Here is a 144,179-nt window from a genome sequence, read left to right as displayed (position 1 = left end):
ACCTTTTAAGAAGTTTAACGTTTACAACATCATGCTTATATTAATACCAGCCACTTTTGCCGGGGGATATTCATCAATATATAATTTCGAAAGCATGGATCTCATATTCAGGTAAATGAATAACTATTTTTTACATGACAACTTTTGGTATCTACTATCCTAGAGTGGGATCATTCTATCACTCAGATTTAGAAGGCCACTAAAAGTATAAAGCATTAAAATTTTCTAGACGGCCTAGGTTGGTGCCAGGCATGCATTCGACCTTGAAATCTTTACCAAATCTTTTCACAACCTGTAAATTATCATTTATCTACACGCTGTATACTTATAACAGACACTGGACTTCTCACTACTACTTAACAAAAATAAAGTACTTTACTTATTTAATTACGTAAATCTCGCATTACAACGGTTATTCAAATATTTATCAAGATTTTAATTTCATGGAGTGGTCCTATTCTTTTTTCTATTTTATTTTCTAACAGCTGAACGTGGCCTATCAGTATTTTCAATACTGTTAGCTCTTTCTACTCTGCAAGGGATAAAGACGCGATTAGATATGTATCATTGTTAATTTCATGTTGATTTATGTACAAATTGTCTCAGCACGCAATTGCTCTAATTAGGTTATCTTTTACTTACCTTTATATTAATTTATACTTACATTTCTGTAATGCTTTTTTTATTCTAAGAAAGTATTTTAAATGCTACCTCGTATGAGTAATCGAGGTAGCATTTAATATTCTTTGTTTGTGACTGCGTTTAAGTATAATCTAGTTTAAAGTGAAAATAAATCTTTTATCTGTCTCAGAGTTCATTTATAATTACTAATTATGTATAAATATTTATTTTATTAAGTGTAAGTAAATCGACAGTTGTCTATAATTTTAAGTAAGGACAGCTTGAAAAAAAAGTATTTAAAAATAATATATACTTACAAAAAAGTATTTTCTCTGAATAAATTTGTTTCTTTTCGATTTTTTTATTTAGAAATTTATTTATAAAGAAAACGTAAATAATTAATACAAATAACCGTTGTACGTAGCTTCTGCTTTTTCTGCTTATACTTATTTTATTTACATTTTCATTTCTTCCATCTTTTTTGACATCACCAAATTTATTTATTATTATAATTTTTAATATTATGCCACTTAAATCACAGGAATCCATGTAAAATTGGATGTATATAATGTTAGCATCTTGTTTGTATGTGTTTTTTTTTGTAGCGTATTTTGTGTAGGTAGTAGTTAATACTCACGCCATCATACTATGTTATATATTTTAATGGATCGTGAACAGTTTAATGACATTTTTTGTTAAAAATCTTATGAAATAAAAAGTTATATTTTCATGGCCATGGCCATATTTATTGCTTTTGACAATATCCGTGGAACTGGTTTTATTAATATCTATAACACGTGAAGCAGTCATAGCTTTTCAATGCACGTGTCCTATAAATAAAATCTTCATAACAATTTAAAGAAGTGATATTTACTATTTACGAGTATTTTGTGAAAATTTGTATTTAATTTAGCAAATATACAGGTATGATCTAGCTACAAATAATGTTTTAAGTAGAGCCGGTAATTCTTTGCTCCATGCGAACGATGTCGCGGGCACATCTAGTTATAAATATAACTGATATGCACAATGAAATTTACTAGTATATACACTTACGCAAATATATAAACATAAATTAGTTTCCATGATGACAAAAATCATCTAATTATTAATCACATCTCATTACGAGAATTTTTTATATAGGTAATTTCATTTTCAGTACTTAATCTGTTTTTCAAATAAATCATAATATTCTATGTTCACCTTTTTTTTAAAGTCAAAGTTAAGCGTGCCTTTGTAATTCACGTCAACAAAAACCATATAAGGGAATGGCTCGCGCGCACTATCAGTTTAGTGACCGACCCTGCGGCCGCGCCGCATTCTGTTTTTAAAATGTTAAATAAATATTAATTAAATCACATTTATTATTAAGTGCAAGTAATCACTGTGAAAATTTTTATTAAAATTATTTAAGTGCTTTCTTAATCATAATTAGAGAATAATCACAATGGCCCCTGAAAAAAATAACAGTGATGATGTGACGATCGATGATATTTTGAAACTTTTGGGGCCGTTCGGAAAATTTAATTTTGTCAATTTTGTACTCATATTGATACCAGTGCTTTTATCCGGATTCTACACATCTGTTTATAACTTTGAAGCCTTGGACCTAAAATATCGGTAATGTACCTATTACTGTATAACTATATTAAATACTTATGATATATTTCTCAGTGCTTAAACATTTTTAAACGTAGGTACTCAACAATTATTTATATTTTTATTTACAATAAAAAATTTAAGGGTAAAATATTATTTTTGAAAATGATTAAATTTTGAATAAATGTTTATAATAAAATTTGTTAAGTCGAAATTGCAATACTTGACCAAGTATTGGAGTAGTGACCGAGTAGTGTTTCCTGTCATTCTCTTAATCTTCTTTTATAATCTATTATATCTTATTGTTTGTTTGTTTGTTTGTAAACTCTTTATTGCACATAAAAAGAAATGTAACAAAAAATTAAAAACAGTCATTGGATTTAGAAGAATGTGTACAATTGCGGACTTATGCCAATCGGGATTTCTTCCAGTCAACCAAATTATCTTCTTATTTATATCTTCTGTTTATTAATTTCTTATTATATTAGATTAATAAAATAAGTGGTAACACTACTCGTATAAAGTAATTATCAGTTAATTGAGTTTAAATAGGAAGTTAATAAACAACACGCAAGTTTTTATTTATATTTACCAAAACATAAGAACTTGGCTATTACGCGATGTTGTAATGAAGTGGTCATTAATGTAAACATAATTATAAATGTTGAATATCTTGTTTTAATAAAAACTCATTATAATAATATTATATCAAAATTAAGTTTTTTTTTGTTGTACATATACTTATTTAAAAATTTATGGTGTAATTTTAAGTATCCGTGAAAGTGCACGACTTGTGTGGGAAAGGATACAATGTTGAAATTCGTGATCTTTGTTATCGTCGCCAAAACTAGACAATTGTAAACAAAACATTATTTCAAACAAAACGTTCATTTTTTGTTTACCGAAGTTTTTCACGGATCGCTTATCATTGTTTTGACTGGTTATTTATTATAATGACAGTAGAAATGTTATATGAAACTTAAAATTGTGTGAAGTCTGTATGTATCTAGCTTTATAAGTTATATAAATACTCATTTTCTTAATAAAAGCTGTTTTTTTGGATATTTTCACTGGAACAGGAAAAACGGGATTTGGTTTAACCCGGGCGGAGGTGCGGGCAAAAGTAAAGGCCATAAGCGATTGGGCATTAATACCAGGAAGAACAAAATTTGAACTCAAGTCAAGAGGAGATGACTACCTCATACTTCAAACAACTTTTACTCGTAGGTACTATGATAATTGCATTACCATCCAAGCAAAACCCACGGTTACTCGTTTCGCCTATTAGACTTATCCAAATATTGACCTATTCGGCAAAGATTTCAAGTTACACGTTTACGAGTACAGCAATGATTCTTGACATTAAAAACCGTCATTGAAGCAACGCGCGCGCACTATCGGTCGATTGACCGCGAACGCTCTACGTTCCTATTTCAAAATTTCTAATTAATTGTTAGAAACATTTTTATATAAATGAAGTATTCTAACGCATTTTAATTCTTAATTTAAATTAGTGTTCGTTTTGTGTATCAAAAATGAGTTCAGAGAAAAAACACGAAGAAGTGACTATTGACGATATATTAAAAGTTTTAGGACCTTTCGGAAGATTTAATATTTACAATTTTGTGCTTTTGTTGATACCTGTGTATTTTGCTGGATTATATTCATCTGTGTATAATTTTGAAACATTGGATCTCAAGTATAGGTGAGTTACAAAAGTGATCATTTTGGGCAATGTTTTATGGTTTAGGTTTAACTACCTAAGAAGAAACATTAATCTAATTACGTTAATCTAATCTAATAACTCTTGCCTTTCTGAATGATGACTGACTAACTAACGGTCAATGTATAACTGAAACTACTGAGTATCGTATGCTGACATTTGTTAAGTTTTTAGAAAACGAAAGAGCGAAAAAATAACTACATTGATAACTTTTTTCCACCAAAAAAAAAGTCACTTTAATTTGCCTTTGGTACGTTAACTTTATTTCTAAAATGATAGTTATTTATGTACGCTCAACACAATTATCAACCTAACCAACCACTGCAAATACGCCTCTATTGCCGTGTCTTAGAGTTCCGTGTAGCATAAATAAATAAATAATAAATAAAACGTTTATTTTCCTCTTTACTTTTTGCATAGTTTGAGTACGACAAATATAACAGATTTATCACGTGATTTTTCCAAAATTTTATTCAATCGCATTTCGTATTATTATGTCAATAAAACATGAAGTACATTCAAAAATCCTGTTTATATTAAACAGGATTTTTGAATGTACATCCAGTGGCCCTTTCTTCTTTGAAATCATATTATTCTTTCATTGATCTCATATTATGACTATGAAAAAAAAACAGACAATATGTCAAGTTCAAGGCGAAACACATGTAAAATTATGATGATAAACATACCTTCATACATATTTATTTAAATTATTTGAACCGTAAGAGTTTAAAATTGTGATTTATTTCACCTTGTTTTGAACCCTCGACGGGTGGGAAAAAGGGGGTGTTATAAGATTGACGTATTTGTATGTCTGTGTCATCATAGATCCCAACGGATGAAGCGATTTCAATTTAGTTCTTTTGGGGGTAAAGGTTACAAGAACGATTTATTCAAAGTAAGAAAAAGTTGGCAGACGTAGATGTTAGTTCCGAGTTTATTTCTCACAAACAAAAATACAATCAGTAGCTGTAAATAGTTATAGATAGTTTGGATAAACTAAAGCCAAGAGGACGATGATAAAAATAATTTAAAAAAAATATTGCGAAGTGGCTAGGTGCAATATTGTTTGCACACTTTGAAATGACTATGTCATTTTCTACTTTAGACACGGCGCTTATTCAAAAGCATGATGACTTCATACAAGAATAAACCATTAAATAACTAACAGATAATAATATTTTCATCTCTTGGATTTCACGGGTCTATACACCCCGGATTTTTGAGAGGCTTGCGTGGAGATATAAATCCAACACGTAGAGGCCCTTTGGAGAAGTTGATGTTAAGCTGTTCTCCTGCCAAAACCCATTACCGGAAATACTCGTATCAATAGACTATATGTCCATGAACAGGTCTCGGTAGGAGGTGGAGCTATTACAAAATAAGGAAAAGAATGATGCGTTATGGAGTTGACGTTTGGATGGATATAAAATGGGCTATTGCTGGAGAAGTTCTGGCACCATAATCATGAATACGTGACTATTATGTGGCAGGTGGTGACTCGCCACTCACTAAATGGGCCATATTTTTAAAATTAGCGTATAAGCGTTTATATTATTATCGATTAAAGTTTTCCGCCTTTAGGCGTTCCTGAGCTCAAACAATAGATATTAAAAATAAAATACGTACAATAATATTTCCGATATATTATGAAATTAATAGACCAACGATAAACGTTTATATCTATTACGTATGTTAAGCAATCTATTCAAAGCATGACTCGGATCGTTCGCCGGTAAGCTTCGAAAGGCACGTTCAGATTGTAGTACGTTATCACTAGATTTTGTAACGCTTCTTTTTATGTTGTTATCATACATACATACATATGGTCACGTCTATATCCCTTGCGGGGTAGACAGAGCCAACAGTATTGAAAAGACTGATAGGCCACATTAAGCTATTCGGCGTAATGATAAAATTGAGATTCAAAATAGTAACAGGTTGCTAGCCCGTCGTCGCCTAAAAGAAGAATCCCAAATCCCAAATCCCTTTTACGACATCCACGGGAAAGAGATGGAGTGGTCCTATTCTTTTTTGTATTGGTGCCGGGAACCACACGGCATGTTGTTATCAGCCTTTATAAAATCTGACTATTTATTTGAACTGTACAGAGCGTGATAAAATAAAATAAATCTATATAATTTTTTTATTGTGTTTCAGTTTATTGTAGTTAAAACTTTTAGTCATAAGTATATTAATACCGATAATGAACTTAAAAAAACTGTGTTTATTTGTCCATGCTTTAAATTTATACATTTTAACACATTGTAAGTTAAATGCTGCCAGCCTTCTGGGCACTTTACCCCCAAGACTCCGATCCGCTGGGTCTTGCATTCTTGTAAATAAGTGTAAGTTTTATATTTAGGATTATTTGTAGATTTATCTTTTAGTTTTCTTTAATCAGTTTTATTTAGATTTATACATATGTGCATACATATAATCACGTCCATATCCCTTGCGGGGAAGACAGAGACAACAGTCTTAAAAAGGCTGATAGGCCACGTTTAGCTGTTTGGCTTAATGATAGAATTGGGATTCAAATAGTGACAGGTTGCTAGTCGGTCGCCTAAAAGAAAAATCCCAAGTTTATAAGCCTATCCCTTAGTCGCCTTTAACGACATCCATATGAAAGAGATGATGATGAGATATTTAGATTTATTTTAGTTTTATTAAGGTAACATTAAATTTATATAGTAATAAAATTCTTTCACGTGTACTAATATGTTTAACCGACATATATGGTCTAGTTGTATGTTATGTTACGTGTTATCAGCAATCGAAGTTAACGACAACATGTGGTCAAGACGTTAATTAGAAAAGTCAGCATTAATCGAAGGTAAAAAATAATTGCATACATACAATACAATATATAATCATATCTTTGTACAGCTTACGGCTTAGCACATTATAAAAAAGACTAATCTAAAAGAATAATCCCAAATTTATGAGCCTTTCCCTTAATTGACTTTACAATTGGCACGGGAAGAGAGGTATCTGCCACACACTAGTTTATGGTTTGACCAGAATTGAAGCTTTAAACTAGATGAATGTGCTGTTCCCTTCATCGCCTAGAGTGACCCTATTCTAAATAGCCGGAACCACACGGCACATATACATACGTTGGCGTGCTAAATCATACCAGTAAACATACATACATATAATCATGTCTATTTACTAATTAAAATATTAATTGGCGCATCGTGAGCTAACGTGCACATTTGGCAACTGGATTACCACGATACATACATGTCTATATTCCTTGCGGGGAAGGCAGAGCCAACAGACTTGAAAAAACTGAATGGCCACGTTCAGCTATTAAGCTTAATGATAGAATTGAGACTCATCAATCAATCCATGGGAAAGAAATGGAGTGGTCCTATTCTTTATTTTTATTGGTGCCGGGAACCACACTTCACTAACTGGGGACAATGGGCCAGGATATAAATATATTGGTGTGTGCGAACCTCTAATTAGAAAAAGATAGATGTGTTTACAATTAAAATATTTGGGACGTTAATATTTACCGCGGTGATACCATATCACTATTCCTTAAATAGGACCCTCGTTACTTATAAGTCCATCGACAAAGATCGAACAATCTACGCCTTGTTATACAAATATAACAAGGCGATAGGTCGATATCAAATCTATACATCCGTACTTACTAATATTAGTGCCGTGTGGTTCCCGACACTTTAAAATATGATCATTCCATCTCTTTCCGATGTTTGTTTGTAAATAAATATATACGGGACAAATTACACTGATTGAATTAGCTTCGCAATAAGTTCGAGACTTGTGTTACGAGATACTAACTCAACGATACTATATTTTATAATAAATACTTATATAGATAAAGATCCAAGACCCAGTCTAATCAGAAAAAGTTCTCTCAACTTGCCCTGGCCGGGATTCGAACCCGGGACCTCCGGTGTCACAGACAAGCGTAGGTACTACCGCTGCGCCAGAGAGGCCGTCAAAGTGTAAAAAGCGATAGGTGCATATTTATCTTCTGCAAGTGCTAGTAGCGAAGAATACTCATGGATATGATGAATATCAGCTGATTCCTTTTCCGTGCGGATTGTAAAAGTCAATAAAGGGAATAGCTAACAAACTAGGGATTCGTCTATAAGGCGATGAGCTGCCCGCTTCGTATAAAATCCTGACTTAATCTAGTATCGTGGTCACAGGTCACATGCCTACAAGACTTACACCAAAAGGTCAAATGATTCAAGTACTTATACTTACTCGACTAATGGCCCGCCACGGCTTTGCCCGTGGTACATTCATAGCCTATAACGTCCGCAGATAATCCTTTTTAATGGTGAAAGAATTTTTATGATCGACTAAATGTTTCCGAAGTTTAGCCCTTAAAAGCAAACAATCAAAGGTTCAATCCACACTTTAATAATAAAGAGAAAAGATTTGCATTTTTGTATGTTTGTAACGAATAAACTCAAAAACTATTGAATTAATTTTTAAGATAGCACAGAATTTTCCACGGCAGCGAAACCCCGCGCAAAACCTTGTTTATAATATAACTAAGTATAGTTTGATTTTCGAGTTATCTTAAGATTATCATAGCCAATTATTTCAACAAGTCCTTCAACGTAGCCTTTCTAGTTAACTATTACAAGAATGCAGACTATTTCCGTTAAATGAGGTTAAACTATTTTATTATACTACCGACAACTAAACCTGCGCCCGCGTGTAACGAAATGTCTCGTTTGTTTCTGTTCCCGCGGGAATTTCGGCAAGTCTTCTTGAGAAGTTCCTTATATGGCTCTTATTTTATATTCTTTATAAGACTCCTTATATGGTCTTATATAAGGAGTCAGTGAGTATCTTCTTATACATATTTTGATAATAGAAATAGTAGGCTAAAGACAGTAAGCGATAACAAATGGTGGTGTTTAACCTAAAAAGGGGTTCTCATTCAAGATAAAATACATAACTAATACATAACATGAGAGATAATTTCGAGGTCGATGTCCGTATCTCACTCCATAAACCAGCAGTCCGGTCCACTAACATCCCATCCGAATGATCCAAACCTTGTTAATCTCTCTGGAAACAGTTTGGCTGGTGTCGAGGACTGTCCATAATGGCACTTGAGGGGACAGATCTCCATGGGTGCAGCCATCTCACTTTAATCCAAAATGAACTCAAGGGCCTCTTCATGTTAGGTTCAGACCCGTAAACGCCTTCCAAATAACCTCCAGGATTTCTTGTGTAATAATTCTATCAAAAAAATTGTAGTTAATAAAAATAGTTTAATATATTATGTAAAAATAATTTTTATCTTTAACTTTGCTTATTAAATCTACATAAATTGGAAATAATAAAGGTTTTCTTTTATTTTTACTTTATTTACTACGTAGATATTTTGGTGCCACCTAAGCGGTATCTTAATTCGATAAATCTGTGTCACTCGTTAATATATATTTCAAGATATATGAAAATAAAGAAGTTTCCTGCAGATCGTAAAAGCCAATCAAGGGAAAGGTTATATAACTCGGGATTCTATGGCATAAAAAAACAGTAGTAACACTTCTCTACATTTCCTCTACAAAACAAGATTTGTCTTCCTATCTTAACCGGCTGTGCGTTGTCTAACAGTCACTTATTGAGTAAAAAAAATATTTTATATAAGTAATCGAAAAACAGTTTAAAAAAAACAGTTGAGTTTATTTCCGGTCAAGCAAATACAATGGTTTACCTTGCTTTTGCGTACCTATTCGTACCATTGTGGATTAGATATGCGTTTGTTGGACCCAACATGCATCATGAACTTTTCAAACAATGAATTCAAGGGACGGCGACTAAGGGATAGGCTCACAAACTTGGGATTCTTTTTTAGGCGATAGGCTAGCAACCTGTCACTATTCGAATCTCAATTCTATCATTAAGCCAAATAGCTGAACGTGGCCATTCAGTCTTTTCCAGACTGTTGGCTCTGTCTGTCCCGCAAGGGATTTAGACGTGACCATATGTATGTATGTATGTATGAATTCAAGGGATAATTATACGGGTGCTTCGTGGCTAGCATAGCACGCGCGACGCCGTATTTATCGCGCGAAAAACTGTCGGTGTTTCACTTTTTATTATGACGTAAAACACGGCCTCTCTGGCGCAGCGGTAGTGCGCTTGTCTGTGTCACCGGAGGTCCCGGGTTCGAATTCCGGTCAGGGCATGATGACAAACGAACTTTCTCTGATTGACCTGGGTCTTGGATGTTGATCTACCTATATAAGTATTTATTATAAAAAAAGTATCGTTAAGTTAGTATCTCGTAACACAAGTTTCGAACTTACTTCGAGGCTAACTCAATCTGTGCAATTTGTCTCATAGTATATATATTTAATTCATTCATTCATTCATTTATTACTTGCTTCTACCCTCAGTTTCGCACGCGCGAGTTTAGCGCCACCTTCAAATATTATTCCTAATAACACAGCTACTTGCCGTTTTTTAAATTAATCAACTAGTGTCTTAATAGTTATTTACCGGTTGACGGGAAGAGATCCCTGCATGGGATAAGTCCGCCATTGAAAGTTATTTCTTTCTTTTATAAGTATGTACTATTTCTTGTAACTGTGTAAATATCGGTGCAATAAAGATATTACAAACAAACAAACAAAGGTTACAGATTTTTATTAGAAATCCCCCAGAAGTTCCCCTGGAACTATAGTTTTTATCAGGATAAAAAGTACCATATGTCCTTCTGGTTATAATATAGGATTTATTTAGTGGATACACCAAAGTAAGATCTACTTATCTTGTCAAAATTTCAATTCTTTAAGCCATCCATCTGAAAGTGGCTTTGAATCTTTGCTCTTTCTATCCCATTAAAAAACGTGTATATTTAAAAAGACTTTATCAAAACTTGACCTACGACAACGCTTCCCTTTCCAGATGCGAGATACCCGAGTGTCCTGAAGCTCACGACATCAACTTCACGATTCCCCACGACCCCGAGGGAAACCCCTACAAGTGTGTACGGTACGCACCCTTCACCAACTCCACTGGCAATGAAACCTGTTCACCACATCACTTCGACTCGTCCACGGAGATTCCTTGCGAATCTTATGTCTATCTGGAGCAACATTCTATTGTCAAAGAGGTATTTTTCATCATAATTAGTAGCTGTCCCAACAAACGTTGTTTTGCCTTATAAATATTTTTTAAGCAATTTCTAGTAAAATTCAGTCTTTTCAAGACTGTTGGCTCTGTCTACCCCGTAAGGGATATAGACGTGATGATATGTATGTATGTATGTATGTTCTAGTAAAAAAAAATGTTAAGGGTGGACAACACTTATCACTAAGGGGTATGAAAAATTGATGTTGGATTCTCAGACCTACTCAATATGCTCACAAAATTTAATGAGAATCGGTCAAGCCGTTTCGGAGGAGTACGGGAACGAACATTGTTACACGAGAATTTTTTATATACGATATTATGACAGGTATAATATTCCACGACTCTTAACTGGAGGAGCAGAGATTTCTTTGGACTGACTGAGAAATGACTTAAATTCGTTCGACTTGCCACGATCACTGCATAGTTCTTTCGCTTCATTTACATTCATAATTCTCTTAATTGAGTTGAATAAGTATCTCGTAACTCAAGTCTCGAAATTATTACGAGGCTCAGAACTCAATTTGTATAATGTGTGTCGTATATATTTATTAATTCATACATGCTCGTCGGTTTAGCGTACTCTTGATCTGTCCTTTTATCAGGTTTTCTATTCTCTCATCCAAAGCCACGGTAATTAACTTTGAATAAGCTAACAAGTGCTAATTTAATTTAATCCACACACCTTCATCTTATGGGATAGTCAAAGCCAATTCACAAGACTTGGACGCAATATTTATCCAGATAAGAATAGCTGATGTTTTGAAGTCAGCACGAGGAGAGAAACAGCTGGCTCACTGTTTTTTCTTCGGCACAGGACTAGCGTGAAAGCTTAGTTTACGTTTAAAAATCAAGTTTATTTGTCCGTCGACCGCCTCAATTAATGCTGGACAAATTAATGGCCTCCGCTTCGCTCACTTTAACGTTAAAATCATATCCAAATTACAATAATTTAACAAATTATTTTGCGTCTGACTCGGAAGCAATTTGTATTGAACTGTCGCTTCATAATTTTGTATATTTCGGCCGGACTGTCACGGAAGAAGAGTTTATAGGTCTATCAGATTTGGCTACTCAGATATGTAGTATACACACATACATTCATTAAATCAGTTCTCTTTCTCGGAGGAATAGCCATAGAATACATCATTCCACTTGTCTCGATCACTGCATTGTTATTTCGCATTATAAGTCTTTACTTTTTTAAGTGCCGTGTGGTTCCCGGCACCAATACAAAAAAGAATAGGACCACTCCATCTCTTTCCCGTGGATGTCGTAAAAGGCGACTAAGGGATAGGCTTACAAACTTGGGATTCTTTTTAGGCGATGGGCTAGCAACCTGTCATTATTTGAATCTCAATTCCATCATTAAGCCAAAAAGCTGAACGTGGCCTATCAGTCTTTAAAACTGTTGGCTCTGTCTACCCCGCAAGGGATATAGACGTGACCATACGTATGTATGTACTTTTTAAGGTAGGTATTCTTCAGATGAGGTTTTTACATGAAACGACTCCCGTCTGACCTCCGCTACAGCACAAGGAAACCTTACCCATAATGGATCATGGTAACACATCTCATGCAGGTTCTTCATGATGTTTTAGCATCGCTTAGCAACAAACTAACACATAACTCGGAAAAGAGTCATTGGCATTGGCCGCGGTAAAATTTGACCTTGTGCATCGCTTTTTTATTCTGACTCTTTAACCGTTCAACCATCGACGTTTTGGAGCTATTTATACACAACGAAATATGCGAATAGTTAATGATATATCACACCAAAATACCCGCAAAATACTTTACGCTGTTCAAATAATCTGTGGTCCATTAAAAATGTCAATCATTTTGATTACAATAATTACAGTTGAAGTGCTGTGGCAAATTGCAGTGAATTATGACTTTATAGAGACATTAAAGTACATGTGATTTGTGTGATAATAATATACCTACTTCATTGTTCATAGTTTTTTCAGTTAATGTGTTAGGATAAAACAAAATGTCATAATTGTACCTAATTTCTGATGATGATACTCATACATGTAAAGACATATACGAGCTTTTACCTATAGCTTCTAAAATGCATATTGTCGTAAGAAAAAGCGTAAGAACGTTGGTGGTCGAATTGGTAAGGTGCCCGATTAAAATGCGTGATGCATAGAAAGGCACAAGTTCCAATCCCACCTCGGCCATATACCAATGTACATAACACATAACTTCTGAAATAGCCATCAAACTACTGTTTGACTACTAATCGATGCTTTTACGGTAAGGAAAAACTTCGTGAGGAAACCTGCACATTCAGGCAACTGGATGAATGTGTAACCATGATCGATCTAATACAGGTTAGGTTTACTTGCAAAGGCTGCGGTGGTCAGATGGGAGTCGCTTCGTGTAAAAACCTGACTCACCCAATCTAGGATCCATATGGCCAAAGGCATACCCTATGTTCTTCTCCAGAGTGATAAGGATGCAACCGGGACTTAAGCCAGAAGGTAGGATTGTTATTAGAAAAAAGGCGTAAGTGCATGGCCGAAAAATTTTGAACCTAGTCTACATTTTCATTACCCATTTTTGATCCACGTTTGGACATGACCACAAGGGGCACACCATAAATTATCTCAAACCTCTCTGTGCTTCGGAAGGCACGTTGAGCTGTTGGTCCCAGCTTTCATCACTAGACGACAGTCTTTACCTTTTTGAATTTATTTTTTATATATATTTAAGAGTTATGAATGTGGATGAAGCGAAGGAAGTATGCAGAGATCGTGGCAAGTGGAAAGAGGTAGTCTCTGCCTACCCCTCCGGGAAAGAGGCGTGATTTTATGTATGTATGTATGTATATATATTTAAATAGTTTATTGAATTCTACACACCTATGTTATTCTCCATACATGGTCCCCGTGGTGGCAAACGTGCCAGTCACGATGCGACGCGGGTGATTCATTAATTTCTCGCGAACTGTGAAATTACGATTATCGTCGCCAGTGTACTATTTATTATGGGCATTATACCACGTGGTATAGGCCGTGGTTTCACATATATATATATTTCACGCCTTTAAGTTATCCCTTACATGTTAAGGGCCAAAAGTGACTCGAAGACCGCATTTTGCTGTATGGTCCAATGACAGAATGACTAACCCATTAGACAGGCAGTAGCGCAGTGCCTGTCTAATGGGTTAGTCATTTTGTCATCTAGTCATCCCATCGCTTCAAAATAAAATCCCTTTATAAACTTTGATATGAAAACCTATCATGTGCTTTTACACCTATGCTTATCTAACGCCTGATCTGTGCCGTGTATAGTGTTTCTCACCATTTTAAAAAAATAATTTTCTTTTTTATTTAAATGGATGTCATGAAAGGCGTCTAAAGGAATAATCACTGCAATCAAATCATGTTGATTCTATTACGTTTGACCCTGACCAAACTGTCTCCCAATCACCTCTGTTTTACAAAAGCCTTTCGTTATTTACTACATTTTTATCAAGGCTTTTGGGATATTTCTTTTTATTTTTTCCAATCTATTTTGTCTGTCTTCAGAGACACGACCTTCTTTTTTTAGTGCTTTTTATAAAAATGCCAATGCCATTAAAAATGGAAAGCTAGCCAAAACCTCAACGTTTAAGAATCGAACGACACGTATCGTAGTCATAATCGTACAAGAATCGATTCCCATCTAACTATCAACCTTTGCAGGGTCGACCTAACCTGATTGTGATCATGGTTACACCTGCTACTGAACCTTTTGCCGCCTCATAATTTAATCAGAACCTTTCTTTTGCAGTTCAACCTCGCCTGTCAAGACTGGAAGCGCTCCCTGGTTGGCACAGTCCACAATGCCGGCTTCTTCGTCTCCATTCCCCTCACTGGACTTCTATCAGACAAATTCGGCCGCCGAGTGGCTCTGATCTTCGCTGCAGTCTCCAATGGCGTCTTCGGCGTCATCCGAGCTCTGTCGGTCAACTACGAAATGTTCATAGTGTTCGAGTTTCTGGAACCGGCGTTTGGTGGCGGGGTCTATACAGCTTGTTTTGTTTTGGGTGAGTCTTGATTCTTAACTCTTTACCATGGACAACTTTAGTGAGCTCTATACATACATACATATAGTCACATAGATACCTAGTAGAGTAAGATCCCAGAGCCGTAAGACACAACTTATTTTCTAAAGAATGGATCTTTCGATTCTCAGTAGTCTTTCATGTACTTTTAATACCTGCATGTTTGTGAGACTTGCCCGGTGACACCTGCGCAGGTACCAGGCGAGAAAGGTAACTAAAAATCACAGTTACTTAAATTAAATTTTTATGACTGATTTTTATATATATTTTATAGAATATTACTCTGAAGTCATATCAGAGAAGTCAGACGCTTTCCATGCGCCAGAACTTTTGTCAGACGCTTTAAAGCTCTATCAAAAAAAAAATTAACTTAATTTATTTTTAAATGTCTGACTTTTATATATGTTATTCAGATAACTATTACAAAGTTGTATTAAATCAGTCAGACAGTTTGTAATGACCAAACACCCCTTAAACACAAGAATTACTCAGCCTCGAGTATGAGCGCGATAGCACAATGCGCATGCGCGTCAGAGTAAAATATCTAATATTTGAAAAGTACTTACTGTTTTTAATTTCATATTTTTGCATATCTATTCAAATACGATGATATTTATATTTAAAATAATAATTAATCATTTTTAAAATAATATAATATTTTGCATATAAATAGGGGAAAATGAATTTTTTTGTAGCAATAGCCTTTCAAATAGAATGATTTTTATTTTATTTTAAAAAATATATCTATTATAATAATTTCAATAAGAAAATAATTAATTATGATTAATCAATTGAATTATTATTTTATTGTCTCTTAATAATTTTCATCATCAAAATAATAATGCAAATCAAAAACAACCAACTATTTTACTCCGGAAAATAATGGATGGACGTTAGAAGATAACCAGTACCGTTTTCATTGGTTTGATGGTGACCAATTACCCGGATTCGTTAGCGAATCACTTCATGAACCAGGTACCGTACTTTGACTTTTGGCTTACAATTTATTATATTTGTCATTCTATTTTTTAATTGTTTATGATTTTATTTTTACAGAAAATGCTGCCAGCAACGACAATCTAACTGATGATGAGGACGATGACTTGAGTAGACAGTATAGAGATTTAATAAATGATGAAAATTCAAATGATTATTTTGATGATGAAGATGATTAAGAGACAATAAAATAATAATTCAATTGATTAATCATAATTAATTATTTTTTTATTGAAATTATTATAATAGATATATTTTATAAAATAAAATTCATTCTTTTTGAAAGGCTATTATTGCTACAAATAAATTCATTTTCCCATTATTTTAAAAATGATTAATTATTATTTTAATTATAAATTTCATCGTATTTGAATAGATATGCAAAAATATGAAATTGAAATAGTAAGTACTTTTCAAATATTAGATATTTTACTCTGACGCGCATGCGCATTGTGTTATCGCGCTCATACTCGAGGCTGAGTAATTCTTGTGTTTAAGGGGTGTTTGGTCATTACAAACTGTCTGACTGATTTAATACAACTTTGTAATAGTTATCTGAATAACATATATAAAAGTCAGACATTTAAAAATAAATTAAGTTAATTTTTTTTTTGATAGAGCTTTAAAGCGTCTGACAAAAGTTCTGGCGCATGGAAAGCGTCTGACTTCTCTGATATGACTTCAGAGTAATATTCTATAAAATATATATAAAAATATCTATATATATAAAACTCTTCCGTTACTGAGTGACTGACTGACAGACAACGCACAGTCGAAACTACTGGTCGTAGACAGCTGAAATTTGGAATGTAGGTTCCTTGGGATATGTAGGGGAGCACTAAGAAAGGATTTTTGGAAATTCAACCCCCAAGGGGGGGAAAAGGGGTAAAAACGTTTCTATGAAAAATCTTATTCCTTGGGTTTATAAACTTGAAACTTGGCATGAACACGTACATAGGCAAGTAAATATGTTTGACATTATAAGTTTTTTCAAACTACCCTCCAATCGTGATTTAGGGGGTGCGATTGGGTGACTGATTTATTAACGCACAGCCGAAACCGCTCGGTATAGGAGTCTGAGATTTTGAACAGAGGTTCCTTTAGTAACATAAGTGAGCACTAAGAAGGGATTTTTGAAATGTCAACCCCCAAGGGGGGGGAAACGGGATAAACTGAGCCGGGGCTGCGGGAAAGTTCTAACTAGATACCGTGGCCCCGGAACGCAAAGGGCAACTGAAGGAACGAGGTGGGTTTTAGTCAGTAAAAGTCTGACACTCCCTTCCGTTCCACCCAGAGCGGGAGAGGTCATTTGATGATTTCCCATCCTTAAAAAAAAGACTTTGTATGACAACTTTCAGTCGTCTCTTTAACATACATAATTATGTACATACATGCATAACATTAATAACATCACGCCTTTAAATCCCTATTTTGTGTTAACACTACCCATACAAACAGCTAAAAGGAAACAAGTGAAGAGACGAAATTTGTCCGCATCCATTTTCACCTAAATTCTTAACGTTAATGAGATTTACTTTTTATTATCAGGTCAACCTAATAGCCTCACATGTACGTATAACTTCGTAAGAATTTTCTTTCAACTCCTAACCGTTGAGGAGTTGTACCTTCCATCATCAGCTCATTCACATGGGATGATGACTATCAGACGCAAATACTTAAACAGATCTATGAAATTGTCAAAAACGTAATTGCCTGTAAATTTGAGGTTGCCCTTGATTTCCCTGGAATACCATCATCAGATCCTGACTAGGTAACAACGGGACCAACTTGAAAGTATACTCTACCGAACAAAAAAAGAATCACGTAAATCGGTCCATAAATCTCGGCGTAATCGGTATGCATAAATAAAACACCCGAATTTTATTTTCTATTAACTATCACGAGGCTACATCATCCCTGAGTAACACAGGCTATATTTAATTCCAGTTGTAACAAGATTTCAGCCTGTGGAAGAAAAAGCCCTGTCGAGATCATTAAAAAACGCTATATATAACCGAATTACACGTGGGCGAAGCCGCGGGCGGAAAGCTAGTCAGTCATAAAAATTTAAGTTAAGTAACTGTGATTTTTAGTTACCTTTCTCGCCTGGTACCTGCGCAGGTGTCACTGGGCAAGTCTCACAAACATGCAGGTATTAACCCAGATAAGCCTGAAACTAAAATTTTCTGAAAATTTTGAAAAAAGTTATATTATTTAGTTTATTTGATCTTATGCAACATAAAAAAAATTATGAAAAAAAAATTAAGTGTAAGGCTTTCAGGGAAACAGCCGTCCTATATGTAGGACAGTAGGATAATAAGAGGAAATAAAAGACCATTTATGACAAAACAGAATGTAATCAAAAAGTGTAGTTTATTAGATAACTATTGATTATATTACCCATTGTTATATGTAATTTACTAGATTAACACTTTTTATGAATGATATGTTTCAAAACACTTGACACACACTCCAACATCACATTTCTTGCAACGTGTCAAACATTTTTTGTGACATTGACGACAGCGTGTTTGCTTCGATTGAGGAATAACCAGATGATTCATTTGGTCTTTACGACTATCAGCATGTTCATGATGGGAGGGTCGGCTAGGCCCTCTTTTGGCATTTTTTCTGTTTGATTCAATCAAAGCAATTGCTACCCTTCTGCGAAAGCCAAGATGATCCAGTTTTCCATGATTTATTTTATATAACTGCCATGCATTATGTTCGGCAAGATCAATCATGTGTGTGAGCAACGGCATGTACCATTTCTTACCTCGTATACCAATTCGGTAATGTGAAATATTTTCGTCAGACCGATCCACTCTCCCCATATATTTGTTATAGATGGACACCATATGTGGTTCTTCTATGACAATGTTTCTCTTTTCACTTTGTGAGAAGCGTTTGGCAGATTGTTTAGGATTTATTCCTACAGCATTAGAAGCAATACTGAATATATTATTGTCATGCCATTTAGCAATAATGAACGTGTTGTCATGTGTCGTTCTGTAATCGACAGCACCACGTTCCTTTTTTTTCAGTAACTTTGATGTAATCAGAGGACAACTAGATGTCCTGTTTTCTCGAACTGTCCCAGTGCAACGAAGGCCTTTCTTTGTTATCTCTTCCAGCAAGGGCGTCCCAGTAAAAAAATTATCAAAAACTACGTGGTAAGGAAGGTCGAAGCCACGTGAAATCAGCACATCGCAAAAAGTGAGAACAACGCTTGCACCCAGCCCCAATTCTTTATATATTGGATTGCACATAGTTGTAGCACCTTGGTATGGTTCCATCCATAAAACATACCCTAACCGTGTAGCACCAACCCAAGCTTTGAACCCGTACCTAATAGGTTTACCTTTTATGTGCTGTTTGCAGCCATGTCTGCCATAGTAGGGAATCATGGCCTCATCTACACTGTAATGCTCTTCAAGAGGAGAAAACTCTAAGAACTTTTTATTTAGGAGTGTAACTAGGGGGCGTACTTTTGTGTATTTGTCTTGCAAATCCAGATTATCATTTACATGAAGGTGGCGAAAAATAAAGTCAAATCTATCCCTAGTCATAGCCGAGCTGATCAATTCATTCTTTGTATCAGGGGAGTTTTCCCAATACATTCTTCTACGGGGGAGCCATGAATAACCACTAACCAACAATATGCCGATGAAACATTTCATATCTTCAGTGGTTATGTCTCCAGGCAAATTCTTTTTGACAGCATATTTATTGCTCTCTGACACCAACAACGAAATAACATCTTCATCGAAGAAGTTTTCAAACCACTCAATTGGGCGCTTATCTTGGCAAGCGCCTTGAACATCTGGCCAATTCACGGGATTTTTTGCCAAGTCCCGTTTTCTCCATGCGTAGGTACGCCTACGTTTAGTTCGACCTGTAGAATCAGAAGGTTCTTCTTCTGTATCACTCACCATAATCTGCCCTTGAATCATTACTTCAGCCGGTTGAAGCAGAATGTTTCGTGGCAAATTATTCAAAGTTACATTATCTTCTTCACCCGAATCTTCGTCAGTGAGACAGTCAGGATCAACAGGAGGAGGTAGAATACATATCAGTCGTTCTCTATAATCTTCTTCATTATCAGAAACATTTTCTAAAGCATCTAAAATTTCATGCGCAGCTAACGGTCTGTAAAGAAAAATTTGTATTATTGTACTAAAATCATGTATATTATCCTACTGTCCTATATATAGTACACTAGTATTTGTAACAAGTTATATGTAATTTATTTATATTATTTTGCTAGAATATTTATTTAGTACAAAAGTTAAGGTTATTAACTAGATATTAACACAGAAAAAAACAACTCAGGAGTAAAATATAACTTTTTATACATACCTGTCATTTGCCATGTCTGCAACGCACTTTTATTACACACTTATAAGGTAAAATATAAGGTAAAAACTGTTAAAATAACTGTCTTTTTATTTTTTCTAATAAAGCTGACACGTTTCTTACTGCAAATCATAAGACTAAATAATCTTAGATAAAGAGGGTATTCTGATATTTGTTTTTATTTCTACTGTCCTAAATATAGGACAGTAGGCTTATCTGGGTTAAAAGTACACGAAAGACTACTGAGAATGGAAAGATCCATTCTTTAGAAAATAAGTTGTGTCTTACGGCTCTGGGATCTTGGACTATAGAGCTAACATCTTGAAAATACTGATAGACCACGATCAGCTTTTTGGCTTGATGATAGAATTGAGATTAAAAAAGTGATAGGTTGCTAGCCCATCGCCTAAAGGAATATTCCCAAGTTTATAAGCCTACCTACCAACAAGGGTCTATCGCAAATTAAGACACCGATGACAATATAAAGTGCCCAAATTAGTGTAACCTAAAAACCAAAAAAATATTCCCCCAAACCTATCATTGATTCACTTATTTATTTGAATAAGCTTTGTGGCGAGAGGATAATAGTTCTGCTTAGAAATTGCAAGTTTAACAACAATTAATAAATATAAGAAATCCTTATTATTCAACCAATAAATGTGTTTACGTGCTTCACGATCGACTGCGAAGTATAGAAATAATTACTAACATCGGACAGACTCCTTGACCCAAGGTTCGTGGGAGGCACAATGCCCTTACTGCCAACATAAAGACTAAAGTACGAATTCCATTAATCTGCACGGCATCTTATCAGAAACGATTAGGTACTAATGATGAAATCTACATTAAGAAAATTTACTCATTCTCTGACACTGTCATATGAATGGATATCTCTAACTGCTGTGTTAAGTAATCTATACTAATATTATAAAGGTGAAGAGTTTGTTTGTTTGAACGCGCTAATCTCAGGAACTACAGGTTCGAATTGAAAAATTTTTGTATTTAGTAGACCATTTATCAAGGAAGGCTTTAGGCTATATAATATCACGTTGCAACTAAAAAAAGAAATAATGGAAAATGTGAAAGAAGGGGAAAATTATTCATCCTTGAGGGCTCAATGATGCCCAAAATAACTATTTCACGCGAACGAAGTCCCGGGCACAGTTAGTTTTAAATGTTTCTTTATGTGGTCTAAGGATGGTCACTAATGATTTTTCAAATTTTACACGCGACATTAACAAAGATTATCCTGATTCGGGACTGATAAAATCAGCTTTTTACCCAAAGCTACTCTTGTCTGACCTTACCCATCTAGGTTAACGCTAATTCACCGTATTAGCCTCTATTTCCTAGTAATAACTCCTTGCTAAATTTCAACGATTTTGAGCAGCGTATTATGCTGTTGGTATGTAATTATGATTGCGCATGCGACGAACTAACTTGTAATAATAAATTTCATGAATATATATGTTGCATTAACGTTGTTGCAATGATAGGCAATTAACTGATAAATTGATAATCGTAAAATATACTGGTTTTATGTAAACCTATTTACGTATAATCTAATATTGTATATTAAAGAATACTACGGTGTTGTTTGTTCCGCCGCTTTTTCTGGAATGGAAAAAGAAAAACACACCCTTTATTACATTATGGTTACATAATTACATTATGGTTACATAATTACATTATGGTTACACATGCATTATTTTGTCAGAATGTAGACTGCCGTGTGGTTTCCTCACTATGTGTCACTATATCCCTCGCCTTAAGAAAATTGGTAAGCTATCAAATATTTCTCTCAAAAGTCTAATACACCGAGTATTAGATAAGATAATCTGTGCATTCCGATGTTTTAATCGACCATATCGGTGGTACTTTTTTTATGTTACTTCATATTTTGATAAACTTTCTATATTAATAGCTGTCCCTGCAAACGTGGTTTTGCATTTTGTGGGTATGAAAAATAGATGTTGGCCGATTCTCAGACTTACTCAATATTCTCACAAAATTTCATGAGAATCGGTCAAGCCGTTTCGGAACACACTTCTTGACACAAGAATTTTATAGGTATACAAGATTCACAACAAAAATATCGCCATAACGGTAGGTAAAGAAATCAGAAATTCGCTTTCAAAATCAATCAGGTTTCTCTTATACCGTAAACTATTCTTATCAGCGACCGTGGCGCTGCTAACTTTTGTGATACGAGTTACCAGCACATTTCTAAATGTTGAGTTGCAACAAACTTATGTACGTAATATTTGTTATTACCTACATGTGATACATAATGTGAAATTTAAATTATTATTATTAGTTATTTAATATAATTAATTTTAATTTTATATGTAGACGTAAATATATGTATGTATGTTTAAAAGGAGGTCTTAATCTCGGATCCCAATTAATATTATAAATGCAAAAGTGAATTGGTTTGTTTGTTAGTTCTTTATAGATAGGTCAATCATAGAATTCGAAAAAATGCTAAACTTAAGAAGTGGAAAGTCACACCGAAATCAAAAATTATGACAACATAATAAATATACTTATATACCTACCGCTTACGTCTCAGAGACTGTCAATTACAGCAAATTTTGTTTAAATATAAACAGATAAAATATAAAACGTCTAGAAGCGACAAACAAAAAAACAGTTGAATAGTTTGTTAGTTCCCGCGAAAATTCCGGTAAAACTCTAAGTGGACCCCAAGACCACATACAAAAATGTCAAATTTCAAATCTCCAAACCCAGGGGTTCAGGCTGCTGTGTGTGGTCAGTCAGTCATTTAGCCAGTCTCCAAGTAATGGAAGAGCTTAATATATATAAAGATAATTAGCCTGATGGTAAGCGGTTACCGTTGTTCAAGATACTAGGCGCGTTGCTAACTATGACAAAACAAAAGTAGGTATCTATAAATTACATAATGGAATTGAACGTGTAGTTTTTACTATAGTAAACTTGAACTTGCACCAAACCGGTTTCTCCTTGACGAAAGTATGCCAACTGTGAATTTATTTATTTACTAGAATATGCCCGAGGTTTCGCTTGCGTAAAACGAAAAATCCCATTCATTTTTGTTGCCACAAGAAATTTAGGAAATGCATCTCTTGGCTATATTAGGCATGTAGGAATTACCTAGCAATTTGGGCTGTGCGTTGAAATGTATGTCTGTCAGTCAGTGTGGGTTCGTTCAGGCAACGAATTGTAACCATGTTCAGATTGCCTGCGAAGTTCGCGAAGGTCGGACAGAAGTCGCTTCGTGTAAAACCCTGACTTGCCCATTGCATGATCATGATCCTAGGCGTTCAGACAAATAAAGACTCAACGGAGACTGGACTAACTCCAGATAATTCAAATTCATTACTTTTGTCATTATTATGGAACGTTATAATTATTACTTAATAATTATCATATCTTTTGGTTTTACAACGACGTCAAATAAATTACTTAAAACTTATGCCGCTTCCAAAGCGTCAGCGCGGAAGAAGCAGTAACAAACTGCACTGCAGCATTTTCTTCAAAGTCAACTTCACAATAATGTAGATGATGACAATTTTTTGTAGAAAAAACCAAAAGGAAGAGCAATGAGGATATTTGTTTCTAACGTAATCTTTCGCTTAAGAATTTAAAAGATAATTTTAATGAGACGTGCCCTTAATTTTAATGAGACGTGCGCTCGACCGGTTAAAGATGTCTAACTTGAAGCGTCGAATCATGCGCCTTATAGTCACGAAAAATGCAACGAAAGCGACTAAAACAAATCACAGGAAGTTGTTTTGGGGCAAAAAAAAACATAGAAACAAATAAACGATTAGTTCGTTAGCTAACGAGGCGTTCAGCTGAAGGTTGGGTGACGAGTTACAAAAACTAGCCGTTTTAGCAGGAAAACTGTTTTTCAATATTTTTCAGAAGTTCCGATTGTATCTTCCGTCAAAGCGCATACATGATTGCATATTCCCTTGATTGCTAATGAAGTAATTACAGAAAAGATTTGGATATATTTTTTCAAATCAATTGTGTTTCTTGAGGATTGATGTCCTAGTTGTTACAGCTTTTGTCCTTAACTCGTCTTCTACATTATGTAAATAGTGGGGTTCAACTCTACCTACCATGTAGCACTATCCGTATTTATTTTCTATCTCACTGTATTTTTGTTTGCAATGAATTAACTCGGAACTAACTTGACGTACGGTGTCTTAAATTTTCTCTTTTTGTGAACTCTTTTATCTTTCTTGTTTATTAGCTCTAAGTCTTCCGAATAAACTTTCCCATTGAAAACAAGTCTAACCAAAGTTTGAATTCATTGTCATCCTCCTGGCACGTTTGACCACGATCACCACGATCATTGATTTGTGTACACGTCTCTTTAGTAATTATCCTTTATATATTTTGTAATTTCCCAATATGTTACTAAAGATATCGTGCTTGTTTCAGCTATGGAGTTGGTTGGACCGAAAGGCAGGGTGTTCGTCAGTCTCCTTTTCAACACCATGTTCATCACGGGCGGCGTCTGTGTCACCCTACTCTCCTGGTATCTGGAGAACTGGAGATATCTGGTCTTCCTAATCTACACCCCGTCAGTCTTCATCTTCGTTTACATCTGGATGCTAACTGAAAGTTTCCGATGGTACTTCAGCAAAGGACGCTACGAAGAAGGACTCAACGTTTTGATGAAATCTGAAAAAGTTAACAAAGTTTCCGTTCCTAGAGACCATTATGAACAAGTGGAAAAACATGCAACTCAGCAAAGAGACGCCAGAAAGTTCGAGACTTTAGAATCGAATCAATCGTCTTTCATGCAAATGTTTACATCATTGATGATTTGGAAAAGACTGTTCATCTGCTCTTTCTTGTGGATTTCTTCGACTCTAGTGTACTACGGTCTATCTATAAATGCTATTGAATTGTCAGGGAACAGTTACTTAAACTATATTGTAGTGCTCATAATAGAGGCACCAGCGAATGTGTGCAAATTGATATTTTTGGACAGATTTGGAAGAAAAAAAGTCATAGCGACTGCTTTCTTTTTGACTGCGCTGATTCTCATTAATTATGGATTTGTGCCAGGTAATAATTTTCATTGCAATTTAAAGAAATAGGTACTAAGTATATAGATTCACAAAGAATCTGCTTCAAAGATCTCTATCTTGTCTTTACAATGTTAGAAGATCCTACATTAGTTATATGATTTCACATAATCTAGTTTGGCTTCCAGTTTTTCAACATATATATTATCTTAGCAAAGATTTAATGCGCCTTATAGTTATTCAAAATATGGGATTGTCCTATTGCTTATTTCTAGATAGTATTACAGAAATATACCTAAACAAGTGGCCATGTTTATTTTGCATATTGAAAAAAAATGCAATTTGCTCTGAGAGTATGTGCATTATTACAATTATAATAGTTCTGTGGTAAAAGTAAGAATTCACTTCATAAAATGTCACAAACATGCTTGCTATGTAGGTACACATCAAGTAAATGTTTAAATATTTATCATTAATATACAAATACCAGAATTTAGAGGCTGAATGTTGAAATACCCCATTAACGAGGTGAACAAAATATTACCTTACTCATGATTTGTACAAAAAATTTGACTTTGGTCACGTTTTTGTGACGATTAGTCGGTCACCGAGCTTGAGGGCATTATCTTCATTATAAATAACTATATAGCGGCCAGCCACGGTACATACATAGCCTCTATCACACGCAGATAATGGACTTTTAGTGGAAGAATTTCCATTATCGATTCAGTATTTCCGAAGATTAGCCCTTACCTACAAATAAACAAAGTAACATACTATTTTTTTTTAATAATACGAATTAGTTACTTAAGTATCCTAATTTACATTTGTCGAAATTTATATTTCAGCTGGCGTGCTATCGCTAGTGATGTACCTCGGAGGGAAATTCTTCATAACTCTGGCCTACAACTCGCTGTACGTGTTCGCTGCAGAAGTTTTCCCGACCAATTACAGAACTACCCTTCTTGCCATGTGCTCCACTATTGGAAGGATAGGTTCTACTGTGGCACCGCAGACTCCTTTATTAGTAAGTTTATTAATGCCATCTCGATTTTTTATAGTATTCATAATTTGAGAATGTAAACCATCAACCTGCCTGATGGGATTTTTTTTTATTTAAATTTCCTTAGTAACTTACCGTAGAACAGAGTAAAAAATTTAAGTTCCAATGCTTGTCTGGTAGCCAGGAAAAAACACATTATATGCCAACTAATAATAATAAGCTTATAAACTTGGTATTCCTCTTTTAGGCGATGGGCTAGCAACCTGTCACTATTTGAATCTCAATTCTATCACTAAGCCAAACAGCTGAGCGTGGCCTATCAGTCTTTTCAAGGCTCTGCCTACTCAGCTAGGGATATAGACGTGATCATATGTGTGTATGTATGTTGCCAGCTACTTATCTGCATCCTGTAAACATTGTAAAACTAGGCTGGCATTGGTCTTTAAGGCTGCACGGGCTGCATTGGCTAGCAACTTGTCTATTTCTGAATCTCAATTCCATCACATCAATCACCTGAACGAGACCTTTGAATCTTTCCAGACCGTTGGCCTTGTTAACTTCGCAAAGGATTAAATGTGTTATATCTATTCTATCTTTTCAGGCAAGATTTTACGAGTACCTACCGACGATGCTGTTTGGCATAATGGCGGGTCTATCCGCGTTTTTGGTCCTTCTTCTACCAGAAACGAACAACATGAAACTCCCAGATTCCCTCAGAGAAGCACAGGAACAGGACACTAAACGAGAGGAACCGAGTGAAGAAGTCAATAGTAGTTGTAAAACGTCGCTATAGAAGACTATAGTTAAGTGAAAACGCGTTGTGAAAATAATTTTAAGGTCTGAGAGATCGATTTGGTTATAAGATTTAAAGTGTGCTTAGATCAGTAATTATCTAAGTGAGTGTATGTAAATAGTGACTTTTTCAAGTAATTGTATATAATATCAAAATTATACAATAATCTGAAGATTGCAAAGTGTTTTTGTAAGAAGATGTGAAATATATATTTGCTCAAAAACAATATGATGGAATGTTCGTGGTCTGAACTGATTTCTTCTTCCTCCTGACGCCCTCAGGAGAGGAACTCGGGGTGCGTCTTTTGACCATAAACCTGAATTGGGTAAGTCAGCGACAGCCGTCTGACCTGCGTAGCATTTGCAGGGGAACCAAAAAAAATCTAAATAGAATTAGCTAACTACCATAACAAAAAAATAAAAAAAATGTCGCTTAGATTTAAGCATAGGTAATTTATCTTTTAGGCGTTAGTTTTTTTTTATGTTAAGTACCTAATATTGTTTTTGGTTTTGTGAAAAAATATTATTTATACATCACAGTCCTGTTTACTTTTTTTTTATTGTAACTATTATACTGCAACCGGGGAGCGCATTGGGCAGGAAAAGCATAGGAGTAATGTTACTTCTAAAGATATGTAGGTAAGTGATAACAGCACCAGAGTAAATCTTATAAATGTATTTCGTTTATTTTTTATTATATATATATGTGGCGTGCCGTTTGAATTTGAAAAACTAAGAACGATGTCTGCGCGCGCAAGACGCCGCTTGGGACTTCATCGCCGAGCCGATCCTTCACTCTACATATAGCTCTTGTTAAAATCGCATTTCTTTATTAAACATTTATACACATTCTTCAGTTTCATTTTGTTAGAAGGTTGTGAAGGTAAACATTAATTCGAGGAATCACAGGCCTTCTACATTATCACGTCGGGGTCACCAATGTATATAAATGTTTAATAAAGAAATGCGATTTTAACAAGAGCTATATGTAGAGTGAAGGATCGGCTCGGCGATGAAGTCCCAAGCGGCGTCTTGCGCGCGCAGACATCGTTCTTAGTTTTTCAAATTCAAACGGCACGCCACATATACATAAAACCACGCCTATTTTCCCGGGGCGGTAGGCAGAGACTACCTACATCTTTTCACTTGACACGATCTCTGCATACTTTTCTCGCTTCATTCAAATTCATAACTCTCTTAATGCAAGCTCGGCGGTTGCGCGTACTCTTGACCTGACCTTTGGCCTTAACTTTTGATCACACTTTGTATTAGGTATCTCAATAATTCATTCATATAATAACGTCTAATATCCCTTGTGGAGTAGACAGAGCCAGCAGTCTTTTAAAGAGTCTTGAAAGACAGGCCATGTTCAGTTCAGTTAGGCTTAAAGATAGAATTGAGATTCTAATAGTGACAGGTTGCCCACTGCCTAGAAGAATCCCAAGTTGATAAGCCTTTACTTTGATTGACTTGGCCTTTTAGTTTTTTTAAGTCTGTTAACTGTCTCTACCCCGTAAGAGATAGAGACGTGATTATATGTATGTAGGAGATTCGAATGCTGTGACTTTAGTGCCTGTGGCACGGCAAAATCTACCAATGTTCACCTTAAGCACGCCATCAGTCTCCTCATCTTAATCCAATATGGCGGACATAAATTACCCAAGTGAAGTGTAGAGTATGCAATTACGCATTCCTGTGTTAAATCAACGCTGAATTAATTGCAGGTGTCGCAGCCATTGTCCAAATTACAGATTCCATTGTCAAGATTTATTCATCACTAGCTTTTGTCCACGACTACCCTCGAGCATACCAACCAATGTCTTCATATTCAAAAATTCTTTTCTATCATGGAAATATACTTCTTAACCACGATACTGGATTGGGGTTTTTATAAAAAAGGACCGGATCATGGTTACATATTCAGCAGTTGCCTGAATGTTCAGGTAAAAGAAGATTTAAGAGATCTAAGTACAATTTAGAAAGTCGTTGGTAAGTAGGTACTTTGGTAGGTACCTGGCCGAAGGGTCCGCCTACACATCCCACGATCCAAAAGAGGTTTTCATGTCAAACTTTGATATTTTGATAATCATAACACTGAAAAAGTATGCAGTACAGCAGTAACCATGATCCAATCTACATATATTGGATCATAATTACTGCTGTAATGCACTAAAAGAATCTGCCTTTTCCATAATCTAAGATGAACGTCCTAAAGCCGAAAACAACACTGGAACTGTAAAATTCTTATTTAAGCCAGCTACCTACATCTAAGATACAAATTCTCCAGGTTACAGGTGTTACCTGGCTATTTGCAAATGTCCGACGCCCGTTGTTCATGTGACGTTGCAATTTAGCCGGACTGCGATAAATCGAGTCGCGTCACGAAATCTAGTGATGGGTCTTTTCAGTCTCGATAGAATATTGATAATTATAATAACTTTTAAAACACGTGGATGGACGAATGTACTTTTGAATTTAAATATTCTTTTAGATCATAGGTTTAGATAGATTATATAATTAAGTTTAGTAGTATAATACTAGTTAGGTATTTATTCACTCACTTTCTTCTTCTTTTAGGCGATGGCCTAACAACCTGTCACTAGGTATTTGAATCTCAATTCTATTATTATACGATACAGATGAACTGGCCTGCAGTGTGCGCGAGACTGTTGGCTCATCTCTCCCGTGAGGGAAAAACGTGATTATACATACGTATGTACATTTTTTCTAAGAAATCTTTTTAAGGCCTTAAACATTTTTCATTAACGGATCTAAAATTTACAAAAACACAAAATTATTTCTGTATTCCAGAAAACACAAGACTAGTAACATCATTCCACTTGCCATAAGGCTCTTTCCGCTTGCTTACATATTAAGTTTTCGCGGAAAATGGTTGGAAAAACTTATCCCAACACTATTTTTAAGAATTGTTTCATTACGAGAAACGCTTGAGAGAGCGGTTAAGTTGTCTTATTCGCTTTGCGTCGCAAATGTGTCGATAACGTTGTAAATTATTGGTATGTGTGTATGTACTAACACCAGTAAATTCAAACGCATTGACGTAGAGTAATAAGAGTATTTCAGAGTTTCAGTAGTAATTTGGTCATATCCTATAGTTAACGGCCAATAAAATTATTTTCAAAAGGGTAGAATGTAAGAATCCTTAAAATTTTACTCTCCACCCATTCTAAGACCTCACAAAGTCTTCATTCTCTTAATTTTCCCTTATCCACCAATAATTCTTAATTATTAATGTTACTGCCTCTTTCATAATCGTGGACAAGGCTGCAACTGTAGGTATGTTTGGTTATGCTATAAGGAACAGATAACTCAAGTAGTGCATTCAGTTGGTCTTCGAGAAAAACACGTGACAAAAATTCGAGTTTAGCTCAGAATAAGGAGATAAACCCAAAACTGTCAACATTCATAAATAACTGTGATATAAGATGATGGATGAGGAGTAGAGCTGTTCAATCCTATCATCATGATTTAATCAGAATCATTGACATATAAACCTCGGAGTTAAAAATATATAGTTGTGTGGAAGGAGAATAAAAACATAGGTTTTTTTTACAGATTTATTTTCACTTAATGGTGGGCGTGGTGGGCTTGGGCGGCGGCCTTCCTCATCTGAGTGAGAACGTTGCTCAGTTCTTCACGCTTCCTCTTGGCGCGGATGTGTGTGCCCAAACGGCGCTTCAAGAACTTGAGTGCGCGCTTGTCCTTTGACACCTGAAAAATATTTATTTTAAAACTTTATTACCTAACAATTAAGGTAGTTATATTTCTATGGTCATCTATCTATATAATCATTGCATTGTCATATGAATTATACATTGCTAAATTTCAGTTCAAACAGAAACTAGGAAGACATTTTACTGGCATGATTTGATACATAGATACATATAATCACGCCTACATCCCTTGCCGGTTAGACAGAGCCAACAGTCTTGAAAAGACAAAAAGACCATGTTCAGCTGTATGTTAATGATGATAAAAACATACTTTCTAAGTCTTGACTCTACATACATACATAAACCTTTCTGGAGGGAATGGCAGAGACCACATCTTTCTAGTTGTCACAATCCCTGCACACTTCTTTTGCTTTATCAACATTCATAACTGTCTTTATGCAAGTTTTTCTGTTTTGGGTACTTCTGACCAGACCTTTTGCTAAACTGTCTCCGATTTGATCAAGTTAAATTCACCTAGGCCTTCCCACTCCAACAGTCCCATTCACTCTCTTTGTATATTTGCATAGCCAACCTGCTTTCATTCATCCTCTGAACATGACCAAACCATCTAAGCATTCCGTTTTCTATTCCTGTCATCTACGTCTTCTTTCACATCACAACAATCCCATAGGATTCCTTATCCTATCACTCTAATTTTACACCTATCATACTCCAAAGCACTCTCATTTCCACCATGTTTATTCAACTTTTATCCTTCTTCTGCCACACCCAGCATTCACTCCCATACATAAATGTTGGCGCCAGCACACTAGCCAATTTAGACAAATCCTGACTGTTTATAAAAGCATTGTGTCGTGTGCTTCCCAGCACCAATACAAAAAAGAATAGGACCACTCCATCTCTTTCCCAAGGATGTTGTAAAAGGCGACTTAGGGATAGGCTTACCTTGGGATTCATTTATAAGGCGATGGGCTAGCAACCTGTCACTATTTGAATCTCAATTCAAATAGTGACAGGTTGCTAGCCCGCTAGCTAACAGGTTCTATCAGATAGCTGAACGTGGTCTGTCAGTCTTTTCAGGACTGTTGGCTCTGTTTACCCCACAAGGGATATAGACATGACCATATGTATGAAAGTATAAAAGCATGCAACAACCCCTTCACTATGTTACCGGCATTCATTCTTCTTTCAATATTACTATCACACTTGCTCGGCTCTATCTACCTCTTCAGGATTAAAGACATTAATATACATTTTTATATGCTTATATTCATACAGCTTTTATTAAAGCTTGTAAAATTGGGCTCTTGTCCCTGAGTTTTCATTACACTGCATTTCAGAATTGAAAAAGATTCACCCAGAGTATTAATTTAGTATTAGACTAGTAATCACTAGTTTCACAATAACAATAGAAAAAAAAAGTTGATACAAAACTCTTTGTCAAGTTTAAACAGTTGTTTATATGAAAACTCCTGGTTAATCTCTTTTTATATTGATAAGTAAAAAAACTTATTATACATACCTTCAACAATTCCATAGCCCTCTTTTCGTACTGGGCATGACCGACCACCTCGCGCACCAGGTCACGGACAAACTTTGAATGTTTAGTTTGCAGCTGAAATAGAAATAAGGTCACTATTAGTAGTGTAAGGGAAAACTGCAAATTCGGACAACTGGATGTGTAAGTATGATACAAAGTGGTTAACCTAAAATTTTGCTTTGATAACTTTTTTTACACAAAACAACAATGGCAAATATGGCTTTAGAAAACTTGGACCCACTTTTCTTTCATTAAATTCATACATCAAAGTCATAATAATGTTGGTTTGATTGCAATTTACTCGATAAACAATCCAAGTATCCGCCAAAACTACTAATCAAGTCCATTTGGAAGGGTCCACAAAACTTGCCTGTATTAGAATCAATATAATTTTATAATGGCAAGGGATAGACTGAAGAGCAAGAAACTACTAAAAAAAATTTGTTACTGTTGAAATGTTGGAAAGAGGGATTTCTGAGGTTCATATCTAATGTGCCGGGCCGGTCGCTAGTTTTGAATAAATGAAACAATAACTTGAATCATAAAACTGGTTTAGGTATCAAAAATTAATTTCCAGTTAGACAAATAAACCGATGTGGTAAACATAACCTAGATCACAACATTTACGTTCATAAATAAAAATATTTACCCCCTTTAGCCTAGCTGGTCGAATTTTAATAGCTTTATCTGTTATTCCTTTTCTCCCTGCAGATATTTTAGTGGTTTTGTGGCCTTTCCTTAAACCAACTGCAATCTCGAAGCGGGGAGCCATTCTGAAATTTTTAAAGATAACCGATTTAAAAATATATTCACGAAGAGAATGCACAGTTATTTGGCAGCCTACAAAAATGCTGAAACATTTATAAAAAATAGAGATTGCAGATATTATTTAAAATTAAATAATTTTTAAATTCATACGTACTTTGCGGATTGACAGATCCTATCGAAGAGAATATTTTTTGTTTGTAGTTTGATTTGACATTTTGACGTGACAATGACATTCTTTTTTTTATATCGGCAACTAACTAAGGTCAAGTGTACCCTTGCACTAAATACACTGCAAGTGGCGTGGCCAGTGTATTGAAGTTAAGACTTAAGATTCTCTAAACTATTAAAAAACAATGTTATTTATTTTATTTCTCTATCTTTACATCAAAACTTTACAGTCATTCCAACTTCTTTTAGTTTTTATGAAAAGTATTCACACCTAATTATACAAATATATGAATGATCTGGTGTCTCGTAGTTGGTTTTTTGGTCTGCGTAAAATCTTACTGTGTTGGTTTAACGACAGGGATTTTGTTTGTATTCAATAAGCCATTCCATCAAGCATTGTAATGAGTTCTGTAAAAAAAGAAGAAAGCTTTGTGTGCCTTGCCTGCAAAAATTAATGTGTATTAAAGACAAAACTAAAACATCAATGTCAAAACGGTTATATAGTTTAGCAACGACTAACGATTAGAAAAACTTTGGTTAGAATCTGTATATTATGTGTTACATACATTCAGTTAAAATATCTCTATAATTTGTTTTGTGTTAAATTCGAACTTGCTAAATATTAAACAGTTTTACAATATTTGTCAAATGTGTTGACCAAAATGGAAGTTGGAGCAGTAAAACAAGCCTTTAACAACGAGGTTCGTAGTAAACAGTATCCACATGTCTGATCTGCGCACCCTTTCGTATACGTTATAGTATATTAATTTACTTTATATATTGTGAAAGATTATCTTGAATTATGCGTTATTTATTATCGAATAGTTAAGACTACAGACACTGTGCAATTTTATTGTATTCACTTTATTTTCATACATACTTAAGCATACACCTACTTTAAAAATAGTTCTTTATATAGTAAGGCTTTCAATACTAACAATTACATACATAAAACTATGTTTTTTTTTCACGAATGAGTACATAGAGATTTCATTTTTCTATGATTCCTGCATATTTCTTTTGCTTCATCTACATAACTCTACAATACTCCTAACTTGACCACTTTTACAATTCCAAATCTAAATCTGGCATGAGAAGATAATAATATGTTAATTTAATTCCTGTTGGGATGTTTGTAATACTATAATAATAATTAGTGATAAAGTGTTATTATATACTAAACACATTTCTTTTTATCAGGTTATTTTACTGAAGAAGAATTTGAATCAAGCTAAAATTCAGGTTATCCATAAACTTACTAGGAAAGCAAAAACCTTGACTCAGAAAAAAGTTCCTGATCATGTAGAGGTGAAATTTAAAAGGAAAGCGGAATCTGCTGTGAATGAAGTTTTGGCTATTAAGGTAAGGGGAGGTATATCAACTTCAGAAGTAAAGAAAGTGTAGTATTCAGATCAGTTGGTTTATAATGTGGTAATTTATAAATTCAGCATGGTGGTTTGGAAGTAAAGAAATGACATTGTCTGTATCAGCTGGTTGTCTACCCAAAGATTGTAAAACTCAATTGAAAGAAAGGCTTAGCTAGTAACCCTTCATTATATGAATCTCAATACTATCCTAAGCTAATTGTTGATTAATGGGTCTATGCTTTAAAAAAATTTTGATATATGCTTCAAAAAAATTGACAAAAATTAAGACATTTTCTATTTGATTACAGAAACTCAAACCTAAAGATGTGGCCAAATTTATAGTGACACACACAAAGGAACTAAAACAATATTTAAACAACCCAAAAGCTGACCAGGATAAAGCATGTGCCAGATTATTACTTCATAAATCTTTACAAGAAAAATATAGGTTCATTAGAGGCAGATTTTCTAATATTCCTATAGAAGATCTGTTAATGTCTAGACAAGAAAGGAGAAAACTTAAAAAAGAAGCATATGATAAGAAGAAGAAGAAAGGTAAAAATAGTGAAGTTGTGAATTCTGAAGGTGATCGAGATGTCTTAGATGATGAAATGGGTGATGATATAAAGGACTCTGATAACAGTGATATATCTAATGATGAAGCTTCATCAAATAATGAAGAACAGACTAATGAAGATGATTCAAATGCAGAAAGTGGTAATGAAAGTGATGCTAATTCAGAGGATGGTAAAATAAATATGCTACATAATGATTTTGAAACTGACAATGATAATAGTTTAAACTCAGAAACTGTTGATTTAAAACCAATCAATGATAACTTGAACAGCAAAGCAGATTTGTTACTGCACAAAAAGGAACCAGAAAAAAATGATTTAGAAGCAATCAAAAATAATACAAACAGTAAAGCAATGTTAAAATCAGATGTGTTGCTACACAAACAGAAACCTGAAAAACAAATTGAAAAAAATGATTTAGAAGCAATCAAAATAAAACAAATTGAAAAAAATATGAACAGTATAGCAATGCAACCAGATGTGGTGCAACACAAACAAAAACCTGAAAAACATAGAGAAAAAAAAGATAGAACAAAGGACAACAAGAAAAACAAAAATCTAAATGAAAAGCTAGTTACAAGAAAATTCAAGAAACATTCAGAAGATATTCTAGTTAATGCGACAAAAATTGTTGATCCCTTTTTTGTAACATCCACTGGAGAGAATTATATGTCATTAGCAGAACCTAAGCTGCCTGATGAAGTAAAAGAGATTCACAAACAAGGAAATAGAAAGCTTAGGAGAGCCATCATGTTTGGACATGTTCCAAAAAGCAAAGCTAGACGTGATGGTTTTAAAGCAGACATGTCCAATAGGCGTAATGGTGTTGAGAAATCAAATAGATTGAATAATAAATTTGATAGACAAAGAGATGCACGTAAAAGAGGTAATGACAGGGATAAAAATGTCAATGATAATAACAAAAGATCTAATTTCAATGATACAAGATTAAAATCTATTGAGTTGCAAGACAAAAAGCCTGAGAAACTTCATCCGTCTTGGGAGGCAAAGAAAAAGAAATCAGGCATTTTACCATTCCAAGGTAAAAAGATAGTATTTGATAGTTAATAAGGTTTATTGTACAATAAAAACTATTTATAATCACTGTTGATATTTGTTTATTCTAAATCACAAATTCATCATTAAGCCATGGAGCTGAACATGTCCTTGCAGTATTTTCGAAACTGTTGGCTCTACCTGTAAGGGATAAAGATTTGAATGTATAAAAAGTGCAATAAAATAAAATAACAGACGCAATCGTTAACTAAATTACGTATTAAAATACGTAAATAACTTGTTTATTATAAGAAATAATAGAGATTGCTCTTGATGACGTTAATAATATGTATAGGGGGTCGAACACGGGTGATAACCCATTACACATAACGATAAATATACTTAGTTTCTTGGTATTTGTAGTCTTAACGTAATTAAAATTTGTGGAGAAAAATTATGGACACACCTCTTAAGAGCATGGATGGTGGGAGTCGTTAAGATAAATTTTCATATAACCATACCCTAACTTGGTTATTTGTTTCGACCTAATGGCGCCACATGAGCTAGACAACAAACCTAGTAGTAATGCTTAATTGATTCATTGTATATTTTGCACTTTAAAATTGCCAATTAAAAAACCTTTTGATTTTCTGTACCTAGATTATTTTTAAATGCTCCCTAATAATTTGCCCTCTTCAAGAGGGTACCTAACTGAAATGAGAAACTACAATAACTAGGTAGTTTTGCAAGAAACGACTCCTGTCTGTTTTGATATGAAGAAATAGCAAACTGGACAAAGCGGAGAGAAAAATCGGAAAGCGGCCCCAGGCCCTTAATCATACTAACGGCAGTTGCAACTAACATTGAACAGGCCAGTTCCTCGACATTCATCACTCTGCATGCAAGCTCGCCTTTCACCAGGACGTTTCAATTTCATTTCGTTAGTCTAAGTTCGTCTAAATAAGAAATTTATTTGCAATGACGAAGAAGATCGAACTCAATGAGAGCACCGCAGATGTAGATGAGAGCACTTTACAATTTATTAACAAACAATTTACATCATTGCTCCGTCGACATTAAGGGTCAAGTTTTAGCTGATACAAATTGATATGATGTAACTATGGAGATTGTACTCGTAACACAAGTCTCGAAGTTACTTCGAGGCTAACTCAATCTGTGTAATTTGTCCCGTATTTATTTATTTATTGAGAATTCTGCCAATAAATACCTAGCTATTTATCTTTTTTAGGTAGGTACTTACTCCATTCTATTTTCTTGGCTAAGGTAAAAAATCTCTTAAATTTTAAAAAAGGCAAAATACCTACCTTCTAATAACTAAGAATATTTCCTTTATTTTAAATCTTAAATTATAAGACAAGTCCCCTTCAAGATTTGAAGAAATTCCTAAGTTGAGGACTTCAATAGGCAGGTAATCTGATCCTTTCAGCATAGCGATAACTCTAACGTTCACGGGGTTCAAATTTCTATGCTACCTACCTAATTATATTGCAAAAGGAAATGCCAATTTCTCAGTAGAATCAGATTCTACAGCGGATACTTACCTACAAAATTAAAGATTTTCTACAAATATTCTATTGCGCCTGTTTTTGTTTTACAGAGTTTGGCAGAGACGGTATCACTTGCTTTGAGTCTATATATTTTTCGCGTCCCTTACGCTCATCAATTAATCTATCGTCACGTAGGTATAGAAATCCGATCCGAATAGGTAGGTATGTATAAAAAAAGTAACTAAACTTGGTCCTTTTAATTAGTTCGATACTTCCACAAGAAAATAATCGAATAAATTGCTGCGGCGAAAGAAGAACTCCAGGCAATAGCTTTGAAAATTTCGATAGCCTAACCTTTTATGAAAATCGATTAGGACTAATGATAAAACTATAGGTATTATGCAACGCTTGCACGTGTTTAAACCAAATAAAAGCGTAACATTATTTGTTTTACCTAATATAAATACTTCCATTCTATTTATATCTACTGTCTGTATATCAACAAGTTACATGAAAAATCTTCAATTGTACAGATAACACTATAGGTTGTGGGCACTTAGCCAAAAAAAATGTGCCGTTAAGATTGTCGCGCGAGCTTGAACAAACAGCTTTTTATCTGTAAGTAGGTACCTATTGAGCATAAAAAAACTGTAACTATGTAAAATATTTGTACATCTAAGTACCTACTTATATCGAAAAAAAAATTAATAAGCATCGGTAATCCTTCCGCAGCCATTAAGTACCAATGCCAATTTTTCAGTTCGATTGTTTATCGATGCTCTATTTTGAGGAAAAATATCGTGAAGAAACATGCACATTCAGGAGTCGCATCGATTCGTGTACCTACAACCTGACTTACCCCCTTTTTGATTCGCTACCGGGATTACCTCATGGAAGATGGTGATTGTGAAAGATATATACCTACCTGTACTGAGTCCCACATTTCCTGGCTCATGAGTCTGTGCCAACGCGTTTCACACGTTAAATTGATTGTATTGCAATAGGTACCTACACTCCTCTCCTGCATAGTGGGCAGTCGAACCCGGGTTCCACCAAGCTCAGAATTATTCCGAAATTTCTGCATAGCCAACATGTGAAGTTTTAATGGCGTATGTGTCTTGTACCTATTACAGGTATATCGTGAAGGGAGATCTCATATAGGCAACGATCACAAGACCATATAAGACTAATATCGATTTCTAGAGCGTCGGTAGCCGAATCGGTAAGGTGCACAGTTAAAATGCGTGTAGCGCAAAAAGGGGACAGGTTCGAATCCCACCTCGGCCATTACCATACCAATGACTATTTTCGAAGTTCTGTACATTAGTTTGAATACTAACTGATGCTCTTACGGTGAGGAAAAACATCGTAAGGAAACCTGCGCATTCAAACAACTGGATGTTTAACCATGATCGATCCAATACGGGTTGGATTCCCCTGCAAAGGTTGCGGATGTCAGACGGAAGTCGCTTCGTGTAAAAACTCCGACTCCCCCAATCCAGGATCCATGGTCAAAAGCATACCCCGGGCTCCTCTCCACGGTGGCGAGTATACAATCGAGACTTAAAGCTAGGGGGAAGATTATTAATTGATTTCTACGATCACACCACCTTCCCGCTGCGATAAGATAGACTACATATGTCAGCTTACCACGATCCCTGCATACCTACTTCTCTCGCTTCATCTTATGCAAACACAGAATATGTTTCAGGACCCTACTAAATGTGTATTGAATGAGATAAAAAAAAGTTTATAGCTTCTTAAATAAAAATAAGATGTGTGAATATGAAGAATTTTTTATTAATGCTTAAAAGTAGGTATACAGACCAAATATACATATATAGTTAGTTCATCAATTAAGGAAATAATTTTGATCTTATAAGACGTCGATTGCCAATAAAAATAACACGATTGCGAATTTATACATTGGATAAATTTATCAAAGTTTAATATTGAAGAATTTAAGCATAATATACAATTTTGAAATTTACTTCCCTGTGGGGAAATATAAAGGCCACAACATATGCAATATACCTACATCTATTCATGATACAAAAAATAAATGTCATCAATTGACTCTAAAACTATAAAAATTAAACTATGTTATGCCAAAAAAAATATTAAAAGAGCTTCTTTCATCACTAGTGAAAAAAAAAAAACTTAATTACAAGACAAAAATACATAAGTACTTTACTTTTTGATCCAGAGAATCAGCATTCCCAATAATAGATGGAGTAAAATAAAACAATTAGGTACATCAGTATTGAAGATTAAAATTGACCTACAATCTTTTCTCAAGTGATGAAACAAACAAAAGTATGGCATTTAAGATATCTTGTCTTTTATGATTATCAACTAAAATTCATTCTTAAAAATCCATTACAGCAACTGTTACAATGAATAATGGAAAAAATTATAAAATATACTGCCAGAGTAAATGCATTTTCCTGATTGGTACTTTATTGATGACTATGAATGTACTACATGTTGTTTAAGTAACTCAATATCTTAAAGAGTTACTGAACTTATCGAATTAACCAATGACCCTTTAGATATGAATAATAATAAAAAAACAACAGTTGCTCAGTCAAATATGACTGTCTCATGATCAAAGGGTATAATTGCCAATATATGAGATTTTACCAGTCAGAATAGCTTTAGGCCACTATTCAACAAATTTAAAACTAAATCTAAACTAAAACATTCAATATCAACTCTCTAGGCTTCCAACAAAATATCACCAGTTAACGTAAATCTCATTAACTCTTTTAAATGTTAATAAAAATAAAAAAATTTAGTTTTGATAAGAATTTTCAAAATGTTGCAAGAACCTACAAGACCTAACCTTAAAATACGTAAAACTAATATGGAACATTAGAGAATAGGTACGAGACTGACTCGCCATTGTGGGTACGCCTTACAGCTTCAGCTAACATCATAGACACATCAATGCACTGAATTTTAGGACATTCCTGCATGTGCCTTTCTTGAGGTATTGTGTTTGTAACAACCACAGCCTCCAAACACGCATTGTTGATCCTTGATATTGCCGGTCCAGAGAAAATACCATGAGTTAATATAGCATAGACTTTTATAGCACCAGCTTCTATAAGCTTTTCGGCAGCATGGCAGATTGTGCCGCAAGTATCAGCCATATCATCTACTAAAATGGCAGTGCGGTCCTTTACATCACCCACCAAAACCATAGATGCGACTTCATTAGCCTTTTTCCTTTCTTTGTGAATCAAAGCAAACTCCACATTGAGTCTATCAGCAATAGAAGTAACTCTCTTGGCACCACCAGCATCAGGAGATACAACTATGCTAGTTTTCCAGTCAGGAATGTTCTCTTTAATCCATTTCAATACAGCCGGCTCAGCAAAGAGGTTATCCACAGGAATGTCAAAGAATCCTTGAATTTGTGAAGCATGAAGATCCATAGTGATGATATGATCTGCACCAGAGACTGATAATATATTGGCGACAAGCTTCGCAGTGATTGGGGCTCGACTCTTATCCTTTTTGTCTTGTCGGGCATACGGGAAGCAAGGAATAACAGCTGTAACCCGAGACGCCGACGCAATTTTGCAAGCATTAATCATGATTAGGAGCTCCATCAAATTGTCATTGATCTCACCACTGCCGCTCTGCACAATATAAACATCTTCCCCACGTACGGACTCGCCGATTTCAACACATGTTTCCATGTTGCTAAATTTTTTTGTCACCACTTTGCCCAAGTCGATGCCGAGGCGATCAACAATTTTTTGCGCGAGGTCTGGGTGCGAGCTACCGCTGAAAACTTTGATATTTGGCATCCTGGTGGTTAAAGGTAGAGCAGGATTGTCTAATTTATTCACTACTTTCTCTAGTGTTACTGTTGATTTCATTCGCACAAGAGCTCACACGATACGACCTCTCGACCGTCACGCGATAACTGTGCTGTAATTATAAACTACTTATAATTTTCAAATAGCGATAAGAGATACAGTCGCGACAACGTGGATACAAGCCGTACAAGTGATGCTGTGTTTTTAAATACGTACAATACGATACGTACCTATCAATATCACCACAAATTCACGGTCTTTTTCAACGAGGACGCGCCTGACCTTGCACGCACGTTTTTAAAATAAAATTGACTTGACGTTGACAAACAAGCAAATTAAAACGTCAAATTACTCAGACCCCTTACACACTATTCATTTTTCAGCAAACTTTTTGTTTTTCAGCAAGCGATACCTAAGACTGTCTGAGAGTCTAACTAGACTGCTCGCTATTTACACTATATAGTCTGAAAAACGAACACTTGCTCAGTCGCATGCAACATATCGACGTAGGCGGTTTTATGACACTTTAAAAGTGTCATAAAACCGCCTACTGTCCTAAGACCCGTAGACTATGTTTCATTTATATTAACATCATATGAGCAAATCATGATATTCTCAAAGTATTACCGTTCGACCTCCGCAATCTTTGAAGGGGAACCTTCAGGTACTGAATCTTGGTAGAATAAACCACAAAGTGTTATCAATGTCGCTTAATGCTAATAATTATGTAGTAAGCGTATTGTCGTTATTTAGAAGGTTGGCTATGAGTACTATCGTGTAACTATATTGTTATTATTTATTGGTTAAGTTTCTGTGTACGTAAAATATTTTCTTTAAATCTTTAAATTTAATCACGGCACTGATTTTTTTACTTACACTAAATATGTAATTTCATAAACATTTCTTTTATTAATGAATATTTTATTTACAAAAATAAAATACAAACAAAAGTGTATTAAAGTATTATAATTATAATGCTCAAAAATCAATGACTTAAAGAAACTATAAACAATGGATGTATGCCATGTGGGTTTCAGATCCCTGAAACAACAACACAACAGAAAAATTCTTACGTCAACGTCACTTTATGTTTTTTTTTGGTATTTGGTCACAAAACATTGTTGTTTTGTGCTAACAGCTGTGGTTCCTTCGTCAACATAAAATTAACCTGGACTGGAGCTGAACTAACACGTTTTATATAAGTGAAGATTATATGGTTACCCTTTCGTTACCTATTTGCTTAACAAGAACTTTATCAGCTGTGTTCAGTGTTCCTTTAGACTTCTCATGGAGGGAAAATCGGAAGGCGACGTAAAACTGAAAATAAAGGATCATGATCAAAAACTTCGACTCGTGCGTTGCATGGACTGGCTTCAAAATCAAAACAATCTCGAGTCAAAAACTGTGCCTAATAAAAATGATATAGAGTTTATTATAAGGACGAATGCTGATCGTAAAAAGTTTTTGCTATCTGCTGCTGATGATAATGCCACTGTACCCACTGGAGTTGAGGAATCTGTAGTGGAGCCTAAAGTTGTGGTTTGTATTATACCTACTCAACTACTTAAGTAGGTTATGGACTATCTTCTTCCTTCTGGCATTAGTTCTGTTTACATCCTCACCTCTTTGGAGAAGATCCTTAGTTAAGTTTATGACATAAACATAACATATTTAATTTCTTTAATGGCCTGTGTGGCACAACAGTGGTGAACAAAATTCAAAAGTGAGATGGAGTGGCCATCAATGGTGTTAATCACAAAATGTTTACAAGTCATATGATCTAGCTGTGATCTTTGTCTAACTCTTTGACCAGAGAGAAAGAGAAGATAAGATGCATCTCTATGACCCATTACCCAAGGTTTCTTCTATTTTTAAATATGAAGGGGATTTTCAGTTTGTCTCTATTGTTTTTTTTTATCATTGTTAATTTCCAGCCATTAAAGAAGCTGCGAGTTGAAAACTTGCGTTATGAATGCGAGTGGCAGTCCTGCCGTAGTGTCTTTGATAATTATGACCACTTTCAATCTCATGTGCGTAAACATACATCAGATTTACATGTGATTGGCAAAGAAGAATGTGGTAAGTTTTTATTTGTTGCAAATTTACACCCTGAAAAAAAAATTAAAAATATTTTATATGGAAACAAGTACAATTTTATTTAACATGGGATAACAATGACATCTGCAGAAGTTATGAAACTGGGCATTAATATATTGTGTATTTCTCATTACTCAGAGGAAGGCCACAAGAGCAATGGGATGATGTTATAAGACAGGGTGCTGGTAAGACATGGGGTAGAGTGGCAGGAGAAAGACAGGAATGGAAAAGTTTGAGGAGGTCTTTGCCAACTGGCAAACAGATTATCAGAAGAATATGCACAAAAACACAAATTATGGAATGGAATTTAAGAATTGTAATGATAATCTGAATAAATGCTTATTTATTAATTTATTTCATCATTACTTTAAAATGCTGACAGCTCCACCCATAAAGCGATATAATATCTCCAAAATTTCACTACACACAGGAATTCCAGGAAATCAATATTTGTTTCATAGGAACTGTCTTTTTTCAAGGATTATTTTATGCCTAGAAAAGTACTATCTAACTAAATATCTCAAATTGGCATTGTGGGACCAATCAATTTTCGCAAGTAAATAATAAAAAAAAATGTTTTATGATTATTTGCCTCATCATCCCTAACTGAATGTGTCTGAAACAAACAAATTCCTCAGTCCATTCGAAATTTGATTGTAAAATATTGGAGTAAAGCACACAATTCTCAAATAAAAAACTCTGCTCATTTAAATTGGTGTAGAAGATTCATTTAATTTTGTTAGCAATCTAAATGTTTTCATTTGTTATTATTTCATAGTTAAAGAAATATTTTAAATTTCAGTGGAATATGTTTGCCTGTGGGACATTTGTGGGCACAAAACCTCGGACTTCCAAGAGATGGTCAGACATCTTAACTACCACGCCTATCATGCCCGCTTGATGGCTATAGGTTTCAACGCGCGGGCGACATTGAAGTTAGTGCGATGTCGTAAAGATTCCACAAAACGAAATCAACTTCCTCCATTGAAATGCCCACATACTTGCTTGTGGTTTGGGTGTAAGGAATCTTTTGACTCTATACAGGTGGGTCTTCTACTTTTCAAGCTTTTATTAAGTCTACAAAGAAGCAACTGCTGAGCTTTGGATAGAAGAGTGTCGGTGGTCTAAACTTAAATAATATAATATGATTACGTCTATGTCCCTTGTATGGTGGACAGAGCCAGCAGTCTTGAAAGACTGATAGGTCATGTTCAGCAAATAGGCTTATTGTTAGAATTGAGATTCAAAAAGTGACAGGTTGCTAGCCCATCGCCTAAAAGAAGAATCCCAAGTTTGTAAGCGTAGACCTTAGTCACCATTTACTACATTCGTGGGAAATACATGGAGTAGGACTTTTCTTTTTTGGGTGCCTGGGAACCACACGGCACAGAGAGCAATGTGACCTCTGCCAAGGAACATACAGTTTCCTGAATGATCAGGTTTTGTTACAAAGTTCTTGTTTCATAGTAAGAAGTAAGAACATGGGTTAGTACTAATGTATTTAACTCCAAAAAGAGTGATGCGCTACAAGGTCAGAGTTATTTGATACAGGGCCTGAGGGGATTTAATACAAACACTTTCTTGTTCAACTTTGACCACCGTCGACGCCCTAAAGTTTATTTTGAAGTTGACACAAAATTATTTTTTTCAGGCACTTTTCGACCATGTTCTATGCATACACATCCGTTACTCAGAGAACTTGCTTTGCTCGTGGGCGGGGTGCGGTGCGACGTTTCCTCGTAGACCAACACTGCTTCTGCATGTACGTTCACACACGGGCGAGAGGCTTATAGCGTGCTTCCACTGCGGGCAACACTTCGCGTGCAATAGGAAACTGTGCGATCATCTGAGAAGACAGGTACCTGCTGTTTGTTGAACAAACTAAATATGTACATTTTGTTTGTTTGTTTGTAATATTACAGGAATTTATACAGTTACAAGAAATAGTTATTGCAATGGCGGACTTATCCCATGAAGGGGTGACATATTTAATTATCAAGTTCCTTTGAAGAGTCATAACCAGAAGTCAGCCTAATTCAGTTAGATGGTTTAATGATAGAATTGAGATTCAGATAGTCACAGGTTGCTAGCCCATCGTTTGAATAAACCCAGCTAGGTATATTATCAAATTTAGCTGACTTCAGTGTAAGGAGTTAGCTCTAAAATATAAGACTAGTGGACCCAGCCAATTGTCGTCGTTCAGTCCCAGCATTTTCTGAAAAGATATCTTTTGACTTAGATCAAATGTTTTCTTAGAAAGCATAGCGAGTACTAACAGAGGTTATATCTAAATTTCCACCGGATCTGGAAATATTTAAAAAATTTTTTTGTTGAATTGAAATATAATCGTTCGCGCAGAACGTCTATCCACATAAGAGGGTAACATGTTCAGATTGCGGCGCGTCGCACGCCAGTCCATCTCGCGTAGTTAGGATTATCAATATATACAAAACTCTTGCGTTGCTAAGCGATTGAGAATTAAAGAATGTGTACCCGGAACCACTGCACCCACGGATGCAGGAAGCTAAAATTTGGCACGAGCGTTCCTTAAGCAGTGTAGTGGAGCATCAACATTTTTGCGAAATTCCCACGGGAACGGAAAATATGAATATTCTTATATCGAATGGAATTTGAACATTAATTACCTACTTGAAGATTCTTAGTTCGAATGGAATTTGGAAGATTCTTATTTCGAATGGAATTTGAACATTAATTACCTACTTGAAGATTCTTATTTCGAATGGAATTTGAACATTAATTAATTAACTACTTGTTCACCCAGAACGTGTGCCCGAACACGACGCTGACGTGCTCTGTGTGCGGCGCGGCGCACGCCAGCGAGTACCTGCTGCGGCTGCACGCGCGCCAGCACATCTCGGCGTACGCGTGCGCGCTGTGCGACATGTCGGCGCCGTCCGCCGCCGCGCTGGCGCAGCACGCGCGCTACCGCCACCTGCCCGCCGCGCACGGCCGCACGCACGCCTGCCCGCACTGCGAGTACAAGTGCGTGTGTCCTTTTATTTTTATTTTTTTATTTTTATCTTTATTAGGGAAACAAACAGTTACATGGTTGCCTATTAATATTATCTTATACTATAGTACATAAACCAATAAAGTTTCCTCTGTTTACTAATACATAGTATCGAAAAGACAAAGTCCTTTACTTATACATACATATATATGGTCACATGGTACAGTTTGCAACTCGAAATGTCACAGTACCCTTTACATTAGTAGGTAAAGGCTGGTATGTCTTAGATAAAGTAATTACTACTAATGTCTCCCCACACCAAGTTCGCAATTTGGGACGCATCATGTGTGAACACGATAGCATTCTGAATACCTCAACTATGGTGCATGATTAGGGACAAGCGACTAGAGGGTCAAAATTAAATGATTTTTAATTTCAATCACGGAAGCATTTTTGCAACTTGATAATTAAGCCACATATACACATATTTTTAATTATATCTTACATACATATGGTCACGTCTATATCCCTTGCGGGGTAGACAGAGCCAACAGTCTTGAAATGAATGGCCACGTTCAGCTATTTGGCTTAATGATAGAATTAAGATTCGAATAGTGACAGGTTGCTAGCCCATCGCCTAAAAAAGAATCCCAAGTTTATAAGCCTATCCCTTTGTCGTCTTTTAGGACAAACATACATGTATGCATGTATGTTTGTCCATCAAACTGAGAACCAAAATTTTTATAAAGGCGGTCGAATACATATAACTAATATATAATGTAATAAAATTGCAGGGCAGTAATGAAATGGGACCTAAAGAAGCACATAGAAACGCACACACGCAAGAGACGTCGCGAGAAAAAAGCCAAAGGCAGCGAGTCTATGTCTGATGATTCCGAAGAGGAAATTAAGAAGAAGCCCAAAGTGGCGAAGAAGTACGCTTGTCACATGTGCCCCAAGGAGACGATGAAGATTTTCTCAAGGGGCGAGAGGCTGACGACGCATTTGGTTAAAGTTCATGGTGCGCAGTGGCCTTTCGGACATAGCAGGTTTAGGTGAGTTTACATATATATAAATATAATCACGTCTTTATTCCTTTAAGTAGTCAGTACAGAGTAGACAGAGTTTTTGTTTGTTGCTTTGTATACCTATATAGCAAAGTTTTGAATTGATCCGCATCACACGGAATGCAAGGAAATGTATATTTTTACAGATGCAATCTAGTGTAATGGAAGATAACCCTTATAGCTTTAAACTGTAGTTCGATAACTTATTGATGTATTCACAGTTTTGAGTTTTGTTATCTCATTGTTTTCTAGAAGGATTAATTTCATTCCATACATACATATTTAAGAAATGCCTGAATGCACTTTTTTGGGTTTTTCGGTATTAGGCGGCAATATAAAATAGGCGTGGGTTCGTCGTCTCCACGTTTATAGTACGTACATCAAAACACATATGATAAAACAATCGGTAAAAACATTGAATAGCGCCATCTAGCGCGATACGATGGAACTTCAACGCGGTGAAACCACATTGCATGTCCACTCCTACAGAAATTAATTAGATGGCGCTGTTGTTAGACTCATATTATCATGTCTGTATCTCTTGAGGTGTAGACAGAGCCAACAGTCTTGAAAAGAGTGAAAGGCCTCATTCAGCTGTAATTTTTTTGACAAATTAAATAGAGTGATAGGTGAGAAACTTAAGTTGATTTTATTTACAGATACCAAATAAGCGAGGACGGTATGTACAGACTTACGACGACAAGATACGAGTTTCTAGACGTTTCAGAGAAGATTGTGGACGGATACAGTGGCCCGAAGGAGTCGTTGCAAAACAATTTGGAATTCAAAGTCAAGGTATTGTGTTCTTATTTAGATACCTCTGTCTGATATGTACAATGATGATTTGTACTTTTATACTGTTTTGTGAACTAAGTTTTGTACCTATTGATTTTAATTTTAACGTAATTGTAAGTTTTTAATTTGTGCTCGTGTTTGTTTAATAAAAGTTCTTTATTAATTGCGGAGTAGACTGGGCCAGCAGTCTTGAAAGACTGACAGGCCACGTTCAGCTGTTTAGCTTAATGAAAGAATTGAGATTAAGATATAGTGACAGGTTGCTAGCTCGTCGCCTAAAAGAAGAATCCCAAGTTTATATGTATGTATGTATAAAATGAAATAATGTATTAATTTATGATTGTTAGGTCAAATAATGCTTGTGCCAGTCAACCTCTGCTCTTTACTGATTCTAAAACATTATACTTTATTTGTAGGAAATCGCCGAAGCAACGGAAACTACGCCTAAACGTATCGAAATAACTTTGAAAAATAGCGAAGAAAATGGCGGTAGTGAATGCGAGGGGAAAATGAAATTTGAACCTGAAGACGATAAGAATGCGGTCGAGATTACAATGTGCGACGTCGACGAAGATGGCAATATTATTAGTTCCAAAGTCATCAATCGTCATTACTCCAATTTAATAGCGGAATAAATATTTTGAAAATTAGCCTTCATAATAATAATGGTCGAGCTTGCATGAAGTGAGTTATGAATGTGAATGAAGCGAAAGAATTATGCAAGTGGATGTGTGCGTGGCAAGTGGATAGATGTAGATGATGTAAGATGCGTGATTTTATTTATGTGTACTTTAGATTTTTCAGTGAGAATTTTTAAACAGAATTTTTTTTATGAAAATCGGTTATATATGGACAGAAAAAAAAATAAAGTTGAAATAGTTGGTTATCGATATGCCGAGCAATAAATAGGCAAACGGACATTTTGTTCTTAAATATCTGGTTTGAAAAGTTAGCAGATAATCATATTTGGTTGAACTATCACAATATCAACTGATCTAATTACATAATTCAAGGTAATTCGGTCAGTAGGGGAGACTGGGGACACTTGATCCCCATTTTAGTTTATTGCTCATATCTTAGTCTATAGTAATGGCTTTCAGAAAATTTTTGGTGACTTCCTAGAAAAACTATTCATCTTACTTTGTACATTATCAGATTATGGAATTAAATAATAATAAGTACTTTTTTTTAAAATTTACTATGACATTACAAAAGGATCAAGTGTCCCCTATGCTGGGAGACTTGATCCCTGTGTAGGTTAGATTTGATTATAGGGGAACAAGTGTACCTACGTCATTATAAAATAATAATAATGCATTTTACAATATAAAAATTGTTTATTTAATCATATAAACATAACAAAAATCAACACTTACAATTGTTATATTATTTTATACCTCTATGTGTTTACTTAAAGATAATTTGAGTCTTAATAATCACAATCCTTACTAAATGTGTACCTACTAAAACTTTTTGTCTTATTTTTATTATCGCAACGATTTACATCATTATAGGGAAATTTAACATCTGGCTGTCGTTGTTTGGTTGTTTCCTGGCGTATCTTCTTAGTGTCATCGAAGGCACATCATAAAGTTTTGCAATTCCGTTGATAGTATTTCCTTTCAAAATCTCTTTAACCGCTAATTCAAGTTTTGTTTTGTCTATGGATATGCCTTTCTTAGCACCCTCTTTATACGTAATATACGTTAATATTTTTCTTCCATATAAAACAAGTAAAAATACTGAGCTAATTATACCTAACCAAATATAGGGGACACTTGATCCCGGGATCAACTCTCCCCGCGCTCGCAGGGATCAAGTGTACCCGGAACTGATTTTTTTCAAAAACCAAATTTTTGTTAAAGAAATAAAGCGGTAATTAGATGAAAACCCCATCAATACAAACTTCAATTAACAACTTTTCTAGTCTTTAGAATGTGGTTACTAATTTATAATTAGTAATAACTATAGATAATGATTTAAATACTCACAGAAAAATATTTTCACCTGGCGAAAACAAAATGGCACCACTGCTCTGAAGTTGTCAATTGTGAACCATCAAATTTACGTTCAGTCATAGACAATGAGTGAAAACAACAGTATTGCCAGTCTTTAAAATAAAAATACCGTGTGCTTATCGATTTATTGACAAGGGATCAAGTCTCCCTGGGGATCAAGTATCCCCAGTCTCCCTATATAGTTTTGATCGATTCGGCTGTGATGGAACCACGACTTATAATTATAAGGTTGTCGAAGTTTGTGGGGGGTAGTATATACATATTGTAAGAGGCAATAGGTAAGTGTTCTGTTAATGCATTTTTAAGTTATCTATATTGGTAAAAATGTTAGTTTTAATTATAAGTATCACAGTTTTGATGAGTTTTAAGAAGCCTTTTTTAAATCATAACTTGTAGAATATATTACTTACCGAGTTTGGGATAATTAACGTTAATTTATTTACTAGAGCGTCAGTGGTTGAATCAATAATGTGCCCGATTTAAAAATGCTTGCATATTGAGGCACGGGTTCAAATCCCAACTCGACTATATACCAACTGTCTAAGTTATAACATTAGCTTAGTTAGATGCTAAACAATGCTCTTTAGGAGAAGGTAAACATCGTGAGGAAACCTGTACATTCAGGTAACTGGGTTTTAACCCTAATCCAATACAGGTTTGTTTCCCCTGGAAGGGTTGCAGAGGTCAGACGATGGTTATAGATATATAGCGATGTCTATGAATTTAGTACTTTTTTATGTATGAATTATGTATACTTTGCGAAATGGAATTCATCACAAAAAAAAATATTTATTTATATATAATTTAGCTTTTAGTTTTAGTATCTAGTCACGTTGCAATAGAGTTGCAGCGACTTGTCGCATTGCGATTAAATTGCAAGGTTAATTCAAATTGAGTTGCAGATTGCCAGTGCATTATTGCAGTTCACCTCACTAAGCGACCGGCTAAATCGCTGCGACTAATCGCTACGACTCATTGTTCAGCGTGTATAAGAAGCTTGTTAGTGCACTTTTTCGTGTTAGATTCAATGATATGAAATTGAATGTTTTTATTGATTTACAACTATTGTCGTAAATATTACAATATTTTAATTTTTATAATGAAAACAGTTCAATATGCTTGCTGAATTTTTATTTTACAATCTCCACTTTTTTTAAAATATAAATTATGTATATTGCAATAAATTTTATATAAAAAATACAAAGTCATAAAAGAATATATATTATTATCTTATTTTGGTTAGCATTGTGTCCTGGAATTCTCAAGAAAACTTAACTATGCATTGTATAAGAATAGCTCTAATTTAAATTGGATTTTTTATATTTTTTGGACTTGACTATATCACATCGATAAGGCAATTATTCATGTTTTATTGACTTAATGCGCATATTCCTTTAAAGACATGAAAAACATGAGTACCAAAATAATCAATTTGCCGTAAAAGTGGCAAGCAGGTCTGAGACTGTACAAAACGAAAGTATAATTTTCCCACTCCTTTTAATTCTGTCAGTAGCCAAGCCAAATATCCTTTAATACTTCGGAATTTAGTAGTTAAACTTCTTAAAGGTTTCGATGAGTCTGTCAGCTTCTCTGAATCCAGCCTCCACGGCGCCATGGACCGCATTGTGTCTTCTATGGGAGGTGGCTTCGCCAGCAAAGCATACGACTGGAAAACCATTGCTTCTGTACAGGGGTTCCCCGAGAATTTGAGCGCTGCCGCCATTTTCTTCTGTACCGACGCTCCGGTATGCGTACGCGCCTCTGATTAGAGGGTTTAAGGTCCATTGTGTTCTGTAAGAGATGGTTAAAGTATTTATTCAGTTATCAGTTTATATATAGAGAAAAATTTAAGTAACCATTGAATAACGTTCTTCTTCCTCGTGTCATTAGTCCCAGTTACATCCTCACCTCTCTGGAGTGGAGCCCGGGGTATGCCTTTGACCATGATCTTGGATTTGAGTTAAGTTTTTACATAGGTTATGATTAAATAGTTCTTAAGAAAAGTATTTTCCAGCAGACTTGAGAGAGGAGACAGCAAAGGGTGACGATTTATTTTCTCTATTACTATATATATGTACCTATATTTCTCAATTCTATCGTTAAGCCAAACAGCTGAACGTGGCATATCAGTCTTTTCAAGAGTGTTTGCTCTGTCAACCCCGCAAGGGATATAGCCGTGATTATATGTATGTATGTATTTATAGAGACTAGACTAGATGAAGTAATTCCGATTTTAAATTGCCTTGAACCAAACCACATAAACTACTTTTCTATCATACCTCAAAATCCTCTTCACAGGTGCGACATCAAAGTCCTTAAAAACCACCTTCAACAGTTTCTTGATCCCGGCCTCCACACCTTCCAAGCTAACCCTTTCCATAATTTCTGCCCCTGTATCATAAATCCATGCGAGCAATAAATTAGGCTGGTGAGCCACTGTCATCAAACCATAGATTTCAGTGACCCATTTTTCGTCCTCAGAAAACTTCGCTTTATCTTCCTCTCTCCATATTACAGCGTGGTAAGCATGCTTTGGGTACCAAGGTCTTTCGAATTCAATGTAAATTTTGCCCAAAAGACAAACTTCGAGGTTTTTTATGCTGTTGACTTTTTCGGCGGGCAGTGGCGGGTTGAACATTGTTTGGTGCCTGTAATTTGAAAATAGTTTTTTTTACATATAGTGTTGATTAAATCGTAGAATAAGTAGGCAACATGTGTTGAACATAAGGTACATTGCATGTGAGCTGATGAAAAACACAAAGGTAACGATATTTGTAGATTACCCAACATACACTTGACTGGAAGAAATCCGTCACAGGGATACCTAAGTCCGCCCTTGTGCATTGTTATTTTTAATGTCTTTTTATGTAGGTACTACAAAAACATTGTTATGTACAATGAAGTATTTACAAACAAACAAAAAATATATGTGTGCCAGCTGCTTGTCTTCCGCGCAGAAGTCAATCAAAGTGCATTATAAAGACTTATCCATAGCATAAAACCTGTTACTGTTTGAAGCTAAAAGCTTTACGTGGCCTTAAAAATTTTCTCTTTTGAAAAAAACAATTCTGATGGCAATAGATGAAGACATAGGTACCTCTCCTTCAAAGCCGCTACGGACACCGTGACAATGACACTCTTGGCTGAATACAGGCTGCCATCTTTACATTTGATCTGCACTAGCGGATTGTCGTTGTCCACCCCGGTCTGGGAAGACCATCTGATGCTCTCCACATCCTTATTCAAATGGATTTCTACTGGCACCTCCTTGGATGGGTCTGGGCATTTGTTCTGTAAATGCGGTAAAAACTCAGATGAAAGTAAGTACCTATAGCTTGGGTTATAGAAATTAAAAGAATTTTGTTGAAATGTAAATAAGTCTTAATTCCACTTTGGTCACCTGAGTTTAGTTATCAAAACTGGTAAATTATGAATACGTATAAACTGTATGCTGTATGAATGTGGATGAAGCGAAGGAAATATGCAGAGATCGTGGCAAGTGGAAAGAGGTAGTCTCTGCCTACCCCTCCGGGAAAGAGGCGTGATTTTATGTATGTATGTATGCTAATATCAGCAAAACAGCTATGCTGATCAAACAACGAAGACGGAGGACTCTAGGTCAAACACGAACATTTTAGCGTAAAATCGCAGATGAAGCACCATTTAGTGGATGCCGATTACTCGCCTCTAGTATACGTTTTATGAAAGAGATATATATTTACATTATCATTTCTTTTTCATATTCGATAATCATGTTCGAGTTAAAAATAACCTGGAGACAAAACGTGCGATAAATTTTCACCTAAATGGCGCTTTAAACATTAAATCTTCATACCAGTAACACGTCTATGATAGTCTGGTATCCTCTCCCCTTCCAAGTGATCCACACCTCTCCCTCGCACGGCCAGTTTTCTTCTAAACCCTTCAATGACGCTCCCTTGCGCGGGTCCGTCTGACCTCCGAGACGGTTGCTATGTTCGTACCATTCAATGAATGGTCCAGCTAGCTCAGGTTCACTTTTGAGAGTTGCGTTGGTTGTTTTCCTAGAATTTTGTATAGTAAGTTAAACATACTTGATATAATTAAAATTATGCGGGATATTCTTGGAGTATGTAGACCATTAATAACTAAGTAGGGCTAAACACAACGTCATCATGCACAAACGCGTTGTAGAAGAAAATGCCGCAGTAGGTCGGTACGTCTAAGTTCTTTTATGTAGTTTGAAAATTAATAGGTTACTAAAGGTTTTTTTTATGTAAGTACCTAATTATTAAATTTTTAAATAGGTACAAGAAGTATATCCGAGTTTTGTTTGGGAATAGGCTATGACGTAATAAGAGACAGAACAATTTGATAGAAAATAAAGGTTTACTCACGCTGCCCTTATACATTCAGAAATAGACTTCGTATTATTCTTGTCAGCTCTGTTTATTTCTCCAGCGATTGCTGCCGCCAAGGAATCTCCTTTCTTTGCCTCCAGTACTTCTCCGTTAGATAAAACGTATATATTCTCGTGGCTGGACTCTGGTTTAGCGAGGAGGCCGAGGGGTTCTGCAAGTTGGTAAACTATGTTGCCTTTCTCACCATGACACCTGAAAGCAAGGGTAAGGTAATATTTAGCTGTTGGTTAATTTCTACAGAAGAGTTACAAACACCTTTCATTCCCCTGTGCTTTGTGGTTCTCGGCACTTTGGAATAGGATCACTTCATCTCTTTCTCCCACTTGCGCAAGAGAAAATATTCCTTAACAACTCATTACCAAACACAAACGGATCTGGGAAAGGTTTTCTGATTAGATACTGATATACGGATAGACGGGAAATGTTTATCTCTAATTTTACGGCTGACTTCTTAACAAGCAGCTCTCAATCAACGTTGTTAGCTCCAAACGGTATTCTACAATTATATTTATTTATATCTACATACACATATTACGCCTATTTCCCGGAGAGGTAGGCAGACTACATCTTTCCACTTGCCACGATATTCATAACTCTCTTCATGAAAGCTCGTCGGGTATTTTTAACCTGACCGTTTGCCAGAACGTCTCCGATTTGATCAAGGTATATCCGTCTAGGCTTTCCTAATACACCAGTCCCATTCATACTGTTAATATTCTGCCTCCAATCCTGTCTACCGTCCAAACCACCTTCAAGCCTGCGTGGTGCAGTCGACGAAAGAAAACACACCTAAAAGTAAATGGTGGTTTGAAACCTATTATAACTCGCGTCTTACCAAGCAGCACCAAGATCTACATTATTTTCTCCAAATGGAACGGTATGTATCCTGCCTCCAATCCTGTTTGCCACTTCTAGACCTAGCGCCTTCAGGCCAGCGTCGTGCAACCGACGCAAAGCCGCGACGCCTGACGCGCCACATCCAATCACAACCACGTCCATTAGTTTGCTGAAAAGTACGTTGAAATTACTAGTAACTAAAAGTTCAATAGTCAGCGCTATGAAGATTTTGTAGGGAGTTAAAAAAGGGTGTGTGTGGTGCGCTGTTAGAGAGCAATCTCTAGAGCGTCGGCTCGTCTAACCGGGAGGTCGTTAGAGTCATGGGTGGTGACTGGGACAGTTGTAAGCCATATGGGTTTACGGCTTGTGGTACGAGGTACGGCATTTTCAGCTGTCATAGTGATCTGGACAAGCATGTTAAGCAATGTTGCTCGAACGGTAATGAGGCTAGAAAAAAAGCGTGACGTACGAGACACAGATTCCAATCGTACCGCGCTTCGTACTATTGGGTTATATTATCCTGGAGACGTTGGAACTAAGACGGGACTCGCTTCGTGAAAAAACCAGAATAATCCAATCCAGAATACGTTTATCACCTCAAGTTCTTTTTATATGATACTAGCTGTTCTAGCAAACGTTGTTTTGTATTTTGTGGGTATGAAAAATAGAAGTAGGCCGATTGTGACACGAGAATTTTATATATAAGATATATGAAGAATGATGACGAGTGATCCGTACAATGCTGTAAAGGCTACACACAGTCTATTTTTAGATCTGATGTAAAACTGAATACATAAGTTTTTAAATGTATACGTTTGTACCTATGTCGAATAATGTGGCTTTCAAAAATAGGTAGGTAATTTGTTATGAGCGGTGAAACCAATATACCATTGTTCATAACTTTAAACATTACATACATTATTGTCACATATTATTTATGCGAAAAGTTGAAATATGCTTATCGGATAAGATTAATAGTACCTATAAGTACGTATTTTTCAGAATTCCATACTCTATACCATATGTTAAAAAATCTCAATTGTTCTCATAAAATCACAGGAATGAATAACTGTATCTATTTCAGTAAGTACCTATCACACAAACATTTTTATAAGAAAATAATTAAAAAAAAAATACTTACGCCACTGTTAAAAATCAGAAAAACGTGTTCACACAATGACAAAGAGAATCGTCTGAGTACTATCTTTTATTTTGTGACCCGTTATGTCATAGATAAGGGTTTGATTTGATACGAATGAAAAGCGTATTTGAATACTCGAGGTGATATCTCGGCTATAATAGTATGATTGGCTTTGTAACTGACCTTGTTGGAGTGATAGGAAATGGCGATGTCGTGTAAAAAACTTTGTAGGTATATCTAGATAGTTTTATGTTTTTTATAGTTTGTTTAATACAACACGGGTGTTGGTTTTGGTTGGTTTCTGGCTACTAAATTGTCTGTAGCCATTATGAAGTTCCATTACAAAGGAACACTGTTTTTGGATAATGGTATGTTGTTTATTTGAAATAGGTTCATAAGTAGGTACCTACTGATTACAAATAGTGCCCAGAATGAGTGGCGTACTGAAGTCGTATGAGATTTTGTTATCTCTTTAGTCAAAGGAGGAAGTCAATTTATTTTAGTTAACTGAAATTTTGTTCTGTTATAAAACCTCCTGACTGCCCAGGTCACAGATAACCCCCAATAATCGATAAACCAGGTAAAGCCTAGCCGTTCTTCTTCAAGAGGAATAATACGAGTATAGGCTAGACCTTTAAGGGTAAACTAGATTTTTTTATATCTTAAATAGGTACATATATACACATACTCACGTCTATATCCCTTGCGGGTTAGACAGAGCCAACAGTTTTTGAAAGCCTGATAGGGCATTCAGCTGTTTGGCTTAATGATTGAGATCGTCAGAGAAAAGAAGATCCTATAAGAGCCTTAGACCTTTAGTCGCGTTTTAGTCGTTAAAGGACATCCATGGGAAAGTGCTGGAATATTTAAAAAGAAGCGTTATAATAAGAAAGGAAGGAAGTTTTTTGAAAATTCCCTCAGAAGCAACGTGGACAAAAGCATTTGATAAACAATGTAGGTACCTACCTACGAGTATGTACCTATATATCGCTTAGAACGCAAGTCTAGAATCAAGAAAAAAATCAGCGAAGAAACGTCGTCAGTACCAGATTAGTTTTCCAGATTAATAAAGTTTTTCCATGCACCTCGGGTAATGAGCTGAACACTAGACTTGCAACATTCTTGCACTAGCTGGCAACGGGTCGCATCACTATAATGACCATAAAATGGTAAAATAAAGGACAAAATGTTGCAACAAATATGTGACGAATTTAGAAAGCAACGAATTAAACTTTTGCAATAATCTGGGCCGTGTGGATCCCGGCACCAATATAAAACAAGAATAGGTCTACTCCATCTCTTTTCCACAGACGTCGTAATTAAGCGACTAAGGGATAGGCTTATAAACTTGGTATTGTACTTTTAGCAATCTGTCTCTATTTCAATCTCAGTTTTATCATTAAGTCTAGGGTTGCCATCTCTAAAATTTGGAAAACCGGACAAGACGCGCGAAAACCCCGGATTTTAGAGTCCGAAAGCCGGACATGTCAACAAGATCTTTTAAACATAGATATACAATGCAATAAAATACATTTGAAAATGTCATAAATCCCTTTTTTTATTTATTCATTATTTTAACAACACAGAATCATATTACAATTTGTTACAAATTGTTTATATAAATCAGCTGTTTTAACGGTGAATATACTTGGTTCGTCGGTTGATCGTAGTGTGCGAGTATAGACAGAGCGAGACACGCATCTCGCGGGCTGGCCAAATTTTTTTTATTTATTAATTTTTAAAATCCTGGTCTATAAATGAAACCTTCCCCGGACGCTCCCCGGATGCCCTCTAAACTAGGACAAATCCGGGGAAACCCGGACGGATGGCAACCCTAATTAAGTCTAACAGCTGAAAGTGGTCTATCAGTACTTTACGACTGCTGGCATTGTCTACCCCGCAACGGATATAGCCACGACTATATGTATTTATGTATGTAATTCAATAGATAACCCGTTGAGAGATAACGAACAAACAAATAAACTCACTTTCGCGTTAATAATATTAGTTAGGATGAAAAACTAATAATTTATAAGTCCCGAAATAAACCATATGATTGTCACCCCACGCTACAGGAGATGCAAGTTTTTGCTATACAGCTAGTCAGCGGACATCGTCCTTTTATATAATCTCTATGTTTACATTAGTAAGACTGGCATTCGGTCGCGATTTCTTTCGTCTTTACAACCAAACAACTAATTTCGGTTCGAATTCCCTAACTTTTGTTAATTTGAATCTGAATTAATATTAGTCTCTTATGGTGAGGGAATGAGATAAGATATAATGAGGGAGACATCGCGAGGAAACCTGCATATTAAGTTACTGAATGTGTTATCTTGAACCAAGCTGGATTAAACTAGTGAGAAAACCTGCATATTTAGTTTACTGAATGTGTTATGATGATCTAAGCCGGGTAATTGTTCTTTTATTGGCAGGGGAACCGACTTCAAACCGAAATAGGAGCCACATTAGAATTTGTCACTTTTGACTATGACAGAAGGAGTTATGAGAAATGAGAATAACTTTTGTAAAAAGAGAACCGCTCTAATCGATATTCTACTTTTTCGAAGTCGGTCTAATTTGTAATACCTTCTCCTAAGTGTGACAAACACTTTTCTCAAAACCACATCAATCTCGGTTCAGCGAAACGCGAGATGATCGCGGCCAAATATACATACATACAGGTCAAATTGAGAACCACATTCTTTTTCTGAAGGCGGTTAAAAATACTCATTTCTTTGCTACTGCATTCTACAAAATTTTGATAATTTTTGTTTGAGATAATGTCCACAGATTGAAAATGTTACAATATCATATTTTTATTCATAATTAGTTTAATTGCAAATTGACTTTTTAATTAATGGGAACTACTAAAGCACTTTTGTGTCTGTATCTATTGCATAAATAACACATGTTTATTGATAATATAAAAAAAAATTGTAACATGATTTTAATTTTAGGTAGTTATCAACATTTTCTTAGTGTTTAAGCATTTCGAAAACACACTTCTCATTAATTAGTCATGTAATTCGACACAAAAACGTCAAGTCTCACCGCTGATATCAAATTTTGCGGTTTACACGGAAATCCTTGTAACGAGACCTTGTCCTTCCGTTAGTGTGGGTGAGTATTACTTCATAATATGGTAATATGTTATTTAAATCTTAATAACTATAAATCTTTAATTTTTAAAGTAGGTAAACTAACAATTTTTGCAGTTCAATATTGAATTTTTTGTCATAAGTACCTACTAAGGTCAAAATAGGTCGCGTTGATGTCTTTTTGGAGGAAATATGATTTTTTATTAGTTTATTATTTATTTATTGCCAATCAGGCAAGCTAGTGAAATAAAGTTATGAGCATTATGTTAATTCATTGATTTTAATGCTGACATTGAAATTATTAGGTTTATAGATTCGTAGTTTTTGGTATAAATACTAACAATAAAACTATTTTATTAAATAAATTAAGTATTGAATTTTTGCTCATGCTTACCAATAATTGTAATCAATATTCGTATAATTATCTAGATCTTTTGAATTCACATTATTAAGTACCTACATCTGTTAGGGATAAAAAATAACCAATGTGATCTTTCAATGTAATAACTACATCTGAATATTTGACATTTAGTTTGTAACCTCGCGACTGGTTAGCTAGATAGATTTGCTAAAAGGTGTGTAACAAGTTTGAGTTCGGATGGTAACTAGTTCTATAATGAGTCTCTAGTTCTGAAATAATTAATTATCTGTTTGTTTAGGCAGCTGTATATTTGATAAGTCTAGGTACAGTTGAAAAAAGCAATACAATATTTATTTATGTAAAGTATGAAATACTAAACTCATCTAGGTATATGTTGTACTTATATGTATGTTAAACATAGAGAGTACGCTTAGCTGTAGTTGTTCATTTTATAAAGTAATAGTTGTAATTTTATAATTGTAGCTTTTATTTTAAAGTTTGTATAAGAAATAAATATAATAATTTTAGTAACCGGTACATTTTATTGGAAAATCAGACATTAGTACCTATATTTTCGAAATGAACTTGTTTCGAAAGTCTCTGCAATTATTCCATTTCACAACAACTTAATAAGACCGCTACCATACTTTTCTTCCTTTTACAGTGAAAGTAAGCGTAATTTGTTTAATCAATAAAGATACATATGCATGGCATGCTTTCAATTAAATTAAATATTTACATCCAACAACTTGTAAACTAACTGCTTTACCGAGTATATATTTTAGTTAGCAATGTAGTATGAATTTGTTTTGGAGCTATCATTGTAAACATATTCATTGTCTCGCGTGACATTATTCTATTGTCGGGGTAGGTAAGGTAAAGGTGATCTCCGTCGCTGAATGCAGTTCGCCTCTTGCACCGGCCTGACTGACATAATTACGCGCGGGCGCAGGTAGAGCGCCGAGGGGGCCTACTATTGCCTACAGCGACAGTCGAGAGGCATTCGTCGAACGAGCGGCCGCGTCGCGTCTCACAGTGCAGCACCTAAACCGGCCCGAATGCCGGAGAACCAGTCGGGAGGATGGCGGGCCTCGGCGTGAGAACTGCGACATGTTGAAGCATGCGCAGCGGCCGCCGGCGGCGAACGATGCCGACCACCGCTACCAGAACATGCCGCGGCGGCCGCACCACCACCTACCCCTCAACGTCTCCACGCTCGACTCCTCCAAACATTCCGTCGGGGGAACTTCGGCCAGCGTGAGCCCTGGCGCTCAACCGCCAGTCAACACCGCTCCAGTGTCCGTTGTAGCACCAATACCCGTCGCTTCACCTCCGAAGATCGCCAACGGAAATGCCTCAGGGGCACCTTCTACTCGAACGCAAACAACAAGAAGCAAAAGCCAACGAGCGGCTACGGAGGAAGCGTTGACTTCTTTAGCACTACTGTGCCTCATCAGTCTACTCCTGGCTTTGCTAGCCTTGCTGTTCCTGCTCAAGATATCCGCGCCGGCGACGACCGCCCCCGAGGAGTTTGCAGTGGTTTACGAAGTGACGTTAGCATTGTGTGCGTTGACACTATCATTGAATCTTTGCTGTCTTCTTGTTTGTGCAATACAGTTCCTGTTCGCTGTGAAGTTGGTTCACTCTCCTTCGGCGCCGAACGGCCGGTGAGTTCGCTTTTTATTTTATATCTCTTACCATTCGCGTATCAATCACCTTGCGGTTTGCAGCCTCATGGGCGCGCCTTAACCGTTAAGAATGCCTTGAAACTGGTTTACAGATTTCTTTAAACACGCAGACTAGTTTGTGTATACAAAATTATCTGTATCTGTTAGGTTAGTTCTCCGCAACATCTCGCTTCGTACGCGGCATGACGAAAGCTCTAAAACCAAACAGTCTTATCTCAATTCAGGTTGCGTCTTACACAACACATAACTGTAAGAAAACATCAAGTTTTCGAGTTGTTTATAATAATTATGCCTACGTTGGACATTACAACGCGTGGCAATACCTAACATGCTTTAATCCCTGACATAAATAATCCAATTACACTAACTAAATTTGTTAGTCTTTGGCATCAAGTGATTACCAAGGTAACACGATATACCTACCTACTTTACGCTGATATGAAATGCATACGCATACATAGACAGTCAGGGGGACTATTGATCAAAGCGGTAGGCAGAGGCAGGTGCTAACGGTCTCGTGTGGCGGTTATTTGTGAATGGTTGATAAAAAAACGCAGCTCAACGCGAACGCTTGATAATTCGCTCGCACCGGCGCACGCGCCTCTATTATTTGTTATCAGAGTTTTCGTCTTATTACCATAATCGGCTTCGTATGGCTAACCACGGATAAAGTTAAGATATATGTTCGTTCTGGTGTTTGTTTCACGCATTATGAAATTTTAGCTTTTAATTTATGTTTACCGACGATGGAGTTCCAAAGATAAGGATTTCGAATTTCGATGTCCAATTTTGAAATAAGGTTCGGAAAAAAAAATTAAAAAACATAATGGGAACATATTTTTTTTCCAAGCTAAGTGGTTTATTACCTCTTCACACTTTATTTACTGTGATAACTAGGGGTAAGTATTGTAAACAACTGTGAAGGGATTTAAGGTACCTTTTTCCAAAAAAGTACATTCCCGTGGTATTTACAATGAGCAAAAATGTACATAAAATCTAGTCTCATAGAAATCGCAATATTATATTTAAACTATGGCACATCTGCTATCAATCTTTGATGCCGAGGGAGCGTAGACACCTGAACTTCCTTTTTCGTATAGATTATTCAAACCACAGAATTTTTAATGTCTGTCAAAGCCGTAATAATGGCTGTTATGGACAGATTTAAACTTATAAAAACCATACATTTGCACAAAAATAACTTAATTTAGAAGATAGATTTTTCTTTTCCACACCCGACAATACTCGTATGTAAGCAAAAATTAATAGACAAACAAAAAAATCTATTTTTAGCATTTATCATATCAGTTTGGACTTATACTTTTAAAACCATGATAAATTATATGTGTTTCTGAAATTTAAAAATTGAGATTCTCTCAAGACTTCTCTCAACTATTTTTATGTTTTATAAAATTTCACACTCTTATCCTACGAAAAATATATAAAAGACTTCACAAAACATTGAAACGATGTCGTGGTATGTCTAAATTGCATGCTTTTACGCCGTACGTAGGTAAGTGCCTCTAGGTTGGAATTCGTAGATTTTTACACAGACTCTATCTATCTTTGATTGATTTTTATAAAAGTCTTTAAGTTATTTGTTTCAGATATTTAAATTAGAAACCAACCTTTAAATTTATTTTATTTGTAAGTGCTTGATTATATAAATTTTAATTTAGTTGTTGCACAAGTCTGAGGTCTTTTAGATTAAGTTTACTTCTTTCAAGTAAATATCTATTTTGTTTAATTTAATTCCACACTTTCTTATTCCACTAAACAGATTTAACAAAACATCAAAATGACGCCGTGGAATGCCTAAGATTGCATGCCTATACGCCGTACGTACCTGTAGGTTGGAATTCGTAGATCTTTAACACACCGTGAACCGGTTACGCCAGCTGGCACTAAACTGACGTTTGGCGGGAACTGGCAATATTTATTTAAAAATGTTGTTTGATAATAGCACTATCTTATCAACGATGTCTATTAAATTGTTACTGATAATGAAGATTTTGTGTGATCGTATTCGTATCATAGATTGATGATCGTTTTTGTTTTGCTCTATTTTCTATTCATTTAAATCTTGACTGAGCCTTTGAGTTGTAATGAAAGGTGGTCGAAGAGTTAAGGTGCGACTAAAATGTGCAAGTAATACGTGTGGGCACAAGTTCAAATCTTACCTGGGCCATGCACCAATTACTCTTTTTTTGTGTTATGTACATTAGTTTGAGTGCTAGCCGATGCTGAAACCTGCATATTCAGGCAACTGAATGTGTAGCTATGGTCCAATATGATTTAGGTTCCCCAGCAAAGGTTGCTATGGTCAGATGTCGCTTCGTCGTTTTGTAAAAACCTGATTCATCCAATCCAGTGGTGAATATGCACCCGGGGCTCCTCTCCAGGGAGGTGAGGATGTAACCGGGACTCACGCCAGAAGGAAGAAAAAGCTACAATAGACTAACCTTTAAAATATGATATACAAATCATTTCTATGCTTAAATGCTACGGACTGTACAAACATTTTAGGAAGTTTTTAAGCTTGTAAAAAAGCAAATGTGCGAAATATCATTAAGATAGGTTCAGTATTTACATACCTACATACCTACCTACATATATTCACGTCTATATCCCATGCGTGGTTGACAGAGCCAACTGTCTTAAAAAGACTGATTGGCCACGTTCAGCTGTATGGCTTAATGATAGAATTGAGAGTCGAATATTGACAGGTTGCTAGCCCATCGCCTAAAAGTGAAGGCATCATTGAAGCCCTCAAGGATTTCCCCCGTTTTTTTTCACATTTTCCATTATTTCTTCGCTCCTAATAGTTGCAGCGTGATGTTATATAGCCTAAAGCATTCCTCGATAAATGGTCTATTCAACACAAAACGAATTTTTCAATTCGAACCAGTAGTTCTTGAGATTAGCGCGTTCAAACAAACAAACATACAAACAAACTCTTCAGCTTTACAATATACTAGCGACCCGCCCCGTCTTCGCACGGGTGCAAAATTCGGAAAAAATTATACATAAAAACCTTCCTCTTGAATCACTCTACCCTACCTGTTACAAAAAACCGCATCAAAATCCGTTGAGTAGTTTTAAAGATTTAAGCATACAGACAAACAGACTAAAATAGCGACTTTGTTTTATACTATGTAGTGAAGTGTGTATTTAATTCAGGTCGAACTTGTCTCTTGTCCCCGCATCCTATACTGGTGTGGGTTTAGATTCGGTCAAGCGTGAAGAGCCGTTGGCACATGTCCCACAGGTGGCAAAGTCGTTGGGACAACTCTAATACTACCTTGCACGAAAACTAAGAATGTATTCAAATGTACATACATACATATAGTCACGTCTAAATCCCTTGCAGGGTAGAGCCTTGTAAAACTGATAGGCCACGTTCAGCTGTTGGGCTTAATGATAGAATTGAGATTCAAATAGTGACAGGTTGCTAGCTCATCGCCTTAATGAAGAATCCCAAGTTAATAAGCCTATTCCTTAGTCGCCTTTTACGACGTCCATGGGTCTGTCTAGACCGTTATGATTTACTAGATACATACATACATAAAATCACGCCTCTTTCCCGGAGGGGTAGGCACAGACTACATCTTTCCACTTGCCACGATATGAATATAGACGTGATATATTTTTGTATGTAGGTACTTTTTATCCCGATTTTTATGGCGTACCTATGCCTAGCTTTAAAATTAACAGCCAAGAATTTATTTGGGAATATTCTGTAATGAGAGGAAGGTAAAGATTTACGCAAGATTACGCAATTTGGTCGACCTAAAGAAAATCTAATCAGTGTTGATGGTATAAAGTACAATTTATTATCAACTAGTTGTTGCCCAAGACTTCGTATGTGTAAAATTTTTATTTCATAAATAAAATTGGTGAGAAATATCTAGTTTTCTGGATGAGTATTTTTTTTACGATAAATCTTCTAAATGGTTTACATGAAACTGCAGTAATACCTATAGCTTAGTCTAGTTTTAATTTCTAGAGGCGGATAAAGTCGCGAGCTAATATATTATTTTGCCTACAAACAAGTATTATACTACTAGTAAGCGTTCATTTTCGGTCTCTGTTTGGCTCAAATTTTAATGTCCAAATTCATTAGCCAAACCACCTTGTACTCGTAGAGGCAGGTGTAAGGTGCACTTCGATTATTTCACCAAGAATATTAATGTCTAAACAAGTTAAGATGTTATCAGGACTACAATCCCTCAGTACGAAATTGTGTATTTATTTTGTTTCGTAGTGACTCATTCTGTTAGGATTATCTATTAGGTGCTTACTGTTATTAGATTGTGATGATTAACAAATTTATTAATAACACATCTTATCTTCACGATTATTATAATACTTACAAGATTAAAATGGCTTAAAAATGATAACGAAATATAGGAGCAATTGAGATAAAACTTATTAAAAACTGATTCAATCATAATTATTATGAATCTCAGAAAATTATGTACAGTGGGGTACGTATTATATAAAAGTACCTATACTTTTACCACTTCGATACAACATAAAAAAATTAATTAACTTTTATGTAGAAACTTTTGTAGTTGATGCTATAGGTAAGTACTTAGTTTTTTTCTATATATGGTTAACATGGTTAGTCTTTCACTTTCATAAGGTACCTAATTGCAGTGAGCGACTAATACTACTTCCAATATAACTATCAATAAAAATACTTAAGTGTTTTTTTCCTTTTACACACTTATCAAATTGCAATTTACCTTACTAGGAACTGTAGAGTTATATGTCTTTTAGTAGTTAATCAAAATATTGCAAGTTTGTAGTACAAACCTTTGGTATGCGGTCGAAATCCTGTCAGCGATTTCGACCATAACATACCATAAATCAGTTTTTCGAGATAGGATCAATTCTCAGATAGAGATACCTACTAAGTTACCATAATTTATTATCGTTTGAGAATAGAATCCTTAATTATACATCTGATTCTCGCCTAAACGAAAGGACAATAATCGCATCTGACTTGAATGAATGAAATTTTGTTAACGATTATAAAGGCATCAATCTATCGGATGAAATGATCTTACCTTGAGAGGAATTTCACGAGGTGATAAGACAACTACCAGTTTATTCTCATTAGACTGGTTCAACCATGGGTTCAAGTCACTGACATTAGACAAACAATAGTAAGTACAGAAATAAAGCCATACGTCATCTTTACAAGCGTTCATAATCTATACGTTGTACAATAAAGGAGTAAAATAGTGTGTCTGGCTCAGAACTGATGCATCAAAAGAACACTCACATCTCTGAAACTGCTTAACGAATTTTAATAATTCTTGTTTATTCTATATTTTCCTATTAACTCAGGGAAACGTGCCGGCTATTATTATTTTTTATGGCTGGGTTTTATGTGGCTCAATCGTATGGTAATGGAATCCTTGGTCTTATGAGGATTAAATAGCGGGCACCAGCAAGTTTTAAATAAAATTTGATGATTCAAAGGATGTCATTCAAGCATCTTAATAAAATTAATACCTAAGTAACTCTGCACTCTTTTCTTTTAGTACAATCGACGAGGAAACCTTCATTCGTTTGTTAACTCATGCCTATAAACGGATACATACATACATATAGTCACGTCTATATCCCTTGTGGGGTAGACAGAGCCAACAGTCTTGAAAAGATTGGAAGTTTAGCTGTATGGCTTTATGATGGAATTGAGAATCAAATAGTGACAGATTGCTATCTACAAGAGGCATCCCAAGTTTATGAGCTTATCCCTTGGTCGCCCTGTACGACATCCATGGGGAAGATATGGAGTGGTTCTTTCTATAAACGTATACCTACTGAAATAATACGTCATCATGTTGATCCCATAAGAACTAAACTTCTTTCTGTATTTAAGATGTTTTGTCACTCAAACATGTTTTATAGGAAATTATTATGAACTTCATTACAGCATCTCGCAGCGAGTTTATTAATTTTACTACCGCCCTCATCTTATAAATGAGATGAAGTAAAAAATCTCTATAGAGATGAACCACGGAAATCAATTTTCCGATGAAGCTCTTATAGAATACCTTTTTACGTGATACATCAACATAAGTAGTTAACTAAGTACTATATCTTTCATACGTATTATATGTAATTATTTTTCTTTTCAAGTCAGTTAATGGATCTTACATATCTTGTTATCAAATCGTAAAACTCACAAAGCACTGAAGTACAGAACATCAAAATGAAATGTATCGTTCAGAAAAATAACAAACCATAATGATCTGGGGATAAACCTTAAAAATAAATTATATATTTGTTAGCTCTCGGAACTTATTTCTCAATTTTTATATTTAACCAATGGGAGAACTCGTGTCTGATTTTGTAGAAGGAGACAATTGTCATATTTTCCAATGCTTGGTAACTCTTAAAACATTGACGACTTAATGCAATATCTGATCAAAATATCAAAAGAACATGTCAGAGGTACAGTCGTCTGCAGAAAAAACATGACCTCCTTATCAGACAGACCTAAATAAAGGAGGGTCATTTTTTTCTGTATCCGACTGTAAATTCACTTTAGATTACGCACAGAATCAAGTAGTTTTATGTAAGCGATGAGATCGTGGTATCTTTTGGGAAGGAAACGCACCTTTTGTTAAATGGTTTAAGCTTTTAGCACTATAAGGATAATGGAATTTAAATGGGTTTTTAATATGTGTTACAATCTGCAGACAATACCTATGTACGTAACGATGTCACAACAGGTTACTCGTAACGGTAACCACAGAATTGGTAATAACATTGAAAGACTATAAAATACACGTACGTACACGACCATCCTGATTTTACCACAATACCACAGTTTAGAACTGAAAAAGCAATGGATGATCTAAACTCTGTGAAGAGAGCTTACGCTTGTCTTATTGAGTAATTTCTTAGCAGCCCAGAGACTGCCACTGAAAAGTCAGTCTTCTCTTCCTCAACGATTGTACGTACATCCTCACCTCTCTGGAGAAGACCCGGTGTGCGCCTTTGACCATAATCCTGGATTGGGTAAGTCAAGTTATTACACGAAGCAACTCCCATCTGGCCACCGTAACTTTTGACAGGGGAACCTTATCCATATTGTCATTCATTACACATCCAGTCGTCTGAATATATAGGTTTCCTAACGATATTTTCCTTCTCACCAAGTATTCTAAATATTTCATGGATTTATAATTATTTCAGAACAAATAAGTACCTTCAAAAGTCGGCCGTGACGCGAGTATGCGCAGTGGGCGGTTTCTTCATCTCAATACCAGTGTTTCTAACAGGTAATATCATAAAATTATGCATTTGATGAGTTATTTGGTATTAGATAGATGTGTAGCTACTTTCGCACTACCAACAATAATTAATACTTAATTTTTAATGTACTTTTATGTTTCCAACTGTACTTATCTTGCATATGTGTATAACACTAAATGTGTGATGTACTGTATAACACTAAAATTAAAAACAATCTCAATAATAACGGCAATTCCATCTCTGACGCCGGTATCTCATTATTATCAACAACACAACTCTAATTGCACAATAATGTGATGAATTGAGCAATATTTAAGGTTAAAGATTTCACTATCGATGTTAAATTTCTTGTGAGGGTACAAATCATATTGAACCGTGTATTATCATGGTGCAATATTTAATTTTTAGATTTTGCTGATATCAAAAATAGCCTTATTTTTCTAAATCGTTTTGCCCGCTATACAAGTTTTACAAGGATATTTTCATAGAAATAAACTATTTTTATAAAATTAGAGTTTTACTATCACCTTCACTAATAGTTTATTTTGTTATCTACTTAACCAATGTTCTAGAAATTTTGCGTGCTATAATAAAGAATCTGGAGAAGGACTTAGGGTAGGTACTTCTCATCCCTGTTCACTTTGTAGGTGGCGCTAATTCGCGCGGGCGAAGTAGTGGGTAAAAGCTAGTAAGCTTATAAATTATTTTTGTAGAAATTTTCAATGAACCTATTTTCACCGGATGCCTGCGTTTATTAAATCTATTATTATAAATACTCAAAGACCTGTGTAGGTATGCCAAAGAGTAAGGGCAGCTTCCTAAAGTACCTACATAATTTTGGTCCAAAATAAAATTTTAAATTAATTAATATCTTGTTCTTTTAAAGTTACAAATTTAAGTAAGTTAAGTACATAAAATATGAACAATTTTAACAATAACTGATTTCAGACAAGATTTTCAAAAAACATTCTTTTCTATTCCAGGAATAATCTTATACACGTTCATCCAATTCCACTCAACCCCCGCGATTGTAACGTCAGTCTTCATCGGAGTGGGGATAGTTTTCTGCGGCTGCGCAATGGTTCACAACGTCTTCGTGTGGCAGAAAGAGAAGACGAATGTCGTCAAAGCATTTCGGGCGCAAGAAAATGCCGCTTCTAATTTGAACACGTCAAATGGAATGCTACTAGGAAACGGACACTTGAATAATACTGGAGTGGGGGGGAATTTGAGTTTCCACAGCATAAGTGGGGCGCCGTACGCGCATCCGATTACGTTGTTGCAGCAAGGAGGCCCTTATATTATCAGGTGAGGATTGCGTGCGCCGTGTGGTTCCCGGCACCAATAAAATAAAGAATAGGACCACTCTGTCTTGTTCCCATGGATGTCGTAAAAGGCGACTCAAGGATAGGCTTATAAACTTGAGATTCTTCTTTCAGGCGATGGGCTAGCAACCTGTCACTATTTGAATCTCAATATGTTAGCTTATCAGTTCTTTCAAGACTGTTGGCTCTATCTACCCCGCAAGGGATATAGACGTGATTATATGTATGTATGTAGGTGAGGATTTTATAAAGTCAAATGATTTTGAACGCAAAACGAAAGCTACAGACTGTATCTAAACATGCCCTGTATCGTGTGGTTTCCGGCGCTTTAGAACAGGGCCGCTCTATCTCTTCCGTGCCTATCGTAAGAGACCAAAGAGTAAAAAAAGTCAGGCCACATTAAAACTGACAAGCTTGCAACAAGAGAGTAATGAATGTGGATGAAGCGAATGATGCTTGAATTGTTGCAAGTGAAGGTGTAGTTTCTGCCTACCGCTCCAGAGTCGAGGTGTGATTTTTCTTGTTTAATCAAATCAGGGACGTCCTGGCAAAAATGTGATCGAGAGTTCACTAAACCGACTATAGTCTCTGCCTAACCCACCAGGAAAGAGATTTATGTATGTATAAAAAAAATGTGTCTATGATTTCCAGGCCTCCCACGAGTACTCCTCCGGGCGAAGGAGCCGCGTCGCCAGGAGTTCCGAACGCAACCGTCGACCTAAGCCATGATACACACGAACTCAGCACCTTGGTCTGAGTCGTGTTGTGTTGCCATTATCTCATAATAATAGACTCTTCAATTTATCACATTCAGGAATTAAGTTTCAAGTGTTGTAAAACTAACTCTTCCTACCCTTGATCATAGCCACGACACGCATATTCTCAGCACATTCTGAGTTATGAGCAGTGTAGTGTTGCCATTGTCGCGTTATAATGCGTTGCCTTATCAAGTATTAATTTATACACATTCCGGAATGAATAGCTAGTTATAGTTTCGGTGTTGCAAGACATCTTATCCACCGTTGACATAAGGACTAGGTTATTGTGTTGCCTTTATCAAGTCTTAATTGTAACCATGGAAATAATGCCATACTAGAAAACCATGTATAAAAATTTGAGACTTCTACACATTCCAAAAAAGTGGCAGTCTAGTTTCATGTGAAACTGTTTCTTTATTGCTTATATCTGTGACTTATACAATGAGAAATATTGTAAAAAATGTTGTTGCAAAGTTAATTCTAGGAACTTAATGTTCGATCACACAAATGTATACCTTTGGCATAGATTTTTAACATTTAGCTAGTTCAGATGGTAAATCACGATCATAAACTTATTTAATTTGAAATATTTTAGAATTTTTTGTGCCGGCATTAATTAAACAAAGGCAGTTTGCTGAAAAATAAATTTATTAACGTATATAACAGATAATATTTACAAAAGTTAAACTTAATTGTAATACCAGTTCCTTCAGGATAATGGGAGTGCAGTCGCTGTATTACACAAATCGACATACTGTTTTTAAGACTCACAATGCCGTTAAAAAAGAATTCAAACCAAACAAATTCGTCCGTCGGTTGGAAAATGGATCTTAAAGTAAAAAAAAAACAAAATCTTCAAATATAAATACGAGTTTAACATTTAAGGATAGTGTGCTTTATTGCAATACGTTAAGAGCCGTTTTTTGAAAGGTAAACCAAGGTATTTGACTACCATGTTAATATTGTACAGTTGTTCGAAGGCTACACAAATAAACATACGCTTATTTACTGATATACACGTATTCAGATCAATAATTATCATGCACGTACTAAAATATATATACTCAGGTAGATTATGTAACGGGCTTTTTAAAAGTACCTCGGTTTTATATATTTGTGTTACTATGATCGTCATGGACAGGCCGGCGATTCCTACAATAAAAAACCGTTACGAAATTGGTTTCCCAACGAGTGAAAAACCAAGTCTGAACTAAATTTAAAATCTTATTTGTCTCGTAAAGTCACGAAGGAGCATAAAAGCGCCTAGAACGAAATATTGTAGTAGTTTATTTGTATATTGCAATACTTGTAAATATTGTTATTTAGACTATGTTCTTGTCGGCCAAGACATTGCCATGTTTAGCTAAGTTATTTAATTAAACCTAAGGTTTTTCAAATTTTGTGTACAACGTATAAGTAGATTCAGTCAAGGAGATACGATGTTACCACTTTATAAGTTACACCGATGTCGCTGCGCAGAAGTCTCAATTTATATATGGCCCGAAACATTTAAGTCTATAGAATAGCATAGAATAGATTTATTTTCAAATTGGATACAAGGTAGGTCATTTGAACCCGCGAACTGAACTGCACTCTATTATGAGCGAGATAGCAAGAGATTTTTTGTTTTTAGAATTTGAATTTAATGTGCTTCTAATAAGGTCGTTATTGAATTTTCATTCGGTTTGATTTGGCGGTAGATAGCGCTTTTCTGTGCCACCGATCGACGCGACTTATAAAATTGGTGGAACTATACATTATTCAAAATGCAGTGACTAAAATATTTGTTATTAATTTGTACCCACATTATTAAGATGAATAACACATATTTGCATAAAAACTATTTAAGGGTTTTTTCGTAACTTTGCTCAGTATCCTTGACTGAACCTACAACATTAGTACTTTATAAATTGAACCTTATGAACACTTCAATATATTTTAACTTGCTGTTTAAATTTGTTTTGGTGTTATTTCACGACATTTTGTTAAAAGCATTTCGAAATAGCTGCCACTCCATTTAGAAGTCGGGTTGCACTGATTTCATGTATATTTCTTTTAAAATATGTTTTTTTACTGAATAACTTTGGGACATCATCATATACAATCAATATTCCATACAATATCCCACCGCTTATGAAAACTTCCACAAATTAACTCCATTATATATCTCACGATGTATTGATATTTTTTATGATTCTATACGAATTAACGGTACAAACGAGTACCTCTTTTTGAAAGGTGGTTAATTTATGAGGCACTTGTTTAAGAAATTTTTTCTTCATAAAATTATTGTAAGCATCTGCCTGATCGTAAAAAATATAGACGTGAAAAATAATTTTATCCTAGTAATATAAAGATTTACGAAGTAGGAAATATGTCAAACATACTTTGTCAAAATTGAATTATAATACTGCAATTTAATTGTATAAAGACTAAAATCATAAAAAGAAATACATAAGAAAATGTTATAAATTATATAAATTGAAAACCATTTTAAATATCGACATGTATATTTTGTACATAGAATACAACCAGGAGGCATGAAATTATTTATTAATATCATAATGTACGTAGTTCTTGTGAGAGTAAAAATTTAAAAAATTAAATTTACCCTGTTTTTTTTTATACCAACAATCTGATTGTTCATCTATTTTTTCTTTCCATTTTCCTTGGATCTGAAAAACAAACATAAAATAGTGTAAGTGACAATATTTCTATTTTTGGTGGTAGAGCAGTGCCCGTTTCAGGTACACAGGTTCGAATTCAATCGAACATTAGTTTGAAGGCTAACTGTGCCATAGAGAAAACGCGATGTTTTAAGTAATGCCCAAAACTTATGGTTTTATGTTGCATGTCGTCAGTCAGTCACTCACTGACAAATAAACTTTAAATATTATTTGTTCAATAGAGGATGAATGGAAATAGGGTGACAAGAAAATATACCGCGCCGTGTGGTTCCCGGCACCAAAAGAAAAAGAATAGGACCACTCCATCTCTTTACCACGGATGTCGTAAAAGGCGACTACGGGATAGGCTAATAAACTTGGGATTCTTCTTTTGGGCGATGGGCTGGCAACCTGTCACTATTTGAATCTTTATACCACCATAAAGTCATACAGCTGAACCTTTCAGACTTTTCAAAACTGTTGGCTCTGTCTATACCACAAGGTATATAGACGTGAAATATGTATGCATGTAAGAAAATAACGAGAGTGTAAATGAAAACAGACATGCCTTGTTCAAACAGGGGATGTCTTGGTGAAAGGTCAGGTCAAGAGTACTATCCGGCGAGCTTGCCTGATTAGACATTCATAAGAATGTCCATGAAGCGAAAAAAGTATGGAGGGATCGTGGCAAATGGAAAGATGCAATTTCTGCCTACGCCTTCCGAGAAAGAGTCCTGATTTTATATATGTTTTTTTCCTAAAAATTACCTTTTGAGTCCTTGGTACAATCCCGCATAATATCCACTCATGTACCAGGTGATCAACATTGACGACATTATTTGCTCCTCTGAATCCTTACTGGAACAAGGGAACGCCACTGGAGGTGGTGGGGGCAGCGGCATGTCCTCAAAGCCCGTCTGAAATTAAAAAGCTTTATTTATTCCTAAAGCTAGGTAGACAGAGTCAACAGTCTTTCAAGGCCACATTCAGCTGTATGGCTTTATGATGGAATCGAGATTCAAATAGTGACAGGTGGCTTGCCCATAGCCTACAAGCGGGATCCCAAGTTTATAAGCCTATCCCTTAGTCTCCTTTGACATCCATGGGAAAGATATGAGGTTCTATAAGTGTCAGAAACCACACGGCAACATATATAATCATGAATCTGTTAAAGCCAAACGTGACCTCCCGCGTTTTATGATTACTATGTATCCCAACTGATATTATAAATGCGAAAATAGGTTTAGTTTGTTTTCTCAACACATATTATCTCCTAAACTTTTGATTCTCCTTTTTTGCGTATATATAGTTAAGAGTCTAAGTAAGAATATTTGAAAAATATAAACTATGCGCTTGTCTGTGTCACAGCAGATCCCAGGTTCGAATCAGGGGTGTTGTGTATAATATTTGCATCCACATCCACAAATAATCAATGCCGGTGTTCGTGAGGATATAATGTAAATGTAAAATAAAACACGTCATGATAAGTAATATTTGGACGGCGCCGGGGCCGGGGAATTGGCAATAACCAATATCAGCGAACACATTTATTACAAGTTCCGACGCTTTTGTTGTGGTGCATCATTTGTTTTATTTAAATAAATCATTACGCTGCGGATTGAGGTTTTAATTCTTCAATTTATATGAAATCTTTAACATCCACATCCCCATTCGCATCCGTGGATGTGAACTGGGAACAAGCCAAGATGAGAGAGAGCGTACTTACGGACATTAACGTAGACAAGTCGGGAATTGGGAACGGCATTTCTGGCCGATATAGTTTCTTGTTTTTGGGCTGCTTTTTCTTTTTTGGAGCTTTTGAGCCTTTGCTGGATGCGTCTGAAAGTAAAAAAATACAGAAAGTGACAGTGAGATTCATATAGTGATAGGTCCTATTCTATTTTTTTTTTATATTGGTGCCGGGAAACGTATGGCACTAGTGTGTAATATAGTATAATGTATTTATTTATTTATTTACTAATTTATGTACACAGAAAACATCGAGACTGATAAACACAAGAAACAAAATTACAAAGGTTCTGCTTATTTCAAAAGAAATCTCTTCCAGCAGACCCGAGATAGGAGACATGATGGAAAGGGTGACAGGCGTGTACTCCACTCACACAACTAATAATGTAATGTAATACCTGTGTCCCTGGTAACTTCCTCTCCTTGCTCACTGTTTCCTGTAAGGCTTCCCGCCTGCGAAGACCGACTCATGTGGCTATTGGATTGCTCGTCTAAAGCCAAAGCTTCCTCCATTTGCTTAGCCCGAGCCTCTTCACCGAGTGAAGGCTTTAGTAAACGGTTTGGCACAGCTTCTACATTATTGTAACCTTAAATTCAAACACAACAATATTAGAAAAACACACCAAGAACTTTGACAAATATTTATTTCATTTAATTTAAAACTATGTATAGTATAAAAATGTAGAAAAAGGTTGATTTGATTTAATGCCATATAACATACAAATGTTTGTTTGTGACTCTTTATTGCCCAAAAATACAATACAGTAACTGGAATTAAAATATAACAATACAGTACAATGGTGGACTTATCCCAACTGGGATTAGTTCCAGCCAACCAAATCACAATAGAAAAAATCCAATAAAAAGACAGCGCAGATAAAAAGCATAATTTAACCTTACCCCATTCCTTTAATTTAAATACTACTTAGCTTAATATTGCAACTGGCAATACACTTAAATTATGGTGGTTATTATGTTTTAAATTCACCGCTACTTCTGCACATGCACTTTGGAAGCGGTAGTAGATATAATTCGTTTTTAGTATTGAGGTGTCAATAAGTGATACTTTTATGCAATTTTGAATATAAAGCTTTCAATTCTATATTGAGAGAGTCTGGTTTAACACAAACTACCTCCAAAATAAAATAAAGAAAAGATAAAAAATGTTTTTACCTACAAATTTTACAAAAGTGGAATTGGTATTACAAGGATACAGCACGGTAGCTTCATACTCTTGGCCGTCCTCCTCATAGATAGCTCGGCATGGAGTGTCAGGCAAAAAATTTACATTCTTTTTCTGATTGTGAGTATTAGACTTGGACTCCTTTGCTTTTTTACTTGGGGAGCTTCCTGAAACAAATATTTTTTACATTTAAAACATATTTACAGCAACTACTTGATGACTTTCATGATATAAAAATACTGGCCAAGAAGGAGTTGGACTCGCACATGAAGATATAAAAAATTGCAATTGTTGTATAAGAGAGATAAATGTTTTAATTTTATTTAGTTATTTATTTTTGAAAGGTACCATTTAACTAAATATACTGTTGTGCATCTACCAGTTACCGTTATTAATATTGGGCAAAAAAATACAGACAAAAACTTTAATTGTATGGAGACCTATTTTTTAGTTCTAGCAGCCATGGCATGTATGCCCTGTAGAATAGGACCACTACATCTCTTTCCCATGGATGTCGTTAATGGCGACTAAGCTTATAAACTTGGGTTTCTTCTTTTAGGCAATTGGCTAACAACCTGTCAACTCAATTCAATCTTAAAGCAATAATAGCTGAAGAAATCTTTCAGCCATTCGAATCAGTCCACCCCTAATAGATAAAGACATAATTATATGTATTTTTGTTTTATTATTCACAACAGAGCTTATAACATTTAGGAGTCATCATTTTTTTATTGTTACTACGAAGAATCAGTTTTTTCTTCATATTGTTTTTTCATATAATATGTATTCATAACAGTCATTAATTTTATTAAATATTTGTGTTAGATAAATATTTTCATTTACCTGATTTGATTTTACTTTGAGAATTTGTGGCCATAGCAATGCGTTTGGCGACTTCAGCATTTGCCATTTTTAAGGCTTTGTCGTAAGCGTCGTTGAGTTTCCGATCATCCCAAATGTCCTCGTCGCCTTCTTCGTCTTCCCCATCAGACTAAAAGGAAGGAAAGTAGTTACTATAAAAATAAACATCACTATTCACTAGTCTATGACACAAATTATATTGTAGTTCTAAAAGTTGTAGACAGATCTGTTTCCTATTTGAAATATTGGAAAGATAGTTTTCTTACCAGTGCCAAAGCCGGAGCGAGTATGTTTTAAAGAAGACTTAATGAAATTGTGTACTCACGTTATTCCTTTCTTTGACGTACAATACATCACGTAGAGACATTTTGTTGGCTCTTTGAATTTACAATTTTTTATTTTACTTTTATTCAAACTACTTTAAATTTATTTGATTGATGAACTCTGTCACAAGATCAACTAAAATTTAACTCTGCTCTGCATTCTTGATTCTTTCTTTAGTTGCTTTGATGCTTTGCTTATTTTTTTTAAACTTATCTATATAGTTTATTCCCACATTTTATTTAGGAGGCTAAGGGTAATAGACCATGCAGCCAAGCCTTTTGCAAAGTATATTGTAGGTCCTTGAAGAAGAAACAATGAAGACCTATCAGGTCTACTCTTTAGTAATTGAATATCAAAGAAATAGTTAATTTTTCAGTATTTGTAAAAATAAGTAGCTCTTTCAGTTGACTTGTCACCGAAAAGGAACAAATAAGGCCTAAGAGGTCAAGTTTTATCATAACAGCTCTTAAGACATCATAAGAAACAATAAACTTTTTGTATTTGTTGTGTCGATCCCCAATGTCCATCCTAAAACATATACAAAATATTTTTTTTATTTTCAATCAAACTTACATAAAAGTATTTGTCAAAAATTCATTAGAAGGTTTTAGGCATTTAGGATTGGATAAGAGTTGTTGAAGCGATCAAAAAACAACCACACTCCGCATTATTTCAGTGTTCTTTTTCTTCTTCGCCTCTACACTCTCGCATAATCATTTGTTGCATTCACATGTTGTCAGTTGTCACTGTCACCAAATGCTGTCACTCTGACTGTCTAGATTAAAGACTAGAACTTATAGAACAGATGATTCCTCTTGCTTGGCTTTGTTTTGTTTTGTTTTGTTTGATTTAATTTGATTGTTGAAAAAATAAACAAACATAACATAAAAAAATTAACATTACATACATACCATTACATCTGCATGAGAAGAGAACAGTTTGTTTCTATGAAATCTAAGTGAAAAATCAAAATTTATTCGCAAAGTTTGAACCCATACCGTCAGTGTTGAATGAAAGTATTAACAATTTGTTATTTTAATCCTTCGTGATCTGTGAAGTTTTTAGAAAATGGAGAGTACAGATGCAGAGACTGTCAAACGGGATCAAAAAGCTTTGGATAATTACCAGGAATCGAGGAAAAGACAAAGAAGTACGTATTCTTAGTTAAATTATTAAATACTTCTTCATTTTTGTAAAAGTTAATGATGAAATCTAATTAGTGTCTCCACCATCATCTGCCCATAACCAAATTTCCAATAAAACCAACCATATCACGGGATATTTGTCATATTTGCCTTTTTTAACAGTGCCCCCTGATTCCTAAGACCCCTAACTCTTTATAATTTCTCTTTAGTATCCCTAAAGTAAAGGATTTCCCCTTTGATAAAAAAAAGTATAAAGAGGATAATGTGTGTGTAATTAAATGTTCATCTTTCTTTTCTTCTGTCAAAATCTCACCTCTGTAGAGGAGTATCATTTATGATTATGACTACAATAATTAATCACTAAATTTTTTTTATTAATTACTTTAATTTTTTATATTTTTAGGTTATTGTGGATCACCAAGCGATAGTATATTGGATTCACCAAAGGTCAAAAAGTAAGTTAAATCCTTGGGTTATGGTTACGGCTAACAATAGCATTTCTTCTTTCTCCTGGTTTAAGTCCTGTTATATCCTCGTTACTCAGGAGAGGAGCCTGGGGAACGCCGTTGACCATGATCCTGGATAATGTGAGTCAGGTTTTTACACGAAGCAACTTCTATCTGATATCTGCATTCATGCAGGGGATCCTAAACTGGTATTGGACCATGGATACACATTCAGTTTCTTAAATGTGCAGCTAGGTGTGCTTAAGATGTTTTACCTAACCATAAGAGCATCAGTTAGTATCAAACATAATATCATATATTTTTTTACATACATATAATCACGTCTTTATCTCTTATGGGGTAGACAGCTTACAGTCTCACAATGACTGGAAGGCCACATTCTGCTGTATGGCCTAAATATGGAATTGGGATTCAAATAGTGATGGGTTGCTAGCCCATCGCCTAAAAGAAGAATTAGTAGCCTTTAACAACATTCACGGGAAAGAGATGGAGTGCACCTTTTCTAAATTATTGTTCATTTGAGTTGTTTATGTTACTGATAAAAATAAATTTATTCATTAATTTGCATGTTGCAGAGAGAAGACTGATGACTCATTGGATGCTTCAGATAGTGTATGGCACATTGACCCGGAAGGATTGTACGGACTCAAACCCGAATACCTGAGGATTTTGGGGATAGAACCTCCTATCTGCAATTGGGTTTATGTTGAGAATGTAAGTGATTTGTTAAAATAAAAAATAAAATAAAAAATCTAAAGTGCTGTGTGTTTTCGGGTACTTTTGACCTGACCCTTTACCAGGACGTCCTTAATTTGATCAAGATACGTTCGTCTAGGTCTTCCCACTCCGACCTTTCCCTCCACACTCTCCTTGTATATCTGCTTAGTCAACCGAAACCGCCGAGCTTGTATGAAGAGAGTTATGAATGTGGACGAAGCGAAAGAAGTATGCAGAGATCGTGGCAAGTGGAAAGAGGTAGTCTCTGCCTACCCCTCCGGGAAAGAGGCGTGATTTTATGTATGTATGTATGTATGCTGTGTGTTTCCTGGTACTTAAGAAAGGGACCACTCTATATCTTTATCATGGATATCATCAAGGCGACAAAGGGAAAGGAAAACAAACTTGTGATTCTATTCAAAGGTGATGGGCTAACAACCTGCCACTAATTTAATATCAATTCCATCTAAAGCCAGACAGCTGAACAAGGCCTTTAAGTCTTTTCAAGATTGTCTGACTGCCTACTCCATAAGGGATATAGATGTGATAATTTAACTTTACAACAAAATGGCCTCTACTAGATACAAATAATGGACTTCTGAGATTTAATACAGAAATACACACATCATTTGTAGCCCATGTGTTGTCCAGAACTAAAAGCTAATTACTGTTTAGTTCCATCCAAATACATTCAGGTGTTTTTTTGTATAATTCTTTAGACTTATCAAAAACTCTTAAATAATTTCATTTATAGTATACCTACGTTGTTTTAGAGGACCTCATCATTATCAGATATACGATATATAAATAATTTACTCCACAGTTCAGATGCGACAAGATCGAGTTGCGGGAAGCGTTAGAGTTGGCTGGTCACGTGGTCGTGTGCTCCGTAATCTACGCACAGCCGAAACATGCCAAGGTCATGTACAGCCACCCATTGGAAGCTGTTCAGGTTTGGACATTTTCACTTTTGCTTGTGGCTTTGTTCGCTTTAATTATTCGTTTATGGGATTCGTAAGAACCTTTTCTATTTAGAACTATATGTATGTAAAATTTTTACTAGGGACAAGGAAGTTAAATCGTGAAGAAGCGAGATACAAAGAAACGGTAGACTATTTAATTCATTTCTGTTCCCGTGAAAATTCCAAAGGAACCTTTGCATGCAAACTTTTAAATCTTTAGACCCATCAGTTTAGGTCGATATGTCAGTGAAAACATCAGTTACGAAAAATAATTTAAAACTTACGCTTACTTCTTCTGTAATATGTTTCTTTTATTGTATGGTTGGTTAATCTTAGTAATGTTTGTTTCAGGCCATATCCATGTTAAACAAACAAATATTTTTTGGGAGTCCTCTATCGGTGAAAATGCTGAACTATCCGTTAGGGACTGTCATACTACCTAGATCGCTACCAGAAATAGGTCCAGGCTTTGGAGCCTACGGGAAGCCTTTGAGGGATATTGTGAAGCATTACGAAAGATTTATCAACAAAGAACCTCATACACTAAACACTTTACTGTTTTTCGACCGAAATGATCCTAAGGATGTTGAAGAAATTAAGGAAGCTATGAGCTCTGTAAGCAGTGAAGTGACTGGCAGCGAAAAAAAAGAAGATATTTATAAAAGATTTAATTTTTCAAAACAGTTCTCAATAAAGTACATAGAAGATATCAGTGAAGATTCAAAAATTGATACTGACGTAAAGAAAGAGAGTTGGGGCACGGACGTTGCTGTGCGTAAAACAACTCCACCTAGCTATTCTCCGGATAGTCCCACCCGCAGTCCGGCTATCGCTGAAAATAATCGAACTAACCGTAAGCCGATAGAAGTAGTCACGAGTGAACAAAAATTTTCGTCAAACAATATAAGGCCTATGAATTTAAGCGGGCCAATGGCAGGGCCTAGCTATGGGTCTGTTGGATCTACAGGGCCTATTCATTTACATAATAATGGCCATAATAATATATTGCCCACTCCAATGGTCCAAAGAGCTATGATAAGTTCAAACATTGGACTGGCCAATGTTGGTCCAAGATTTGTGCCAAATCCCATGAGTCAACATGCATATGGGAATAATGGGTCAATGACTGTGCCCGAATATAGGAGTAGTGCTCCTATGGTGATGCCTAATGGCCCCGGGATAAGGCCTAGTGCACCTATGGTTGTCCCTAATGGCCCCGGAATAAGGCCTAATGCTCCCTTGGCTGGGCCTAACCCTATGACTGCTTCTGTTGTACCTGCTTTGAGGCCTTCTGGCCCAATTTTGCCTGCGTCGAGTTATTGTACAGTACAATTTAGAAATGTGAGTATTTTATAGAAAAGACAATATAATAAAAGCAACTTCCGTGGGATATATTATGTAAAAATTAAAGAATTTTCTCGTACGATTTTATACATCAAACTCATTTATATATATTATGTTGTTAAAACGATCTTCATTTTTTACAGTTGCCACCCACCACGACATTCCAAATTCTTTGCGATAAAATGTCGCAATGTGGTCAGGTGATGTCCGTACAGCTGACCACGCCCGGTTGTGCCACTGTTTCTTTCTCGCAATCGGCGCACGCGCAGAACTGTTTCCGTATCCTTTCTAAAAAAACTATTTTAATGAAAACATCGCTCACTTAGTTGAGCCTGTTCCCTGGATGTTTACATACATACGTACATACGTACATATCATCACATCTATATCCCTTACGGGGTGGACAGAGCCAACCTAACCCATCGCCTAAAAGAAGAATCCCAAGTTTATAAACCAATCCCTTAATCGCCTTTTACGACATCCGTGGAGAAGAGATGGAGTAGTCCTATTCTTTTTTTTATTGGTGCCGGGAACCACACGGAAACCTGGATGTTTCTTGGCAATATTTTCCATCATTGTTGGAACGTCGCATCGGTTTGCATGAAAATTAATGTAGCTCAGAAAATTATCTGTTGATGGATTCCAATCTGTGCATTATACATCTTCGTCCGCCTTTTGAGTCTGATACCTCGACCACTCGGTGACGGATATAGTTTGTAATATTTATTTTAAAATATCAAATGTTCCTTAGCAAAAAATCAGAGCGTTTCAACAATCTTTGCGTCGACGGCTGTGTGATCCAAGCTAGAATTGTCTGAACAGGTAAGTTTATCTACAGTGCAGTATTTAATACAATTTGGGCCACTTAAAGTGAGTACTCAAGAGTCAACTTGCATTTTCACAAAAACTAATACCTATACAGGGTTATTTGTATCTAATGAAAAACTTTTAAACGACTACTTGGGCACTTCAAAATGAGCATCTTTTGTTCTACGAGATTTCGTGATTCGTAGTTTTTGCATATTAAAATAAATAAATGCTCATTTAATTTCTACTTTTACCGGGTTCCGGCATAATAAGAGTCCTTTGGTATATCACGACGTCAAGCCAGAATTTTCTCCGGTCTAAAATGATGAGCTGTCGGATTGATTGATTGAATAAATACTTTTTAATTAATTTTTTTACATCTACGACTCCGTAGCTCCGAATTTTTTTTTGTATGTCGGTCACTCAAAGGCCTTTTATTTATTGATTGATTTGTCGTTCAGTTTTTTTCATTGGTTGCCCCTAACTAAATCCACTGGAAGAGATGGCCCTTTATAATACCTATATAAATATAATTGATCAAGTGACCGGTCAATATATAGAAAAAAATATTTTATTAATTAAATGTGTCCTTAATTTAATGTGTTTTAGGCAGGTAAAAGGGCATTTTGATTGCGCTACGAAGTTTAACAGGTATAAGTATTGCATTTTATACCAAGTGGTAAGTACATTATAAATAAGTTAATGTAAGTTAATTGAATAAGACATGTAAAAAATGGCAAGACAAGATTCTCACATCCTCGTTATGGTTCTGTGGAGACGAAAGGGGACTACTCAGAACTGGGATGGTAATTACACAAAGTGATTCCAGTCTGACCTCCGTGACTCTGTTGATATGAGCCTGATCAGCTTGAATCATGGGTCACTCAACTGCTCATGCAAGCACAAATATTTAGGTAATAATTTTTAAAAATTAAATTTTTAATGCCAATATTTTAAATTTTGGTAGGTAAAACCAATTTATGAACTTGTTAAATTTAAGCATTTTTTTAAGGAACGTAGACATAAAATCTTTATATAAGTTATACTTACAGGTATTTACCTTTTATGAGTAAATACGAAATTGTTAGTGGGAATAAAATGACTACTTATAATTGTATTATATATAAGTACCTAGTGATTTTTATTTAAGAAATTTATAATTTTAAATTTGTAGAAACAATGTTAAAATATAAAATACTATAGCGAGTTTAAAACCTTATTTACGGCTGTCAACCTCGACCAAGCAGAGCTGTGTGTGTGTATTTGCCGTATTTCAAAGGAGCGTAATACATATAAAATTAAAAGCTCGTCTGTAATTAGTCGAATCGTTTAGAATCTTACGTATAGATATCCGTAGGATATAAATTTAGCACGAGAGGTAGATTGATAAATTTGCGAAAATGTGGAAGATATTTAAGATAATACAATTCATCTCTCGTTAAGAATCCTATGTAAGTTTATAAATTTCCTAGGGAGTTTGTTTATATATAATATTGTGTTTAAATTTTTTTCAAAGAGTTCATTCCGCCTAGATATATGATTTTCGGCTCCCAAACTATTGACGTTTGTTTGTTTGACGGAAATTTAACTTTTTACTCTTAATTTTATTTTTTACCTTAAGTATTATTATTTATTTTACTACTATAATTTTATTTTAAGCACTTAAACACATAATTCAATGTGCATATAAGTTAAGTTTTATTCAGAGTATGAATAGGATTTTATTTAGTTCTTTATATAATACTAACATGTTTTCATTGACCGTGTGTGTGTTTATTTAGGTATATTAATTTGTAAGACCTTGTAATATATTTTTTAAGATTTTAATTATTTATTCTTAAAATAAATGTTATTATCGATTTTAAATCCATTGTCACTAATACAAACTGTTTGAGTCTGTCTACCCCGTAAGACTACATTACATATTATAATCGTTGATGTCATATCCATAAGTATAATTAAATAGGGTACGCGATGAACAATGCAATAAAGATTTGAAGAATTCTCTTATAATAAGAAATGAATACACATGCGCAAACACAAATTCATGAATTTCAATTAATCAGCCAAAAGCGCTAAAATCTCTCGAATACTCCATTAAAACTTATATACTCAAGACAATCAGAAACGCTCCATGATGTAAAAAAAGGCCGTATAATTCATGGAGTTTTGTTGTAATTTTAATGAGACTCCATTAATAGTAGCACTGAAACAGCTTTGACTGTCGCCAACAAAAGTGCTCGTTAATTTATCTCGCTCCTTTTTACCACTCGTTGACATAATGTCGAGAAATTCATTAATTTAAGAACTGAGCTCAAAGTTACTTTGCTACTCTTAAAGCCTCGCGCGACGCGGGACGATTCTATGCATCCTTTTGTGTTGTAGACTCCAATTAGCTATGTGTTTGATTTTTCATTCCAATGACTTTGAACTGAAATGCAAATTTTGAAAAGAATATTTATTTTTGGCGCTGTAAGAATGATAATATTCGTCCTCGTGACGTAATAAGAGCCGCCTGAGAAATAGTGGTTGCTAACTATCTCTCAATGTATTATTATTTTATTCAGCACTTAATTACAGAAAATAAATTATTTAAAATATTTATAATTTTAAATAAGGCACTTGAAATTCAGCCCAAAGTTTTTGTCACAGAAAGAATGTTAAAAAACTAAACTTAGCGAACTGTAGCATCACTAGATTAGCTTATTTGACATTTTGATTAATGTCAAATGAAAGTGTGGATTCAAGGTTTATTAACAGAGAATGATGTGATCGTAGCTTATATTTTTGCTTGTTTTAATTCCCATAATTCGTTTTCCTCAAATACACCTTAAATACCCTTAAATTCAAGTCTAGCCCGTAGCTAGACGATTTTAAAAATATTCTTTTTGCGAGATAGCCTTTAATGGAATTGAGATTCAAAGATTATGACAGGCAGCTTGGTAGGTTATATAGAGTCAGGAAAGCGGACACCAGGCCCCGAAGCTTAATGGCAGAGGGTGCAACTGGGAACACGCCAAAAGGAGAGAGAGAGAGATCTTTATATCAGTTGCCTGTGGTCGAAATCGACTTAAAAGTTTTATGAGCTTACCTATTATAAAATAAACAAATTAATTAATATTATTATTAAAGTATACATTAAATATATTAATTAAGGTTAATTTAAGTATACCTATACTGAATGTGCTATAATATGTTAACATAATTACTCTATGTATTGACTTATATTAATGGAATAATTTAAAAAATATTTGAGTTAAAGAGAATTTATTCAACAGGTTGTAAAATTATGAGAGGTGTTTTATATTTTATTTTTAATCATTTTAAATTTTTGAAATGGACTTTCTCATCACATTTTAACGTCTTAATTAAAACAAAAATTCACGTTATGTTGTTATTCATCAGCAAAGATTGATTAAATATTCTTTACTGATGAGTAAACATTACAGACAGGATATAATATTAGCTATGATCTGACTAACCTTTGTTAGAAGTAAGAATTTCAAAATAGGAAATTAATTTTTATTTTAGAATTAAGGTACAGAATAAAATAAGTTAAAACACTAGAAATGTTTTGTTTTATTCACACCTACCTTAATAAATATTAGGTACCTAAATTTATCTTGCTATATATTTAAGAAAAGTATTATAAATGAAATAAAAAATCAATGTTTTGAATCAGTTCTAAAGCGTGTAATTGTTTGTTTTGTTTTAATTTTAACCACGGAATATGAACAAATTCTAAAAGACTGACATTTTTAACCTGTGGTTAGGTTAGCGTCAATGATGTCTACAATTTAATATTTTATCGTTATTACAGAAGCTCACACCGGCGATGTCGCTGGTAAATTACTGAAATTACTAAAAAAAATAAGAAACATCATAGTTATGCCAACATCTTTTTTGCACAGATTGTAAAAGTCTATTAATATGGTTATTTCCTGGCGAGCTTAGAGACTATCGACTCTATTCCCTAAAAAGGATAAAGATGTGATGTGTATGTTTATATAAAAGGATATATAATAAGTATATACATACATACATATGATCACGTCTTTATCCCTTACGGAGTAGATAGAGCCAACAGTCTTGAAAAGACTGATAGGCCACGTTCAGCTGTTTGGCTTAATGATAGAATTGAGATTCAAATAGTGACGGGTTGCTAGCCCATCGCCTAAAAGAAGAATCCCAAGTTTATAAGCCTGTCCCTTAGTCACCTTTTACGACATCCATGGGAACGAGATGGAGTGGTCCTATTCTTTTTTTTATTGGTGCCGGGAACCACGCGGCACATAAGTATATATAATAAGTATAACATCCCGTCCCGTTTGTCTTCCATATTAGCCGTGTGTAGATATTAATGCACGCTCGAGTGGGTGAATTGATTAGGCTTTCGCGCTAAATGTGCATGACCCTATTGTTTAATTAATGCGGTGCTAACAATGTCAATGCGGTGTATAGATAGTGATTACATGTTGTTAAGGCTTTCCAACTTATGTAATTACTATCGGATTTCTACGAATAGGTATGATCTATAATCAAAATTTATAGACAACAAAAGTACCTATGTAAATAGATCGACGTGTACACTTTTTTATTTTTTTTAACATTAAATTGCATGTACATGTATAAAACTTTACACGGTCACGTACCGCGGACAAAAATGTATTTCAATAATTGTTACGGAATGTGTATAAAGCTTTATAATAAGTTACCTGAAGCAATAAAATGTTTGCCATACCGAAGATTCAAAAATGCAGTTCATGAATATTTACTGAAGGAATGTTATTATAGTGTTAAGGAGTTCCTATAGGCCAACTGTACAAAATATTATTAATTGACAATGTGTGAACTAAATCTATTAATTTATATTTGACATAATGTTATTTCCTACGCCTCAGATGGCAAAGTATGTTTGACACCATATTTTATTGACCACCTCTATGTACACATATTTTTAAGGAATAAATGAATTTTGAATTTTGAATTTATAATTACTCGAAGTGATGTATTCAATCGTCATAGGGTTACAGAAGTCATATATGGACTAAGAGCAATAACTGCTGTATCCTGTAATTTGTGATTGCACCTAATAAAATAAAAATGAAATAAATTATGCATCCACATCTTCAATTTGTTAGCTTTGTAGGTAAATTAAGTAAGAAGAATTGCTCTTAAGGTGAGGGAAAACGTGGTAAGAAAACCTGCACATTCTGGCAACTGGATGTGTAACGGGTTTAGGTTACAGAGGCTCGCTTTGTGTCTCACCTGACTCGCCCAATCCAGGATAATATGGTCAACCGATATGGTAAAGGGTACCCCGGGCTCCTCTCCAGAGCAAAGAGAATGTAACCGGGGAAGGAACAAGAAGAATTTTAAGTTAACCTACCTATATATTATTAGAATAGAGGCCGCTGCCGCTATAAAGAGTAGCCTGTATTTTATTCTGGGTCTTCAGCCTACATACCAAATTTCATCGTAATCGGTTTAGTAGTTATTGCGTGAAAGAGTAACAAACATCCATACTGACATACTCACAAACTTTCGCATTTATAATATTAGTAGGATTACTAGGAAAGAAAGATAGTGATGAATGTTTTCAGTCATACAAGAGCATCAGAATAACGCATAAGCTATACAAACGAGAGCGAAGCCTCAGGCGGAAGCTATATGCGATAGCTTCACGAGCCATTACATTGCAGTATGCACAAGATTGTCATGAATCTATATTAGTCAGTGGCTAGGAAATTGATTTACGTAACTCGTCATTACAGCACGGGTTATCGAAGGCAAATATAAAGTTTAGTTTATACTGACCAGCGTTAGCGGTGTTAAAACAAATTTAAAACAAGGCCCTTAGAGTCTTATTGTAACAGTCGTTTATCGCTAATTTACGTAATAAACTGGCTGATTTTAGTAATGACGCACACAAAATGTTATGTAAAATTGATTTGTCAGTCTGCCTTCTTAAAACTCGCAGACAGAAACAGTTGGTGGAGTAAGGTGATCTTAGGTGCACTTCGGGCTTGTGTTTGGAGAAGAGTAAACACAATTCTAAGGTAGCGGTAAGCCCACGGCACCTACAGTTTATCCTACAGAGTGGTTTGTCCCTTCTTATTAGGTCACTTTTATACTTATTTCTGCAATTTGTCTGTGTAACAAAAGTCCAAACTGTGGTCAGATGGACTTCTCAATTAGGTCTATGGTTTCAGAGAGTGAGTCTTGACTTATTCTTTATCATCTGCATAACTAACATAAGTACCTACTTATGATGAAGTATATGTAAATTATTTGTAATTTTTTTTATCTAAGGCTAGAGACGCGTCTGCTCTTAGCTCCTGTAACTCAATAACGCCATTTTGGTATAGTAATTGTTAATTACGATATTGCCTGTCTAGTGAATTGTGGCAAGCACGCTCGCTTCAGTGACTAAATTATTATATGCCCGGATGGTCCAGGAATGATGGAGACGCAGCCTAAATTCACATTGGAATGTTAGATATATAGATAGTTAGAACGTTTATTCGACAGTGCTACAGACATAAAACAAATAATACAATACCTTAAAACTTAACTGAAAGAGTAACCCTGTTTGTCAGTCATCCTGTGTTATGTATGTACATTGCGGGCTATAATGCCTTTCCGATATTTAACTTAAGTACTCGTATAAGTTACGTACCTATGTAGGTAGTATCCATTATATTATGTCTGTGGATATATAGGTACTAAAATCGGAATATCACACTTATTGACTTTTGTTTTTTAAATCTTTGGAATATCCATGTTAATGAATATACCTAGATACTAATGTTCCTTAGAGTATCGACTAAAATCAAAATAATACCTTCATAAAATGGCATGCCATATTTTAAGAATGACGTGTCGTCGTCTTGCGCTGGGACACAAATAATTATACCAGAATTGAGATGAAAGCAAGTGCTAGGTATGATGGTGTCGCAACCGGACCCATCTTTGTGAAGATTCCGAATTATGGTAGAGTAGGATAATTTTATCTGATTCTTTCTCTCTGATTTCTGAGTGCTCAGTTTTAATTGTTTCTCAATTTCAATAATATGCATACAAAAAAATGGATTCTCAATACAAATAAAGCGGCAGACAGAGAGACGTGCAAAGCGACACCGTTTTATATCTGCTACGTAAAGAAGATAAAGTATCGCTTGCTATTAAAGAGATGAGAAATAAAGATGGGATGGATTTAGTACAGAAAAAGGCGAAAATCTCTGCCGTTATTCATTGTAGAAAAATCTCTAAGGTTGTCTTTAAAAAATTGCGAACAATTGCGTGGTAATGGCGGATTATGGAAATAAGTTGATTCTTGCCGTGAATAATCTTCTCTTGGAATTCTTCGCTTCGCTTTATGAAAACTATAAAGCGGAACGGTATATCTATTAAATGAATTTCCCTTATTTTTAAAGTAAAATTTCTTTTTAATAGCTGTGCTCTGAGGCTGAGGCATCGCTCCCTTGATAATTCGAGATATAAGCACTTATTATGTTATTCCAGGCTGGCCTACGAGTATATCTGTCAAGTAGATTTTGCGTGAAAGATTTTTGCAAACTTTCGCATTTATGATATTAGTGTAAGAGTTGATTAAGAAACAAAGAAATTGTATAAAGAGCATGAAAGGGAAAACTGTTCAACATAATTGTGTTTTGTAAACTGTAATCTGTTGGTGGTACTTCCGCCAACTTTAGAATATCCTATAAAAGTAACACACATACACACACACAAAATACTAACCCTTTTTCACGCGAATCTACTCATTCTATTTTCAAATCAGATCCTGTTAAAATTCATTAATTTTCATGCGCATTTGAGCCCAGTGAGGTCCATTTAATTGGTAACACATGTTACCTTAATAGAAAATTACAATTGAGAGATTATTGTTGGAAATTGTAACAGAAAGCAAAGGAACAGCTTTGACAATTTAATTCGTATTAATAAAAAGACGGATGAATTGTTATTGAGATCTTTTGGTGATCATCGAGTTTCAGTGGGGAAGATGAAAAAATAAATAGAATAGAATAGATTTATTTACAAAATTGTATACAAGGTATCACTTATTGACGTCACATCACTTAAATCTAATTATAACTACTACCGCTTCCAAAGCGCATGTGTAGAAGAAGCGGCGGAACAAACTACACTGCAGCATTTACATCGGACGTCAATATACAAATATAGATCTCTTAAATCTAAATCATGGACGAATGCACATTGTCTACATTGATACACAATAAATGAATTGATTATCTGTTGCTGTAAACATGGCAACATGAGAAATTTACTTTTTAAGACTTGGTGGACAGTATTACCATTAGGGTGTGGCCAGCGTGCCGCCGACTTCGCCCGACCTAGGTCTGACCGACTCGGACAGACTGGCTTGTACGTGTGTAATTAAACGGCGCAGTGCAGCGTGCAGTCGCAAGTCATCGGTCAGTGTCACACTGCACACATACTTATATGATTCTAACGGCCTCTGTGGCGCAGCGGTAGTGCGCTTGTCTGTGACACAGGAGGTCCTGGGTTCGAATCCCGGCCAGGGCATGATGAGAAACGAACTTTCTCTTATTGGCCTGGGTCTTGGATGTTTATCTATATAAGTATTTATTATAAAATATAGTATCGTTGAGTTAGTATCTCGTAACACAAGTTTCGAACTTACTTCGAGGCTAACTCAATCAGTGTAATTTGTCCCGTATATATTTATTCTAATTTTATTTTGTACTGTAAATATAATTGTATCGTATTATATTCAAGACGCATCCATCTATCTTGTAAATATCCGTACAAATTCAAACAAAATTTTATGCATACGAAATCCATGTTGGAACGCATGCAGAATTCAAGCAATTTTGTATGCGCAGGATATTATCGTAAACTCAGAATTTATATTGCTTCCTATACATACAAAGTTCCAATAAATGCACCAAAATATTAAAGGATAAAAAGAATTAGGAAAAAAGAATAGGACCACTTCCCATGGATGTCGTAAAAGGCGATAAGAGCATATCCCTTATAAAATTGAGATTCTCTTAATCGATGGGCTAGCTGCCACTATTTCAAACTCAATTCTATCACTTAGCCAAACGTCTTTTCAAGACTGAAGGCTCTGTCTACTCCGCAAGGGATGTAGACAATTGATGAGAAAGCACTTTATTTAATTAAATTCCATCATTGAGGCAAACCTACATCTGAACGTGGCCTGAATCTTCTCAAGACTGTTGGCTCTGTCTACCGCGTAACGTATATACCTAGACGTGATGATATGTAATTAATTCAGATTAGAGATTGGTTTGAATTAAGTTTAAATGCGATTGTAAAGTTAATGGAGGTTGGAAACATAAAGGTAAATATGGTTTTAAGAGGATTACCCGAGTGTCGACCTGTTAACTTCGGCTGCGAGATCGGGTATAATTGGGAGTAGGAATATTAATATGTTGAATTAACCAATTCAACTTCGTAATATTCAAGACGTGCCGTGCGGTTCCCGGCACCATTAGAAAAAAGAATAGGACCACTCCATCTCTCTCCCATGGATGTCGTAAAAGGCGACTAAGGGATAGGCTTATAAACTTGGGATTCTTCTTTTAGGCGATGGGCTGGCAACCTGTCACTGTTTGAATCTTAATTCTATCATTAAGCCAAACAGCTGAGCGTGGCCTATGAGTTTTTTCAAGACTGGTGGCTCTGTCTACCCCGCTAGGGATATAGACGTGTCCATATGTATGTATGTATGTAACTTCGTTATAATTTCTTACGGCCATTATGAATCAGTTTTGGCTCCACCGAGAAAAAGACGTGATTTCACTATGTACATAAATGTAAAACAAGCCTTTTTCGTAGCTTTTCCCCTTTAAACTGGTGTGACAAAATGGTGTGACTACAGATCTGCAATTAAAAACTTTACAGAAATACCGTGTACATATTGTATACGATTATATCGTATATTGTATCTAGCAAGATTTAAATTTGACAAAAACGGTGTCAGAAATGTGAAAAAATTAAGTGGTGCAAACATTGTTTTTTAATTACATATGCCTTTTTTTTAAAGACCATTGTACCTACTGTTAGTTGTCAAATAAAATAAAAAAAGATGATTCGATGGCTCGTTAGTAAATGGTGCAAACCACAAATAGGTTAGGTTCTAGTAGTTTTGACTAAGTAAGGAGTAAAAAAAAGAAAGAATAAAAATTGTTTATTTGTTACAAAATACAAGGAATACATTAAAATGACAATAGAGAACCGAAGAGTAAATAACAATAGACAAGACACCTCGAATTGAGCTACGAAATCAATTACTGCAAGTTGATCGTACGATTTCAGCAAATTCAAGGGGTTGTTAGAACTTCGTGAAGTTTCGCTGAATAAACATTTTGAAGTAGGTACAAGTTAACTAGTGTGGTGTGACTTAGAGACGTTATTGAAACTGCGAACGTGTAAAGTAGGTAAATTAGGTTTTAAAAGTGACAGTATCAACTGCTCATCATCTTACACACATTATTTACATGGAAGATGTTGATGTTTTGGTCCTATTGAAATTCATGACTGCATGCCTCTCAGATATAAACATCTATACCCCCAATGTCATTCATATAACAATTCATTTTTATATGAATAAACTACCTACCTGCCTGTTACCTAATATTACAGATAAGATCTTCTAAGATTTATTTTTAGATTTTCAAGGCAAGGGGCAATGAAAAGGCAATATTTGAGCTTGTGTGCACTACCTTAGGTTTCATCTTGCTTAGGCAGGTTGAGGTCAAACGCGCTGAAATTAATTATAAAAATACTATTAATGGGAATGCTCCGAGGATCGTACGCGGCGCTAAATTTCCATTCAGTGTAATCTACCAAAAGAAACCATTCACCCTTTAAACTTTGTAGACCTTCGATACTAAAATTCCTTTCGATTTAACTTGTAAAAAGAAAATCTTCACCCTATAAAGTTCATAAGAATTTCTGAATAAGATATCGCCAATTGTGAGTTGATGTCATGAATTTGCCAACTCGTGGGAGTTATATGTGGTGCACAATGCATTTAATCTTGCTATTATGCACTGTGTCCCTGCAACTTTTCTCATCGTTCCGTCTGAAGCCACAATCGCTTGGAGGGGGCGCCAATGCTGCCATAGACATAATAAGATATAGACTGTAAACATTTATCACCATTTATCTCAACCTTGAATTTTTTCCAGTTGCAACCTGAAAATCATAGACGTGACAGTATCAATCAACGAAAATGACTATCATTTTTTTTATTATGGGACTGCCTTGAATGCGGTACTGCTGTTGGCTTTGTCTATCCCGTAAGGAATAAAGACGCTGACATGTAGGAATGTAAATTCCCTTTATTACAGAAAACAACAATGGTCAAAAGCTTACATTGTTTAAAGAATCTCGTCCGTGCAATGTTTTGGAAAGTTTTTGTTTGTTCATCTCATTTGTTAGGCTATTGAAGAAAAATGTCTATAATATAATAGGTCAGCGAAGACAGCAGCGTAATGCAAAAAGTTCGCAGTTCGCTGACCGCTCGCAAACTTTTAATGTAAATTTTCCAACTTTGCCTCATCGATATTGAGGAAATGTAGGATGCAAGTCAGTTTATGAAAATCTGTTCGCCGGAGAAGTTTCAATGCCCATTTCTAAGTCTTGTACGTCTTAGACTTTAATAATTTATTTTGAATACCAATTGTAATGAAAAACATAGCTGAATGTGTGGCTTAAGTTTGGCACTCATAAAAATACCTACATATATATAACCACGTTTTTATCTCTTATGGGGTACACAAAGCTATTAAATAATACAAGATGTAAATAAACCCGCTAATGCCCCTTGGGTAGGCTAGGAACCCTGCGTGCCAAGGGACCACGTAGTCAGAAAAATGACTCGAAGACATTGAAAAGAAAAAAATTTCTTATATAACGGCGCGACTCACGCTTAGCCAGTTAATTCTTAATCAGTCGCTGACAAATTCACTTCCGTGGATTCTCAATATTCGTCCGGATTAAAAATGAGAGATTGGGAGCAGGCAATAACTGGATTCTTATTGGATACTAAAAGAGGATGAGATAACGCCAGTTGCCGAACGAAATTTGATATCATGCAATAAAAAATTTGCTGATGCTTTATTGGATTTTAATTTTTTTATTGACCGTTCGGCCTTGTGAATTTGTCGCAAAAATTTTGCTTAATTAAGTAACTCATCGATGAATGAAATTAAAGTCGATAAGTTCAGTAGTAACTTTACTTACTTATTATATCTATAAATGATTTTACATATTCAGTGGTTTTAATACGAACTGGTAAATATAGGACCAAATTAATATCACTTTGTGCCGATACATGGTACGGCCGCAAACGGAACTAACGAATGAGACACGTTAATTTTAAAACACCTTTATTACGACGTGGAATAAAAAACCTTTCAATCGAAACCCTTGCGAGTTCCACCCAGCGATTATTATCAGAGGAACTCCACAAAAAAATTACAAAGGTAACAAAAAATAATGAACATTTGAAATAACCACAATGGCTTTCATTTATTCCTTTGTAACGTCGACAAAGAATATCGGGAACGCAATCAATAGTAGATTATATTTCTCCAATTAAGAGATCCGTGTCGGAGAAAGAAGTCCTTTTCGTGAATTACAATGATTGAGGGCGAGCAGGAAAGGCGAATAATGATTTCTATTAATGTCTTAGATATTATGTGATGTTAACTAAACAAAGACAAGGTGAAAAGACTTATCATTTATTGACAAACGAGGAATCGTTCCACGTGTTGTTCCTCAAGTTTAGTTTGTGTCATACATAAAATAAAGCGTCCATTTTCTGCTAGTTGCAATTAAATTAATAAATTCTAAGTATAATCTCAGTTTAAATTCATTTTCTTACTAATCACATTTGTTCTTGTATTTTCTTTCAGCGAAGCAAGATGAAAAGGGCTCTACTAGAAATTTATTGCTGGCCACTAATACCAAAATAGTTAGCTGTCTGTCAGTTTGGTACAGTCAGCAACCGACATAAAACCATCTAGTTTTAAGCGAAGGTTTACTTTTAGTCTAGACTAGATGTGCACAATGGTTCTCAATTAAATGAAAGCTTTTATTTTTTAGTACTGGAAATGATGTAGAAATTTACGATACAAGTGGTATTTTTTATCAAAACCCATTTTCATATTTGTTTTCCACTCTTACACACACATAGTCACGCCTGTATCCCTTGCGGGGAAGACAGAGGTAACAGTTTTATAAAGACAGAAAGGTCACATACAGCTCTTCGTTTTCCACTTTCAATAAAATTTACTTTCTACTTTCTTTGAACTTACTTTAGAGACTTCATATATATATGTAAATATTGATTATTTAGAGTTTTACGACATCACAGATAATGTTGTACACATGGACACATCTTTCCTCTTGCACATAAAGTGAAAGAAAAAGTAAAAAAATAATAAAATTAATGGCGTATCTTGAGTTTTATAAAATTTACTTTTTATTAAAAAAAGAATAGCCTAAAAAGATTTAATTTCACTCTCGCTTTCATCTTATTTTTTGCTTGACTGTACCAACGAAATAGCTGTGTAAAAGCCACACTCATTTCTCTAAAGGCTCTTAAGCTGATGGAGACGAGAAATATTCGGGATTTAGCCGGTTCTTGACAATTTTTTACAGTATTGGGTTGTGAGTGGATTAAATGAAGTGTAAAAGTATATAAGGAAGTACTTATAACATTATATATTTTACTAGCTGTCCCGGCAAACGCTGTTTTGCCATATGAATGTTTTTTTTTGTACCCGAAGGGGTAAGCAGAGACTACAACTTTCCACCTGCCACAATATCTTTTGTTTAATTAATTGTCAATATCATAGGATTTAAATTAGTCAGACATAACTACTTATTTTGAAAGAACTCTCAATAAAATTTATTCTTAAAACATTGACCAATAAAAACATTTGCTACAAGAAGTCGTCTATTAAAAATAAAGTCAATTTAAAAATAAGAAATACTGTGTGCATTTATTTCGAGATCAAAATATTTGTCAGGGACTACATTCCCGGCTCTAGATAGGGATGCGAATGCGAACTATTTCAAATCTGACATTTTGAAATTAGAATTCTCCGAGCATTCCAGTTTTCCTCGTCAAAACGTAAAACGTGCGCCTACGTTAATTGTGTTTGGCCAAGCCACATGAGTAAATATAAACCAATAGGGTATCACCTCGAAACTTGCATGCATCCATGCTTGTCACTTACTCGGGAGGTTTAGATAGACATTTTTCCACGTGTTGCGATCACTTTACTGTCATGTTTACTTCTATTTTTTGGAAACACATTTTATGCTATTGCAAACAAACAACATATAATTTATTTTTAATACAGGTATATAATTATTATGTGCGCGTTTATTATAAATTATAATTTTATAATAAACGCGAACGTAACGTACCTATATTTTATCTCAGACGTATTCATCATTGAAACATGATTCGAAACGTCCGAGATAAAATAAAGGTAAAATAAAAAAGTGCAACGTGAAAGTTTAAATCAATTAATAAAAATATTTTTTTAAACAGTAATGCAAATCTGATCGAACTTTAAATAGGCAGGTTATCACAAAAGCTAAAACTTGCCTCAAGAATGCATATTTTAATTTTTACCGAAAATAAATACATTTTTTTTTTCAAAACTATATTAACTCATGCGCTCTGTCCGAAGAGTATGATGGTAGTCACAAAATACAATTTAAAAATAATGTTTATGAGAATGAAACAATCGGGCTTGCATTAATCCAAAGAAAAGTAAGCCAAATATAATAGATTGAGCTTAACCCAAAGTAAGTTCGAGGTTTGAACTTTACAGGTTCACATATACATATTATTGTTTCTATTTTACGTATTTATTATTACAAAATATTTGTTTTTTGATGAAGTGTCAGAGTAAAGCATCTTTTTTACACAAATAAACGATGTTTGTAAAAGTCAAATTAGCAAACTTGATGACAGTTATTACTTGTTATTAACGGTAATGTGTTAGTTAAAGTTTAGGGTCCCTCCCTCAAGTTTCGCCTATTGATGTTGTGATATAAGTGACAACTGGGGGACAGTTAATTATCGTTTAGGATTGATTTATTGATACTGTTGGTACACTCAATGGACTTTAACCTTTCACTGCCTTAGTTCTTGTTTAAAAGCAAAAAGGTTTGAAAATTGCAAATTGTATCTTATTGAGAAAAAGTATGCAATGACACGTGTGAATGAATAACATGAACACAGACCAAATATCGGAATACCCCTTTAGGAATAGGGCATGATGTTAAATACTAACGAACAACTAAATTACCAACCATAGCTAAAAATCTCGGGAAGATTCAAAAGCCTCGTGCAGTTGTATGGCTAAGAGATGGAATAAAGGTTCTATCAGTGACAGGTTGCTACTTGTTTGACCATCGCCTAAAATAATTCCAAGTTTAAAAGCCTTCCAATTGATTGGCTTTTACAATCTGCACGGGGAGAGAAGCATCTGGCACATATTTATTTTTTTCTTTGCTACCAGACCAGCATGTAAGTATGCATTAAATTAATGTGCGTTTATTTCCTAGCTCCTTCCCCTTTTCTACCTCCACGAACTTTGTACTTTTGAACCACAAAACAAACAGATAAATTTACATCCATTCTAATAATATATAGCTGAAGAGTTTGTTTGTTTGAACGCCCTAATCTCAAGAACTACTGGTTCGAATTGAAAAATTATTGAAAAATTACGTTGCAAAAACGGGGAAAATTATTCATCCTTGAGGGCTTCAATGATGCCCGAAATAACTATTCCACGCGGACGAAGTCGCGGCCACAGCTAGTATAAACATATTTTTATATTATATTCTGGCGAAGAGTCAGGTCAAAAGTACTGTAACCGACGAGCTTTCATGAAGAGAGTTATGAACGTGTATCCAGCAAAAGACAGTCTCTGCTTACTCTCCGGCAACGCAGCGTGATTTTATATCTATGTATTACCCCAGTTGCTATTCTTAAACCACAAATTTGGCTTCATACCGTGGTTACTGTACTGAGTAAAATAATTCACAATAGTAAACCTAGATCTACATTATACCAAGTTGGAATTCTGCCAATACAAAGACAGTTTCCCATCCAATGCAATCCCACGTTTGGATGCCTTAACGACAGCTGAATAAAGAGTTAATGACGCTAGTATTATCGTATTAAAATCGCCCAATGTCCAAGTTAAAAAAAAATGATTTACTTTAGATGCTTATTAATTTTCCCAGGGATGTCTTACGAGTAAAAGGCTCCTTAGGGAAAGGTTGATAAATTTGGAATACTTCTTGTAGGCGATAGGCTAACAACCTAGCTGTCACTATTTAAATCTCAATTCCATCATAAAGCCTTACAGCTGACCGTTCCCTTTCAGTCTTTATAAGACTTTTGGCTCTGTCTACCCCGCAAGTGTTATAGACGTGAGTATATGTATGTAGGTATGTAATTATTCTCGGAAAAAGTAGCTTATTTTTAAAAATTCAGGAGTTACATTCCTGAATATTTAGTTTATATGTACTCAAAAATTTTGATTACTACTTCTGCTATCTGACCTCGCTCGCATAGTTATAAACTTGCACTACGAATCAGAAGCAGTAACTTTAATTAGATATTGGTTTCTACAATGAATGAATGGGAATAAGTATTTCCCATTAAACGGGATATCACAAAATCAGTTTGCAACTCAAAATGTCACAGTACCCTTTACATTAGTAGGTAAAGGCTGGTATGTCTTAGATAACGTAATTACTACTAATGTCTCCACACCAAGTTCGCAATTTGGGACGCATCATGTGTGAACACGATAGCATTCTGAATACCTCAACTATGGTGCATGATTAAGGACAATCGACTAGAGGGTGAAAATAAAATCATTTTTTATTTCAATTACGGAAGCATTTTTGCAACTTCATAATTGAGCCACACATACACATATTTTTAATTATATCTTCTTTCCGCTTATCTCTAAACCGCTGAGTTTGAATGATTAAATTTAAGAATGTCGGTAAAGCGAAAGAAGTAGGTATGCAGGGATCGTGGAAAGATGTAGTCTCTGCCTAACCCTCTGAGAAAGAGTCTTGATTTTATGTATGCTCTTTTTTAAGCCTAACCACATCTATAAAATTTGACTTCTTACTTCTCGAAGGTCGCGTTTAGTCTCATGGTTTAGAGTTGCAATTGATATATAGAGAAAGCATAAGTTGCTTACCCATCGCATAAAAGGAGAAGAATTCAGATTTAAAATCTGCGCGAGAATATAGCACCTGGCAGTATGGTACCTTACTTAAAACCTACAGCTTGGCATATTAATAATTCGGACACCTTCACTGTTTGACCGCCGAAGCTCTTGGTACGACCGAAGCTGTCAGAAATCTAGTGTGTATGTCTCCATAGTAAGTATTTACTCATGAGTGAGAACCTGCGATTAAATTCGAATAGCTCTAATACCATCTATGCAATATGAACGAAGGTAATTAGTAGGTAATAAGCCGTGTGTTGGCAAATAGATTTAGATAGGAGGCCTATTAAATTGACACCTGTATTTCTCTTTTCATATTGGACTCCCACGCATCGTGAGCGATCCTACACATTCACATGATTCAATGTGTAACCATGATTAAATATGGGTTAGGTTCCCTTAGAAAGATGACCGGAGTCGTTTTGTGTAAGAAACAGACTTACAGGTTGACGTACCTCCAGGAACCTCTCCAAGGAGGATATTGTAAAAAGGAATTAAGGGATAAAACTTTTGAATTGCCTTATAATATTAGCCAGATATGCTCGCAGCTCTGCCTGCGTGAATGTTTTGCTGTGCGTTGTATGTTAGTAGGATATTTACTTTAGAAAAGGAAGAGTTTTATTTATAGAAATAAAAAGAACAGGCCTTTATTTTGTTCGTATCATGAACTAAATTTGTTTGATACCTAATTTAATTATTGCGTTGGATAAGGATATAACAATATTAAACTGAAAATTAAAATAAATATAAATATGACCAATTACAACTTGACAAATTATACTTTGACATATTCGTAACAAAACAATTACAATTTGACATATTCGTAAACATTGATTTGTCAACGTACGTAAAGGTCATAAGAAATAATTTATTACGTAAAATTTATTTGCCTGTAAAATAAATTTCTCACACTGTTAATCTTGACGACGAAATATAATTATTCCAATTTCAACGACTCCTATTGTACATCATATCTATTCGTATTTATTTGTGCGATATTAAGCTGTTTATAATCAACTCCGACGATCCATTCTAGCATCTAATTGAATTGGTTGCGAACTTAGGTATAAATCAGCGAAATGGTCCATTGTTCATAATATTTTGATTAAGGCACATTAAAACTGTTAACTTTAGGCAAAATTGAAAAGTTGCCAAGTTTCCGTTGTCTTTCAAACATTTAATTTAAGTGAATTATGAAATGGCCCAGTTGTTTTGGAATTACCACAGGATCATCGTTTGTTTGAAATTATAATAGACTGTCCGAGAGCCCGAACTTGCTTTGTTGGAAGAGATTTACTTTTAAACTTTTGTGTTGCTTTATAAATACCTATTGTACTTACATATTACGAAATCAAGATGCTAAAAACATATGTATAAAAGGTATGGTAACACATGGTGTGTTACCATCGCAAGCCTTTAAATGAAATTGCGTTCGGGCGAAAAAAGAAACAGATTTGTTCACGCGTACCATGAACGCTTTTTTGCAGGAATGGCGTAGGCGTGACCTTTTAAACTATATCAAATTTGCATTGTATCGAATCACTTTCTTAAAATAATATTCCTATTAAATACCTCCTTTTTCAAACCACTAAATAACGGCTGTTTCAAAATATTTTGTTTTTGATATATTTTTATTTTTATACCTAAATAAAAAATACAAGGCTTTAAAGGGCATTAGGCATAAGGGATATCATTGAATGTTCCTATAAATAGAATTGTCAAATAGCAAAGGAAAAAATTGAACTATTAACGCCACTTCTCCATTCTAATAATGTTGCCATTTCATCACTGCGCATTTAGCCTTTAGAAAGCTATTAAGGCTCCAGATCTAGAAGGATACGGTCAAAGGCTGCCTATAATTGGACCGGAGGGAGCAATTTACTATGTAGTTTATATCTTTTAATGGATATCTTGTATCTAACTCAAGTTATTCTCCCAGCTGTAGTCTCGGTTGCATCCTCAGCACTCTGGAGAGAAGCCACCCAGTTGCCTGAATGTGCAGGTTTCCCCACGATGTTTTCCCTCACCGTAAGAACATTGGTTAGAATTCAAACGAATGTTCATAACTTCGAAAATAGTCATTGGTACATGGCCGCGGTGGAATTTGAACCGGTGCTTTTATGGTCAACAAGCGGTTTAACTGGACACCTTTCCGATACGACCACCGATGCCCTTAACTTGTATCTAAGTTAACATATAAGTATATCTAGCTCATATTGCAGCAGATTGATGCACATAACGCACTTAAGTTTTCAATAAAACAAAATCTGTTTCCTAAACAAGGAATGGGTGAAATAGTTATTAACATTTTTAAACAATAAATACTGTAATAATCCTCAATGCTTTTTATGTGCGCTGCCTCTTTAATTATGGATTATCCTTTATATTTTGGTTGACTGGAAGAAATTCCAATTGGGATAAGTCCGTCAATGTACATATTCTTCTAAATTCAATAACTGTTTTGTGATTTTTTATATTTTTTTTGCAATAAAGAGTTTACAAACGAACTGTTAGATAAAACCGATTACATAAAAACCGAAGAGACACGATTGAAACCTTTTTAAAATTTGTAGAAACTGGTAAGGAAGCACTTTACAATGGCTGAGTACTTGCTAGTTGAGTGAGCGTCCTCATTACTCCACTTGAGTGCTGAGTGCACTCTTAAATGAAGGTTCTACATCTAACGCTATAAAGTCTGATTCAACGTGGTTTAAATTAATTGCATAAGATTTAATCAAACGGACATTCCTATGGATATTCATACACACATATATCAAGTCACGTCACTTGCGGGGTAGACACAGCCAGCAGCCTTAAGAAGACTGAAAGACCACACGTTCATCTGTATGGCTAAATGATGGGATTCAGATTCAAATAGTGATAGGTTGCTAGCCCATCGCCTACCAAAAAAATCCCAGGTTTATTAGCCTTCCCTTAGATGCCTTTTACGACATCCACGGGAAAGATGTGATATCGTCCTATTCTAAAGTGCTGGAAACCATGTAACGTCATGCGGCTTCGGTCTCCCCGGCGCCCCTTTTCACAACCCAACCTTGGTCCCTTGGTCTACAAATGCATGCACCCCGGGTCTTGACTTTTGGACTACCAGCATTCACCAAGTTTAGTGGATCTCTTGTCTATAGCTAAACCCACCACCATGGAAAACTAGTCTAAATGAAGTTTGTCTTTAGTCTTTAAATTTTTTAATCATCTCTCATTTCTCGTACATCACTTTAGCATAAGTTTACTTAAAGTTATTTTTGTTATAATTTATCTATGCTTTAGCATTAAGTCTCCTTTCGAATCCCATTTTTTTTAAATTCCATGAACAGTAAAGATTTAAAAGGAAAATAAACGCGAAAAATTACGCAGCCGCTACTGTTGGAAACCCTAAAACTCACGTTCTGAATTTAAAAACACCTTAAACACATCGTAAAGTAAAGCAGTGTTACAATAAAGATCGCTAAACCCGCGTTGGCATCTAATTTCGCCGAAATCATTTATCAGGTGGGGAATAACGACTTATGGTAATAGACTTTTGTGTTTTGACTTGCTGTTTTGTATACAGGTTTGAAGATCACTGTTGGCGTTTTAAAATAGGTTCTAATGCAACGGGATTAGAACCTATTTTAACGAGACGAAAGGGTGTCTAATAGGAAGGTTTATAAACATGGTATTGCTCTTGTAGGCGATGGGCTAGCAATCTGTCACTATTTGAATCCCAATTCCATCATAAAGCCACAAAGCTGAACGTGGCCTTCAATTTTTCAAAAATGTCGGTCCTATCTACCCCGCAAGGGATATTGACATGATTATATGTATGTATAGCGGATAAATAACCGTGAATAAAATAAAGGCTGTTTTATTAGGAAAGAGATAGACAGAGAACGGCAATTTAACAGTCGAGTGCAATGAAACCTTTGTCGAAACTGACGAGGGTCCGTTACTGTACGCACTAAAAAGATTGTATTATTTTGGAGACTAGCCTTCGCGGGCGGATTTGCTTGTTCTTAAATCATTTTAATTTTGTTTAATACATACATACACATAATCACGTCTATATTCCTTGCGGGGTAGATAGAGCCAACAGTCTTGAAAAGACTGCTAGGCCACGTTTAGCTGTTTGGCTTAATGATAGAATTGAGATTCAAATAATGACAGGTTGTTATCTCATTGCCTAAAGGAAGAATCCCGTCCCAGTTTATAAACCTATCCCTTAGTCGCCTTTTACAATATCCATGGAAACGAGATGCGGTGGTCCTATTCTTTTTTTTGTATTGGTGCCGGGAACCACACGGGGGCAATTAGTGCATCACAACAGCCTTTTTTCTGTTTGATTTTGAGAAGAGAGAAACATTATAAGTCATGGAATGACTTTAACATCTTTCTATGTAAGTTAATTTTCGGGACAAATTGTAAATATTTTTGAAGTAAAAAAAGTTATATATTTTGGACTAAATTCTTCTACAGATTTCCGAGGTATAGTCAAATGCAAATAAAAGATCATGTAAAATTTACGAGCCCAGACCGAAGATTCTCAGGCAATAAATATAACATGACGTCTATTATTTGGTAAGAATATCGATCTTGTCTATTCGCCGATATATTAATAGTGCTCTGACCGAAGTGGACATGATATTTGTGGTTTGTCATAGATGTAAAACAATTTAGAAAGAACTCATTGTCCTCTTTCGCTTTTAGTTTCGATTGCAGATAATTTATACTTTATTGTAAAAATACAAATGTTTAGCACAATTGGCGGACTAAATGTTAGAAGCATTATCTACCAGTCAACCATTGAGTCTGACAAGAACTTTATGTAAGGTCAAATGAATAAATATCTTTTACCTTTACAAAATACAATATTACATTATAATAAACATACATAAAAACTACAATAATTAAACAATATACGAGTACACAAAATAAAGGTGCAGCGATTACCGAAATGAGTGAAAAGGCTTATAGATATTAAATACTCTCGCGACTCAATAGAAAGACCTGCGATTTGAAACTAGAACGACTTGGAGATGTTCTGATGGACTAAGGAAGTGAATTCCAGAGCCTAACAGCTGTAACGTATGCAAACGAGAATTAACGCAAACGTTCCGTTGCTTTAATTATCAAAGGATATAGACGTGAACCATGGACCTAATAATAATAACGTTATTATTATTACGTCCATGACGTGAACATATGTTTATGTTTATGTTATGTTCCGTTGCTTTCCTGACGTTTCGACTTGGTTGCACCGGCCGTGGTCACAAGACGAAAAAATCAAACGTAGTAAGTTTTTTTTTACTATTGCAACACAAAATAGAGACGGAAAAAGACAAATACGCAAATATTTACCATGAAAGTTATTTAATCGCATTTATTTCGATTTGACTATTAACAATCTGATACAAATAATTGAAATGTATTTTCGAGTCGTTAGCGCCCTCTAATTGTGAGGGTTAAATTAGTTTAATTAGAGAGTGTGAGGGTTCCGTACCTCAGTAATTAATCATGTTGATGAAATATCGGACGATAGCAACGACTGCGGCCGGCAGCGGTCGACGTAAAAACAAGCGACCATTGAGATAAATTTAATGTAAGACACGTCACATGAGAATAGATTTTTTTATATAAAAAACTGTAATTAGGAAACAAGTGCTTTTCGGGACTTTTGCCGACGACGAATACGGTAAAGATGTGATTGTTTGTATGTACATAAGAATATCATGAAAAATGACAATCAGCATTGGAGGAAAAATAAAACAATAATAAAGTCATGTGGTTTGTTGTTGGAAAAACATCTCTAAATTTTTCCGCAAAATGACATATGTCTGAATTGCACCTTGCACCACATAGGGAATACATGCATATAGTAGACAGAGCCATATTATTAAGAAGCAGTAGGAGGATAAATAAATATATACGGGACAGATTACTCAGATTGAGTAAACTTTGAAGTACCTAAATTCGAGACTTGTGTTACGAGTTTCTAACTCAAGGATACTATATCTCATAATAAATACATAAATACATGTATATCTATTAATATTATACAGATATACATCCAAGACCCAGGACAATCAGAGAAACTTCGTTTCTTTATCCTTACGTAGCTGAGATTTGAACCTAGGACCCTTGTTGACAACTGTAATGCCGCTGCCCCACAGAGACCGTCAAATAATTTGATCTCCTCTGTTATTCATCGTGATTAATAACGGACTCTTTTATTCCCAGAGAAAGCAAACTAGACTTTTGCTTTTAATTAAAAAAGATGTCAAATGACAAATCTACCATAAAATTTTTCATCGTAGATTTTCTGACCATTATAAATTAATGGTTACCAACAAATTAGCTTTAACTGGCTTCTATAGGAAGTATGTCGGCCGTACCAATTTGCAATTAGAGCAATTTTGTATAATAGCTTTCTGTAATTATGCGATTGTCGATGTAGCTATGGGTGTAAATAATGCGTTAAACTTAGTATTCATGAATATACATATACAGAGTTGGAAATACCGGTATATCTTCTATCTTCTTCGTTGGTTCTTGATTTAACTTACGAGTATCTCTTATCAGTGAGCCACTTCAATAGCCCTAATAGAGGCTAAAATTAGCCTTCTCAAGGTATCCTGTAGCCTCCTCTATCTAGAGGAGGCATATCTATGCTGAGACATTATTAATATGTGATTATTCAAATGTACTTCATTTTAAGATATTTATTTATTGTTGATAAAATTGTCGCAGTGTTATTTGTTTAGACGCATCGTAAAAGATGCGTGTAGTGTGAAAACTAGCGTTTTGTAAGCGGTGGTAACTTTATTTATACGTAAATGCTTGACATTAATTAGTGATATCTTGTATTGTATCCAAGGTTGATACTGGTAAATAAAGTGAACTGAAATGGTAAATTCTGTGATTGCCCTAGCCTTATTCGGACACGGAACTTTACTATTACAAAACCGCAAATCGAAGGGTGACCACAAACATTGTAGCCGGACGTCCGATCCGAATGTCCGGTTGAACAGCGATATAATTTGGAATTAAAGGCCGGCTGTAAATAGCACATTGTCTCTATAATTAGGTCCGTCAGTCACAGCCAGACTCTATTAGCAGCGTTACCCTCCATTGGGGCGGTCTCGAATGTAGAGGATAGGCGTATAAAGTCCAAGCTTTAAAAAATAGACACTTGTTTTTTACAAACATACATATGGTCACGTCTATATCCCTTGTGGGGTAGGCAGAGCCAACAGTCTTGAAAAGACTGATAGGCCACGCTCAGCTATTTGGCTTAATGATAGAATTGAGATTCAAATAGTGACAGGTTGCTAGCCCATCGCCTAAAAACGAATCCCAAGTTTGTAAGCCTATCCCTTAGTCGCCTTTTACGACAACTATGGGAAAGACATGGAGTGGTCCTATTCTATTTTGTACACGGCACATACGGCACTGCTTTTTTATCACTTTTAATCCTTAGTGAAATTTCAATTATTTCACGATGTTTGTGCAACGCTCATCAGTGGATATCGCGACTGATACTTAGTCTTTTATGTGCATTTTTAAACTTTAGCTTAAATTATAGCTGTAAAAATGACCGGGATCCCTATGGCAAAATTTAATATGGTTCAAATTAAAGAATAATAAATGTATACGGACCAATCGCATAGATCGAGCATATATCATGGGATAATGTTATATAATAAAAAAATATTTTTTATTAAGATTCAAGCTTAGACTCTACGATGTTTCCTCCATGTGCGAACTACGCTGCGATTGACTGATTGCGGTTATCGGCGTTAACTGAAAGATTGACGGACAATTCTTGATGTTTTTTTGTTTTCTTTTGTTAGTTATAATGGGAGTTAAAAAAAATTCTGGCCCCTTAATAGTTACATGACTAGAATTATATAGCGAAACAGCGATAGTTTATCGCTCGATATAAACAGCGTCGCGCGTGACATTCTACAGGGGCAGGACGGGTGGTTTACACTAATAAAAGCCCCAACAATTAGATGTTACTTCAAAATTAAAAATAATTCTCAACATTGGAGATAATGTAATTTTTGACTTTAAAATTTCCTTTGCGCTTCCAAAGCGCAAGTGTAGAAGTAAGAATATCGAAATCGTCATGTGAAACTACATTGTTTAGATACGCTGTGGCGTTCTTGTCAGCAGTCTTTTGATTGTTGTCATATTGTTTCAATATGTGAAACTTCCTTAGTCGCCTGTTACGACATAGTTAACTCCATCTGTTCCACTGCCTAATCAAAATATTATCCTAACATTTGTAAGGATTTGTAGTGAACCCTTATGTGAGGGCGGAATGATGGAAAGGGTCATTTTCAGTAAGAAAAGCCTTAGCAATTTCTCTGCTAGCTAAATGTCATTTTCCACACAAAATTTAGGCTTTACGCCATCCGAAAGATTACTTTTAGGCCCACCCGAGGATTACGCGGTACCCTAAAAAATATTTTGATAAAGGATGTTTTAAATTTGTCCTGAAATTAAAAAATGCTGTATAGAAAAACAAAGGTCATTCAAAAAGAGTGTTATGTTTTCGTAAAGAGAAAAGAGATAAGGGGGGGGGGGAAGCTCCACTTAACTCCACCGTTAAGAGTTAGCACTTAAATTAAAGATGTTTTCGGAACTCTTATGTACACTCCCTTATGTACTTCGAAACTTTTATGTATATGCTATTCTGAAAATGTCCAATGTTCCAAGAACACATATGAAACATGAACCCAGTAGTTTCGTCTTACGTTAGCCACTCAGTAGTTTTATTGATTGATTCGTCATATGAGTTTCTCCGCCCCAAATAAAATATCAAACTGATCTATTTAGTAGTTCGACCACTAAAACAACGCAATGCATCCCCACAATTTATTCAATGGGTTTGGACCGTAGTAAGTTAAGTACCTACATCGCAGCTAGTACGGGAGTGGTTAAAAGAACAGCACTATAAGAATTCTCTTCACACCATACGATTTTTTTAGGTACACATGTTTATTCGTTGTGGGGTAGACAAAGCCAGAAGTTATAGAACACTAAATGCGTTTAGCTGACTGGCTAAGGAATATTAAATAAATATTAATTGGTCGAGCCGTGTGGTTCCCGGCACCAATACAAAAAATAATAGAATCACTCCATCTCTTTCCCATGGATGTCGTAAAGGGCGACTAAGGGATAGGCTTACAAACTTGGGATTCTTTTTTAGGTGATGGGCTAGCAACCTGTCCCTATTTGAATCTCAATTATATCATTAAGCCAAATAGCTGAACGTGACCATTCAGTCTTTTCAAGACTGTTGGCTCTGTCTACCCCGTAAGGAATATAGACATGACCATATGTATGTATTAATTGGCTAGCAAACTGCCACTATTTGAATCTCAATTCCATCATGAAGCCTGAGAGTGACTTGCCTTTAGTCTTTTCGAGACTATTGGCTCGGTCTATCCCGCAAGGAATATAGACGTGACTATATGTATGTGTGTCAGTAAAAAAAATATAATTTGCCTATATCCTAATTCTTAACGCACAGTGGGCCATAGGGAAATCTTTATATTGTTATCATACGTCTTCTTACGAAGTTGGTATACCTTTCTATGAGACCCACTGTATTTTTTGGAAGTCTTATAAAAGGGCCATACACAAACATGTATTACATCGTTATTTTTTAAGACATCCTCGGGTCGTGCGCATGGAATGGGTTTCAGTAAATGCACCAGGAGGAACTTCACACAGCGTTGGTGCACTAAAGTTGTATTACTGAAGTTATCTCGGTGTGCTTAGATTTTATAAACGTCGCCGAGCCGGATCCGGGTGTTGTTAGCGTTTTTAGATGAAATTCTTTTTTGGAATCTACAGGAAAGACGGTCCTATCTTTGTGGCCAGTGAGGCGATTCTAAGAATTAAATTCTTTTTTCAAATTGATATCAAATTGGAATTTAATTATTTTGATGAATGACTGCCATTGAAATGGTTTCATAAATGAGTATGTAATTGTACGCGAATTTTCATAAATATGTATGACTTTTGGTTATATATATTTTCTTAAATTTTATAAGTAGGATAAATACCATATGGCGTGCGAATTTTATTTGGATTTTTGCTTCTTTGTTTATCAGTTTTGTTCGTCATTAATCTTTCACTCTATAAGGATTTTCCGCAATATGCTTTTGGATCCAAATATCGCCTTAAATATTAGACCACTAATAATTACATTTGTTACTTGACCTTTACCCGATGAACTTTATTAGATTTCCAATAGAGAACCCGTTTACCTTGTGACACGAAACGCAATCAATGGGTTTGCACTTGTTAGTTTTGTTCGACTTGTCCCGAATTCCAATGGCGTGTGTCCGGAGCGGGAGTCATGACAGCCGGTGAATAAATTGAGTTGACAATTTTTGAATTTAGAAACTGTTTCAAATCCGACACCAGTGATTATCTTTAGATTCCGGGTGGAATTCGATTTTTGAAAGCGAATAAGTGAGATGACGACGATTTTTGAATTTAGAAACTATTTAAATTGTTATGTCCACAAATTTGATAGAATATTTTGAAAAATAAAAATAAAATGATTGAAAGGAAAGAACTCGCATGACATAGACACCAAGTGTGACACTAAACGCAATCAATAGGTTTGCACTTGTAAGTTTTGTTTTCAAAATGCAAAGGCATGAATTCAGCCATTCAGACAGAAATTGAAGCCATGACAGCGGTTAAATGAATTGAGTTGGTGACAAATTTTTGAATGAAGAGTCTGTTTCAAAACCATTGAGTATGTAAAATTTCAGTGACATTCGATTTTTTGGAAAAATACAGTTTATTTCACATTTCCGCGGAAATTTAAAATTTCTATTCTATACTTTTTAAAAGGAAAGTATAAATATTAGTTTCAGTTCGCTATGTCCAGTAGTTTTGTTTGTACGACGTGTGTAATGCAATAGTTTTACAGATAACAATATAATATCGTAATACTTAAAAAAATATAGTTAAGCAAAGATCAGACACCAAGTAATCGTTTCCTTTTAGCATGGTAAGCGACAAAATATTTAAAATTTAACATGACTTTCAAACAACCCGTGTGAGAGTGTAAGTGACATAAGAGCGGCCTTAAATTATAAACAGCTTTCGTATTTTGCTGAATTATGTAAGGGAGTGAAAGCCTTCATATGTTGTTTATAAATTTATAAACCTTTTACTCAAGTCATAGCCGCCATCTTGAGCTCAAGTTTAAAGAAAAACAATGGAAAATTATGGGGCTTTTAACGTACTTAAAGCTTTAACGAAACCATGGTTTCCGGCTGAACAAAAAAGGGCTACTTTTTGTTATTGAATGTTATATAACTCAATAGTAAATAATATTTTTTTTACCAAATAAATCTAAATATTGACAGAACCGGGGAAACGAACCGTGGGCTCCGGGATTTAAGGACTGCTACTGCGCCACTGCGCCTTTTCAAAGCTATCTGTACTATTCAATAATAGGCTTCATGGATACGACACCTTTTTCTCAATTGAGTTTAGTAAAAATTTTAAGAACATAAAAAAAAATTTATTCTACATAATATTGTGTCATAAATAGATATAAACAACTGTCTTTTTGACGTTATTTTTTATAAAATAAAAACTTTTATGTCGATTAGAAAAAATCATCAAGATCAACATAGGTAAATATCTATCGAAATTCCCGCGGGAGCGAAGACCTAAGCAATAGTAGTTCAATTAGACGAAAATTCCCCATCTTATCAGTGCCTTGATAGAAGCCCTTGATAAATTAACACTGTAATTTATCAAGTTTTTTCACGTCAGTTTAGATCCCTATAGGGATGATATCAGACATCTGGAAAGTACAGAAGATGTAAACTGTAAGTTATTATACAACTAGCTTCGGCTTACCACGGGTAGCATTTATATATATAAACCGTCCACGAAAAAAACTTGTGAATGTCTATCATTTCTATTTTAGACAAATAACCAACGACCCGCCCCGGTTTTGCACAGCTCGTTTTTATAGATATAAAACCCTCTTTCCGACATTTCAAACAAAAACAAAAACTATCTACAACTTTCTGAGATTAGTGTATACATACAGACAGAGAAAATAGGGCAAATTTTCATGCTGGTCTGGTAGGAATAAAACATAGTATTAGTCTATACTCTGTCTACCCCTTAGGGATAAAGACATAATATATACGTGTGTGATTAAATGACACCTTTAATATACTTAGGTAACTCATAAATAATAAATGAATAAGGGAGAACTTTAACCAGACAGGTGTCTTGCCACATGTTTTCTTCAGATATTAATATTTAATCCACCAACCCTTCAAATTTGTACCCTATCATAAACACCCTTGAAAAAGTAGGTCGGAATATCATTTGATTACATTTTACCATCAAGCGTGATTACGTAGCACAGAGCGCTGAAGTCCAATGCGGCCGGCGTGAAGTTCCGGACTCTGTGACCCATAGAAGTTATAACAATAGAACAGATATTTACATTTTAGCTTGCATGAAGAGAGTTATGAATGTGGATGAAGCGAAGGAAGTATGCAGAGATCGTGGCAAGTGGAAAGAGGTAGTCTCTGCCTACCCCTCCGGGAAAGAGGCGTGATTTTATGTATGTATGTACATTTTACATTTTACATTGAACGAATCCGGAAACTGCTCAGTGTGTCATTATATTACATACATAATACATATAATCCCGTTCGGGGTAAACAAGGCCAGTGTATTGGATCATATCATTGTTATTTTCTTGCGAGGTGTCAAATCATCTTTTTCTTTTTTTTTTGGATTACCAAAAATCCAGATAATTATGCGTTTTTACATTTCGTGATGCCCCTAGAAGAGCATTGTGTGAATTCTGTAAACTCCTTAGTGTCATCTTATACTATAGGTAAACTGTCAAACACCGGTTAAGAATTGGTGTTGCAACTTTTAAATTTTCCTAATTATTTTGAATTCCTACGTTATTATACGTTTTATCATCTGTTTCTGTATAGTAGTGGGAGTAGTTTTATCCTTTTTTTTACAATAAGCTATCAAACCTCCGATTAAGAAAAAGTTGTGTAGCTACATTTATTTTTTTCATATTGATACAGTCGTGGTACATTCTTTGCATCGATTGGTTATATTAAATCATAATAATCAACTCTGACTAAGCAAAACTTGAAGTGCAACTTAATTTTTATCTATGATATCATTTATCGATTATAAATGATATCATACGACGTTTTAAGTATCAGTGCTAATACCGTTATTATGTTGTTCTAATATTTCACACTTCAATGGTTTCGCCTCTTGACGTGGGTTGGGGCACGTCTTTTCCGACACCGATTGTCCGAGTTGTCAATTTGTCCAAAGGGTGCTCGTCATATCGACAGCCCTATTTAGGGTCAGGGCACCAAATTTCTTTTATATTTTTGTACATAAAAGTCGCTGCACGGAAATGTGCCGTTTGCTTTTATTACGGACACGTGTGACATTTATATACGTGAAGGAGGTTATTTGAAGATACAGATATTATTTTAGGTTGGTATTAGTTATTTTCCACCATTTCATTCTTAAGAAATTTATTGCTGACTAGTGTAGGTACAGACTTTTTGGAGTAAGCTAACAAAACTAACATTTACTTCAAGAAATAAAAAAAGGAAAAGCGATGAAAACAAACAAAGCAAAAATAAACTCATTCTCCAACAGAAAGAGCCGTGAAAAATAGCTAGTGTTATATTAACAGATTCAACAGTGTTTCTCACACCCAATGGATACATTTCTTTGATAGCACAAAAGAGGTTTTCCTCGAACAAAAGAATAAAATATGTGCATTTCGCTGTGATACATCGACTTCACTTTGTGTATGCCATCCCTGAATTATTTATACTTGCGGATTTGTTTTTTGACCAGCTCTTGAAGTATTGGTTCGGTTATTCAAGAGTTTTAACATGAATTCAAAAAAATACCCTTAAAGGTAGCAAAGAAACGGGCCTATCAATGTATTCGTATGAATATTTTCATGTTTATTTGTTCCCTATTTGTTTGTTTGTAATATCTTTATTGCATAGAAAATAGTACATAACTAGTTATAAAAGAAACAAATCACTTACAATGTTCTCTCTTTTGGCTTTATCTTGACTAATCTTCTTTAAACTTCTCATACATATAGTCAGTTTATTAAACTTTTAATACAAAAAACAAGTAAGCAACTATTTTGTATGAGTCAGACTAGAAAACATTTGTCATGAAAAATTATAACTAAAGAAGGTTAATATACTTAAGATAGGTAGCCTTAGGATGACAATTGATCTTTATACTAGGGAAGACTTTAATGGCAACTAGTAGAAATATATTAAAATAAAAAACAGACGGCAATTATTAAGATAATTCTAAAATTCCTTTATAAGACTATTTTCAAACTTACCTAAATTTACAAGATCCTGAATAGTTAGAATTGAACCCTGACTACGAGTGTCACTTAAACAAACTTGAAGCAACTTTGAGTATTGTAAGACAAGTTAAGACAAGACAGTCCGATATAATGCGAATAGTTTAGCTGATTCGTTAGCGTTTTTGCGTAGTCCTATTAGCAATAATAAAAAAATTGTAGAACTTAAAAGATACCCCTTGTAGCTTAAATAACTATGTAAGTTACTGAAAAATCTATTGTTAAATCATTTTAAGAACAAGTTCTACGAAAAGATTTTTTTTCTGGTAAGTAGGTACGTGGCTGGCTAAAATTTATATATCAACCGGTAGTTAATTGGGCTTTATTGTTATTGTTTATTTCGGAAAATCCTTCAATAGTTTATCCACAACACATTTAAAGGGGCTCATTTTTCAAGGTTTAGCATGTCGTTAATTTCAAACCAGATTCTGAAATGAATCAATTTACCAGCGGCGCTCTCAATGGCAATAATCCTCTGATAGTGTTTATTCACACTATGCCAAGATTTAACCAATATACAAAGGCAGTTCATACCTTTGTAAGGCGGTTAGGTCCCAAAGGAGGTGCAATAGTCACTACAATGTCCTTAGGCGGTCAAAGTGGCTAGAACAGAGCAAAGACCACAAAGGGGTATTACATATTGACGAGTAGATCGTTGTCGTGTATTGTTGCTTTGGCGTTTAAAGCAAATGTTACACCATCCGTCCATATAATCCATTGCGTGGTAGACAGAGCCAGTAATCTTGAAATACTGATAGGCCATATTCAGCTATTAGGGTTAGTGATAGAATTGATTGATTGATTTTTCATGAATTATTAAGCCAAACAGATGAACGTGGCCTATCAACACTGTTGGCTCTGTCTTCAATGGAAGGGATATAGACGTGATTATATGTATGTATGATAGAAAAGAGATTCAAATAGTGACAGATTACTAGCCCATTGCCTAAAACTAGAACACTTAATTATAATAAGTTAATCTATACTAATATTATAAAGCTGAAGAGTTTGTTCTCTCTGAATCTCAGGAACTACTGGTTCGCATTGAAAAATTCTTTTTGTGTTGAATAGACCATTTATCGAGGTAGGCTTTAGGCTATATAACATCACGCTGCAATTATAAGGAGCATAGAAATAACAGTATATGTGAAAAAAATAGGGAATATTATTCATTCATCCATCCATAGTTATTTTGGGCATCACCCAAAATAACTATTCCACGCGGACGAAGTCGCGGGCACAGCTAGTAATATATATAATTGTTCTACAGAAGCAAACAAAACACAAAATAATAAAAGTCCGATGTTTTTACATTGTAACACTCATGCATGTCGCGGATTTATTCTTCATGGGTAGACAAAGTCCATTACGTAAATTTGCGAGTATCATCGAGAGATATAGGAGCCACCAAAAATGAAACTTTTTTTCAAAGTCTTCACAGAGTAGGTACATAATGTTAGTCTTGTCAGACATAATGTATCTACTCCGAATCTCTGATTCATTTTTCGTGACATATATCACAAGGAGAAAAATGATAGTCAGCTTCGGATATCCGAAGTATAGATTGTCCTCAAAATGACGGGCGAAAGGTCAAGCGCAACTGGCAGAAACGGATAGATTTATTGGATGTCAGGTCAGCTGTACAAATTATGGAGACCGTAGAAAAATAACACAAAGATAGTGTATCTATGCCGGAGAAAACACATATATCTTATAGAAAATGTTATCTATTGTAAAAATTAAGACAACTTTCCTTTTATTTAAACAAATACTTGAAAATATAATTTGTATTTTTTTATTTAAGTATTAATTCTTAAATAGGTTGTGTTCATCCATCAAAAGAATTCCTTTTTAACATTAGTAAAATTGCCGTTTAAATTTTTATTATCCCGTTATTTTCTGTTTATTATTTATTTTGTAACAACCACTAGATAGGTTTCTTTCTCTCCAAGAATTTCTTCTGATAAATATTCGTTTCCTTTTTGTAACTGCCTTTCAGAAGTGTCCACAGGATTAATATCCAATGTCTAATGTTTATATACATTTTTTTTTATTTGATTAAACTCCAGACATACATCATATTAATATTACAAATACAACATATATTTTGTAAAGAATATACTGAAAAGCTAATAAACCGATTTTGATGATATTTGGAACAAGGACAGAAAACACCTTCAGGAATTTCAATCACAAGTAATTTTTTTCTTCAAATTGCCACAGGAGCGACGCCCCGCATAATATCTAATGATTAGCCGAGTGATATAGGTATAACTTTATACACAAAATTTAGAAGACTTAGATTACTTTAGAACACAAAATACTTTGAAATTGTTAAAAAGCAGTTTCAGATTAAGGCTAAGCGTGTTTCAGACGCGGCAGTCTCAGTAGGGCTCATTAGAAAGTAATTTTGTGAAGACCGCGGCGGCGCATTAAGGAAGCCACCACAGGCAAATGGCTCGTTTGTAGGCGACAACGCGAGATAACGCAGTACACCAAATCCGGTTAAGCGCGTGTCGGCCCTGACGCGATGAGATTCAAAGTTGTCCACAGTTCAATGATGTTTTTCGTAAGCTGCTGTTACGATTGTTTTAAATTTTTTTGTCGTTTATTTTTTTCTTGTTTTTTGTTTATTGAGGACTTTATGACAGTTATTTTGCTTTGAACCTAATTTGTTACCAAGGATTTTTTTCAAGTCTACAAAAGGAGCCATCGCACTACACTTGATCATTTTGCGCTAACAAAATATTGTAAAATGCTACAATATTGCCAATGGATAACTAAATTAATATTAATTTATACGAGATCACTTAAATAGAGTAAGGTTTCCTTAAGAAAGTTCGAAACCTAAAATACAAATATTATGACGGTCTATCAGGATGAGTGTGTTCCAAATAAAAATATTGTGTGTCTCTGGTTCACTAACTTTTATTATCAAGTAGGTGAAATTGTGCAAGGGATAAGAAAATAACCGCACATTTTTTGTACTTGCCTCACTATATCTTTTACACTGTGGTCCAGGAGGTCAGAAGAATAGTGTCGTTACAGTGAAGTGGCGTTTGGCTGGCTCGAATAGCTAGAATCACGAAACGCTGCCTCCGTTCGTGCCAGCTATGTAGAAGTGAAATAACTAAATGTTTCGGGACGTTGAACTCGGAAAAAACGGGAATGAGAGAGAATGAGTTTTCATCCCGATATACATACATATACAGATTGACTTTGAGAGTCAGGTCGAAACTCGACTTGAATACGTGAAATTTGGCCTCTTTATCGAAAGGGTAGACAGAGACTACATATTCCCTTATACTTGATAAGATCCCTGCTATTTCTTCATTCTTATCCCGATATGTACAGTTAGCTTTGTGCTTACTTGTAAAATTAACCTATGGTTAGTGAAAGGGAAAACTACAGCCAAAAATATATATAAATTATAGCAAACGACCGGCGACTGTAATACTTAACTTTACGTCAACTTATATTCTGGCTATTCTAAATAAACTAATAAATAATTTAAGTCTGTAACCCTTGTCGGGTTGACAGAGCCAACAGTCTCGAAAAGACTGAAATGCCACGTTCAGCTTTAAGTCTACATCCGTAGGGCATTAAAACCAATCAAATTTATTTTTGCATCGAGAGGGAAAATAAAACTTCTAAGTAACAAAACGCTGATTTAAGGCGTTTTGTTACTTAGAAGTTTGCTAACAAAAACATTCCTTTATACAACTCATCCCCTCAATTGTCGAAGCAGAATCGTGGATTATGTTTTTCAATTTGTCGCATTGGTACAGCTAAGAAATTAATAGCAAAGCAACAAAGCAGTTGAATCGTCGGAACTTTTTTAATTTCCGGCAAATATGAAACAAAGAGATAATTTGAATACAATATTTTGCTGAGGGAAAAATATTGCGTCATCGTCGGATGTGTTTTTTGTGATATCGAAACGACAGTCAAATAGAATCCGAACAATTTAAATATGTCATAATGTTACATTTATTTTCGTGTTACTGCCTGAGTTCGTAACCGCGGTAAACTCTAGGAGGACGACGTTAAAATCACACTTCTTACCCAAAAAGACAGGCAATAGATAGATAGATATGATATCCTAATTATTGGGGATGCGCAAAAAGGTTTCGAAATATTTGAATAGTGTTTTTTTGGTGGTCTCGTTTGTCAGTGGAAGTAAAGACCGTATTTTGCAATCTTCTGTATTTTATTTATTCCTGCCGCTAATTAGGGGCATCTTTGGGAACAAGGAGAGCTGCGGGTCTACCGGGCAAACGATTCCATAACACTAATACTACATCTTTCCACTTGCTACTTGCTTACATCTCTTGTTATTTCGCTTCATCTACATTCTTCATCTCTTCGTGCCAGCTCGTCGGTCCTGACGCCAAGACGTCCCCGATTTATCAAGGTACGTTCGCCTGGGCCTTCCCCCTACAACATCCTTATTGACTTCTTATATGTTTGCTTGGTCATCCATTTCACATAACCAAACCGTCTAATTCAGATAAACTTATGGAATATCTGATTATGACGGATCTGAGTATAAACAATCAGTCATTTTTAATTTCTTTAAGATACTCTCAGTAAAGTGCTCTTGGTCCACTATCTAAGCATTTATTCTCATAATCCTGAGTCTTTCGATAAAAAGATCCATAATGATTAGTTCAGTGTGAATGTTGTGATATAGAAGTAGATATTGTAGTATACTAGAGGCCGCCCGCGACTTCTTCCGCGTGGAATCAATCCCGCGGGAACTAAACGGGATAAAAAGTATCCAAATTTAATCGTTATCGGTTCAGCAGTTTTTTCGTGAAAGAGTAACAAACATCCATACTGACATCCTGATATACCTACTCACAAACTTTCGCATTTATAATATTAGTAGGATATATATTTTCAAGTCTGTGACGAATAATACGATAATCAATATATCTTCCCACATTTTTGTTTTGTTTGGTTATATTCCCAAAATAACTCTTCGATATAATTATTTCCACAATTTTTTTTTCACAGAAATAACAATGATATTTATTTCGAGCAAAGCTTGCATGGATCATTTGGCATAAAAATTAAATTGAGGCTTTATAAAGATGATTCTTTTGCCAGAGATAAATAAAAATAAAGCTACAATTTGCGAGGGAAAAGAATCAGTTGACATCATGCTTCTTATTCTTTACCAGACTAGAATGGAATTTTGCACTAAATTAATAGCGGTGCGTACGAATTATATCACAGAACATATCAAATAACAATGTTCCAGTACATTACTGGAACATTGTACACCAAATGTACTAAAACAGCGAACAAAGTCGTGGTCGCATTAGCTAGTAACTAATAATTTTATTGCCATATCACAAAATGAATAATTCTAATGTGTGTTTCGGTTCGGTTATCATGTAATTTGTCTTTTATCCAGCACAATTGATTTATTTCCAATGCCAGATAAATCTGACAGTAGAGTAAGTGAGTTATGAATTAATTGCTTTTGGAGAAGTTATGTGTTGGCATAAGTTGTAATGAGGAATAATTAGCTAGTTATAAGTGTTGTTAGATTTGTGTTCGGAAGAGATAATGTTTCGTGAATCTAATATTAATTCGTTCAATCATTCCTCTAATTACGTCCATATTTTGTCTTGTGGGGTAGACAGAGCCAGTAGTCTTGAAAGACTGTTAGGTCACGTTTAGCTGTTAGGTTTAATGATGTTATTGAGATTCAAATAGTGTCAGGTTGACTGTTCTGCTCGCCTATCGCCTAAAAGGAGAATCCCAAGCATAGATAATCCTATCCCTTAGTTGCGTTTTACGACATCCATCGGAAAAAATAGGCGTGGTCCTATTCTTTTTTATATTGGTGCCGGAAACCACACGGCATATTAATAACATTCATTCAAACGTGGAATCCTTTTTTTTAGGCGATGGGATAGCAACCTGTCGCTATTTGAATATAGTTGATATTTAAATAGCGTTGTACAGCTTCATAAGGTTATACAGCTTAACGTGGCTTTTCATGATTTTGCGACTGTTGGCTTTGATTATTTCGTGATGGATACATAATATTAAAATTAGGTCGCTTCCTTCGGCAACGATTGTGTAAAACTTGTACTTATTTGAGTAAAATTTGCATATAATTGGCTGCATACACTAAATTCGAGGCGAATAAAAAGATCTTCCGCAATCTTCCTTCTCCAGGTAAGTAATGATGTCGTGAGTAACGTTTGAAGCTTATGACACACAGTTATTTAAAATGAAGAGCAATGAATATCTTTTTAATATTTTGAATTAACAATTCTTTGCGGAACTTACAGATATTATGGTTATGATGGTCAGGCCAGATGAAACACCAACATGCGGTTCAAAAATAACTTTATTTTGACCAAGACCAGTTCCAAATTTAAAAATGGCGTGAGCGTGCGTTACCATAAACAAATTGGAATTTCTTTTTCGAAACTGTGAACAAATAATTTGGGTGCCTCGTTCAAAAAAATCAACAATCTCATATAAAAACTTAAAATTACAGTACACATGAGCCTATCTATATTTACAAATTATAACCTAAATGAGCGCTTCGCTTCGTCCGGTGTTCGGACTTACCTTCGCATAATAATCGGTCTGGCAAAGTCGAGCAAAAATTTGGTTTAAATAATTAATTGTCAATTTACTTGGTAGTGTGTCAGATGTAAATGTTAAATCCCGCCAGCAAACGTTGCTAAGCGGAGATTTACGTAATAGTTAGTTACTATTGCTTGTGATTGTGGCTCCTTAAATTGCTGCTTAGACTGCAAAGTATTCAGAGCTAAGATGGATTTTATTAACCGAACAATTGTATTATTCCTAAGTTCTTACTATCAGCCAAAAAACATAAGAGTATGTCAGCTGCTTTTCTTCTTCTACGTCTTTATCCCATATGGTTAAGACAGGGCCAATTATCACAGGTCTCCAAGCGATAAGCTGGATGGCTAAATGATAGAATTGAGAGTGATAGTGACAGGTTGCTAGACAATGGTATAAAAGCAAAATTCAAAGTTGATGCGCTTTCTTTTGGTTGACTTTCTCAATCTGCGCGGCAGAAGAAGCATCCGAAACACACAGTATGTTTTTATGTTATTCGATGTCAGCGCAGAATAAAAGCTAAGTTTTTATTAATTCAATTAAAAAATACGGGCCAAAAAATAAATACAAGAGTGACCTTCAAAACTGGCCACTTGGAAAGTCAGCGCCCTCGTGAAATATAACAGAATTGTTCAATTTTCGAGTGTCACAAAAATTAACGGCGCCATTTTGTCTGAGTCTCGTTCTGTAACTGCTCCGGGCTTTTTTGCGTTCAGTAAATTTGTGATGAACATTCACAAATTTTCCGCCTCAAATAAAAACATACGGCTTTGTGTTGATATGTCAATTGTATACTTTTATTTATACTTTATTGTACAAAATTCAATATGAATGGTACAATAGGAAGACCCGACGTTCAGAGCATTATCTAACTGATCTACAATTGAGTAACGTAGGTGGGTTACGATAAATTTTTATGTATTAACAAATTCATATACAATAAAATAAAAAAAACGTATTGGTATCGATTACAGAATATTCATAAATTCCATGGAAAGTTTATTTAAAATATATTTTGCCAAACTGTGTGTTAATTTAGGTAAAGACGTAAACCTATCGATCTATCCAATAAACGTAGATAACTTTAAATTTTTGAATATTAAATTGTTTTGAATTTAGATAGAGTTTCGCAGTAAAAATTAACAATTTAAATAAACAACGTAGGGATTATCTTTGACATGGTACGGCAATACCCACTTTATACAACGTAAGTCTCAGGGGCACGTTTAATTTAATTTCCAGCGAAAATATTTTAAAGAAAACTCCACTTAGGCCTTAAATAAGTAATGGATAACGTTATCCAAACGGATAAAATCTGCGACATTATTCATGACATGAATTGCAAATTTTATATGGAAGCAACCACCTCAAAATACCAGAGGACCAGCTCATTAGACATTCAACCCACTCAGTATAAATTAAAAACACCACTTTAACTAAGTATACACAGGAAACGAATGGTAAATTGTTTTGTACAAACCATTTGAAGAAATTAAAACATTTGTTGTCTGAATTGTCTGGTGAGAAAAATGATGATTGTGAAATTTGGGAGGTTTTTCAGTGATGCATTTCCGATAGATTATTTGGCAAACATCCGCTGGGCGTTTCCACTTCATTAGAGCGAAGCGTAATTCTCAATAAACAGCTCTTTGGGAGGTGGAAGTTTGTTACGACGGTAAAACATGCCTTTACTGAAAGTGGGAATTTTGGTGTAAAACCAGCTGGCTGCTTTGACTCGAGTGGAGTCAAAGCAGCCAGCTGGTTTTACAGAGAGAAGGCCGAAAGCGTGCCCTGATGGGATCGCCCAGGCTAGAGAGACATTGACAACGCATGGTTTGGTGGGTTCACCGATCTCTTACGGTTCTTCTCTTCAGTTTAAGGCCATACCTGGACGTGTTTAGACAGCTGAAAAAGGTCGTTGCATACATTATAGAAAGAAGTCTCGAGCAAGTTCTGGGCAAAACCCTGATGTATGGGGATAGACCTTTATCCATCTAGCTGCTCGTGACTGAGCTGACAAATATGCATCTCTACAAACAAACAAGTTGCTGAACTTATTGTATAATTGATAAAAAAGACAACATAGTTTGTTACCTATATAAATAACACGAATTGTCTAGACTTAGCTTAAGTTATTCCGTGACCTTAACCCTTCATATGGATGGTCCACTAACTCATGTAAATTCGGCCTAAGACTAACACAGTGTTACCTACATCCATTAAAAGTGCCATCAATTAATATTCACAAAGGAAGCGACGTATAATTAAGGCTCGGTAATTTAGATTACGTACATGGTTAGATTTTTATTAGCATATTCACAGTCCCCAGAATTAAGGGATTACAAATGTTTTCGGATTAATTTCCGTACGGCCGGCCTGGGATATGTTTGAGATGAAATCTGTAATTTTATTTTGAGCTAAGTTCAAAATCACTCCACTTCAAATAGTGACAGGTGTCTAGCCCATCGATTAAAAGAAGATCGTAAGTGAAAATTTAATTGCTTGTGATCCACGGAGAGACGACTAAGGATGTTACAAGGATACTAAGAGATTTTTTTATTGAATTGTTGAAATCTAAAACCTCAAAGAATGAACAAAAAGTACAATTGAAAAACTGTCCCGAAAAATTACCTCAAAGAAGGCTACAGAAAAAAAGGTGATAAGATCTAAATAAGACAAGGTCCTTTATACCGGGGCACGGAAGTACCACAAAAGGCTGTTCCGGCAATTAATTCGGCGACCACGTACTGACAATGTTCATTAGCGTGTCACTTGAATTACTTAGCCCAGGTTTGGGTCTCGGTAATGACGCGACGACGTGGTTATGTTATCTGCATCATTACGGATCTTTAAGATGGTTTGGATTTTGAGGACCTGTAGTTCGGATTATCATATATTATTTTAGAAAAAAAAAACAATAAAACTTTAATGCAAATTATTTTAACAAGCTTTTTATCCGACAATAAAAGGGGTTCCGTGAATTGCAGAGGAACCATGGCACGCGAGATGCCGTTTTGAAACGCGCGATAAAAACGGCGTCGCCTTCCCCAGCGGGCTATAGTGGTCGTGCGTGTCATGCTAGCCTCTCTGTGGAAGTTAAGGGAACAATATAACAGCTTGAATAATGAAAATAGTAAGACATTCTGTTTTCCGAAATGTTTCAGTACACTTGCCGAGAAATAATCGAGGTGACTTGAAAGAGTCACTGTTTATGCATGCGGTAGAATTCGAACCCAGATGAATGTGTTTAAAAATCAGATATTTTAACTATTCGCCTACCGATGGTAATAAAATATGAACTGTTTACATTTCATTATTTGATGCGGTAGTATATTTTATATTTACTTTCAATTAATACTAAATACCCTTTGTGGTCGGATCGGTTTAAAATGTTTTACACAAACGCAATTTAAATAAATGAAGAATACAAATTTTATTTGCAACGAACAATGAGAATTTATGCAATCACAAAATGGTATATTATGTATAATCAGATAAATAAATGTGTCACGTTAAAGCTGATATGATGTAAGTTAAGTTTTCTAAAATCTTATTTTTTACCATCGACTAAATGCAAGAAAAAGTATTCACAAAATATAATCTTGGATTTGATAATTAAAAAATTATAAGGATCTAAATCGAAAGAAAAACATAATTAGGAAAAACTTACAAACGTAAGATTCCATGACAGATAAAATTGGGTTACATTAATTAAGAAAATAATATTTTTTTATCTTTAATATAATTTTTTACTTACCCTTAAGTCGATTCGATTAAATTAACAACTTTTTATTGGTATTTCTAAAGCGAAGGAACAAAATAAAGTAATTTGCATGAAGATGTGATTGATTAAGGTAAATGAAACATGAGTCCGGGATTCGAGGGATTTTTCAATTTTATTTCCCGAAAATTAATGACAGTAGACAGGACAAAAAAAAAATAAGTCGAATTTGTTATGGTTCGATGATTTGGACAACCTTGTACCCGAGGGTAGGCTTCCGAAATTAAGGGAATATTTTCTTCAAAACATGGTAACCTAATTTTATGTTTACACACCGAAAGTAAGAATAGAAAAAATTAAGTTATTTTTAAAGCAATGACCGTGATTCTAAATAGAACTATTATTATGACTTCTTTGAGTTTTTCAACATTTCGATTTCTTAATGATTTTATTCGATTGCTTCTTTATTAACTGTAAGTATATTTGTATGCGTGAATACATTTTACTTAATAATAATATTGTAAAATAAAAGGAACATAATTCAAATTTTAAAAACTATTGAGCGGAACTGACTGAAATGCCTGTTTTTCATCATAAAATGACGAAATTTCCTAACAATAAGGTGTATTAGATCAGCTATTGCCTACTTGCAATATTTTTGAGCCAGATTATGAGGTCGTCGGCAAAAAGCGGGCGTCCCGGTTCCCTTCTCAATCAATCACGCCATCAATCAACACTGCTTTATTAATTTTCTGCCGTCTCTCGGCAATATGCGTCATTAGCCTTAGATGTGCCTTACACATAATTAGATCGGAATATACTTCGGTTAAGTATGTCATAACATAATATTATATAATATAGAGAAGAAAATTAATTTTGAAACCACTGATATTAGGTAGGTTTTTGTTTTTGTCCTATTTTCGTATTTCTTACCTCAAAAATAATGTCTGTGAAATTACCCAAAAATATAAATTTCAGATATTAGCCACTAATTAATTTTAACGGTAAAGGAGTATGCAATATATAGGGTATTTTAAGATGACATCATCATCATCACCATTCAGTCATTCATTGCCTATCTAGGACATAGGCCTTTTCTATCCATGTTGTGCTATATAAATAGCTTATTGGGTATAATTGGGCATATCAAATTATTAAACTAATAATTTACTTTGTCTTTTGTAATTCTATTACATATAAGATATATATCACGGCGAATCGTTCAATGTATATGGATTAATTATGGCATGTTCATAAAAAGCGAGCATGTTGTAATGTGGATTTTTTGTTTATAATACCAAAATTTAATACGCAAAAGCATTATAAAATACAAAACGGAAATCAAACGATTTTTAATAACGTAGAATATTTATATTTAATTCTGTGTTTTGCATTGGTTAAAATTTGAGTTTATAATTAAATCTGTATTTGCTTTGTACTCAAAATATCTAAGACATAAATGTGTAAGTATCCAGTGCAACAAAAATATTTATGTAATAAATAATTGGTTTAAAAATAAGGATTATATTTCCTTGATGTATTTTTTGATTTTGCTTGTTGGCAAATTTTAGCAATTAAATCTTTGACACGAATCTATGTATGATTCATTACGAGACAGCATAGTCGCCCATATCACGTCTTTATTCCCCAGCATGGAATGGATTAGTGGTCTCAAAATGAAAAGGTCACGTTTAGCTGGAAATTTTATGATTATCGATCGCAATTATAAGATATAACAATCTTTCTTTATTTCAATTCTATATATTTTTGCTGTACACTGGTAATTACAATAGACACAAACGTCCCATCCCCGCCCGAAATAAAAACTCCCGGACACCGGGTTTGTTTGAATTCAATTAAATGTGCCCGCAATTGGAACACAATTAATTTGGAACAAACCTAATTGGAATAAATTGGGTCTTACCAGAGTATTCACGGATCCCATTTGCGAAATCATAATTGGGTTTATTGGCTCAATTGTTGACACATTTTAGAGACGGGGTGCGAAGAATGTTGACACGTAATTTCGTTACGGGAGTACAAAAACTCAAGCTTTACACTTTAGGGTAAATATTGCGACAATATATATAAATAAATATAAATTGCATTGTCTTTTTTATGTTGTTTCAGATTTTATCTTCTGTTGTGATTTATCTGTGTGTTCTTTGTTTTGTTATCTACGTTTCGTTTACAATACACAATACAAAAATGAAGACGTCTGTAATGACCTACAGTTGTTTTACGAGTATGCTACTTGTGTACAAAGATTTCCTGTGTAGTCCAAGAGTTTCCTATAACTAACTTCCACAGAGTTCACTTTTAAACCTGTTTTATCTTCCATAAGAATAAGAAACATTGAAATTTTGAAGAGACTATTTTCGTATCATATAACAAAAGTTGCATGTAAATTCTTTTGTCCGAGGTCTTGCTACAACTTAGAAAATGGCAAACTAAAACACCAAAAAGCAACAAAGTAAACTAAAATGTTACATTTTAGTAACGAGTCCTGGAATGGTTCGTAAAATGACTATGTCCATTTAGGAGTCCATAAATAGAGTACCGTTTACTACTAACCAACCTTAGCACTGATTGAAAATGAGTGAAAATGTAATTTTAATTAATTATTAATTTCCAAATAATGATGTTAAAGTGGCGAATAACTTTTATTTATGTAGGGGTTTCAGAAAAACTTATCAAGTAAGTTTCATAATTTTTATGGGTTTTACAATAAAGACGAAGATGAGAATAAATTTAAGACAATATTGTAATTGGTCAAATCTGCGGCGCCCATAATAAAAATTAATTAATACAATGAATTGCCAATACGTTATCATTTATTCCTTTGTGGGAATGAATGAGAACTCTAATGCTGTAACGTTGGCTGCGGTGATTGCTCGCGCGCGTTGATTCGAGCGTGAGGAGTGTGCAAACTGAACGGATACCGTGACCGCTCCGGTTGCGTAACGTTTTCAAATACTTTGAACATTTTAATAACGTTGTCGTTCGATTTTACAGATTCTCGTGAATCTCGTACATATAATATGTACATATAATCACGCCTATATCCCTTGCGATATAGACAGAGCCAACAGTCTTAAAACGACGATACGGCCACGTTCAGCTGTTTGGCTTAATGAAAGAATTGAGATTCAAATAGTGACAGGTTGCTAGCCTGTCGCCTAAAAGAAGAATCCCAAGTTTATAAGCCTATCCCTTAGTCGCCTTTTACGAAATCCATGCGAAAGAGATGGAGTGGTCCTATTCTTTTCTCTAATGGTGCCGGGAACCACACGGCACTTCTTAAATATCCCGTTTCAGTGAAAATTTGTGGAAATTCTTTGTTCAAAATTGGACTTCGAGTCTTGTTACTACTCTGCTCTTTCTATCTAGTAAGGGCGTGTGATTGCCGGCAATTATATAAAAAAATAATAGGACCTCTCCGTCTATTTCCCATGGAATTCTTAAAGGCGATGGGCTAGCAACTTGTCACTATTTGAATCTCAATTCTATCATTAAGTCAAACTGGTGAACGTGGCCTGTCAGTCTTTCAAGGCTGCTGGCTCTGACTACCCCGCAAGGATTATAGATGTGATTATATGAATGAATAGGCATCTAGTAAGGGATAAAAACATGATAACATGCGTGTATGTGTTACGTGCTATTTAATCCTTAATCTAAAACTCTTCAATTGTAGATATCTTCTCAGACACTTAAAATTCAAAACCGCCCATTTTCCTACCGTAAACTTGCAAAAGCATCGTTACCTTCTATCTGGAGGTTGCACGTCATTTCCTGCAGTTATTTTGGCAATTACCCCGATATACACAAAGCTGCGAGCCAAAAACCTGCTATCCACAGCCGAGAGCCGGCAACACCGGCCGTATTTTAAAATTCTGTCAGCGAAATTTCGAAGATTTTTTTTAAACTGAGACCATAGACTTTTATAAAAGTAGACAGTTAATTGACTAAAAAAATATTTACAATGTATTGTTTACTTGCGTCTTTGTATGATTATTTGTTGTGAAAAACGAGGCCGTGCCTTCTAAAAAATTCAATTTAACAAGATTATATAATAAGGAACTAAATAATAAACTGAGTTTCATTTCAATGACAAGTCCATTACATTAAAATTTAAGTCAAGACTGAGCATCGTAAAAATTTAAGTTACAGCACTTTGCTACTCGTAAAGACTGGAATGTGAGAGTAGAGATTTATTTCAGCGATAAGTACGTTTCTGAATAGTAAAACCTTTTTGAAATTTAACATCGGACGTGGACAAAAGATGGGTTATTCTTTTAAAAAAACATTTCAGGCCTATCTTAAACCTTCTGGTGACGGAATTACTTGGCTTATTTACATGAAAATGGAATGTAGCTTTGTTACTGTCCCAATGAACCACAATGTCTCTAATCTTGTTTATGACTGTTATTTATTATTTAAAAAACACTTTCTTTATATGAAAGAAGCCCTTTGTACCATTTTTTTGAAATAAGTAAGAAGCATATGATTTTATAGTTTCAAAAATAATCAATTTGTAGAATTTTGAGAGGTTTATATGTAGCAGCGGATGATGGCTCGGAGGATATATAGATGCACAATTTTAATGTGAAAAGATGTAAGAGTAAGTTTTAGGTAAAATTTTCATCTACTACATAGAATGTTTATCCACCCAAAAACCAGTGAATAAAATTTGAAGAGGTTTATCTTTTACTAAAGTTATTTGTGTGTCTATAAAGATCATTTAGATGCAGGAATCTACTGAAATTTTCTTATTACTTTTCCGAGAAAACTTTAATTGCGCATTTCTCACACCTACGAGTCTGGAGGTAAATTGTCTGGCTTTGATTCTTTGTCTGAAAAGCTTTTGTTCGGAAATATATTTTGTCACGAAACGTATTATTTACACAATACTAGCGACCCGCCATGGCTTCGCATGAGTAGCATTTATAGATATGAACCTTTCTGAGACAAACCCCTCTTTCCAACATTTCAAATAGTAGCAGAATCCATCGACAACATTCCGAGATTAGCGCATACATAAAGACAGAGAAAAGAGGGGGCTTTAATAACTTTATAATACTCATATGTACTGAAGTGTAGTGATGATAGTGATAAAGTGATAGTGTCCGTCGACAACATTCCGAGATTAGCGCATACATAAAGACAGAGCAAATAGGGGGCTTTAATTACTTTATAATACTCGTATGTCGTGCAGTGTAGTGATGATAGTGACAGAGTGATAGTGATATAATACTCATACTTTATTGTAAGTTTTTTTATATCGTCTTTATTCACATAAGCCTATTTCTTGATTGGTAAAGATAGTACTCGTAGATAGATCTTACCCATTTACAATGAAATGATGTCTGAATGCAACATAGATTTTATGAATAAACAAACTACTTTTGCAATAGATAAAATTATTTATTTCCATAATAGACATTTGCAACATTCACAGAACATTTATGACTCTAATCTATGACGAGAACCAAACAGCACACAAAATTCAATTTACACACATATCATACCTTTATCTCCTACCCTGTAGACAGAGCCAACAGTCTTGAAAATATTGTAAAGCCACGTTCAGCTATTTTGCTTAATGATGGAATTCAAATTCGAATAATGACAGGTTGATAGCCTTAAAGAAGAATCCTAAGTTTATTAGTTTTTCCCTTGAATGGCGTTTACTTGCAAAAAGGAGCAGCACATAGTAAAATTAAATATTTATCCAAAAATAGAGTTCGTTTTCAGTTATCTGTTAACACATATAAAGGTTAGGACATGATGTGTGCGATAGAATCAACATGAACTCACATTATGTCCAGTTTATGCGGCGACCAGACAGACGCAACCCGTTAGTTATGCATTTGCACGTTTCCATAGCGAATGCAATGTATTGATGAATGTTTACTTAGTGATTCGTCATAATTTTCCGGTTGACTATTTAGTAGTTCGTACATTTGGTTTCGCACTATATTGGTCAAAATCTATACATATAATAAATCTGTAGAAAGGTCAATTCTGTACATTGAAAATATTGAAAAAATAAATAGCAGGGGGTGTTACTGGATCGATACCAAACACAAAAATGTGATTAAAAAAATTTTTGACTGTCTGTCTGTATGTTCAGGCATCACGTGAAAACTAACGGTTCGATTTTGATGAAACTTGGTATAATTATACCTTATTATCCTGGGCGTAAAATAGGATACTTTTTATCCCGAAAAAATACGAAGAAAAAAAAAATCTTAATTTTTCAGTTTATACATAGACGTTGTTCTGTAGAACCGCGAACACACGTTGCGTTACCCGCAGTGGATTTAGCGCCGTAACCTGTAGCGCCTAAAGTCGGCTTTGGCTTGAACCGTTTTCTGCACAAGCGGGCCGCTACTAATTACCATGAAAAAAATACTACATAGCTACATTAATTCCCATCAAGCTGAAAATGAGTATAGTTATTTAAAACACAATCAAAAGCATTATTTCAAAATTCCCCATGATTCCGGTTTAAGGAAAAAAAATTACTCACGGTCAAAGGTAAAAAATGGGTGTATCGCAATTTTCTTTAAAACGGTAAGTTTTTCAAATCGGAAAATTACTTCAGACATAAATTGTAGATCATAAAGTTATCTATAAAAAAGGTATCAATATTTTTTTTCAACAAAGCTACCGTTTCTGTGATATAACGATGCAAAAAGTTGCAAGCGTCATAATATGCATCCGTTTCCCTGCCACCTCTGAGGTAGTGTACTATTAGCGCGTTTTTTTTTTAAATTTTTATTATTAAACTTGAAAAAGTCTGAAATAGGTTAGAATAAACACGTGTTTTCACTACGCAGTGGCACTCAAGACTAACTTTCGCATTTATTATTTCAAAAAATAGAATAACCCTAAGTGAAGAAAATCATCTTAGGACAATAATAGAGATTACAATTATCAAATTCAATGCAATAATCAAATTAAAACTACTTATAAAAAAAAAGAAAAAAGATGACTACAAACTAAAATTTAATTTATAAATTGTACAGTCCTTGCATAGCATCAACATACGGGAATGTGCCCAGAAGGCTGGCAGCATTGCCAATTCGAATGGCAATGCTGATTCTCTGAGACAGATAATTTCCAGCCCTCCGGTCAAGAGATACCTCAATTAGCTTTTTCGACAATTGTCGGAAAAGCTGATGGGCAGATAGGCCCCCCGGTCCCAGAGTTTCTACCCCAAAAGGTTCAAAAGTATAGATATTACCGATAACTAAATACATACATACATACATAAAATCACGCCTCTTTCCCGGAGGGGTAGGCAGAGACTACCTCTTTCCACTTGCCACGATCCCTGCATACTTCCTTTGCTTCATCTACATTCATAACTCTCTTCATGCAAGCTCGGCGGTTTCGAGTACTTTTGACCTGACCCTTTACCAGGACGTCCTTAATTTGATCAAGATATGTTCGTCTAGGTCTTCCCACCCCTACCTTTCCCTTCACACTCTCCATTTATATCTGCTTAGTCAACCTGTTTTCATTCATCGTCTCCACATGACCGAACCATCTCAACATACCCTTTTCTATTCCTGTAACTACATCTTCTTTCACATCACAACATTCCCTTATCACACTGTTCCTTATCCGGTCACTCAATTTCACACCCAACATACTCCTTAACGCTCTCATTTCCACTGCATTTATTCTGCTTTCGTGCTTCTTTTGCCATACCCAACTTTCACTCCCATACATTAATGTCGGGACCAACACGCCCCTGTGCACAGCCAGTCGAGCCTGTTTGGATAGTTTCTGACTGCTCATAAAGGCATGCAAAGCTCCATTCACCATGTTCCCCGCGTTCACTCTCCTTTCAATATCACTATCACACTTGCCATCTGTTGTAAACTTTGATCCCGATAACTACATATTTGCGCCTTTTGAGGTTTTTTGCCTCATTTGAAGCAGAACGGCCTTAGATTTAGTAACCTGAAGATGAGACGGCGCAAGTGTGTCGACACAAGTAGCATCCCACACCAAAGGCCGCCCCAATCTCCAGGGTACCAAAGTCATACCATCCGGTCTCTTGGCATCATCCCGAGCCAGACCGTTTGGTTCTAGAACGGCTGGAACATGGATGGTGGCAAGAGCACGGAGGATTGTATCATTTAGGGCGGCATGGCGCCCTAAACGGCCGGCACTCCTAGGGCATGAGAGGCCGTGGTGTCCATAGCCGACAACGGTATCCCCGCAAGGACAACTATTATTAAAGACTTACGGTATTTCATGTGTTGAGCATTCTGAGATAAAGCAGGTATACGACCCTAGCCACGTACACAATTAAACAGAGAGACAGATGTTGTCTCAAGGTTTCACTACAGTATAAATGAAGGGACTGGGTTTCATTATACTTATGTATATTTTATATTTTGAATTCAAGTTAAAATTACCGACAGAACAATATTTTTACTTATATTACTGCTACATAGAGTATATACGAGACGTGCTTATGCATATTATGACGCTTGCAACTTTTTGCATGGTAATATCTCAGAAACGGTAGCTTTATTGAAAAAAAATATTGATTCCTTTTTATAGATATCTTTATGATCTACAATCTATGTCTGAGGTAATTTTCCTATAAAACTTACCGTTTTGAAGAAAATCGTGAAAATCCCATTTTCTTACCTTTGACCTTGGGTAATTTTTTTCCTTAAACCGGAATCATGGGGAATTTTGAAATAATGCTTTTGATTGTGTTTTAAACAATTATACTCATTTTCAGCTTGAAGGGAATTAATGTAGCTTCATTCCTATTTTTTGGTCTAAATTGACCGGACTGAAAATAAAATGGAGAAATAAACCATCTACGCGAAGACCGACATCCGCGCGGACGGAGTCGCGGGGGAAAGCTAGTACATAATATAAATGTTTGTTGCAGTGAGTTTACAAAATGTAAGTTTAAAGATTTGTACCGTTGGTCTTATGGACAGAAACCTAAATCGTATAACAAAAAATGGTGTTGAAATTGTATTACGTTTTGAAAAATGTAATTAACGATTATTTTTATACTTAGTTAAACTAGCTTTAACGAGTTAACTGAGCATATATATATATATATCTTATATATATTATAGTTTATTTCCTTTTTATTATATAAAACTGGAAAAAATCCCTAACACCAATTCTGAATAACCGTAATCATATAACAAAAGCATCTTTTCTTTAAATCAACTTCACAAATTACGAAACGAAAATGGCCGGCGGCAGAACGGGATTCAGAAAAAATTTTAATGAACGAAATTTGACTTTCATTGTGTTTCGCTCGTAAACACTGCTTTTTCGATCTTTTCTTTTAACCGTATTTCTCAACCATCTTCTTAATTATGTAATTATCATGCACCTGGTTTTGGTCCCGGTTACATCCTCACCTTTCTGGAGAGGAGCCCGGGGGATACTTATGACTGCGATAATGGAGTGGTAATTCACATTTTAACACGAAGAGTCTACCGTCTGACATCTGCAAACTAATTAAGTATTTATTTATATTTTTATTCCCATCGTATAAAATGGCAGTTGACAAATGAACGTACTAACTTTGTACTTTTATAATATTACCTACATACATACATACACATACATATAATCACGTCTTTATCCCTTGCGGGGTAGACAGAGCCAATAATCTTGGAAAGACTGATAGGCCACGTTCAGCTGTTTGGCTAAATGATAGAATTTAGATTCAAATAGTGACAGGTAGCTAGATTTATACGACTTTCATACGTTCTGAACTGAGAAATCGGAATAATTAATCAATTGCTGTGGTTCTCTCGATATCGTTATAGGTTCGATTGAATACCGTTGCGTTTAGTATAAAAATTGCTAGGTTTTTTCAACTTTATAAATGTAAAAATTTTATAATATAAGTTGGGATAAAATGTATTTCAAAAACCTAACAGTCTTAGTTTAAGTAATACATATAAAATAACAGTGTGAATTGAAGCGCTGACTTCGCAAAAGTGTCACACCTGAGTCCGGTTTTAGGATAGGTACGTATTACGCGTTATACTGGCACGTATAAAATTTTACTCGTCTCGAATAAAGAATCATGCTCACGTCTTTATTCCTTACGGAATAGACAGGGTAACAATAGTATATAACAGGGTAACAATAGTATATAACAGGGTAACAATAGTAAATAACAATAGTAGAATATCGTAAAGAGTATTTTTTACATAAAAACATATTATCACGTCTTTATTGCTCACAGGGTAGATGGAGCCAACAGTGTCAATGGGGCTGAAAGGCTGGGGTTACCTTTATTTGCTTAATGATGGAATTGAGATAAAAGTGATAGGTTACTAGTTCATTGGCTTAAAGAAGAATCCTAAGTTTATATGGCTTTCCTTTGATAACAATTGGTTTAAAATAATAAGGATTCATGCAAGAAATTGACATTTAAAGGTACCTTTCAAATAAATCAATACTTAACATGTTTAATACATACATACATTAAATCACGCCTCTTTCCCGGAGGGGTAGGCAGAGACTACCGCTTTCCACTTGCCACGATCTTTGCATACTTCCTTGGCTTCAACCACATTCATAACTCTCTTCAGTCTTCATGCAAGCTCGGCGGTTTCGGGTACTTTTGACCTGAACCTTTACCAGGACGTCCTTAATTTGATCAAGATACGTTCGTCTGGGTCTTCCCACTCCGACCTTTCCCTCCACACTCTACTTGTATATCCGCTTAGTCAACCTGTTTTCATTCATCCTCTCCATGTTTAATGATTGGTAGTAAAAACATTATGAATAGCACACTAGCATTTTTAATACTTAACGCAACGATATTCAATCACTGATAACTATATCAAGAGAACCACAGAAATCGATTAATTATTCCGATTTCACTGATCAGAACGTAAAAAAGTCGTTTAAATCACACAAGGTTCACGGGCAAAACCGCAGTATAAAACAATCAAAGATAAAATCCTTCATCGCGACCCGTAAAATTAGGATTTTATCGTGTCCCTAATTACATACGTGATTATACGCAGAACGTTAGCAGAAAATATACTTTGACAGTATACGAATAAGGTTGAACATTTAATATGGAAATAGGTACGTTCATGCCTTGAATCAAATGGCTCATTGTGTAATTCTCATGTTGATTTTTATAGCCCCATGTATCATGCTTGGAAGATAACGTCGGGTTTGCTCTATATATGTAGCGTAGGATTTAAGTTACGAAGAAAAGAAAAAAAATAGATTTACGTCAGTAAAAGTTACAGAATACTTCATATTTCGAGAAGGAATATTATAAGTGATCAATAATAAAACACAAGCCTAAGTTGTTTTTTTTAACTTATCGTAGAAAACGCGTAAAGGACGAAAGGATTAAAAGCAGCATTAAAACTCTGAGGCTGGTCGGTGACAAGCAGATGCAAATTTTTGTACTTAAGACATAGTTAATAATTATTAATAAAAGTTTTGCTTTAACAGGTATATACATAAAAAGTCCGTTTACGTTATTGTTATATTACATAACATCACTAAATAACATAACAAAACGAATTTACCAATCAAAAGGCCTAAAAACGATAATGTGACCTCATTCATCCCATTTCTATACGGAAAGATACCTTATTTCCATTTCAGCCCATACGTTTTGTTGAATGGAGCCCCGGGCCCTGGTGTCACCTGGCTTGAAGAAAAGAAGATTGATGGACCACGTACCTCCGATAAACGCGTTAATGTGGCCTCACCTTTAGTAATGAATGAAACGCATTCACCAAATTTGGACCTTAAATTTGAAGGGTGAAGTGCGTTTTTCATTGTTAAGAAATTGTGTCTGTAGAATAAAAACTAGATTCAGGATTTTCTGCGGTACTTAGTGACAAGTGTAATAAATCCATGTTTTAGATAAAATGCTAGACTTTACTACGGTAAACGATGGAGGATAAAAGAAACTAAGCACGTAAGTTGACTGAAAATTGTGTTTTTAAAGATGTAAATTATTATTATTGTTGTTCTAACATTTAACCGCAGCTTCGCCTACGCAAAGTAAGCGATACCTACAAATAACACAGGTTTTTTGCAATCCTTTTTTCATATACAAATCCATCCAATCCCACGGGAACTATAGTTTTTACCGGAATGAAAGGTATATGAAGTTCTCTATCAGACCCAATGGTTAACTGGTAGATAATGCTTCTAGCATTAAGTCCGACAATTGTGCTATACATTTTATTTTGTACAATAAAGTTTAAATAAATATATACGTACCCAATGTTCTTCATCGTACTTCACACTATATGTTTGAAAAATTTCATGCAGAACGGTTCATTGATTTAACTGTGAAGAGATAAAAAACAAACAAATAAATTTTCTACTACGCATATATATAATTCGTTGGGTTTAAGCTCTGAGAGTCTAAATGTTCTGTCAAAACTGGACTTATAAATAAAGATCAATGTATTAGTTATAGGTACTAAAGTTCCCATAAACGATCCCAATTCGATTTTAGTAGGTACTCGAGTCTATTGTAAGCTTGAGTCTGTTTATGAAGTGAGCCGGGATTATGGTGAGGATTTGTGCTAATAAATTCAATACGAAGTACATTCTAGTATAACTCAGGTATCCTATGTCAATTAAATATAGTTTCAGTTTCTACAATCCTTATTAACATTGGATAATACTGCTTCAAAAGCGCAAGTATAGAAGAAGCCGCGGAAAAAACTACAATTCTGCGTTTTTGCAACTCACTTTACAAATATACTTGTGTAAATTGACTTTTCAAAGCTAGTGGACAATGCATTCGTAATCTTTACTATCTGGATGTCAAAATCTAAACGTAATCGGGTATCAATTCAGCTATGCTTGAGTGATATATCAATAAGTGTTTTTGTTATTTATTCAACTCTACACTTTATATGCCTATTCGAAAAACCTGGTACGGAATTACTGGTAATCTGTATAGTTTTAAACATCAATATGTTTATCTAAGGCTGAGGTGAATCGGCAACAAAGTTACATCATCGTCAGCTTTACGATTCTGATTGATGAAATTGAAAAGCGTTGTATTCACGGATCAAAAGATATAACTGTAAATAGGGTTGCCAGGCCATACGTAATGGCCGGACAGAACGGCAAGTTAGAATATAATATAAATTTATTTTATTTAGCTATTACAGCGTTTATGGCATGTATAAGCTTATCCCAAAGAAACATTGCTTAAATATTTATATGTAAATATACTTCGTTTGTGAATTTCGCCAGTGAACAGTTAATAGTGTCCGACCGAAGCTTCGGCTTCGGCTTCGGCTTCGGCCACCTTCGGCCAAAAAATCCACCTTCGGCGAAACATTCGGCTTCGGCCCAAAACCTGACCGAAGCCGAAGGTTTCGCCGAAGGTCCGAGCGACCGTCGAGATTGAACGAACTGAACAGGAAGTCCTTAATTTGATCAAGATACGTTCGTCTAGGTCTTCCTACTCCGACCTTTCCCTCCACACTCTCCTTGTATATCTGCTTAGACAACCTGTTTTCATTCATCCTCTCCACATGACCGAACCATCTCAACATACCCTTTTCTATTCCTGTAACTACATTTTCTTTCACATCACAACATTCCCTAATCACGCTGTTCCTTATCCGGGCACTCAATTTCACACCCAACATACTCCGTAACGCTCTCATTTCCATTGCATTTATTCTGCTTTCGTGCTTCTTTTGCCATACCCAACTTTCACTCCCATACATTAATGTCGGGACCAACACGCCCCTATGCACAGCCAGCCGAGCCTTTTTGGATAGTTTCTGACTGCTCATAAAGGCATGCAAAGCTCCATTCACCATGTTCCCCGTGTTCACTCTCCTTTCAATATCACTATCACACTTGCCATCTGATGTAAACTTTGATCCTAGATATACAAACTCTTTCACTCGCTCAACTTTTTCTCCTCCAATCAAAATATTACATGCTGTCATTTCTTTCTCCATTTCAAAAACCAGTGTTTTAGTTTTACTTACGTTCACTTTCATTCCTTTCTCCTTTAAAGCTTACTGCATACAGTTTACCATCTCCTGTAACTGCCAGTATAACCTGATCGTCGGCATAGAGCAGACATTTGACGAGTAACTCATTCATCCTTAATCCACTTTCAGACTCTTACAAATCTGTCAAACAACTATCCATAAATAGGTTGAACAGCCACGGTGACGCAACACATCCTTGCCTAACGCCTTTCTCAATCTTAAACCACTCAGTGTGCGCTCCGTTTATCCTGACACAAGCACGCGAATCCTCATATAAGGATTTCAGTGCTCGTATCAAGAGACTGCTCACCCCATGCATAGAAAGTGCTGACCACAATTCATTCCTCTCAACTCTGTCATAGGCCTATTCCAAATCCACGAATGTGCAATAGACTTTTTGACTCTTGACCAAAAACTTTTCGGCTATGCACCGCAAAGAAAAGACCTGATCAGTACATCCCATTCCCTTTCGAAATCCCGCTTGAGTATCCCATATTTTGCCATCAGTTTCATTCCTGACTCTTTTAATCAATACCTTAGCATACAATTTGCCGACGACGCTAAGCAGGCTTATACCACGATACTTTTTGCAGTCCAGTTGTGACACTTTTCCTTTGTAATGTGGCACGATAACAGCCTTACACCAATCTTTTGGTACTCGGCCGCTTCTCCAACACAAATTGAAAAGGCAGTACAACTGTCTAGCTTTTTCCTGCTTTCATTTCAATTTCGCCTTCCATCTCATTCTCTTTTTCTTCGCTATAGCAGAACTCTTTCTTATTTCCTTTCTTTTTTATCAAATAAACTCTCAAAATAGTCCTTCCATATCTTTAGCACAAATTCTTCTTCTTTCACAACGCTACCATCCTGGCATCTGATCCTAGTCAGCTCTCTGGTTATAGTTTTTCCTCGGGCTGACCTTACGGATTTCCAGAATACTTTCAGATTTGACTGAAAGTCTTCTGATAACCTTTTATCAAATTCCTCTTTATACTCTTTTTTCTTTCTAATCACAGCTTTCTTAACCAAATCTTTCATTTTTTTATATTCCTTATGTGCTTCATTCACATCTTCATCTATAACCTCTTGCATTCTTAAGTTAGCTTTTGCTGCTAACAAATCCAGCCATGCTTTCTTCTTTAATCGCACAAGTTCTTGCACATCTTTATATGATATATCATCAACTTCTATATGAGACAGTCAATATATAAACCTTCAATATTGAGGTTTTGAAATAATTTTAATATTAATTGTAGCTTGTAGACAATATTGAACAAAATTATTAATTACTGAGTGCTGAGAGAATATAAACCTTCGGCTTCGGCTTCGGCTTCGGCCGAAGGTTGTGGCGATAGCCGATTAATCGGCTTCGGCTTCGGCTTCGGCTTCGGCCAAAAATAGACCTTCGGTCGGACACTAACAGTTAATCACGTCCAGAATTCCTTCATGTTATTCAGCATGTGCAGTGCTCTAGCGACAGGGAAGTATTTGGATAGATCTGTCCTCGACTGTGATAAACTAAATAAAGGCAGTTTACTCCTTCTGGAATAAAACTTTAACAAATATAAACTTATTGCCAAATTAAAAAGTTTGGCCTTACATTTGGATAAAAAGGCCCTGCATAATTGAGATTTTTTCATTTCTCTAAGTTTCGTACATTGGGGTACATTTAATCTTTAAACATGATTTGTTCGACGTAATACGCGACGCTTTTTTGGTGGCCATTATATCATCCAAATTACCTTTAAAACATTGGGAACCTGAGACTTTTAATATAAAAAACCTTACGATAGCCGGACCCCGTTAATTTTTGCCGGACAAGCGACCAAAAAGCCGGACGTCTGGCAACCCTAGCGGCGAACAGTTGAACTGATCGATTCGCGACTCAAAGCGGCGAACACATCACCGTATATTTGTTTACCTTGTCATCACATTTTATTGGATTGTCGACGTTGTTTGCAAATCACCCTTTATTTGCACATGGCCTGTAATTAAATTTTATATTTTTTATACATACATATAATCACGTAACCCTTACGGGGTATATACATAGAACCATAATTCTTGAAAAGACTGAAATGTCATGTCCAGTTCCACGGCCCGATGATGGAATTGAGATTCAAATACACAGGTTGACAGATTGCTAGCCCATCGCCTTGAAGAAGAACCCCAAATATTTATTTTAAAATGTTGGTTCTTTTTTTAATAAGTGTAAATATTGTTTTGTGATTTTTGTGAGAGGTGGGTTTTATTCCTTTATGATAATGATTTTAACAGCATGAGTTTGATCTTATATAATCAGTTTTAAACACATAATGACTTTGCCTTCTCCTTAAATTTTGATACGTATGTTAACTTTTACTCGTTCAAAACTTTACTCCCGTAATTATCGGAATTACGATGGCAACTTTGACATAACCTTTAATTATAAACTCTCTAGGTAGATATGTAAAGCCACGTTCAACTGAGACGGTGTAGAATAAAATGACTGACTTAGGTAATTGGTACTTTTTAAACCTCACATGATAAATGTTATTCGTCCTGGTAAAGGGTCAGTTCAAAAGTACCCGAAACCGCCGATCTTGCATGAAGTGAGTTATGAATCTGGATGAAGCGAAGGAAGTATGCAGAGATCGTGGCAAGTGGAAAGATGTAGTCTCTGCTTACCACTCCGGGAAAGAGGCGTGATTTTATGTATGTATGATAAATTTTACTACATGAAAATTGTATACCTTCACTATGTTTAAGACTCACTGGTGGAATTGAGATTCATTTAGTATAGTTTGCTAGTCCATTGACTTAACGACTTAAGAATCCCAAGTTCAAAGTTAACGCGGCGTTCGAGTTTTACGTATTAGGCAAAAGGCATTAGAGTATTGGCTATTAGGCAAAAGGTCAGGTCAAGAGTACATACCCAAAACCGCCGAGCTTGCATGAAGAGAGAATGTGGATGAAGCGAAAGATGTGTGCAAGGATATGGGAGACCCCTATGGGAAAGTGGCGTGATTTTATGTATAAATCGGTTCACATGGTGAACTAGCCCTAAGAATCGGCCGAATATGAACATGATCTGAGAATCGAAAGACAATTAAGGACTCCTTTGTAAACTCGCTGAACACATTATTCGTTTTGCTTAACTCTAAATAATTAATTTAATCGCATTAAAACTTGTTGGCCCTTATGTAATATTAGGCGTGCTTCGAATCAAGTATTTAATGGAAAATTCAATTTAAATTATAACGCTCGTTTTATTAGCAAAATATACTATTATAGTAATTTATCGTGAAGAAATCGCGAATTACTTTAAAAAGTTCATTATAATAATACTAAGTTTAGTTTTGTATTGCTTAAGTAAGAAGGTATTTTAACGAACGTACATAAAAACAGATGAATCTAAATAAAAAAATAAGCATGGATAATCGTGCATAAATTCTAAAAAAGATTTTTTTAATTTCTCTTAAGCAGTTAAATAAAAACGAATAGACTAATTGTGATGAAATTGGCAGCGTAAATATACTGGATCTCCAGGAGTAACATAGATTATTATTCCTCTGAAATCCCAATTGGAGCTTGCGCCGACAACATTAAAAATAAATGTCGAACTAGCACCAGTTATTCTAAAATTCACTTGTAAAGGCGCTAGATTTTAAATTCGTTTCATTTTATTTAGTAGAAAATTTTTCGCGTGAATTCCAGACTTTTCACAGTAAAAGCATAGAGTTGATCCGGCGCGCCACCGTCGCTCCCAATGACGTCTCTTCTCTTCTCTCCATGGCTACTTGAATCTGAAGTGCGCTCCGACGCTCAAAATTCTAAAAAATACGTGTAATAAAGCATCCTTTACTTCATGCTCATTAGACCCGGGGCTTCTAAAAAAAGTAAGTGACTATTTTTGTAGAAATTGTGTCGTTTTGATGATTTCAATGTAATAAAGGTTACAAGAATGCAAACCGAAAGATAATATGTAGATTGATAATAGCTAAAGATGAGCACCTGGTTAGTAATTGACAATTTTAGTAGTTGTTAGAACTGAAATGCACAAAATGATATGCAATAAATAAATTGAAATCTATGAAAGACAACTGATTGGCTAACTAAGTAAGTCATTCTTATAAAATATCTTCTATTAAAATACATGAAATATTCACCCACACGTTTTGCACCTTTATTCCATACACAGTAGATAGAGCCTAAAAGACCAAGAATCTAAGGCCACATTTAGCAGAAAGGTTTATATT

General features: G+C 35.1%; 9 protein-coding genes across 14 annotated transcripts; 5 read left to right on the top strand and 4 right to left on the bottom strand.

Moving 5' to 3' along the window:
• The first annotated feature begins 1,937 nt into the window (after positions 1 to 1,937).
• On the top strand, positions 1,938 to 27,730 carry LOC106129593 (organic cation transporter protein). 2 transcript variants are annotated; one of them, XM_013328191.2, is made up of 6 exons: positions 1,938 to 2,241; positions 10,859 to 11,066; positions 14,867 to 15,122; positions 24,927 to 25,559; positions 26,368 to 26,546; positions 27,124 to 27,730. In XM_013328191.2, exons 1-6 carry the CDS (start codon positions 2,069 to 2,071, stop codon positions 27,313 to 27,315), a joined length of 1,641 nt encoding a protein of 546 aa, XP_013183645.1. In that variant the 5' UTR covers positions 1,938 to 2,068; the 3' UTR covers positions 27,316 to 27,730. The 2 variants fall into 2 exon arrangements, with proteins under 2 accessions (XP_013183645.1, XP_013183648.1); XM_013328194.2 differs by lacking the exon at positions 1,938 to 2,241 and adding an exon at positions 3,601 to 3,925 and having other exon boundaries at positions 27,124 to 27,729.
• Positions 27,731 to 30,882: 3,152 nt separating this feature from the next.
• LOC106129610 (large ribosomal subunit protein eL36) lies at positions 30,883 to 33,555 on the bottom strand. The gene is made up of 4 exons (XM_013328212.2): positions 33,472 to 33,555; positions 33,199 to 33,322; positions 32,532 to 32,624; positions 30,883 to 31,046 (listed from the first exon to the last, which is right to left on the bottom strand). Exons 2-4 carry the CDS (start codon positions 33,319 to 33,321, stop codon positions 30,903 to 30,905), a joined length of 360 nt encoding a protein of 119 aa, XP_013183666.1. The 5' UTR covers position 33,322; positions 33,472 to 33,555; the 3' UTR covers positions 30,883 to 30,902.
• A 436-nt stretch (positions 33,556 to 33,991) lies between these two features.
• LOC106129635 (uncharacterized) lies at positions 33,992 to 36,525 on the top strand. The gene is made up of 3 exons (XM_013328239.2): positions 33,992 to 34,186; positions 34,686 to 34,847; positions 35,161 to 36,525. The coding sequence occupies exons 1-3, from the start codon at positions 34,148 to 34,150 to the stop codon at positions 36,493 to 36,495; spliced, it is 1,536 nt and encodes a 511-aa protein (XP_013183693.2). The 5' UTR covers positions 33,992 to 34,147; the 3' UTR covers positions 36,496 to 36,525.
• A 3,184-nt stretch (positions 36,526 to 39,709) lies between these two features.
• LOC106129653 (ribose-phosphate pyrophosphokinase 2) lies at positions 39,710 to 42,080 on the bottom strand. Its single transcript, XM_013328258.2, has 2 exons — positions 41,992 to 42,080; positions 39,710 to 41,873 (listed from the first exon to the last, which is right to left on the bottom strand). The coding sequence occupies exon 2, from the start codon at positions 41,819 to 41,821 to the stop codon at positions 40,793 to 40,795; it is 1,029 nt and encodes a 342-aa protein (XP_013183712.2). The 5' UTR covers positions 41,822 to 41,873; positions 41,992 to 42,080; the 3' UTR covers positions 39,710 to 40,792.
• A 789-nt stretch (positions 42,081 to 42,869) lies between these two features.
• Positions 42,870 to 49,478, top strand: LOC106129651 (histone H4 transcription factor). Of its 2 annotated transcripts, none has more exons than XM_013328256.2 (8): positions 42,870 to 43,300; positions 43,696 to 43,840; positions 44,661 to 44,902; positions 45,510 to 45,716; positions 46,641 to 46,861; positions 47,624 to 47,884; positions 48,556 to 48,691; positions 49,108 to 49,478. In XM_013328256.2, the coding sequence occupies exons 1-8, from the start codon at positions 43,049 to 43,051 to the stop codon at positions 49,324 to 49,326; spliced, it is 1,683 nt and encodes a 560-aa protein (XP_013183710.2). In that variant the 5' UTR covers positions 42,870 to 43,048; the 3' UTR covers positions 49,327 to 49,478. The 2 variants fall into 2 exon arrangements, with proteins under 2 accessions (XP_013183710.2, XP_013183711.2); XM_013328257.2 differs by lacking the exon at positions 42,870 to 43,300 and adding an exon at positions 43,997 to 44,174 and having other exon boundaries at positions 43,709 to 43,840.
• A 2,345-nt stretch (positions 49,479 to 51,823) lies between these two features.
• Positions 51,824 to 64,216, bottom strand: LOC106129654 (peroxisomal N(1)-acetyl-spermine/spermidine oxidase). Of its 2 annotated transcripts, none has more exons than XM_013328261.2 (7): positions 64,084 to 64,216; positions 55,945 to 56,115; positions 55,086 to 55,301; positions 54,545 to 54,752; positions 53,807 to 54,000; positions 52,989 to 53,357; positions 51,824 to 52,500 (listed from the first exon to the last, which is right to left on the bottom strand). In XM_013328261.2, the coding sequence occupies exons 2-7, from the start codon at positions 56,106 to 56,108 to the stop codon at positions 52,254 to 52,256; spliced, it is 1,398 nt and encodes a 465-aa protein (XP_013183715.2). In that variant the 5' UTR covers positions 56,109 to 56,115; positions 64,084 to 64,216; the 3' UTR covers positions 51,824 to 52,253. The 2 variants fall into 2 exon arrangements, with proteins under 2 accessions (XP_013183715.2, XP_013183713.2); XM_013328259.2 differs by lacking the exon at positions 64,084 to 64,216 and adding an exon at positions 57,088 to 57,192.
• Positions 61,478 to 73,419, top strand: LOC106129656 (uncharacterized). Its single transcript, XM_013328265.2, has 4 exons — positions 61,478 to 62,216; positions 69,453 to 69,538; positions 70,496 to 70,820; positions 71,489 to 73,419. Exons 1-4 carry the CDS (start codon positions 61,660 to 61,662, stop codon positions 71,592 to 71,594), a joined length of 1,074 nt encoding a protein of 357 aa, XP_013183719.2. The 5' UTR covers positions 61,478 to 61,659; the 3' UTR covers positions 71,595 to 73,419.
• On the bottom strand, positions 72,537 to 78,560 carry LOC106129655 (survival motor neuron protein). 2 transcript variants are annotated; one of them, XM_013328263.2, is made up of 7 exons: positions 78,380 to 78,560; positions 78,037 to 78,184; positions 77,184 to 77,360; positions 76,409 to 76,597; positions 75,988 to 76,100; positions 75,030 to 75,178; positions 72,537 to 74,270 (listed from the first exon to the last, which is right to left on the bottom strand). In XM_013328263.2, the coding sequence occupies exons 1-7, from the start codon at positions 78,419 to 78,421 to the stop codon at positions 74,243 to 74,245; spliced, it is 846 nt and encodes a 281-aa protein (XP_013183717.2). In that variant the 5' UTR covers positions 78,422 to 78,560; the 3' UTR covers positions 72,537 to 74,242. The 2 variants fall into 2 exon arrangements, with proteins under 2 accessions (XP_013183717.2, XP_060804420.1); XM_060948437.1 differs by having other exon boundaries at positions 75,988 to 76,102; positions 76,426 to 76,597.
• A 646-nt stretch (positions 78,561 to 79,206) lies between these two features.
• LOC106129749 (uncharacterized) lies at positions 79,207 to 86,422 on the top strand. Of its 2 annotated transcripts, XM_013328413.2 has the most exons (8): positions 79,207 to 79,528; positions 79,927 to 79,978; positions 80,566 to 80,704; positions 81,531 to 81,659; positions 82,021 to 83,010; positions 83,157 to 83,292; positions 83,776 to 83,835; positions 84,430 to 86,422. In XM_013328413.2, the coding sequence occupies exons 1-7, from the start codon at positions 79,447 to 79,449 to the stop codon at positions 83,829 to 83,831; spliced, it is 1,584 nt and encodes a 527-aa protein (XP_013183867.2). In that variant the 5' UTR covers positions 79,207 to 79,446; the 3' UTR covers positions 83,832 to 83,835; positions 84,430 to 86,422. The 2 variants fall into 2 exon arrangements, with proteins under 2 accessions (XP_013183867.2, XP_060804519.1); XM_060948536.1 differs by having other exon boundaries at positions 83,776 to 86,422.
• The last annotated feature ends 57,757 nt before the right edge of the window (positions 86,423 to 144,179 follow it).

Source organism: Amyelois transitella, chromosome 16, assembly GCF_032362555.1.
Source record: "Amyelois transitella isolate CPQ chromosome 16, ilAmyTran1.1, whole genome shotgun sequence".
In the NCBI taxonomy this organism is placed as follows: Eukaryota; Metazoa; Arthropoda; class Insecta; order Lepidoptera; family Pyralidae; genus Amyelois; species Amyelois transitella.
The sequence above is the reverse complement of the archived record's forward strand: the minus strand, read 5'-3'. Positions and strand labels throughout refer to the sequence as shown.

Bases quoted from the DNA above. Each gene is read 5' to 3' on its own strand.
- LOC106129653 (XM_013328258.2), bottom strand. From the start codon at position 41,821: ATGAAATCAACAGTAACACTAGAGAAAGTAGTGAATAAATTAGACAAT.
- LOC106129749 (XM_013328413.2), top strand. From the start codon at position 79,447: ATGGAGAGTACAGATGCAGAGACTGTCAAACGGGATCAAAAAGCTTTG. The intron at 81,660-82,020 runs GTTTGGACATTT...TGTTTGTTTCAG, and splicing joins ACCCATTGGAAGCTGTTCAG to GCCATATCCATGTTAAACAA. The intron at 83,293-83,775 runs GTATCCTTTCTA...GCAAAAAATCAG, and splicing joins GCACGCGCAGAACTGTTTCC to AGCGTTTCAACAATCTTTGC.
- LOC106129635 (XM_013328239.2), top strand. From the start codon at position 34,148: ATGGAAGTTGGAGCAGTAAAACAAGCCTTTAACAACGAG. The intron at 34,187-34,685 runs GTTCGTAGTAAA...TCTTTTTATCAG, and splicing joins AACAAGCCTTTAACAACGAG to GTTATTTTACTGAAGAAGAA. The intron at 34,848-35,160 runs GTAAGGGGAGGT...ATTTGATTACAG, and splicing joins ATGAAGTTTTGGCTATTAAG to AAACTCAAACCTAAAGATGT.
- LOC106129610 (XM_013328212.2), bottom strand. From the start codon at position 33,321: ATGGCTCCCCGCTTCGAGATTGCAGTTGGTTTAAGGAAAGGCCACAAA. The intron at 32,625-33,198 runs GTAAATATTTTT...TTTCTATTTCAG, and splicing joins GACCAGCTAGGCTAAAGGGG to CTGCAAACTAAACATTCAAA. The intron at 31,047-32,531 runs GTATGTATAATA...AATATTTTTCAG, and splicing joins GGGCTATGGAATTGTTGAAG to GTGTCAAAGGACAAGCGCGC.
- LOC106129656 (XM_013328265.2), top strand. From the start codon at position 61,660: ATGTTGAAGCATGCGCAGCGGCCGCCGGCGGCGAACGATGCCGACCAC. The intron at 62,217-69,452 runs GTGAGTTCGCTT...TAATTATTTCAG, and splicing joins CCTTCGGCGCCGAACGGCCG to AACAAATAAGTACCTTCAAA. The intron at 70,821-71,488 runs GTGAGGATTGCG...TATGATTTCCAG, and splicing joins GGAGGCCCTTATATTATCAG to GCCTCCCACGAGTACTCCTC.
- LOC106129651 (XM_013328256.2), top strand. From the start codon at position 43,049: ATGGAGGGAAAATCGGAAGGCGACGTAAAACTGAAAATAAAGGATCAT. The intron at 44,903-45,509 runs GTGGGTCTTCTA...TATTTTTTTCAG, and splicing joins AATCTTTTGACTCTATACAG to GCACTTTTCGACCATGTTCT. The intron at 47,885-48,555 runs GTGAGTTTACAT...TTTTATTTACAG, and splicing joins TTCGGACATAGCAGGTTTAG to ATACCAAATAAGCGAGGACG.
- LOC106129654 (XM_013328261.2), bottom strand. From the start codon at position 56,108: ATGGACGTGGTTGTGATTGGATGTGGCGCGTCAGGCGTCGCGGCTTTG. The intron at 55,302-55,944 runs GTAAGACGCGAG...CCTTGCTTTCAG, and splicing joins GTAGATCTTGGTGCTGCTTG to GTGTCATGGTGAGAAAGGCA. The intron at 54,753-55,085 runs GTGAGTAAACCT...ACAAAATTCTAG, and splicing joins TCTGAATGTATAAGGGCAGC to GAAAACAACCAACGCAACTC.
- LOC106129593 (XM_013328191.2), top strand. From the start codon at position 2,069: ATGGCCCCTGAAAAAAATAACAGTGATGATGTGACGATCGATGATATT. The intron at 15,123-24,926 runs GTGAGTCTTGAT...TGCTTGTTTCAG, and splicing joins TACAGCTTGTTTTGTTTTGG to CTATGGAGTTGGTTGGACCG. The intron at 26,547-27,123 runs GTAAGTTTATTA...CTATCTTTTCAG, and splicing joins CACCGCAGACTCCTTTATTA to GCAAGATTTTACGAGTACCT.
- LOC106129655 (XM_013328263.2), bottom strand. From the start codon at position 78,421: ATGTCTCTACGTGATGTATTGTACGTCAAAGAAAGGAATAAC. The intron at 76,101-76,408 runs GTATTACATTAC...TTTTACTTTCAG, and splicing joins GGAAGTTACCAGGGACACAG to ACGCATCCAGCAAAGGCTCA. The intron at 75,179-75,987 runs GTAAGTACGCTC...TTTTAATTTCAG, and splicing joins ACTTGTCTACGTTAATGTCC to ACGGGCTTTGAGGACATGCC.